The sequence below is a fragment of the Ranitomeya imitator genome, chromosome 9 (assembly GCF_032444005.1).
Source record: "Ranitomeya imitator isolate aRanImi1 chromosome 9, aRanImi1.pri, whole genome shotgun sequence".
Lineage (NCBI taxonomy): Eukaryota > Metazoa > Chordata > Amphibia > Anura > Dendrobatidae > Ranitomeya > Ranitomeya imitator.
The window spans coordinates 117,867,609-118,011,787 of record NC_091290.1 but is presented as its reverse complement, the minus strand read 5'-3'; the positions used below and the strand labels follow the sequence as shown (position 1 = coordinate 118,011,787).

General features: G+C 43.8%; 3 protein-coding genes across 3 annotated transcripts in view; all 3 read left to right on the top strand.

Annotated features, from left to right (window-relative positions):
• The window catches only part of NUTF2 (nuclear transport factor 2), a 44,146-nt gene extending 33,644 nt beyond the window's left edge, over positions 1-10,502 (top strand). The window contains exon 5 of the mRNA XM_069738606.1: positions 10,038-10,502. Within this exon, the coding sequence (XP_069594707.1) occupies positions 10,038-10,151 (114 nt within the window). The 3' untranslated portion in view covers positions 10,152-10,502. The remainder of the gene's footprint in view (positions 1-10,037) is intronic.
• Positions 10,503-29,796: 19,294 nt separating this feature from the next.
• MMP2 (matrix metallopeptidase 2) lies at positions 29,797-65,941 on the top strand. The gene is made up of 13 exons (XM_069738597.1): positions 29,797-30,069; positions 32,335-32,558; positions 33,217-33,365; positions 33,444-33,572; positions 34,771-34,944; positions 39,110-39,283; positions 43,962-44,135; positions 44,266-44,421; positions 44,702-44,849; positions 45,201-45,337; positions 57,955-58,114; positions 58,639-58,748; positions 64,673-65,941. Exons 1-13 carry the CDS (start codon positions 29,929-29,931, stop codon positions 64,774-64,776), a joined length of 1,980 nt encoding a protein of 659 aa, XP_069594698.1. The 5' UTR covers positions 29,797-29,928; the 3' UTR covers positions 64,777-65,941.
• Positions 65,942-67,750: 1,809 nt separating this feature from the next.
• On the top strand, positions 67,751-119,417 carry LPCAT2 (lysophosphatidylcholine acyltransferase 2). Its single transcript, XM_069738596.1, has 15 exons — positions 67,751-67,848; positions 84,673-84,794; positions 86,515-86,654; positions 87,187-87,404; positions 87,668-87,780; positions 90,528-90,588; positions 91,240-91,298; positions 92,464-92,498; positions 104,084-104,138; positions 104,261-104,343; positions 105,672-105,797; positions 106,561-106,714; positions 108,697-108,795; positions 115,490-115,631; positions 117,766-119,417. Exons 2-15 carry the CDS (start codon positions 84,681-84,683, stop codon positions 117,969-117,971), a joined length of 1,605 nt encoding a protein of 534 aa, XP_069594697.1. The 5' UTR covers positions 67,751-67,848; positions 84,673-84,680; the 3' UTR covers positions 117,972-119,417.
• Positions 119,418-144,179: the final 24,762 nt, after the last annotated feature.

The window sequence follows — 144,179 nt, the reverse complement described above, 5'->3', positions numbered from 1 at the left end:
TTGTGTTGTAAAGAAGACCTGTCAGCTTGTTTCTCCAGGTCGGTGCTCTTAACGACCGTCCATACACCTTTTAACGACTGCAGTAGGGTACTTATTTCTCACGGTCGCTTTTTAACAGCGCTGTGAAATATGGGTATCGTGCGCCCCCCCTTCCCAGTTGCGGAAAATTTCCAGGGTCTCGGCTGCCTCTGGACAGGCCAGGGACTCGAGCAGGTTACTCGAGCACCCACGATATTCGGTGCATACCCGAGGACGCGATGCAAACAGGAGTAGCTGGCACTAAGACTCAACACTAATGATGGCATATTCAATATGACAACCTAATATCAAGTTCTGTGTCATACCTGTGGGTTCAAAATGCTCCCTATTACTCTGGATAAAATACTTGAGGGGTGTGCTTTCCACTATTTAGGCACATCAGGGGTTCTCCAAATGTGACATGGCGTCCGCTGTAGATTCCAGCCAATGTTGCGTTCAAAAAGTCAAATGGTGCTCCTTCCCTTCCGAGCCCTGCTGTGCGCCCAAACAGTAGATTTCCCCCACATATAGGAACCCCTAACAATCTATTGATTATTAGTGATGAGCGAGCGTTCTTGGATAAGGGGTTATCTGAGCATGCTCGAGTGCTAATAGATTATCTTCAGCGTGCTCTAATGCTCTCTTTGAGTCGACGCGGCTGCATGTCTTGCGGCTGTCAAACAGGCGCGAGACGTGCAGCCATATCGACTCAGAGTATTTTTGGCATTCTCTAATACTATTGGCACTCGAGCATGCTCAGATAACACCTTATCCAAGCACACTCGCTCATCGCTAAGGATTGGCCATCAGTGTTCTGGTCCTGGACAACCCTATTGACCTTCCAAGTACAATCACTTTCTGTAGTGTTTTCTATTTTATACGACATCGCCATACTATAGTTTGCAGCATTACATTAGTTGTTGTGGTGTTATACTTGTGCATGTTTGTGGATTTCTAAGGAAAATACGTCTTTTTATAGCTAGAGAGTTTGACTGAGCTTTTAACCCTTTTCTGTCTTGGCTGTTCAACTACTTTACGACTTTGCTTGAAAGTTTCATTCTTCTTTTCTGTTTTGCTGCGCCTCTCATTTCTCCTCTTTTCTTCCCCCCATTCATACCTTCTGCTCAGGCAGATGATGACCAAGTCCTGGGATTTCAGCAAATCTTTATATTGAAATGTATTTCTGGTGCTTGGGTGTGTACCAATGAGGTCTTCAGGCTAGCGCTGCACAACATATAGCTGATTCCTGGTCCGGATGAGAGGTGTGTGTGCTTGCTTTGGTTGACTTTTTTGTTTTTGTGCCTTGAGTTGCTAACTTTTTTTATGAGCCACCTTCACTAACATTTTTAAGCTTTCAGCTTATCTACAGTATTATGTAGGGTTGCAGATCAATATACTATTGATACTTGTCTACACCGACTGCGTGGGCCAACTAAAAATCCAAACCTACCTGATCTTGCTGTCTTTTCTTACAGACATACGATTGGTCTGATAGCATGACGTAGGGTACAGGTGGCAGGCACACTATATCAGATCCCACATGTTCATGCAATGGTTTTCCTTCATCATTTATAAGAGTGTGCACATTGTAGATTCAAACGAAAGGCAGAAAAATCACATGGAAACGAGGAGTGATCTTACAGCTTTCCCCACCCCATTGTCATTCTCACAAGCCGTTTATTCGGTGTCGCCTGGAATGGCTTCCAACAGTCTTGAGGCTGTGTGCACACATTGCGGATTTGACTGCAGTTCCGCAGCGTTTTTTGCCGCACTGAATTGCATCAAATCCGCAGTGTAGTGCACAACCAATGTAAGTCTATGGGAGCCGCAGACTTGTTGTGCACATGCTGCAGAAAAAGCCGCACCGAAGCGCAGCTTTTTTTTTTCCGCAGCATGTCACTTCTTTTGTGCCGAACTGCAGCGTTTCTGCACCCATAGACTTGCATTGAGTCGGGCACATCCGCAGCAAAACCGCAGATGTAAAAAAAGATCTGCAGTTTTGCTGCAGATGTGGGTCCAAGAAACGCTGCAGTTCTGGAGGAGGGAAGTGTGTGGGTGGAGACGTGTGTGTGGGCGGGGTCTGCAGGCTGTCCGGGTGTGTGCGGGACTGTTTGGGTGTTTGCAGGGCTGTCCAGGTGTTTGGGGCTGTCCGGGGGGGAGGTCTTTGGGGGGGGGGGTGTGTGTGTGTGTGTGCAGGCATCATCCGAGTCCCATCGGGCTATGCCTGCTACAGTGACAGTGAGTGACACATTAGCCAATGATGGGACAGTAGTAGTCCCATCATCCGAATGAATGTGGAAAAAACAAAACAAAAAACATACATATGTACAGAACATGCAACACGCAACACACAACATAGAGTACATACTCACCGTCGCCTTGATCCCCGAAGCCACTGTCACCTGTAAAAAAAAAAAAAAAAAAAAAATTAAAATAATAAACAAACTCTATACTCCCTGATCCGCAGATATCCAGTTAAAACGAGTGTCCCACGATGATCTCTCGTGGAGAGCAGCAGCATCAGCTCATGCGACCGCTCTCCAGGGGCTCCAGGAATACAATGACAGAAGGTATCCTTCCGCAATGTATTCCTCCGCTGCTGTAAAAAATAGTTTAGTCCCACACAGCAATGCCATAAAGGTGAGACCCTGAACTCAAGTAACCTCAGTGATGCACTTCAGGAGCCATTGTCTCCTGTCAGTGTGTCACTGAGGGTCCTATAGAGCAATGACATCACCCGATGTCGCTGTTCTATAGGGGAGATCGCCGTGGGACACTTGTTATTAATTGGACTGCGTCGGACAGGGAGTATACGGTTTATTTATTTTTAATTTTTTGCAGGCGATCGAGTATGGTAAGTATGGTTAAATTAAGAATAATACTTTTTTCTGGCTGTGTCTTTATTTTTATCTCTCACTACTCTAGGATTAATAATGGATAGGTGTCTTATTGACGCCTCTCCATTATTAAGCCGGCTTAATGTCATCTTACGTTAGCAAGGTGACATTAACCCCTTATTACTCATATCCCACCGCTACACGGGAGTTAAAGGAGAGTGGCTAAGTGCCGGAATTGGCGCATCTTACAGATGTGCCATTTCTGGGGCGGCTGCGGGCTGGTATGTGTAGCTGGGGGAGGGGCGTATTACCTCCTTCCCAGGCTACAAATATTGACCCCTGGCCGTCGGTTTTTCCCCTCTGGCGCAGAAAATTACGCAGGAGCCCACGCCATTTTTTTACCGTGTTTTTTTTTTTTTTTTTTTTTTTTATAAATAAAGCATTCATTAATAAACATAGGCCTTGCTATTATCTATGGATAATCCATCTATAGTTATATTTATAGATATATCTATCCATATATCTATAGGGTATGTATCCACGAGCCGGATTGCTGTCGCTTTAGATGGAGCGGAAAACTCTCTCCACCCAAAGCGCCGCCCCCTTCAGTACGCACGGTGATTCCGGATGTGTTCATTGCACACATCTGGAATCTCCACACCCCGTACATAGGACCCTGTGATTTACAGACATGCTGCGTTTTAAAGAGACACCCCGCATGTCCGTAAACACAGGGCCGCCGGATGTTTGTTCGCACGCATAGTGGAGACGGGATTTCATAAAATCCCCTCCACTATGCTGTAACATCCGGACGCTGTGGGTTTTACGCTGCAGTTGCACGCAGCATCCAATCCGCAGCTAATCCGGATGTAATCCTGAACGTGGACACACACCCTACGCTATCCATACATCTATCAATAGATGTATCTATCGATTAGATATATCTATACATCTATCTATAGATGTATACATCTATCTATAGATCTATCTGTGTGTGTAATCGAGTGTGGGTTGGACAAATGTAAAAGAGGAGGTTGGACAATGACATCACAAATCTTTTTTTTTTTTTTTGTTCAATAATACATCTTTATTTAGCTTTCAAAAACTCATACAAAAACGCATTGAAACACGCAAAAAATGCACAAAAAATGCATCAAAACCGCTCAAAAAACGCTGCTGCGTTTTCTACCAGGAGATGCAGATTTTGTGCAGAAAATTCTGCACCCAAATCTGCAACGTGGGCACACCGCCTGAAGGCATTCACATAGTTGCCGAGCCTTGTCTGCTTTTTTACCTCCACGTCTGTTCATACCAAACCTCTTGCCTACGTTGAGGCCATGACATCTGATGCAGCCTCCATCCTTCTACTTCTTGGTCACATTGCCTGGATTAGGTCAATGTATGGTTTCAACATAAATTACGGTCGTGCTAAGCGCAAACAGGATGGATAGGTTGGTGTGTTGTTGCAGATCGCTGTGGTAGCCATGTTGGGTAAGTGCAACTAGAATTTGGAATGAATCGCCACAAATCTCTAGATCACCTCCCCCTCCATGCTTCATAGTGGGCTGCACACGTAAAAGCCATCTACTCACCTCTGTATCTCACAAAGACATTGCAGCTGCTACCAAAAATCTCAAATTGTGAATCAGACCACAGTACGTATTTCCACACATCTACTCTCCGGTCATTGTATTGCTTGACCCAAACTTGTCTCTTCTGGGTTGTGGCCTTTTAGGAGTGCGTTCTTTGCCAGAAGCCAGCTTTTATGGTCGAATTGATGCAGTCTCTCCTGGACAGTTGTTACAATCTGCGTACTACTTAGTTGTTTGCAATAGGCTTGTAACTCCGAACATAACCTCTGTACCAGAGATTGGTCTTTTTTTCTTTTTCTTTTTTTTTTTTTTTTTATTTCATTACTCCACTTGAGGATACCTTCAAGGTTCTAGCAATTTTACATATTGACCAACCTTCATGTCTCAGGCTGGACTGTTTTCTCTTTACTTAGTTGAGTAGGTCTTGCCATATTCTGGCTTAGAACAGTTGTTGGATAGGGCTCTGTACTGTACGGAGCTGTGTACCAACGCTGCTTCTGCTAATCGCACCTGATGGTCGACACTATCTGGAGGCCGGTGATTCCACAAATGAACTCTTCACGAGACAACCTGTTCATCGGAAACCATTCCAGGAGAAGACCTGATGAACTGCTACAGAGAATGTAAATGGGGAGTAAAGCCGTCATAAAATATATACCAGAGTATAAGCCGACCCCCCCTAATTTTGCAACAAAAAACTGGGAAAACTTAATGACTCAAGTATAAGCCTAGGGTAGAAAATGCAGCAGCATTTGACATCGGTAAATGTCAAAAATAAAAATAGATATCAATAAAAGTAAAATTGAGACATCAGTAGGTTGTGTTTTTGAATATCCATATTGAATCAAGAGCCCCATATAATGCTCCATACAGTTCATGATAGGCTCCATAAGATACTCCATACAAAATACGCCCCATATAATGCTCCATAAAATGTATGATGGGCTCCATAAGATCCTCCATATTAAAATATGCCTCATATAATGCTGCACAAATGCTGATTATGGCCCTATAAGATGCTCCATATACAAATATGCCACATATAATGCTCCATACAGTTCATTATGGCCCCATAGATTTTCCATATAACATTGTGCCACATGTAATGCTGCTGCTGCACTAAAAAAAAAAAAAAGAGATACCTCTCGTCGCTGTTCCTAAGTGTCCCGTCTTTCCGCAGTGACTGTTCAGGCAGAGGGCGGCGCGCACACTAACACATCATCGCGCCCTCTGACCTGAATAGTCACTGCAGAGGACGCGGAAGACGGAGCGTCGGTGGAAAGCGGAAAGGTGAATATGAAATAGTCACCTGCTCCTGGCGCGGTCCCTGCATGTCCCACGGTCTCTGGGCGCTTCAGCTTCTTCCTGTAGTGATCGGTCACATGGTACCGCTCATTACAGTAATGAATATGCGTCTCCACCCCTGTGGGAGTGGCGTCCATATTCATTGCTTTAATGAGCGGTACCATGTGACCGCTGAACAGAGGAAGAAGCTGCCGGCACCGGAGACCATGGAACAGGCAGGGACCGCGCCGGGAGCAGGTGAGTATTACACAGTTGTCGCTCCCCCTTACCCGCCGACCATGACATGAGTATAAGCCGAGAGGGGCACTTTCAGCCCATTTTGTTGGGCTGAAAATCTCGGCATATACTCGAGTATATACATATATAATTTTTTTTTAAGCTAAACCTCATCGAAGTTGGTTTCACACATGCAGACTTGTGTTTTGCTCTGAAAAAGAAGCAAGTCTTTTTCTTTTAGTCTAAATATATACTGCTTTGCAATTTCAACTTTGCATATGTGCAGAGATGCTCCCGATGGCGTCGTCAAATGTCCTTATCGGGTTGGTGTATATAGTGTCTGTCTGCCGTATGGTTCCATCCAAAGGCATCCTGCAAAGAAACAAACCCTACATAGTATACTCGTTTGTTTTTTTAACCCAATGGTCCTAGTGTGACGCATGCTGAGGATTGTAGTACGCATGTCCTGAATGTTAGAGCTGTGACCATCGGATACCCACCATATTACCACAGGTCAACGTGAAAGTTGATCAGCTGAGAGGAGTTGGAATTGGTGTAGTATTAATAGTTGTAACATATTTGTCCTTCCAGCTTCTTTCGATGCCCTCATAAGTCAAACACCCCTCTGATTACTAAAAGATAGGAACTGAAGAATTCATCTGAACATTTCTCCTACAGTCGGCTTCATTTTATAACCCAGATAGTTCACTCAATTCGGAGGGAATCTGTCAGCACTCGTGTGGGAAGGTGTAAAGAGGCATGGAAAAGTTTGGGCACCCCTGGTCAAAATGACTGTTTTTGTGAACAGTTAAGCAAGTTGAAGATGAAATGATCTCTAAAAGGCGTAAAGTTAAAGATGACGCTTTTCCTAAAAACTACAAAAGGGGAAAAAAGGCCAAAACAAAGATGGTTAGTACCTAGTTACACAAAGAACTGTAATAGGATGAACTACTATTGGCACTTCAAATCACTATACTAGCCCAGAAGGTCAGGACTGAAATTAACTAGCCGACCAAACAAAGAGAACCAATGTAAAGATTAAAATATCCAATTTATTAATAAATATTAAAATAATAAGACATAGATCATAATTACACAAAAAATAAATACCTGATGGGACAAAGTAGACCGAACCGACAATAATAATAATAATAATAATAAATGGAGCACCTAATAGTACCTAATAACGGCCTCTTTTGCAAGTATCACAGCTTGTAAATGCTTTTTACAGCCAGCCAAGAGACTTTCAGTTCTTGTTTGAGAGATTTTCATTCAATCTTCCTTGGAAAATTCTTCCATTTCTGTGAGATTCGTGGGTCGTCTTACAAGCACTGCTGTTTTGAGGTCTAGCCACAGATTTTCAATGATGGCCCTCACAGTCCCCTGATGTGATCATTATAAAACCTTCAGCTTGCGTCTTTTGAAGTCATCTATTGTGAATTTTGATGTGTTTAGGATCATTATCCGTTTATAGAAACCATCCTCTTTTCACTTTCGGCTTTTTTTTTTTTTTTTTTCAGATGGTGTTATGTTGGCATCAAGAATTTGTTGCCCTTTTTTTCTCCACGCATACCTTTGATCATTGTGGGCAAATAATTCTATTTTAACCTCATCGGTCCACAGGACTTGTTAACAAAATGCATCAGGCTTGTTTAGATGTTATTTTGCCTTCTTCTGATTCTGAATATTATGGCGAGGATGCAGGAGAGGTTTTCTTTTGATGACTTTCCCATGAAGGCCATATTTGTACAGGTGTCTCTGAACAGTAGAACAATGTACCACAACTCTGGTAAATGTGGAGTCTGCTAAATCTTTCTGAAGGTCTTTTAAAGTCAAGTGGGGGTTCTGATTTGCCTCTCTAGCTAGCTTTACAAGCAGCTGTCACTGACATTTTGCTTGTTCTTCCAGAGTTTCTTGACCTCCACTGGTCCTCAGTTTCTTAATTACATTTCTAACTGAGCAAAGGGCAACTTGAAAACACTTTGCTATCTTCTTATAGCCTTCTCCTGCTTTGTGGGCCTCCACCATTTTTATTTTCAGAGTGCTAGGCAGCTGCTTAGAAGAACCCATGGCTGCTGCTTTTTGGCACAAGGTTAGAGGAGGCTGGGATTTTATAAAGCTGGGAAATTTGCATCATCTGGCCTTTCCTAATGATGATAGTGAACAAGCCATAACGGGCTAAGGTCTAAAACTTTGTCACAGTTATCTGAGCACACACATCTCCAAGGGTGCCCAAACTTTTGCATCAACCCATTTTCCTTTTTTGTAATGTTTAAAATGTTAAAAAAGTTTCCCTAAGGTACAAAGAAATTGTCATCTTTAATTTTATGCTTTTTATAGCTCATTTCAGCTTCAACTTGCTAAACTGTTAACAAAAACAGTAATTTTGACCGGGGTGCCCAAACTTTTACATGCCACCTGTATAGAAATGATTCGCCTCACTGTGAAGCACCATGTGGTGGGACTTGATGGCTACTCAACTGTGCTGACAGTCCCTTTATTTAGCCACCCTGGTGTTTCCTACACAAGGCTGACATGGCGTACCCTTTTCATTAATGCTGCTGTCCTTTGTTTGAAAACCACTCGGTCCCGTTAGCCAGTCCTTACTAACTTTTGCTGTCAATTCAAATTGTTTTTTTTTTTTTTCCCCATATAATGTTTTCTCGAGCAATATTCTGTCATTTATTGCATCCCCTTCATTGTTAGTAGCTGTCATGTATACTTAAGTCAAGCATAGTCACCAATTGCATCCTTCGTGGTAGCTGCGACACTGCCCCACCCTCTTTTTCCTCTCTATATCCCACTCTATGCAGCTAAAGATATAAATTATCCTTAATAGAAGACTGCAAAAAATATAGAATATACCATAAAATCATTGGCGGTGAACCTTTGCTGACTCACAACGACTGACTGTGTAAAAGTGGCATGTGCAGAGGTTCCAGTGCATTCCTATAAGATGAAGCTTCATCTTGCCTACTGACAGGAAGAAACCTATCACAAGCAGGTGGCAGGGAAACAGGCTGAATCTGTATCACAGGATGGGTGAAGAAGGGTCAGCAGCTCTGTTATTAATCGATCACTGCTGAAGTTAGGTGAACTGTAGTAGTTGTGGAGGAAATCGGAGAGGCAGATGATCCAGAAATGGAGAGACGCACAAGAAAATGTACAATGAAATCTGAGTGTTACTTGCCTGAAATCTTAAGTCTGCTTGATGTCATATTCTGAGTATATCTTGTAGGCATCTGTTTCGCTGAGGGGTTCACAATGTAGCGTTATCCACATGTATGAGAGAAGAATGATTTCTTTTGTTTCTTTGTTTTTTGTACCAGAGTTCTTTCTAATATTAGTAAACTGCTTAAAGACCTTAGGAATCTTAATTGGGAACCTGCCACTTGAAAAAAAAAAACGCTACTAACATGCAAATATTGGGTTAAACTGCACATTAATAGTGTTGTGAACCTGCCTGATGCTGGCACTTAGACCCCCGCTGTCGGGAGCAAATTACCTTTATTCCTCTTGGCAGCATTTGGGTTCCAGCCATAGAAGCGATTACTACCCACCCATCAGTTGGGTCACTGGTGGTCGTGACGGCAGTGCTCCTGGACTGGCAGAGACTGTTGGGTAGGGCAGATATTGTTGGTCAGTGTGCTTACCGTTGTTGGTCATCGGGGGTATTCCAAGGTGTGTGTCTTTAGAAGCGACTTGCTGCTACAAAGGTCTTGTGATCGCAGCAGCCTCTGCACTATTCCAAGCCCTCAGAGTATAAATGTGTAATAACACATCAGAGCAGTAAGCAGTAGAGGTAGTGTGAGGTGTAGAAGCAGTCACCCGGCATCCGGATCCACTGTATCTGTACCCTGAAAGATGGAGAATATTTGCTTAGCAAGTTTGTTCGTGGATTTGCTCAGCTCTACTTGCAGGTAATGTGATTAAAAAAAATAGCGTCCTTAGGTTTGTGCAATTTTTTGTTATATAAATGTTTCTATACTTTTGATGTACTGATGTGGCTCTGTAGAGTGATCGTATATTTCCCAGCTAATTGTCATTATTTTTTTTTTATTTTTTTTAGGCAGACGATGACCAGGTTATTGGATTCCATCAAATGTTTCTACTTAAGAACGTGCAGGACACCTGGGTCTGTACAAATGACATGTTTCGGCTAGCACTGCATAACTTTGGTTGAATTGCTTCAAGAGGAGACAGGATAATACTAATCTGCCCTTCAATTTTTTATTTTTTTTATTTTTTTTTCACCTCCACAAAGGATTCTACTTATCCACAGAACAATGCAGACACCATACACCGTTTATCAGTTGAAAACTGGGCATGAAAGTATTAAGCCTGACGCAGCCTAGTTATTGCAGTGGCTACTGTTTGCCTACTAGCCATCTACGCGTGACTTTCGGAGTTGTTTTGCATTTAACAGTTTCCAAGCATTTGGCTTTTTGAATTGGATTGCTTTTTATGTAAGCTCATTTATTTGGTAATCCAAAGAAAGTGGAAATAAAAGTAACAAAAAAAAAAGCCCTGTTTACTTGGGTTGTCTGCGTAGTGTTTTTTTTTTCAGTTGCACCTTAAATCCCCAGGCTTCGGTTGCACCAAATCTCATTTTAGCACACGTCCTCTAAAAGAAAAACATCAATATTAAAGTAAAAATAGTTTGTAGGCCTGCATTTCCAATCCGTCAAGTGTATAAACATCTACGGATGACAGCCCGAGTCTTAAAAGAAGTGCAGGTTGTAAGTGGTGTCATGTACATAGACTAAAGCAATCTCTTTCACACTGCACGTGTTTTCTGAGCAAATGCACTTCGGGCTTCCCATGTACGTGATGTAATTTAGGTTCCAATTTCTTCCTACACTTCCACCTATAAATGTATATTTTTAGGTTCTCATTTTGATTGTTGGCAAAAATGTGACCAGTAATGTAACGGCGCCTAATCAGCCAGAACTTATCATTGAGTGCCAGAAGACTCGCTACACTCATCAGGAGGGCGTTAAACTAGAAGAAGAGGGGACGGGAAGAAAAACATTAGACTTGAACAAAGAAGATCCAGGAAAACATACTCAGAAGGGAGGTAAGAACATTTCTAAAACAATCCACAGCGAGGAGATTGGAACAAAACAAAATCCTCTAAACTGCATGCTTGCAAACGCCAGAAGCCTGACAAACAAGATGGAAGAACTAGAAGCAGAAATATCTACAGGTAACGTTGACATAGTGGGAATAACCGAGACATGGTTAGATGAAAGCTATGACTGGGCAGTTAACTTACAGGGTTACAGTCTGTTTAGAAAGGATCGTAAAAATCGGAGAGGAGGAGGGGTTTGTCTCTATGTAAAGTCTTGTCTAAAGTCCACTTTAAGGGAGGATATTAGTGAAGGAAATGAGGATGTCGAATCCATATGGGTCGAAATTCATGGAGGGAAAAATGGTAACAAAATTCTCATTGGGGTCTGTTACAAACCCCCAAATATAACAGAAACCATGGAAAGTCTACTTCTAAAGCAGATAGATGAAGCTGCAACCCATAATGAGGTCCTGGTTATGGGGGACTTTAACTACCCGGATATTAACTGGGAAACAGAAACCTGTGAAACCCATAAAGGCAACAGGTTTCTGCTAATAACCAAGAAAAATTATCTTTCACAATTGGTGCAGAATCCAACCAGAGGAGCAGCACTTTAAACCTAATACTATCTAATAGACCTGACAGAATAACAAATCTGCAGGTGGTCGGGCATCTAGGAAATAGCGACCACAATATTGTACAGTTTCACCTATCTTTCACTAGGGGGACTTGTCAGGGAGTCACAAAAACACTGAACTTTAGGAAGGCAAAGTTTGACCAGCTTAGAGATGCCCTTAATCTGGTAGACTGGGACAATATCCTCAGAAATAAGAATACAGATTATAATTGGGAAATGTTTAAGAACATCCTAAATAGGCAGTGTAAGCGGTTTATACCTTGTGGGAATAAAAGGACTAGAAATAGGAAAAACCCAATGTGGCTAAACAAAGAAGTAAGACAGGCAAGTAACAGTAAAAAGAAAGCATTTGCACTACTAAAGCAGGATGGCACCATTGAAGCTCTAAAAAACTATAGGTAGAAAAATACTTTATCTAAAAAACTAATTAAAGCTGCCAAAAAGGAAACAGAGAAGCACATTGCTAAGGAGAGTAAAACTAATCCCAAACTGTTCTTCAACTACGGTATATCAATAGTAAAAGAATAAAAACTGAAAATGTAGGCCCCTTAAAAAATAGTGAGGAAAGAATGGTTGTAGATGACGAGGAAAAAGCTAACATATTAAACACCTTCTTCTCCACGGTATTCACGGTGGAAAATGAAATGCTAGGGGAAATCCCAAGAAACAATGAAAACCCTATATTAAGGGTCACCAATCTAACCCAAGAAGAGGTGCGAAACCGGCTAAATAAGATCAAAATAGATAAATCTCCGGGTCCGGATGGCATACACCCACGAGTACTAAGAGAACTAAGTAATGTAATAGATAAACCATTATTTCTTATTTTTAGGGACTCTATGGCGACAGGGTCTGTTCCGCAGGATTGGCGCATAGCAAATGTGGTCCCAATATTCAAAAAGGGCTCTAAAAGTGAACCTGGAAATTATAGGCCAGTAAGTCTAACCTCTATTGTTGGTAAAATATTTGAAGGGTTTCTGAGGGATGTTATTCTGGATTATCTCAATGAGAATAACTGTTTAACTCCATATCAGCATGGGTTTATGAGAAATCGCTCCTGTCAAACCAATCTAATCAGTTTTTATGAAGAGGTAAGCTATAGGCTGGACCACGGTGAGTCATTGGACGTGGTATATCTCGATTTTTCCAAAGCGTTTGATACCGTGCCGCACAAGAGGTTGGTACACAAAATGAGAATGCTTGGTCTGGGGGAAAATGTGTGTAGATGGGTTAGTAACTGGCTTAGTGATAGAAAGCAGAGGGTGGTTATAAATGGTATAGTCTCTAACTGGGTCGCTGTGACCAGTGGGGTACCGCTGGGGTCGGTATTGGGACCTGTTCTCTTCAACATATTCATTAATGATCTGGTAGAAGGTTTACACAGTAAAATATCGATATTTGCAGATGATAAAAAACTATGTAAAGCAGTTAATACAAGAGAAGATAGTATTCTGCTACAGATGGATCTGGATAAGTTGGAAACTTGGGCTGAAAGGTGGCAGATGAGGTTTAACAATGATAAATGTAAGGTTATACACATGGGAAGAAGGAATCAATATCACCATTACACACTGAATGGGAAACCACTGGGTCAATCTGACAGGGAGAAGGACTTGGGGATCCTAGTTAATGATAAACTTACCTGGAGCAGCCAGTGCCAGGCAGCAGCTGCCAAGGCAAACAGGATCATGGGGTGCATTAAAAGAGGTCTGGATACACATGATGAGAGCATTATACTGCCTCTGTACAAATCCCTAGTTAGACCGCACATGGAGTACTGTGTCCAGTTTTGGGCACCGGTGCTCAGGAAGGATATAATGGAACTAGAGAGAGTACAAAGGAGGGCAACAAAATTAATAAAGGGGATGGGAGAACTACAGTACCCAGATAGATTAGCGAAATTAGGATTATTTAGTCTAGAAAAAAGACGACTGAGGGGCGATCTAATAACCATGTATAAGTATATAAGGGGACAATACAAATATCTCGCTGAGGATCTGTTTATACCAAGGAAGGTGACGGGCACAAGGGGGCATTCTTTGCGTCTGGAGGAGAGAAGGTTTTTCCACCAACATAGAAGAGGATTCATTACTGTTAGGGCAGTGAGAATCTGGAATTGCTTGCCTGAGGAGGTGGTGATGGCGAACTCAGTCGAGGGGTTCAAGAGAGGCCTGGATGTCTTCCTGGAGCAGAACAATATTGTATCATACAATTATTAGGTTCTGTAGAAGGACGTAGATCTGGGGATTTGTTATGATGGAATATAGGCTGAACTGGATGGACAAATGTCTTTTTTCGGCCTTACTAACTATGTTACTATGACTCTTATTAATCTGATCTCTTGCTTCTGGACCATCGTTGCCTCGTTAGGCTATGTGCACACGTTGCGGATTTTGATGCATTTCCGCAGCGTTTTTGTAGTGTACTACCAATGTTAATCAATGGGAAATTGAGAATTATTGTGCACATGTTGCAGAAAAATCAGCTTGGATTTGCAGCTTTTTATTTTCCACAGCATGTCAATTCTTTTCTCTATCCCCATGATGGCACCACGGAGAGAGGGGTCCGCCCCCAGGGACAGGAAACCTACAGATGAAAAAGGGCATGCCTCTCTCCCACATCAGTTGGTTTCCTGTCCCTGACGGGGAACCTACAGTGACGTACCTGAAGGATTCTTCGTGGGATTCCAGGGTGCTGGCCGGTCGGTTCCTGACAGGGGGCGCCCTGTCACGGCTGTGTCCAGCAGGTTTTCTCCCCCCTTTCTTCCGACCCTCAGGCACCACCACGGGGGTCGGCGGGCCCTACGGGTGAGTGTTGCAGGGGAAGGCAGTGAAGAGGTTCGAGCCTGCCTTCCCCAGGGAAAAAAAAAAAGGAGGAAAGAGGCAGGTGACGGCGGTCACCATTACAGCCTCTGCACCGCTAATCGGTGCATGGGGGTAGCGGCGGCTACGCTACCATCATCAGGAGCGCTAGAGCACGCATAAGCGCCGCAGGTCACCGCTGAACCGCCGCCCAAACCGGAAGTACGGGCTCGGGCGGAACGTTAGAACGCGCGCACAGGCGTCCCCAATAAGATCTTCCCTATAGGACGCCTGTGCCACGAACCGGAAGTGACGCGCGCGCATGCGCAGATGACCGCTTCTACCGGCGGCAAGTTTAAAAAACAGCGTTCTCTATAGAGGAAACGTGGAAAACCCTCTCTTTTTGGCAAACGCAGTGCGGAGCCACTATGAGCGGTAAAGAACCACAAGAGGCACAGGAATGTGCACAATCATCACCTGAGCAAGTACTGCGTCCGCGCTCACAACATCAGCGCAAGGGGAGCGCTTCATCCCAGCAACGCAGCAGCAGCGGACGCTCAGGGTCACAACGCAGCCGAGTCTCTGGGGGAAATACACGGCCGGCGACGAATCCAGTGGATACAGTCCCGAGGCCAGAGACGGTATCTCTTAGTCGTAAGGGGTGAGTGATCTACGTGTCATCCCAGCAACGCAGCAGCAGCGGACGCTCAGGGTCACAACGCAGCCGAGTCTCTGGGGGAAATACACGGCCGGCGACGAATCCAGTGGATACAGTCCCGAGGCCAGAGACGGTATCTCTTAGTCGTAAGGGGTGAGTGATCTACGTGAAAGTAATAATGTAATACGAGATTACTTTTTCTCCTAGGGAAGGAAATGTACAGGCAAATCAAAGCACAAAGTGTGTGTGATATGTTTGGAAGAGCTACCTTCCTCATGGGAAAAAAAAGCTATGTGGGTCCTGCATAGAAAAAACCATCCAGGAGGAATCTCCGGCGTTCGCGTCAGACCTGAAAACTCTAATAAAAAATCAAGTGGAAAGTGCCCTCAAAGGAATTAAAATTCCGAGGAAAAAACATAGATCAGGTCATAAGTCTCCCGAGTCCAGTATAGACGAATCAGAAAACGAGACATCTGACTCTAATGATTCATCGACATCCGAGACCTCCTCACTATCATCAGAGGGGGGACGCAGTTGCTTCCCCATCGAGGAGACAGACGCATTGGTAAAGGCCATCAGAACAACTATGGGTCTGGTAGACGAACGCCCTAAAAGAACAGCACAGGACATAATGTTCAGCGGACTAGAACAGAAGAAAAGAAGAGTATTTCCAATAAATGAGAAAATTCATTCTTTGATCAAGAAAGAATGGAAGAAACCGGATAAAAAAGTTCTCTTGACCCCCAAGAGAAAGTTCGATGACCCAGCCTGCTCATCCTGGAGCAAGGCACCCAAACTGGATGTGGCCATAGCAAAGGCCTCTAAAAAGTTCGCTCTGCCCTTCGAGGACATGGGCACTCTAAAGGATCCAATGGACAAAAAGGCAGACACCTTCTTAAAAAACTCCTGGGAAGCGGCAGGAGGGGGTCTAAAGCCAGCCATCGCAGCCACCTGCACGGCCCGTGCTCTAATGGTATGGCTTGAGCATTTGGATTCTCAACTAAAAGAGAAAGTCCCAAGAGAGACAATACAAAAGTCAGTGTCCATGATGAAAGGGGCAGCAGCTTTTCTGGCGGACGCTTCGGTGGACTCAGCAAGATTATCAGCCAGGTCGGCTTCTTTCTCAAACGCCGCAAGACGCGCCCTGTGGCTAAAGTGCTGGCCGGGGGACCTGCAGACAAAGACCAAGCTTTGCTCAATACCTTGCGAAGGTGAATTCCTGTTTGGGTCAACGTTGGACAACATCCTCGACAAAGCAGGAGATAAAAAGAAATCTTTTCCCGGGTTCCCCAACCAGTCATATAGGCGCTCCTTTCGGAACAGAAAGTTCATGCGCAGAAGACCTCCAAAAGGAAATAAAGACGGATGGGAAGACAGAAGAAACAAAAACAGGGGCTTCTTGTTCAACAAACCCCCCCCCCCCTCCAGATAATAAAAAATCCCAATGAAGGTACTCCCCGGGTCGGAGGGAGACTAGCCGAGTTTCTTCCAGCCTGGGAAAGAATTTCAAACAGTCCTTGGATTCTAGGTATTATACGAGAAGGCCTCAAATTCAAATTTCGTGTTCCTCCCGGCAACTCCTTCATGGTAACGCCTCAAAAACAATCACTCGAACAGTCAGCTCTCCAGAAGGAGATTCTGAGCCTAATCCAGAAAGATGTATTGCAAGAAGTTCCATACCAGGAAAGAGGCACGGGTTTCTATTCTCCTCTCTTTCTCCGCAAAAAACCGGACGGATCGTACAGAACGATCATAAATCTCAAAAAACTAAACAGTTTCCTGGAGATACAACATTTCAAAATGGAGACAATAAAATCTTGCGTGAGAATACTCTTTCCTTTGTGTTTCATGACTGTTCTAGATTTACGAGACGCATATTACCATGTGCCCATCCACAGAGATTACCAAAAATATCTCAGACTGGCAGTGAATATCCAGGGGGAAGTAAAACACTTCTAATTCCGGGCTCTCCCCTTCGGGATAGCTATCGCTCCTCGGGTATTCACGAAAATAATGTCAGAGGTAATGGCCCACATACGGGAACAGAATATCTTAATAGTTCCCTATCTAGACGACCTACTCGTGGTAGGGAACTCATTTCAACACTGCGAACAACAGTTGAATCTGGTCATTGCTTCTCTGTCGAGTCTAGGGTGGCTGCTAAACATATCCAAGTCCAAAATGGTGCCATCTCGGGTACAGGAGTACTTGGGGATAGTCCTAGACTCGATCACGCAGACATGCTATCTTCCTCAGGAGAAGGTACAAAAAAATGACAGGCCGTATTACAGCTGATGGTATCCCCAGTCACCACTCCGAGGAGAGCAATGTCCCTCCTGGGCTCTATGACTGCCTGCATTCCGGCAGTTCAGTGGGCACAACTTCATTCCCGGGATCTACAATGGGAGACTTTAAATTTAGGCATATCTCTGCACGGAAATTTAGACGGGCAGTTAAGTATTTCTCCAAACACGATACACTCCCTAGCATGGTGGGCAGACCCAGGGAATCTAACCAAAGGGGTTCCTTGGGCGCTATCGACAGAGAAGATTCTAACGACTGATGCAAGCCCCTGGGGCTGGGGAGCACATATAGGCGATCAAGTGGCACAGGGGAGTTGGAACAAAAGTCAAGAGCTAGACTCTTCCAACATGAAAGAACTGCTAGCGGTAAAACTGGCCCTAACACACTTCCTATATCTCCTGCACGGTCATCACGTAAAAGTCTTTTCGGACAACCAGGTAGTGGTTGCATATCTAAACCACCAAGGGGGAACCAGGTGTCGAGCTCTGATGGAGGTAACCCAATCCATCTTCCACATAGCGGAACACAGTCTAAAGTCCTTGACAGCTCTCCACTTAAAAGGCTCCGAAAACCAAACTGCAGACTTCCTGAGCAGAACATGCTTAAAGCAGGGAGAGTGGGAGCTAAACCAATTGGTCTTCGATCAGATCGTGAATCTCTGGGGCCTACCAGTAATAGACCTATTCGCGAACAGTCAAAACCGCAAAGTAAAAACATTCTGCTCAATTGATCCCCGGGGGAACCCTGTAGCTCTAGACGCATTGACAATTCCTTGGAACTATCACCTTGCCTATGCGTTCCCTCCAATGTCACTCATCCCCTTAGTGCTGAGGAAAATTCGGGAGGAGGAGACTACAGTGATACTAATAGCGCCATTCTGGCCCCGCAGAATATGGTTTTCTTGGCTAAGGAAAATGTCCATATCAAGTCCATGGGTTCTATCAGACACTCCAAAACTTCTGTCCCAGGGTCCAGTATTTCACCCCAATGTAAAAAATTTACACATGACAGCGTGGCATTTGAAAGGAGGTTACTAAGGGACAAAGGATTCTCTCCTAACTTGGTGTCCACTCTATTACAGAGTAGAAAACCCGTAACCACTAGAATATATGGAAAAGTGTGGAAAAAATTCATATCAGTATCAGGGGCAGACCCGTCCGGGGAAATTCCTATAGGGAAAGTCCTTGAATTTTTACAGAAAGGTCTGGAAAGAGGTTTGGCTACAAGCACTCTAAAGGTTCAGGTAGCAGCCTTGGCAGCACTGTATAATTATGATCTGGCCAGAAATCGTTGGGTCATGCGATTTATTAAAGCCTCATCTAGGTCCAGACCCATTCCCCTCCACAACTCTCCCCCATGGGATCTAAACCTCGTACTAAACGCTCTAACCAAACCTCCCTTTGAGCCCCTGACAGAAGTTCCTTTAAAGATCTTATCTCTAAAAACCACACTCCTAGTGGCCCTAACCTCAGCTCGTCGTGTCAGCGATATACAAGCGTTATCTTCATGCCCGCACTTTACTCAGATACTTGATGACAGAGTCATTCTAAAAACTGACCCAGCTTATCTCCCTAAAATAGCGTCACCGTTTCACAGAACGCAAGAAATTTCTTTACCCTCCTTTTGTCCCAACCCTAAAAATGAGGGGGAAAAAACACTGCATACCCTAGACGTAAAAAGATGTCTGGTCCAATATCTATCAGCCACTAGGGAGTGCAGGAAGGATAGGGCTCTGTTTGTCTGCTTCCAGGGTCCACGCAAAGGACAAAAAGCATCGAAAGCCACGTTAGCAAGATGGATAAGAGACGCCATCGCCCTATCCTACTCATCCTGTGGGACAGCCATCCCAGAGAACATAAAAGCTCATTCGACCGGAGCAGTGGCATTATCCTGGGCGGAGAGAGCTGGCGCTTCAATACAACAGATATGTAGAGCGGCCACTTGGTCTTCCCAGTCTACATTTTTCAAGCATTACCGCTTAGACTTGACCTCCTCTGATCCTACCTTTGGGCGAAGGGTTCTAGAGGCAGTGGTCCCTCCCTAATAGCTCTATCTATTCAAATCTCTCCGTGGTGCCATCATGGGGATAGAGAAAATGGTAGTTACCTGCCGATAACGGTATTTCTCTGATCCCATGATGGCACCCGTATATTCCCTCCCTTTTCACACACAGGTGTGCACTTGATAATGTACTAGTAATTAATTTTAGTCACGGTGCCTCTGTTAAGTTAAATAGGTTAAGTTTAATTTGTGCAAATATTGAGTTGCAGCTGAAGTTCTGTATAAGGCTCTGTAATCCAACTGATGTGGGAGAGAGGTACGCCCTTTTTCATCTGTAGGTTTCCTGTCCCTGGGGGCGGACCCCTCTCTCCGTGGTGCCATCATGGGATCAGAGAAATACCGTTATCGGCAGGTAACTACCATTTTTGCGGATCTGCAGCGTTTCTGCACCCATTGACTACCATTGATTCAGGTAAAACCGCAGGTTTAATCTGCGGTTTTTCTCCAGATTGGGAGGAGGAAATGTGTGGGTGGAGACTGTATGCAGTGAATATGTGCGGGGGGGTGTGTGTGGGGCTGTGTGTGTCTGTATGTAGGCAGGCATCGTCCAATGAAACTACTAGTCCCATCCGGCTATGCCTGCTACAGTGATAGCTAGCCGATGATGGGACAGTAGTAGCCCCATCATGCGGCTACTGTGTTCAAGAGTAAAAAAAAAAAAAATGCATACAGTACATACTCGGCATACAGCTAATCCCCGACGCCCTTGATCACCTGTAAAAATAAATTAAATAATAAACCACTATATACTCCAGAGGTGTCAAACTGCATTCCTCGAGGGCCGCAAACAGGTCGTTTTCAGGATTTCCTTGTATTGCACAAGGTGCTGGAATCATTCTGTGCAGGTGATTAAATTATCACCTGTGCAATACAAGGAAATCCTGAAAACATGACCTGTTTGCGGCCCTCGAGGAATGCAGTTTGACACCTCTGATATACTCCCTGTTTCGACATAATCCACTTAATAACGAATGTCCCAGGACGATCTCCCGTGTAGAGCTGTCACATCAGCTGATGTGACCGTTCTCCAGGGGCTCGGGTGATACGATGATGGCAGGTATCCTCCCGCAGTGTATCACTCCGCCGTTACAGGACATCATGCTGTCACTTGCAGTACCGCTGTGTGGGATAATTCTCAAGCAGCAGTGCCGTAAAGTGAGCATGAACTCCAGTGAACCCTCAGTGATCATACTGCAGGAGCCATGATCTGTCAGTGTGTCGCTGGAGGCCCTGTAGAGTGGTCACATCTCCTGATATGACAGCTCTACATGGGAGATCGTCGTGGGACAGTCATTATTAAATGGATTACGTCGGAACAGGGAGTATTTGGGTTGGTTTTTAATTTTTTTTTTACAGGAGATCGAGGCTTGGTAGGAATTAGCTGTGTAATAAAATGGTAAAACTGTAATGTTTCATTAAAATACTTTATTCTGGTTGTGTCTTTATTTAACCTTTAACAACTCCCTACAACCTCCAAATGGCCATCATATACCAACCTCTGGGCCCGACCACTGCCTTTATTGACCAGCTCTCCACCTGGCTCCTTCACTTTCTGTCTGCTGACATTCCCACCATCATCATGGGTGACTTCAACATCCCCATTGACACCCACCAGTCAGCAGCCTCCAAACTCCTGTCCCTTACTTCATCCTTTGGACTTACTCAGTGGTCCTCCTCAGCCACCCACCCACACAGACGGACACACATTAGACCTGGTCTTCACCTGTTTATGCTCCTTATCTAGCTTCACAACCTCTCCCTCTATCTGACCACCATCTACTCACTTTCTCATCCCTGTCCTCCTCACCTGTCACCCATGTCCAGCACCATGCGCACCCACACAGGAACCTCGCACACCTAGACACCAACACACTCTGACTCTATCCTACCACTGTCCTCTATATCCTCACTCCATGACACTGCTTTCTACAATGCCACTCTTGCATCAGCTATTGACACGGTCGCCCCTGTCATGCATAGCAGAGTGCGACGAACCAATAGACAACCCTGGCACAATAAGATCACTAAAAAGCTTCGGCAAGCATCCAGAATTGCAGAACCGCGTTGGAAGAAAACGCATTCACAAGATTATTTTACTGCACTCAAACAAGCAACACTGGCATTGAAATCAGCTCTCACCTCTGCTAAACAGGCCTACTTCACAACCTTCATATCTTCCTTATCCCACAACCCCAAACAGTTCAACACTTTTAACTCCCTCCTCCGCCCACCACTGCCCCCTCCAAGTTCCCTAATCGTTGCCGAGGACTTTGCCACGCACTTCAAAAATAAGATAGACCAAACAAGGCAAGTCTTTGCTGTTCAACCACCACAACTTTGTATGAGAGACCAATCAATGCCCAAACCACATAACTTCACTCTCCAAAATCTCTGCAGGGGAGCTTGCTCATCTCTCCAAATCACACCTCACCACTTGTGCACTTGACCCCATCCCACCTCCTCACCACCACACTAATCCCATCCGTAACCCATCTCTTCAACCTTTCACTAACTTCTGGTACCTTCCCCTCTGCTTTCAAACATGCCACAATCACACCTATCCTCAAGCCATCCCTTGACCCAAGCGGTATGTCCAGCTATCGCCCCATATCTTTGCTCCCATTTGCTTCCAAACTCCTTGAGCAGCACGTCCATGCTGAACTTTCCTCTCGCTTTGCATCTCTCTTCGATAACCTACAATCTGGCTTCCGTCCTCACCATTCCACTGAGACTGCCCTGACCAAAATTACTAACGACTTACAGCCAAAGCTAACAGACAATTCTCTATACTCCTCCTAGACCTGTCCTCTGCCTTCGACACAGTTGACCACTGCCTCCTACTACAGATCCTCTCTTCCTTTAGGGCAAGGTCTTTGACCCCATCTTGGATCTCCTCATACCTTGCCAACCGCACATTTAGCTTTTCTTATGCCCATACTACCTCTTCATCTCGCCCCCCTCTCTGTTGGAGTGCCCCAAGGCTCTGTCCTAGGACCCTTACTCTTCTCAATCTATACACTCTGCCTGGGACAACTCATAAGGTCCTATGGCTTCCATCTATATGCTGATGACACTCAGATCTACCTCTCTGGCCCAGATGTCACCTCTCTGCTCTCCAGAATCCTAGAGTGTCTATCAGCCATATCCTCCTCTCGCATCCTCAAGCTCAATGTGGACAAATCTGAACTCATTATCTTTCCTCCATCACGCATATCTTACCTACCTGATCTATCTATCAAAATAAATGAAATCACTTTCCCCTGTCTCCAAAATCCTCTGCCTCGGAGTAACCCTTTACTCTGCCCTGTCCTTCAAACCGCACATCCAAGCTCTCGCCACCTCCAGCTCAAAAAGATTTCCAGAATCCGTCCTTTCCTCAACCCTCACTACCAAAATGCTCATGCATGCCCTAATCATCTCCCGCCTCGACTACTGCAACATACTCCTCTGTGGCCTACCTTCTAACACTCTCGCACCCCTCCAGTCCATCCTTAACTCTGCTGCCCGACTAATTAATCTCTTCTCGCTACACTCCTGCTTCACCTCTTTGCAGAACCCCTCACTGGCTCCCACTTTCCCAGCGTATCCAGTTTAAATGACGAACACTGACCTACAAAACCATCCACAACCTTTCTCCTCCGTATATTTCCACACTAATCTCTCAATATCTTCCTCACGTAAGCTCCGGTCTTCCCAAGACCACCTCCTCTCCTCCACGCTTATTCGCTCCTCACTCAATCGCCTCCAAAACTTCTCCCGAATATCACCCATTCTCTGGAATTCAGTGCCCCAACATGTCCGGTTATCCACTACTTTTGGATCCTTCAAAAGAAACCTGAAAACCCACCTCTTCAAGGAAGCTTACAGCCTATAAAGACCACACGGCCATCTCAACACCATTGGAGCTACTGCAACCCTCGACCTACTGTCTCCTTCCCCACAATCCTGTAGAATGTAAGCCCGCAAGGGCAGGGTCCTCTTCCCTCTGTACCAGTCAGTCATTGTTAGTTTTGTTAACTGTAAGTGATTTTTTTTTTTTTGGGAGGGCCCTCTTTTAATAGCCAGAAAAGGCTAAATATACAGCTGTGGGCTGATATTCATCCTGGGAAGCTCCATTGGTATTAATCCCTTCCCAGGCTATAAACATCGGCCCCCAGTCACTGGCTTTCCCTCTCTGGCGCAGAAAACCGTGGGAGCCAACACCATATTTTATTTTTTAAATTAAACATATTGCGTTTAAGGCTACTTTCACACTAGTCCGTCGGTACGGGCCGTCGCAAACCGTCGGCCCGACCGTGTTAATGTAGCACAACATGGGCAGTGGATGCAGTTTTACAACGCATCCGCTGCCCATTGTGAGTTCCAGGGAGGAGGGGGCGGAGTTTCGTCTGCGCATGCGCGGTCGAAAATGGTGGACTCGACACACAAAAAATGTTACATGTAACTTTTTGTGCCGAGGGTCCACCAAAACACGACGCATCCGTCGCATGACGGATGCGACGTGTGGCCATGCGTTGCTAATGCAAGTCTATGGAGAAAAAACGCATCCTGCGGGCACATTTGCAAGATGCGTTTTTTTTCTCCAAAACGACGCATTGCGACGTACAGCAAACAACGCTAGTGTGAAAGTAGCCTAAGGCTGGGGTCACACTTGTGAGAAACTTGCATGTGTCTTGCACCTCAATACTCGGCACTGCCGCTGGCACTGGGGACCGGAGCGTGCGGCTGCATGTACTTCTATGAGACTTGTGCGAGTTTCTCGCAAGTGTGACCCCGGCCTAACGCAGATTTTGTGTCTTTATTTAACTCTTTATGTACCATTTTATTATGTTTTATACATTAGGCTTGGCATTATCTATCATCCATCTATCTACCTTAATCTGTGTGTGTAAACATTATTTTTCAATGGAGTATGTAAAAGAAGAGGTTGGACAAAGAACTGACATCACAATTCTTTTTTCTTTTTCTTCTTTTTTAAATATATATTTAGCTTACAAATCCACATCAAAAACGCATCAAATCCGTGTGGATTTTCACCTGTGTTTTCTGCCAAGAGAGGAAGAATCTGTGCAGAAAATTCCACAGGCAAATCTGCAACGTGTGCACATACCCTTAGTTCTTCATGTAAGAGGTTGTGCACTGTTTTTTTTAATTATTATTATTGATGCCCTATACATAGGATAGGGTATCAGTGTTCGATCGGCTGGGGTCCGGCACTTGGCGCCCTCACTGATCAGCTGTGATCGGAGCCAGCGGCTGCCGGCCGGAAGTACTTGCGGAGCTTGGCCATCTACTTGTATTGGCTGGAACTTTTTACTGCACATCTGCCTCCTATTGAATTGAACAGGAGGTGGATGTGTAGTACGCGCAGCTGCCACTATAAGTAGGTGGCCAAGCTCCGCAAGTAAGCACTTCTGGTCGCCGGCTGATCAGCGGGGGCGTTAAGTGCCTTAGACCGGCCAATCAGACATTGCTGCCCTATCCTAAACATAGGTCATCAATGTAAAAGTAGTGGACATCCTCTTTAAATGCTGAGTTGATGTAGCTCTGTCTAGAATGATTGCAGTGGATGACTCCAGCCATATTTTGGACGGCAGCATCATATCCACTGTATAGGCACAAAGTGATATCATACATAATCTCACTGCCATGTTTATTAGGGCTTCTTCTGTCCCCATGGGTCGTGCCCGGTTTCCCTAGGTGCACTACTCCATCTTCTTGTCCGCTCATCTGCCACAGAAAAGGGGGGGAAAAAAACAACCCTTATTCCACCTTGGATCCCATGATTGTCACAGTTGCCTCCTTGTGTGACCAAGGCCTCTGCCCTGCAGCGCTCCTTGGAGAACAGTGAAGAGGCAAAGTTGTTCAAAGTAGGTGACCATACTATGGCTCAATTCAGCACCATCTTGTGACAAGCAATTCAGCTTTCTCGGTGTCGGCTGAGGTCAGGCAGTAGGAATTGGCAGCTTGGGCTTCTTTGTGAAAGTGGGGTAGAGGCTGACGACTGACATGGTAGAGAAATGACCCTTGTATTAGCGTCGGTATTGGGCCATTTTTTCTAAACTACTTGACTTTGCATTGAGTAATGGAGCCATATTAACGTGCAGTTCTCTGAAATGGGTTGTACATGTAGTTATATAACTTAATGTAGAATAGAGTGCTACTTGGATTTGGAGATGTGATCGCCCACCCTTAGCATCTGGTATTTTTAAGAAATCCACGTGAGATTTTTTTAGGGGAATTACACAACCTCTAGCATAGCCCTTGGTATTGGCAGGTTTGGCTGACGTTCGTCTGTGTTGGGTCAACTTAGCTATAGCCAGTGCTTGATTCTCTGCTGAGCCCACTTACTATACAGCATCGGGGTCAGGGAAAAAAAACAGGGTGAACTGTCCCTGTGTACATTATTCTCCAATGTGATGTTTTGGGCTGGGACCTTCCTTAGACTTTTGGATTGTGCAGAATAGCACTCTGAAAGGTGGCAACCGTCCCTGATGAGAAGATTTCTACGTAGTTTATGGGCTTCTGTGCCCTATATTAAAGATGGCTACCATTCTTTCACCATTAGCGGATACTAAGTCCTTCTGTGTCATAGCCAAAGTTATCCTATGTGTCAGAGCCCACATACGTTTCAGCCGCTATCCCCGTATTCTCCAGCCAAAAATGACCCAAAGTGCACCTTAACCTTCCCCATGACTCATGGTAAACCTCTTCCTAGTGCATCAAGCAGGACAGGTACACGTTATTTGTCAGTCGCCATCTATAGAAGTGTCACAGGTGCGCTGACCTCCTTTTGGAAAAAGGAGGGGTGATGGAATAATTTTTTGACGGAATAATGTTTTGCATTCTCCTTCCCTTTGCAGAAACAATCTGCACCAGAATGACCCTTGATAAGGATTAATGGTGTGAAAAGTACAGACAAGGGTACTGTAGGATTCCCAGTCTGATCTTGGATATGGGGGTAGATTTGCTAATTCCATCTAAGCATATGATAAAACTTTGATGATAAATGGCAAGCTTTCTTTCCACCAAAAATGAAGAATCAACATTTTGGCGCATGGTCTTCCGGTCAAGCCATGTGTCCTTTCACGAGAAGCTGTGCATGAATTTCAAGCGGGGTGCAAAAAAAAAAAAGCACCTAACACATAAATGTGGGCTATATGACAAGTGCACAAATTGCCCCAAAGCTCGGACCCCATTGAAAAGAATAGAGACCAGAACTTTTGAGCTCTAAAATTCTCTCTCCTTCCGGAACGCAGAACATTGCAACGGGGAAAGTCCGTGGTCGGCGTTTAGCACCGGACAAGAACTGCCAAACTTTTAGGTTCGGGTTCACTCATCTTTATTAGTCAGTTAGCAAGGGCATTGAAGAGCCTTTATCTGTGAGTGATCGTCACTGCCCAGAACCGCAAGCAAACATTTATGAAACAGCATGATCAGGGCTATGCTGCCACGTAGTGCTGAAGGTTTATATCGCAGCTTAGGGAGACAAAGGAAAACGGTTTAGCTTTCCTGTAATGTAAATTAATTGAATTAACTAAGTCATCATTGTGACATTCTGATGCTGTAACATTGCTTTGTACATTTTCTTTATGCTGTCATCTGATGGAGAATATTATCTTTCCTGAGTTGTAATTCCACTCCTTTTACTTGGTGTATTACAAAAATTAAAAGGCCTGCATGTGTTTAGTATTAAATTAATGTACAGGTGCACAAACACGCCATATCCATACATAATGCATCAGAACACTGCTATTAATAAATACATGAACTCCATTATTGCTGTAAGGTACTTAGTGTTTTTTGATCAAAGAGCGCAAAAGCCATACAACCATGTCAAGGTGACCATGTATGGATCGTCCCTATCACTAATGCCCTATTTTAAAAAAGTCCCCTTCAGACTCTTTAGGACATCTGGAAGAATGGTAGTATGGAGGATTAAAGATGAGTGCTTCCATGGGTCCTGTGTCATGCCAGCACTAAAGAGTCCTAAGACCATTCTCAGGTGGGGCCTTTTAATCCTTGGAGGGGGCTCACAATTTTGCGTAAGATCACTGCCATGAATACAGAATGGGATCTAAACTTCCAAGAGCAACTTTTCCCAATCATCCAGGAGCAATGTGGTGATGAACCGCAAACTGAAAAACAAGATTTGTCTCAAAACTTTTGGCCACAACTGTAGTAAAGTCATATAATACAGTGCTAAAATAAAAATGAAGGAAATGCTTACACCTAGCAATGTAAGGCTTTTTTCACACTTTTGCTTTTTCCATTTTTTTAAGGGCCACAAATATGGACACACTCATAGCCATTGTATTCAATGGTGGTGCGCACTTCACACGGACCGACTGTCAGTATGAAAAACCCGCAGACGTAATTTTGTGCCGCACAGACTAAATGTGTGCCGTACGCTGATGACCCACGAATAGCATCCATGTGTCATCAGTGTGATACGTACCTGCGCCTGGGAAGAAGCGGTACAGTTTGTGCTGTTCCCAGGGGCCAGCGGCTGAAGGCGGCTATCGTCATTTTCTCCTGCTTGCACTGAGATCAGCGCAACCAGCAAACAATGATGGGAGTTTTACTGTGCACCCGCTACAAAGGTGACATCAACTCTAACCCTATTACCCCACTTGCCACTGTCACAGAGCAAGTGGGAAGAGCGCATCTTATGGGTGCGCCATTTCTGGGGAGGTTGAGGGCTAATATTGGTGGGGGGGCAATATTTCTGACCCTTAGGCTATTCATTTCAGCCCACAGCTGTCTGTTTAGCCTTTGCTGGCTTGAATTTATAGGGGAACGCTGTAATTTTTTTTCTGATGTCCCCTGTAAATTCACCAGGGAAGGCTAAGCAAACAGCTGTGAGCTGTTATTAATTTCCTGGGAACCTTATGGGATATTGTCCCACCAGCCATGGGCTTTCCCTCTGCTGGTTATGAAAAATGTGCGAGAACCCACAATGTTTTTTGAATTTTATTCTTTATTTTACACAGGAGTTACACAGCGGCTGCTGAATACAACTTCCATCTTTGTCTCTTGGTTGCGCTGATCGCAGGAAACCAAGCGACATTGATGAGAGCTGCCTTCAGCCGGCTCATGGGAACAGCACGAATTGTACCACTTCTTCCCATGCGCCGGTACGTGTCAAACGGATGTAACACACTGACACACAGCAAACAAGGATACATGGATGTCACATGTACACACGGAACATGGATCTCGCCAGGTGGGAAAGACTCTGGAGACACCGTGGAGAACGTTATGTTGCCTGCAACATCATACAGCATGACTGGATTTCCCAGGCGTTTTCAGAAGTGCACAGAGGCACGTGGGGGGCCAGACACACTACTGAGTCATATTATGATTTGCTTTGGTGAAATTCAATAAAATTGGATCAACCTGTGAAATCAATCTTTTACTTCGATTTTTGGGGTGAGTCTGCTGACGAATCAGGTTTCCATTGACGGTAGATATGTCAGTTCTTCAAGAATCACAGAATTTTCATCAGTATAAAGTTTCATATCAAATCTTTTTTAAATTAATCAGAATCTGATGTGTGATTTATGTGTTCCCTTACTATATTTTTTTGAGTTTTGGAAAAATCTCATTAATGTCAAGAGCAGGGGTGTCAAACTGCATTCCTCGAGGGATGCAAACAGGTCATGTTTTCAGGATTTCCTTGTACTGCACAGGTGACAATTTAATCACACAAATAATGAGTTGGTGATTAAATTATCACCTGTGCAGTACAAGGAAATCCTGAAAACATGACCTGTTTGCAGCCCTCGAGGAATGCCGTTTGACACCCCTGGTCAAGAGGATCTGATGAAAATCTAATGTATAGAGGACCAGTCTGCTGCTAAGGAAGACAGGGTATGATGTTTTGGATTTTTTTTCTCTACCTATGGCAATAAACATGCATTCTTGGGTAATGGGATAATTTCTTCTAAGCAATGACGCTAGGAAACTAAAGTAGTCGACTTCTTTCCCAAAATCTTTTATTTTGCTCGTTCTCCTATGTCTTGCTGCCGGAAAGGTCTGCAGCAAACGGTGAAGGAGGCACCAACACAGTTGTTGCCCTGTTTGCCCTCCCTACATTTGAGCCCTGCACGTTGATTGCTCTATTATAGGATTTGTCATATATTTTGCTTGTGGGATTCAACTACAAAGAGGATCTTTCAGTCCAGCAGTAAACTGGTGCTGTGGGGGTTAATAAAGGACATCCTACCCACCACATCTGGCCTCCCTCCTCCTCTCCTGTTTCCTCTACAGAATGCTCAGTACATCTGGATCCTTCACATACAAAGGAACATAGCCCAACCAGAAACCTCAGAAGCCACACACACAGGGATTCGTTACCTCTCCCGTGCCCAGAGCTTCAGACAGAAGCTCCTCAGATAACTACAGACGTGGCAGTGCCCAGCAAACATGAAGACCCTTCACATAATTCAACTTTGTGCCTTTTATTACCAGCTCTTTGTTCACTTTGATCAGAGTTCAGCCGCTCCATCTCCCATCATAAAGTTTCCAGGAGACAACTCGCCCAAGACGGACAAAGACATGGTCACAGTAAGTAGCCTCATCTCAATGGCTCCTTCTTTCTCAGTTTGTGTATATGGACCTTGTCATGAGCGTCGCTCCTAAAAAAAATAATTTCTAATTGTTAGATTGGACATCCAGACCTGAATAAACTTGTTTTCTTCCTATAAAAAAGGTCTAGCTATATGTAAGGACCATCGACGTTACAAGATTTGGTTAAAAGGAGTAAAAGAAACCCCAATTGTCTCACGGCATAAAAGAGAATATCAATGAACTGAGAGTGCAAAAGTAGGGCAATGTCGGCCGCAGCTTACTTACTCAAGGATGATCGAGTTATTCCCATCAAATCAAAATGTTGTAAGACTTATGATATGACCTTTTAGAATAATAAAAAAAACTATAGCACATATGTAAACTCAACGTGCTACCAAAATGCAAAGTCAACTGACGAACCAAAGGGATATGTCTATGAATCAAGCGTGGCCACCACATATGTAAACCTAAGATGGTAAACTAGGCTATGAATGAAGGGTGGTAAACCAAAGTGTTACCAAAATACAAGGCTTATTAACTGTTGTAGTAATGGTTTGAACTAAGGATCTTCCCAAAATATAAGGTTCGTTAAGGAAAAATTGGCAAAAAAACCTGTAAACGGAAGATGGTACCAACATTCAGAGATGATTATTATCTATAGTTTTTGGTACAAACCAAGGCTGGATTTCGCAAATGGGGTCTTGTACACCGGTCGTAATGAAGGGAGCACAAGAATAAGATGTGACAATTTTATTTTGAGGAGGAGAATTTGGCCCATCTTTCAACTGTCATGCGCCACCGCCAGAAATGTTACTCCAGGCAGGGGCTGTCATACATTTCTGTTGTAATTTTTGTCACTTCTGCATTAATTATGATGAATTTATTGGACAAAGTTGGTTATGGTTATGTCCCTCTGTGCCCAAGTTTCTTCAACTTTTTCAAAAAGTTGTCGGAGTTGTCTGAGACTGGCATAAAAGCGAAAAATGTCAACTTGCGGAATGCCAAAAAGTTTAGTCAGAATTTTGGCAAAAACAGCTTGATAAATCGGACCCATAGTGCACTAAAAATTGTAGCACCGCTTTAAACCAACAGTTGGTACTGTACATGTAGACCTGAGAGAGTTCAGAGTATACCGACAACCATGGTTCTGTAACCAAGGATGAGCATCACAAATGTAAAACCAAGTTAGTTACTTTTGTTCTTTTTTTTTTGTAGGACTGGGACTACCCAGGTGTGGTGCCTTGTATAGTGTTGAAACAACATTATTATGCCATATGTCATCCGCACAATTTTGCAGAGTTAGCCTTTTCGGTTAGATACACAACATATCTGGGAAAAATGAAAACAGTGACACCACGTCCATCACTCCAACAACATCTGTTTCTAGAATAAATAATATGCAAAGAGGACCTGAACTCTATAGCGCCACTTGTTGGAAGCAGCAATCGCGAATAAGACTCCTTACCTTGGTATGCCAAGGCCGGTATGTCACTCTCCACAAGGAGAAATGTTACCCCTTAGAATAAATAATAAATAATGGCACTCACTTTTAAGAAGTTGTAAAAAAAATTAACGGTTTGAAACACGTAAAGACTGCGGGAATGTTTTGTTAGGGCTGGATTTTAACATGATGGAATCCAATTGGATGCTTTAAATTTTTTTGTTGACGAATGAGTGCCGGTCTTCCCAATGGCCACCACAGTTTTACAATGAAATCCCAGCTATGACATGAAATGTGCCTATAAACCATTAAATGACTTTTCCATTGGGCAGGGAAAAATCTTCTCATGGTGGTCCAGGAGATAAAAGGACCACCTACAAGAGGACAGGACAATATAACATCTGCAGCCTTTCCCTCTTGTTGGGAGGTCACGCGCTAATCTCGAGGGACTCCTGGTAGGACATTATCACACAACCAGAGCAGGGTTTTCACATTGTTAGAATAAATACATGTAGATACAAGTTAGATATTAGAAAAAACTTTTTAACCGTGAGGGTGATCAATGAGTGGAACAGGCTGCCACGAGAGGTGGTGAGTTCTCCTTCCATGGAAGTCTTCAAACAGAGGCTGGACAGACAACTGTCTGAGATGGTTTAGTGAATCCTGCATTGAGCAGGGGGTTGGACACAATGACCCTGGCGGTCCCTTCCAACTCTAACCTTCTATGATTCTATGTATGTTGTACTGCAAGACCGTTCTGAGCGTAAAATCCTATCATGTTATTTCCTATTTGTTACATTAACATAAAATTTACCTAACAGCAATACCTCCTGAAGTATTATGGCTGCCCTAAAGATTCGTGCCTGATGGTGCTAAAGGATACTTTGAAGAAAATGCAGAAGTTCTTCCGTATTCCGGAGACCGGAGAGATGGATCAAAAGACCATTGAAACTATGAAAAAGCCCAGATGTGGTAACCCAGATGTGGCCAACTACCAGTTCTTCCCAAGGAAGCCCAAATGGGAAAAAAATGATGTAACATACAGGTGAATTGATGTTCTAGCATTCTGCTATATAAGATTTAAGTAGGGTCACTGATGGGGGTGAAAACTCTCTTAGGGAATTAGGAGTCAATAAAGGGGTCCTTGTTCAGGATCTTCTTGACCATGACAGAGAAATCTTTCACAAAGAGTGTCCGAGTGACCTGTCCAGGATTATACAGAGAAATCATTGATTTTTATGCCGTGTAACGCTCAATACCTCCTGCGGAGGTGCTGCAGGAAAACTGAACACTTACTGCCAGGTTTCCCCACAGATCACAACTGGTGATGAGCGAATGTGCTGGGATAAGGTGTTATTGGAACATGCTTGGGTGCTGACCGAGTGACTTCGGCATGCTCGAAAAATATGATTGAGTTCCCGCGGCTTCATGTCTCTCGGCTATTCGACAGCCACAACACATGCAGGTATTGCCTCACAAACCGCCGCGGGGACTCAAACATATTTTTCAAGAATGCCAAAGTCACTCGGTTAGCACCTGAGCATGAGCAGATAACACCTTATCCCAGCACATTCGCTCGTCATCACTATAGACAACTGATCACTGGAGATGCCATCAGTGCAAAACTGCCTTGTAGTCAGTTGGTCGTCAAAGATGGGCTCATGACAAATTCTTTCCGCTAACAATTTATTAGTTTTCTCTAGGATCTTGGGTTACACCATAGATCTGGACTCCGAAACTGTGGATGATGCGTTTGCTCGAGCATTTCAAGTCTGGAGCGATGTCACCCCTTTGAAGTTCACTAGACTCATGGATGGAGATGCCGATATCATGATCAATTTTGGCCGCTGGGGTAATTGACTTTTTCTTCCTTGTTTGTATGGTTTGTGCTTTCTTATGGATTTCTCTATTCATGATCTTCTTTTTTCAGAGCATGGGGATGGCTATCCGTTTGATGGTAAAGATGGCCTGTTGGCTCACGCTTTTGCCCCAGGGTCAGGGATTGGTGGCGACTCTCACTTTGATGATGATGAGCTTTGGACTTTAGGAGAAGGACAAGGTAACACAAATGTGTTTGCGCACGTAATGTAATGCCCTATGGGTACATATTTCTCATCTGCCTAAAGTCTGTACATCAAAGGACAGACTACCGTTACCGCTAAAGTAAATGCCTGCTTTTTAGCATCACGTTTTTACTTGGTCTCTTCTGTTTAATTTCTTAATATATTTTGACCACTGCAGCCAATCACTGACTGTAGCAGGTCACTGCTTCAGCCGATCACTACTTCTGTCTCCTCTGAAGTCACTGATTGACTACAATGGTCACATTTCCATGTCGGGATGTCATTGCTGGAATAGGAAGTAAGGTACCCAGGAAGTGTCAGGACTGAAGCAGTTGAATACGACATTTTTGGTATTTTATTTTGTGCCATATTCAAAATATTTTTCCTTGGAGGACAACCCCTTTAAAGGGAATATGTCACTTTTTTTTTACCTAATCTGAGCAGCCTAATGTAGGTGCAGAGACTCGGATTTCAGCGATGTGTCACTTACTGGGCTACTCGCTGCCGTTTTGATTGAAAATTAATTTATCTACTGCAGATCTATCAGTTCTCTGAATGCTGAGCTCTGTATAACCCCGCCCACACACCTGATTGGCCGCTTTCTGTGTGCTCAGTTCATAGATAGAAAGTTACCAATCAGCTCTGGAGGCGGGGTTAGACTATTGGACAGCAGGCCAAATAGTCCTCTAGTGATAATCTCCTTCTAATAAAACACTGATTTTATTTAAATCTACAACAAGCAACCCAGTAAGTGATGTATTGCTGAAATCAGGGTCTCGTTCTCTACATCATGCTGCTCTCAGATTACGTAGGAAAAGTCGCTTTAGATGGTTCTATAATGGTTTTTCACCCTGCAATTCTACTAGGTAGGAGACATGGACCACAGATTAGACCAGTGTGTATGACTTATTATTAGCATCACTGTAATGGAGAAGTTTTAGTAGGGTGCAGCTCGGTCTCTAATGGCAGTCCTGAAGACTTAAATTCTCTTGGATGTCTGCAGTAAGCGCCCCTCTGCTCTAGTGACAGCGGAACCTTCCAATTAGTAGACCGCCACATGCAAAAATCGGGCTTTCGGAGCTCTTACTGCAGAGATATCTTCAGCTTTGGGCACCCACTTCAGGGTTTTTGGTGTACTGTGAAGTGTTTCCCGATTTCTCATGCTGTTAAACAGCCGTCATTCTCAACCCACAGTTGTGAAAGTTAAATATGGAAATGCCGATGGCGAGTTCTGCAAATTTCCTTTCCTCTTCAACGACAAGGAATACAACAGCTGCACAGACGCCGGACGGAGTGATGGATTCCTCTGGTGTTCAACCACGTACAACTTCGATAAAGAGGGCAAATACGGCTTCTGTCCTCATGAATGTAAGTGTTCATTATTAAATACGTTCCTTCGTTTTTTCATTCTTTTGTGATTTCCTATTGTTCACATAACATTTCCATCTACCGCAGCGCTGACACATACTGTAGATTGCCAACATTCAAATTAGCACTGGTTGATTTGGAGAGATCATGTTCTACATATCTGCCTACTGTTTGCCTTTTATATAACTGTGACGGTATTAGCTCCAGGAGTTTGAGTTTGAGAACCTATTCTTCCAAAAGATGGCTGTTCGGAGACTTTTCATTTTCAGTGGAGTGGAAGTCAAGCTTATGCTTTGCCACTATGGCTCTAAGAAAAACTTGGCTTTTGTGAATCCTGGACGATAAAGAAACAAGATAGAAGAAGAATCGATGCCTTCGAAATGTTGTGCTGGAGAAGGATGTTATCAATACCATGGGTGGCAAGAATAACAAACAAATCAATTTCGGAACAAATTAAGTCAGATGTCAATTGAAGCAATGATCACCAAGCTACGACTTGCCTACTTTGGACACATCATACGAAGAGAGAAATCACTGGAGAAAGACATCATGGTCAGGAAAAGAGAAGGCACAAGGCGAAGAGGAGGACCAGCAGCCCGATGGTTTGATGCTATCAAGATAACGAAGGAAAAGACCCTGGTGGACCTATCTAGGCTTGCACAAGATCGATCTTCCTACAGAGCGTTCATCCATCAAGTCGCCACGGCTCGAGATCGAGACAAAGGCTGTTAAGTAATAAATAATAATAGATCTCATTGGTGCCATAGACTTTGAAGATTGTATTCCCACTATGAGTTCCTGAGACTCACCCAGCAGATGCCCTCAGCATCAGTTCTCTTGCAGAGGCTTAGGAGTCCATGTCAAGTCTCCTAAAAGTCAAGGAGGCTCGGAGACCTTCTGAAATACGGGAAGAATTGACAAATCTTTTGAGATGTGCACTGAAACCTCCGGGAACTCAGTGCTATTGAGAGGTTCCTTGTGAATAACGCTCTATCACCAGATAAAGCTCCAGCATCCAAACACAAAGCCTGGAGAGGCTTCACATGAAAACCCAGGGAGCCTTGGAAGGCTAACTCTACAAATTCGCTTACGCAGGTCGGCTACCAGCACTAAATGATCGATCAGTTGCTTGTTTCCTGATCAGCGATCATTTTATAGACTATTTATACAGAACGATCCAGCTTCAGATGCGCATTAAACATTCAGTGATAAATCACTCAATCGGTAAGTAACCGCTTTCATTGTTCTCGACAGCACATGCCCTGTTTACACTGGATGATGTGCTGCTGAGAATGATGATTTATTTTTTATGCAGCCCAAAAGATCTTTTCGCCTGACAAATGAGCATTTAGCTTGATTATCAGGTGATCAGCATCCTGTTTAGACTACAAGATTATCATGAGCAAGTCTTCCGAGGTGTGACCATTCTCGATAATTGTGCCCGATTCAGGGGCAACATGTATCAGATGCTGTCTACATGGTCTCAGCCATATATTTTCTTTTATGAAACACCACGGCATTTCAGAGAAACACATAATGTAAAACCACTGTGGATCGATAGACTAGTCCACAGCAGGTAGTGGTAGACTAGTTGGACTTTCGGGTCCATGGGATCTTCTCCCCGCCCGCTGCCGATGACTGACAGCTTTCTTCCTTCCTGCTTATATAGAGAAAGACCTGTCACTCCAGTGAGTAAACTTATAAGCTATGATTTTCTCTGAAACTCCAAAGCTTTTCAAAGATGGCTGAGATTGGATCATGTCGGATCCATGTTCTCCGTGGATTGGGCAGCATGTATAAGCCATCATGTTCCCTATAAACTTTGGCAAATATAGATTTTGTGCCTCTGTTGCGTCAGTACAGTCCAATCTGCTGATTGCGACTTCCACTGTTGGATTGGGCGAAGATAATTAATGATGGAGTTTTCCTTTAAACAGGATGCCAGTATGGACAAAGTGTGATTTGAAAATTCCATTTGGTAATAGACAATGAGTATGGAGATTACGGAGCAGGAGCCGTACACAACATTCTTTGTGCATGCTGAAAAAACATCAGAAAACCAGAGCAGGACATCATACTGGGAAGGAAAATACATTCTTCCGGAAGATTTCTTCTGTTAGTTTATTTAGGGAAGAAGAACAAAGTCACCGTCGGTATGCGCTTAGTCGTAATGTAACCTACACACTTTTGCAATTGAAAGATATAAACTTTTATCAAACGGAGCTCGATGGATCGAGAACTAAAGGGAACTAACATTGCATCCTGCACGGCCACACATAGACGTCGGACTGGGATTCCAAGGGCTCACCAGTAACCAACTTTTCAGCTACATGAAAATGTGACATTATCCCCAATCACAAATCTATATGAACTGGGTTGATGGTTAAATAAATAAGATGCTGTGCTAAGTACTGCTCATATAAGAGGGGGTCCACCGGAGGATTCTCCGGTTCTCATGTGGGCCAGTCCAAGCCGGTACAGAGTCATAGAAACTCTGAGGATTCTTGTATGGCACCATATGTTTGTAGAATACCTGAAATTTTGGGTAATCTCCACAAGGTTTTCATGTTTGAGCAGTGTTTGAGCTAAAATAGGTGCTGCCTGAATGGCAAAATTGGCAACTGGCACCCATGGGTTTTCCTCTGGACCTTTCCCGAGTATGCGGAGACCAGTGTTATAAATTATATTTCATTTTTGGTCGTCACTGATACAGATTTCGAATAGGAGCCCGAGGTGTAACTTCTGGTGGAGTCAGTGCCTTTCGAACACTTTCTTCTATGGTAAACGCATAAAGGGGTTAATGGCTTCTACGTTTTCCTTGAATGGTATATTTTGATTTGCAGGCACTTTTTCATCTATTCAAACATTTCTCGGGGATTTTTCTGTAGGCAGCTGGGACATATGTTTCTCATTAGAAATTCCCTTTCCTTCCAAGGTTTTCTACGCTCCTATGTAGTTACAGCCCCGGCTTGTATGAGTCAGTGTCATTATGAGCTCAAAAAAAAAAAAAAGTTCTTTGTTTTCTAACTTATCCAGAAACAATTTCGACCGCAGTGATCTGGAAGTGGTGTCAGCAAAAGTCACAGGGTCCAGTAAATCCAGACAACGATCAGAAGATAATATGTCTCTTATTATCAAATAACACAAAGGCAGATTCACGGAAGGGGTTGTACAGAAGTAGAAAAACGTAGCTTCGATCACCCAAAAATAGTGATGTGATTGTGGTGCGTCTTTGAAAACTCTGGTAAAAAAAACATGTTTTCCATGGAATTCTTGAAAGTTCCAATTAGACTGCATTGTGTGAACCCACCCTGAAAGAGTTTTAGGGGACGTCCGGGTTTGTAATGAAAGTCTGTAGTCACCTTATATGAAGGCAGACTTCTGAATCCTCACAAGCATGCACGTCACACACTGTCAGGATATTCCAGTGTCGATGAGCAGACAATCACACAAGCAGTCATGTGCCAACTAGACGTGCACTGCCACCCTCAATCTCATTTGGCAGAGGACGTCTAGTAGGAATGTAGCCGGAAGTATGCATATCGCATACTTACGGTCATGTGAGTCATGACCAACCGCTCTCAGGATCCTGACAGCGTGCCATGCGCACACTGGGAGGATTCAGAAGTCTGCAGTCACATAGCGTGACGGCAAGCTGTCATCACAATCATGGACAACCTTTTTAAGATTGTTGACCTAATTTAGGTTGAGCCATCAGCAGCCTTTGACAGACTGCAACTGATCGCCCATGGGCTTCAGCTTTCACGTGACATAATATCACATGAGTGCTGGGAGGAACGTGAGCGCTGCAGCCCATCAGTGATTAGCTGCTGTCTCGCAAAGGCCACTGATAGGATTCAGTGCTCACATGACAAAACAATATCACGTGAGTGCTGGAAAAAACAGCGCCATCATCGATGGAACGGCGCCGGTCCAGGAAGTGAGTGTGTGTTTTTTTATTCTATTTGTTGAATAGAAATTTGTCCAGTTGGTGGTCAAGCCCTTTATTTAAAATCTCCTTCTGTTGCAGACGTGTGTGTCTCCATGATAACAGACTACAAACAAACTCTGTGTAGTCTGATCCTCCATTCTGTCGTCTAGCGCTTTTTAAGATAAATGTGTGATAAAATCAGCACCTGAAACCTCTTCCTTTCTTCCCCTCCAGTATTATTCACTTTGGCTGGAAATGCAGATGGAAAACCCTGCAAGTTTCCCTTTAAATTTCAAGGCAAAAGCTACGACAGCTGCACAACCGAGGGAAGGACGGATAGCTACCGGTGGTGTTCAACAACAGAAGACTATGACCAGGATAAATCCTATGGATTCTGCCCAGAAACAGGTGTGTAATTTGAAGAGTTTTATATACAGTCATGGCCGCCTGGCACCCTTGAAAGTATGTCTCCCAGAAAATTATTGCAATTACACAGTTTTTGTTATACATGTTTATTTCATTTATGTATATTGGACCAACACAAAATAAAACAGAGAAAAAAGGCAAATTGGACATAATTTCACACAGAATCCCAAAAATGGGCCAGACAAAATTGTTTTCACCTTTCAACATTGTGGGTAAACAACTATTTTTAAGCATGTGATGCTCGTTCAAGCGTACCTGTGGCAAGTAACAAGTGTGGGCAAATCACACATGTAACCAAATAATACGGGGAGAGATTGACTTAATCTTTGCATTGTGTGTCTTTGTGTGCCACACTAAGCATGGAGAACAGAAAGAGGAGAAGAGAACTGTCTGAGGATTTGAGAATCAAAGTTTTTGAACAATATGAGCAATCTCAAACTTACAAGTTCATCTCCAGAGACCTTGATGTTCCTTTTTACACATTGCAAACCATAATCAAGAAGTTTATAACCCATGGTATTGTAGCTAATCTAAAAAAAGAAAGAAATGTCCAGCTTCACCGAGTCCGTAAAAAAGCGATTTCTTTATTAACAAACTTTAAACATGGAGGATACAGACTTCAGCACAACCATATGGGTAAGAATCTCAACGCGTTTCTGGAGACTAGGCTCCCTTAATCATGACCATGACCATGACCCTTGGTCATGATTAAGGGAGCCTAGTCTCCAGAAACGCGTTGAGATTCTTACCCATATGGTTGTGCTGAAGTCTGTATCCTCCATGTTTAAAGTTTGTTAATAAAGAAATCGCTTTTTTACGGACTCGGTGAAGCTGGACATTTCTTTCTTTTTTTGGATCTTGCACGCCTGGACACAGCGGGTCCATGCTCCCGAGGTTTGGTTGCTGAATCACGGGTGAGCTGGTTTATGTTCCATTGTAGCTAATCTCCATGGATGTGGCTGGCAGAGAAAAATTGCCGAAAAGTTGGAACGCAGGATAGTTCAGATGGTGGATAAGCCGCCCCAATCGAGTTCCAAAGATATTCAAGCTGTTCTGCAGGCTCAGGGTGCATCCGTGTCAGCACAAACTACCTGTCAACATTTGAATGAAATGAAACACTATGGCAGGAGACCCAGGAATACCCTACTGCTGACACAGACATAAAAAACTAGACTGCCGTTTGCCAAAGTGTACGTGAGTGAACCAAAATGCTTCTGGAAAAGTTGAGACCAAGATAGAGATTTGTGGTAAAGCACATCATTCTACTGTTTAGCAAAAATGGAATGAGGCCTACAAGTAAAAGAACACAATACCTACAGTCGAATATGGTGGAACTTCAAAGATGTTTTGTGTTGTTTTGTTGCCCGTGTACAAGGCATCATGAAATCTGTGATTGCCAAAGGATTTTGGGTCACAATGTAGTACCTAGTGTCAAAAAGTTGAGCTAGACCATGGGTCTTCCAACAGGACAATGACCCCAAATATATTTCAAGAAGCTCCCAGAAATGGATGGAAACAAAGTGCTGGAGAGTTGTTCTGAAGTGGCCAGCAATGAGTCTGGATCTAAAATTGCCGTTGGGAGAAGGTGCCTTCAAATATGAGAGACCTGGAGCAGTTTGGAAAAGAAGAGTGCTCCAAAATTCCAGCTGAGAGGTGTAAGAAGCTTGTTGATGGTCATAGGAAGAAATTGATTTTAGCTATTTATTCCAAAGGGCGTGCAACCAAACATTAAGTTGAGGGTGCCAACAATTTTGTCCGGCCCATTTGGGGAGTTTTATGTGAAAATATGGCCAATTTGCCCTTTTCTCTCTGTTTTTTTGTTGTTGTTCCAATACACACAAAGGAAAAAAACATGTGTATAACAAAACATGTGTAAGTGCAATAATTTTCTGGGAGAAATACTTCATTTTCTGGGACAATTTCAAAGGTGCCAACTTTTGGCCATGACTGTATGTATAAAACGATGAGTCTTGCGTGTGGCCGGTATTGGCACACTTGGGGCACATGATTTGGCAGTGCAAATTACACTTGTGGCTTTACAATATGGAGCTCCCGGAGGCTTCATGTGTCATTGATCAGCCTCCTGATATCATCAGACCAGACAATATACAATGCAGCATTTAGAATACACTTCACAGAATGCACATAACTAAACCTAAAGGGCGCAGTCAGACGGACACATAAATCGGATAGAGATCAGATCGCGATGCTCGGACTGGCTGGCGGCTCTCCCGGCCTGATCGTGACAGCTTCATATACTTCTGTGCAGCTGCCAAGCTCGTTTCAGGTAGAGCCGCCGGTCAGTCCAAACACTGCAGTCCAATCTCAGACCGATTTATACGGCCGTCTGACTGCACCCTAATATTGTGTAATCCTCAAGGGCGGAGTTCAGCTCTGAAATCTGCAGAATTCTGAATGAAGCAGTTTCTCTTAATGAAGTAGCTAAGTCAGCCACTTTTCCTGAGTATACATTGGCAGTGAACAGAGAAGGGGTCTGGCTTGGCTATTGAAATGAGCATTCCGCCATCCCCCTTCACCCACTGCTCTGGTCATGTCTGATGGTGTTTCATGTATCACGTGTGACCATAGCTGTGTGTGAAGGAGGCTGGTTTTCACTATCTAAGCCAGCCTCTTTGGTTTTGTATACATTGGGGGGCTGGCTCAACTATTGAAAAGGACATCCTGCCAGACACTGCTCTGGTAATGTGCAACACAGGAAACCTCTTGTGTCTACCACTGGACTAGAAGTGAAGCAGCCGGGACCCCAAGAAGGAGCACCTACCTAGCGATGGGGGCATCAGCAACATCTTGTCCTACTACTACTACTTTTATATTATTACAGTGGCAAAGTCATTTTTTTGCTATCCCTCTTATATTCAGCATTTGACTTAAGAAACTTTTCACAGTCTTAGTGACTCATCGGATTTGACGGAGGCAAGTGGAAGAAAATCCGGGCTCTTGTATTTTTTGGCTAGCTTCTCCAGCCCTAGAAGTGAATATCTCAGGAGGCTTCTCTTTGAACAAATATTGTCCCCTGGTGACATATCTTTTCTATGGATCATAGGGGTTTTTTATGAACTTATTAGCCCTCGTTGGTTTGTAGATTGAAGAAATAGTAAATTCATTATATCGTTCATAGAGAGTAAAGAATGGCTAAAGGATGACTCAGTGCGGCTAGCCGGAAAGCGCTGTGTGCACAGCCAGTAACACGGGGCATTTTGGGCTAAGCTGGCTGAGAAAGCAAACAGAAAGCCACTGTAAGGATTTCTTGGGAGGTCGATTCACTCTTACAAGGCTGCTGTTTTGTAGCTTGCCAAAGCTGTGTGTTCCTGACCTAATTTATATCAACAGTGTCTACTGAGTAGCGTACAATGTGCTGTTATTTTTAAGATGCTATTTTTTTGTTGCTTTTGGGGTGATTTTCAGAACTTACCAACTATCAATATATAAAACTTTTAGGTTTTTACTTTTCACACTGGCCACTAGGTGTCACTGCAGTAGGCATGCAAACTTCATGTCAATGGCAGCGCTTTACAGCCGCGCTGTTAAATCGAAATGGCCATCTAATCATTAATAGTAAATGGAAGATAGAGCGACAGATTTTCAGGACACATTAATACGTGAGATCTTGTGCACGAATTTGGTCAAATCTTGTGTTAAATGTCTTTTTTTTTTTTTTGCTGAATTTAAATGGGCTATCAGGTGAAGATAAGTCGTCACCTATCCACAGTATCAGTGATAACTTATAGATTGATGAGGGACCAGAAAACAGCACTTTTAAAAAATGTCTTCATTAAATTGAGGTGTTCACATCTCCTGTCTTTTCCATCCAGGCCAGTCCATTATGAACACTTTTTCCAGGCTTGACTTGGTTCTGTGCCGAGCCAGAGCCTGTTCCTGCCCCATTGACCCCCATTACGGTACCTATCACTTGAAAGTTAAATAGTGTCATATTTATCATTACCCTAAAAAAATAGTGCAGACAGTGACCCTGATAATAGTGCCAAATAGATATTGCCCTCAAACTTGAGTGCCAAACAGATAACACCCATATTGTGTCGCCGATAGTAATACTGAATAATACCATATTAGTGCCACCTTTTTTGACTCTGCAGAGTAAGAAGGCCCACCTTTTTCCCCATAAACAAGAATAATGCCCCTTTTGTGCCCCTACATGGTAATAATGCCCACTACATAGTAATGATTATTCCCTTCTTCCCCCTGGGCCAGTAATTGGCTAAGGTCCCTTCCGATCTATGAGGTTGGCAGCCATGCACAGGTGTTGAAATTCTTTGAGGTCGTAGCGGCACCTGTGCCAGGTCACTAATGCCTGTGCATGTTTCTGGTGTCCTCTCGGCCACAGGTCTAAATTCCCTTGTGGCCAAAGAGAAGGTAGGAAGCCTATACAGTTAAATTTGGCAATTTCCTCTTGTAGATGTAATACAAGGGCACACTGGCCCCACTGAATTCGGGGCCCAGTCATAATTGTGACTGCTGTGATTAATACAGCTAGGCCACTGACAAGGGGCACCAGAACTGGTATGTAACAGCATAGGGTGTTTGTTGGTCATTGCAGTGCTTGCCCATTAAATGGGCCATAATTTTGTCCTTTTATGACCCATACATAGCTGTGAATTAAACATTTGTAATATTTTTACAGCACTGTCTACAATTGGAGGAAATGCAGAAGGCTCCCCATGTGTCTTTCCTTTTACTTTCCTTGGCAATAAGTATAACTCGTGTACAAGTTCTGGAAGAAGCGATGGCAAACTATGGTGTGCGACCAGCAGTAGTTACGACGATGACCGGAAATGGGGTTTCTGTCCTGATCAAGGTACACAAGTGGGAAGGGACAGGATAAGAAAGCCAAAATGTATGAGTGATTAGGAGATCTTCCTAAATATATAGTATATGGTCCGTCATTCCATTTCCTGCCACCAACGACAAGCTTTTCCCCCCCTCAGGTTATAGCCTCTTTCTTGTTGCGGCCCACGAGTTTGGACACGCTCTTGGACTCGAGCATTCGGATGACCCCGGTGCCCTAATGGCACCAATATACACTTACGTCAAAAACTTCCGACTCTCACAAGATGATGTCAGTGGGATCCAGGAACTTTATGGTGAGTTTGAACCTTAAAGTATTGATATGGTAAAAGATAAGACTGATTGTATTGAACTATACAAACCCCAATCTCTCTATCAGATGACAGTATACTTTGGGTGTCTTTACTTTTTACTATCTTATTGATTTATGGAATAAAAATGAAAATGATGGTTCACCTTTAAATTGGAGAGGTTACTGAACTCAATATTTGCTTCTTCATCTGGTACCGAATTCATCAGTCCATACTACTCGTACTGTTTAGCTAGTGGTTTCATAACCATGCATATATCTTCCAGGTACAGGATCTAAGCCTAGACCTGGACCTGAACCTGGACCTGGACCTTCACCAACATTAGGCCCCGTTACTCCTGAGCTCTGTAGCAAAGACATTGTATTCGATGGAATTTCACAAATTAGAGGAGAGATATTTTTCTTCAAAGATAGGTAAGAGCTAAGAAAGTGATTATCGTATAGTTTGTTTGGTTATTTATCAATTAGGTCCATAAGTCAACATTTAGATCCATTGGGGATTAATGGCATGGCTGTGGAAGCTAGGGCATTGGTGTGAACAGAACCTATCGGCTCTTTGTAAATATTATATTTATTATATAATGAATATATGGATAAAGTGAAAGAGAAATGGGAGCGCCACTTGGCAGGGAAATACATTTTTGTCATTGGGACTTCATAAAGGTTCCGATCACGCAACAAAAATATATATATATTTTATAGACAATAGGCGAAAAAATAAAATAAAATACAAATTTCTAATGAATATTTGTTTTCTTCCCCAAGGTTTATATGGAGGTCAGTAAACCGAAGAAGCAGGCCCTCAGGTCCCCTGCTCATTGCTACTTTCTGGCCAGAGCTACCCGACAAAATCGATGCTGTTTATGAAGATCCTCATGAGGAGAAGACTATTTTCTTCGCAGGTGAAAATAAATTGACTTCATCCATATTTGTGTGTAAATGTAGAAAAATAGAAGAAAATCTAAATGTATTATAATGAATGAGCTTAATGTAAAAAGTTATGCATCTGGGTACTAATAATTGTGGGCACCGTATTTCCTAGGAGGTGTCAAACTAGGAGAGTCACTTGAAGAGAAGGATTTGGGTCTTCTTGGAGATCGAAGAATAGATAACATTTGGCAATGTCAATCAGTGGCTTCAAAGGAGCACGGAGGTTCTAAGATATGAGGATTGTAGATCGCAGAATAAATAACATTTGGCAATGTCAATCAGTGGCTTCAAAGGGGCACGGAGGTTCTAAGATATGAGGATTGTAGATCGCAGAATAAATAACATTTGCCAATGTCAATCAGTGGCTTCAAAGGGGCACGGAGGTTCTAAGATATGAGGATTGTAGATCGCAGAATAAATAACATTTGGCAATGTCAGTCGGTGGCTTCTAAAGGGGATGGAGGTTCTAAGTTATGAGGAAAGACTAAAAGAATTCATTCAAGTAACCTTGAGAAGAGTCATTAAAGGGAGGACATGACTAACTTGTACAAGTAAATGACTTGTAAGGACTCATCTAGAATATGGGATCCAGTTTTGGGTACCACAATTTAATACAGGATATTGAGAAGATAGAGTCAGTTCAAAGGCGGACAACTAGATTATTACAAGGGATGGAAGGCCTTGTGATGAGAGGTTGGAAAACTTGGGCTTGTTTCGCTTAGAAAAAAGACGCCTCGGAGGAGATCTCATTTATACATATTAATATATGTGTGGACAATATAAAGGACTGACACATGACATACAGTGGCTTGCGTAAGTATTCTCCCCCCTTTACATTTTTCATGTTTTGCTACCTCACAACCTGGAATTTTCAGGGTTTTTTTCAGAGTTTACATCAGTTCATGTAAAGAACATGCCAACAACTATGAGCATTTTTTATTTAATTGTGAAGCAAACAACAAATAGGACAAAATAAAAAATAACTGAAAATTTCAGTGTACATAATTATTCCCCACCCCTAAAGTCAGTACTTTGTAGAGCCTCCATTAGCGGCAATTACAGCTGCAAGTCGCTATGGATAAGTCTCTGAGCTTTCCACATCTTGACACTGGGATTTTTGCCCAGTCCTCAAGGCAAAACTGCTCCAGCACCTTCAAGGTAGATGGTTTCCTCTGGTGAACAGCTGATTGGAGAGGTCATCAGTATCCTAGCGGAACACCCCTTTAATCACTGTTGATTACCATCATACCCATGACGCACAACTATAAATGTTTCATTGATGATGGAGGGAATCTCACCTTTGGAACTGTCTCCTATCAGAAGAATAGAGCTATGGAAAGGCTAAGCCGATGATTTCTGTAGGCCCCATCATTTTCAAAATTAAGGAGCAACCACAGTTCAAGTCCCATCTCAGTTCACTTTTCTCAAAAGAGTGACAAGCCTGAATGGCAGAATGGAAGTCCCATGTAGGTGACAAACATCAACCATTTATGGGATAGTCTGTGCATGCACTCTAAATGTTCCCTCAACATTTACTAAATTAATTTGGTTGTATGATCTTACATAGAGATTGTGAGTTTCAGATTCAGGATGTACATTGGTATTAGTCAAACCTGTTCCCTGTTGCCCAAGGGTCTCCGCCGCAAACAAGGTCACCAGGAGAATAAGTGGCACAGAGCAGTTAAAGATTTTGCATTGAGTTTTGGGTAACGGCTCTTCTTTAACCATACATATCCAATTGGATCGAGGCGAGGACTATTGAGCGCACCATATGCTCACTTGGTCTCTTCAGTGAGAGCCAGTAGCACCTTGCTTTGCACTGATGAGGGGCATGAACCACAAAACAGTGCTGCCTACAGATAGATGCCTCCCGTTAAAGCTAATTTTCAGACTTTTTCCCATAGGAGATTGCCTGTAAATAAATCTCCATAACCTCTTCAATGAGACTCAATACCCAGTGATTGCCCTCCCCATTTTATTAGGTGTGTAAATGTAGAGGTTTGTGACTATGGATTTTGTGTTCCGGACATCCAGGAAGATTTTCCATTTACCAGGCACATCTGGACATAATCCGTGTTATATGTACTTGATCCTGTTTGTTCAACAACTGCCTTTTTTAGTATTGAGTGGGTTGTAATGATTTTCATTTGCATATTTGCTATAGTACTTTATGTTCCTTGCAGAGAAATCTGCGCAGAGTGGCGTCTTTTTATATCAGTTTCTAGAACTACGCAAAACCACAAGTCTGTTGGATGACTAGATTTTTAATGTTTTCCACATGGGCCATGAGGTCAGATGCATTTCAGAATTACCAAAGCGTGATTCATTATTGTGACACAAGCTGCCCACCTAATGTTGGAAGGGCTTGTGCGAACAGTCTAGACCTTGGTCTTCTCAGTCTTTTTTCTGATGGACACCACCAAAACTCAATTTATCTTTTGAACCCAGTAAGACAATGCAATAAGGCCAAGAGTTTGGTATATCTCAAAATCAGAGACAGGCTTGATTTTAGGAAAACGGCAGCATGAAATTAAAACATTTTTCCCAACATTGAAAGTTATCACCTTTCCATTGAACCCTAAAACCATCACCAATCTGGAAAACAGGGCCCTGAAATGCCTCACATGCACAAACACCACTGTATTCATTCTCTATGGGACTGCCAGATATAGTAGGGTACAGCGCAGCATCCAGCTATCTCTAGAATATCACTACCCCATCCAGGGAGGAGCATGGTGCTGTCTGGAGGTATTCCTGGGAGAAGAGGGGCATTCCAGAGAGGAGCACAGTGCTGTCTGGAGGTATTCCTGGGAGAAGAGGGGCATTCCAGAGAGGAGCGTGGTTCTGTCTGGAGGTATTCCTGGGAGAAGAGGGGAATTCCAGGGATGAGCACAGTGCTGTCTGGAGGTATTCCTGGGAGGAGAATGGCGTTCCAGGGAGGAGCATGGTGCTGTCTGGAGGTATTCCTAGGAGAAGAGGGGCGTTCCAGGGAGGAGAACGGTGCTGTCTGGAGGTATTCCTGGGAGGAGAGGGGCGTTCCAGGGATGAGCACAGTGCTGTCTGGAGGTATTCCTAGGAGAAGAGGGACATTCCAGGGATGAGCACAGTGCTGTCTGGAGGTATTCCTGGGAGGAGAGGGGCGTTCCAGGGAGGAGCACGGTGCTGTCTGGAGGTATTCCTGGGAGGAGAGGGGCGTTCCAGGGAGGAGCACGGTGCTGTCTGGAGGTATTCCTGGGAGGAGAGGGGCGTTCCAGGGAGGAGCACGGTGCTGTCTGGAGGTATTCCTAGGAGAAGAGGGGCGTTCCAGGGATGAGCACAGTGCTGTCTGGAGGTATTCCTAGGAGAAGAGGGGCGTTCCAGGGAGGAGCACGGTGCTGTCTGGAGGTATTCCTAGGAGGAGAGGGGCGTTCCAGGGAGGAGCACGGTGCTGTCTGGAGGTATTCCTGGGAGGAGAGGGGCGTTCCAGGGAGGAGCACGGTGCTGTCTGGAGGTATTCCTGGGAGGAGAGGGGCATTCCAGGGAGGAGCACGGTGCTGTCTGGAGGTATTCCTGGGAGGAGAGGGGCGTTCCAGGGAGGAGCACGGTGCTGTCTGGAGGTATTCCTGGGAGGAGAGGGACGTTCCAAGGATGAGCACAGTGCTGTCTGGAGGTATTCCTGGGAGGAGAAGGGCGTTCCAGGGAGGAGCGCAGTGCTGTCTGGAGGTATTCCTGGGAGGAGAGGGGCGTTCCAGGGAGGAGCACTGTGCTGTCTGGAGGTATTCCTGGGAGGAGAGGGGCGTTCCAGGGAGGAGCACGGTGCTGTCTGGAGGTATTCCTAGGAGAAGAGGGGCATTCCAGGGAGGAGCACGGTGCTGTCTGGAGGTATTCCTGGGAGGAGAGGGGCGTTCCAGGGAGGAGCACGGTGCTGTCTGGAGGTATTCCTAGGAGAAGAGGGGCATTCCAGGGAGGAGCACGGTGCTGTCTGGAGGTATTCCTGGGAGGAGAGGGGCATTCCAGGGAGGAGCACGGTGCTGTCTGGAGGTATTCCTGGGAGGAGAGGGGCGTTCCAGGGAGGAGCACGGTGCTGTCTGGAGGTATTCCTAGGAGAAGAGGGGCGTTCCAGGAAGGAGCACGGTGCTGTCTGGAGGTATTCCTAGGAGAAGAGGGGCATTCCAGGGAGGAGCACGGTGCTGTCTGGAGGTATTCCTGGGAGGAGAGGGGCGTTCCAGGAAGGAGCACGGTGCTGTCTGGAGGTATTCCTGGGAGGAGAGTGGCGGTTCCAGGGAGGAGCGCAGTACTGTTAAGGGGCATGGCTTATGTCCCAAACATATTGGTAATTATACATATGGAGGTGTGATGCCAACCAAAGATTATTTTAAATCTCCCACATAAGATGCGATCATTTGACAAATGAGTCTTGGCTTGTTTGTCGTTTGTCATCTGATTCCTGTCATGTTTTCACAGAGATAATGATCAGGAAACAGCGTTCCTATGAATGTTCATTCTTTTAATCTTCTCCACACGTAGGAATCTCTTAATGTCTTTTTTCGGCCTTACTTGTCTTTTTTCGGCCTTACTTGTCTTTTTTCGGCCTTACTTGTCTTTTTTCGGCCTTACTAGTCGAGGGGTTCAAGAGAGACCTGGATGTCTTCCTGGAGCAGAACAATATTGTATCATACAATTAGGTTCTGTAGAAGGACGTAGATCTGGGGATTTATTATGATGGAATATAGGCTGAACTGGATGGACAAATGTCTTTTTTCGGCCTTACTAACTATGTTACTATGTTACTATGTTAATGGTGCCATGGAATCAGGCTTTCTGTCACTACATTGTGCTGCCCTCAGATAAGGAAACATAAACCTGGTAGCAGATTCCCTTTAAGGAATTATTCTCTTCAATGGGGAATTCGGTACACCTTGAGTTTCATACTTTATATTTTACCAACTTAGATTGATTAGCATTATAGGGGATTGATATTGATTATCTGTCTTTAGCCTATGCTTTGGATAGATAATCAATAGTGATGGGCAGGGCCGTATTTAGAGTTTCTGCTGCCCTAGGCACTTTTCGTGCTGCCTCCCCCATTGGTGAGTATGACTAATGCAGACACTATCGGCAGTGACTTAGGCTACTTTCACATCAGCGATTTTTGAGATTTGCGGCAGATCCGGCAGTTTTTCCGCATCCGTAACGGATCACTTACGGCAACACTGTGTTCGGCCTCATTCATTCCCTATGGGACTTGCGGCACTTGCGGTTTTGCTGCGATCCGGCAAATGCAGTACTTGCAGCAACAAGAAAAAAAATGCTGCTAGCAGTGTTTTTTTTGTCTCACCTCAAGTGCTGCACATGTCCGCAAGTCCCATAGGGAATGAATGAGGCCGAACGCAGAGTTGCCGGCCTGTAAGTGATATGTTACACGACAGAGGCGGAAAAACTGCAGTATCTGCCGCGAACGGAGAAAATCGCTGATGTGAAAGTAGCCTTAGCAAACCTTTCCATTAGTTGTCATGTGAGAATCTGGTGGATCTCATGCACAGTACATGGTCAGTTGATTCTGCCAAGGTTGCAAGGTTTGGCTGACAGGTTTTTAAGGGGAACCTGTCAGTCGATTCATACTACCAAAACCACGGGCAGCATCAATCAGACTGCAAACAGGGAAGTTTATCTCTGCAATGCTGGGACGTTTCAGAAAGAATGGTTTGAAGAGCTGGATGGGTAATTTAGTGAGAGAACGGACTAATCTGTTGCTATCGTCTGTGGGCTCCTCACTCCATGTCTCTAGATCAGGGGTGGGCAATTTATTTTCCCGAGGGGCCAGATGAAAGATCATGACTGTTGTGGAGGCCGAACCAATAGCATGAAAATAATTCTACTCAATATTAATTAATATTAATTGTATCACTTAATATTGAGCAGAATTAAGTATGCTGACACCCCCTATATATCTTTAAACCCCCTACAGCCCCTTAATTACAGCATGAGCCCCACAGAGCCTCCCCATATACAGCATGAGACCAACCTCTCATCTCCTTTCCTCAGCAGCCTCCCCTCTCCTCACTCACATCAGCAGCCTCTCCTCTCCTCACCAGCCTCTCACATCCTCCCATCACCAGCCTCCCCTCTCCTCTCCTCAGCAGCCTCCCCTCACCAGCCTCTCATCTCCTCTCCTCAGCAGCCTCCCCTCACCAGCCTCTCATCTCCTCTCCTCAGCAGCCTCCCCTCACCAGCCTCTCATCTCCTCTCCTCAGCAGCCTCCCCTCACCAGCCTCTCATCTCCTCACCAGCCTCTCATGTCCTCTCCTCACCAGCCTCCCCTCTCCAGCCTCTCATCTCCTCTCCTTTCCAGCCTCTCCTCTCCTTTCCAGCCTCTCCTCTCCTCTCCAGCCTCTCATCTCATCTCCTTTCCAGCCTCTCCTCTCCTTTCCAGCCTCTCCTCTCCTCTCCAGCCTCTCATCTCATCTCCTTTCCAGCCTCTCCTCTCCTTTCCAGCCTCTCATCTCCTTTCCAGCCTCTCCTTTCCAGCCTCTCCTCTCCTTTCCAGCCTCTCATCTCCTTTCCAGCCTCTCATCTCCTTTCCAGCCTCTCATCTCCTTTCCAGCCCCTCATCTCCTTTCCAGCCTCTCATCTCCTTTCCAGCCTCTCATCTCCTTTCCAGCCTCTCATCTCCTTACCAGCCTCTCATCTCCTTTCCAGCCTCTCATCTCCTTACCAGCCTCTCATCTCCTCTCCTTACCAGCCTCTCATCTCCTCTCCTTTCCAGCCTCTCCTCTCCAGCCTTTCCTCTCCTTTCCAGCCTCTCCTCTCCAGCCTCTCCTCTCCTTACCAGTCTCTCATCTCCTCTCCTTACCAGCCTCTCATCTCCTCTCCTTTCTAACCTCTCCTCTCCTGCCTCTCATCTCCTTTCCAGCCTCTCCTCTCCTTACCAGCCTCTCATCTCCTCTCCTTTCCAGCCTCTCCTCTCCTTTCCAGCCTCTCCTCTCCAGCCTCTCATCTCCTTTCCAGCCTCTCCTCTCCTGCCTCTCATCTCCTTTCCAGCCTCTCCTCTCCTTTCCAGCCTCTCCTCTCCTTTCCAGCCTCTCCTCTCCTGCCTCTCATCTCCTTTCCAGCCTCTCCTCTCCTTACCAGCCTCTCCTCTCCTTTCCAGCCTCTCCTCTCCTTTCCAGCCTCTCCTCTCCTGCCTCTCATCTCCTTTCCAGCCTCTCCTCTCCTTACCAGCCTCTCATCCCCTCCCCTTAGCAGCCTCCCCTCTCCTCACTCACTCACATCAGCAGACTCCCGTCTCCTCTCTCACCTCACTCCTCTCTGCAGCTTCCTGTGAGTCCTCACACACTGCCCACCTCCTCCTCTCCCTGCTCACCGCGGACTTCAGCATCTTCTCCCACAGACATTACCTGCTTCTCTGCAGTCTGCTCCAGTGCTCTTACAAAGAGCGCGCAGCATGTGACATGACCGGCGTCAGGGGGACCATGATGCACTTGGGCTGCTGCTGCTTAAAGGTACAGCACCCATTTCTGCCCCATACAGTACTCAGGGCAGCAATGCCCTGATGGCGGCCTTGCGCCCAAGACCCCCTCCCCCCGCAGCAGCTGGGACTGAGGTAGGTGGGCGGGGGGATCCCCGGACTTAAAAAAAAGAAAAAAAAAATTTTTTTTTTAAACTTGCTCAGGTGCCGCCCCCCTGCATTGTCCCCGCCCTAGGCACGTGCCCTCAAGTGCCTAGTGGCAAATACGGCCCTGGTGATGGGTGAACCCCTGGATGTTTGGGTCTGGCGAGTTCTGCCAAACATTTAAAAAAAAGTTTGGTTCTGATACCAGAACAGTATCTGAACCTGAATCCGGACCCCATTCATCTAAGGGGGGCCTGAACATCCATTGGTTTGCGACATTGTCGTCTGCATGATAGTGCGCAAACATAGCCTCTTATTGGCGGTAGGATCATTACTGCTGGCCAGAGAGCTCCGGTAACCATGCTGTCAGATGACAGCATGAGCCAGCAGCTGTGACCTTTAAAAAGATTACCTCCAGCCACAGGCGTTGGATGATGAGAGCGTATTACTTTCATCAGCCCATGCCTGCTGTCGCTGATAACAATGAGAGCAGCTGTCAATAACAATGAGAGCATTCATCAGCCGGCGCCTGTGCTATAAATATATATATTTTTTGCGGGCTGCAATTCTCAGCTGTCAGCTTTATCATGGCTGATTATCAAGAATAGAGGGGTCCCCACACCGTTTTTTAATTTATTTAAAGAAATAACTTAAAAAACAGTGTGGGGTCACAAACATTTTTGACAACCAGCCAAGATAAAACAGACAGCAGGGGGCTGGTATTCTCAGGCATGGGGACCCCTCTGTTCCTGATAACCAGCCATGATAAATCTGACAGCTGAGGGTTGCTGCCCGCAGTTGTCAGTTTTACCATGCTGGTTATCAAAAACATAAAATATCCCACGTCATTTTTTAAAATTTATTTATTTAGAGCGCAGGGGCTGACTGATGACTACTCCCATCAGTGGCTCCTGCTCTTGCTGTTATCAGCGACAGCAATCAGTGACAGCAGGTGTAGGCTGATGGGAGTAGTACTCACAACAGCCGAAGCCTCTGTGACCGACAGTAAACTTTTTAATAACTTACCGCCAATCAGGGCCACCAGTGTTTGTGACACTGTCATGCAGATGACAGCATGGGAAACACTCAATGTTCGGGGTGCTGAACCCGAACAATAAGACGGTGTTTGGTACGGACCCCAAACTTTACTGTTCAGTTTCGCCCATCATTAATCTTCAATATCAAAACTGCAGGGTTCGACGCCAGGCAACCCCATCGATCTGATCTTGATGACCTATTCTAATGATAGGCCATCAAGATAAAAGTCCTGGAAACCCCTTTTAAGTATTATATATGAAGGACATAACTTTTAAACTGAACTGAATATATTAGAGGCATCATTCCAAAAGCACAGGATGCCTCAATCTGATTATACCATGTGTGAGGGAATGTATTTTGTGGGTATCATACTGTGTGTGGGGGGAATGTACTGTGGGGGCATCAAACTGTGTGGGGGAATGTACTGTAGGTAAATTAACTGTGTGTGGGGGAAAGCATTGTGGGGACATCATACTGTGTGGGAGAATGTACTCTCAGGGCATCATACTATGTGTGGGTGAATGTACTGTGAGTAAATTAGCTGTGCGTCGGAGAATGTACTGTGAGGACCACATACTGTGTGTGGGGGGAATGTACTGTAGGGACATTTTACTGTGTGGGGGGAATATACTGTGAGAGCATCATACTGTGTGGGGGGAATGTACTGTGGGGACATCATATTGTGTGGGGGGAATGTACTCTGGAGACATACTGTGTGGGGGGAATGTACTGTGGGGACATCATACTGTGTGGGGGAAAATGTCATGTGGGCATTATACTGTGTGGGGGAAATGTACTGTGGAGTCATCATACTCTGTGGGGGAATGTACTGCGGGGACATCATACTGTGTGGGAGAATGTACTCTGGGGACATCATACTGTGGGGGGGGGAATGTACTCTGGGGACATCATATTGTGTGGGGGAAAATGTACTGTGTGGGCATTATACTGTGTGGGGGAAATGTACTGTGGAGTCATCATACTGTGTGTAAGGGAATGTACTCTGGGGACATCATACTGTGTGTGGGGGAATGTACTGTGTGGACATCATACTGTGTGGGGGTAATGTACTGTGGGGGGGACATCATACTGGGTGGGGGGGTAATGTACTGTGGGGGACATCATACTGTGTGGGGGAAAATGTACTGTGTGGGCATTATACTGTGTGGGGGAAATGCACTGTGGAGTCATCATACTGTGTGGGGGGAATGTATTGTGGGGTCATACTGTGTGTAAGGGAATGTACTCTGGGGACATCATACTGTGTGGGGGTAATGTACTGTGGGGGACATCATACTGTGTGGGGGGTAATGTACTGTAGGGGACATCATACTGTGTGTGTGGTAATGTACTTTGGGGGACATCATACTGTTTGTGGGGGAATATGCTGTGGGGGACATCATACTGTGTGTGGGGGAATGTACTGTGTGGACATCATAGTGTATGTGGGGGGAATGTACTGTGTGGACATAATGCTGTGTGTGGTGGAATATACTGTGGGGGACATCATACTGTGTGTGTGGGGGACATCATACTGTGGGGGGAATGTACTGTGGGGACATCATACTGTGTGTGGGGGAATGTACTGTGGGGACATCATACTGTGCGTGGGGTAATGTACTGTGGGGAAATTATACTGTGTGTGGGGGAATATACTGTGAGAGCAACATAGTCTGTGTAGGGGGGAATGTACTGTTGGGACATCATAGTGTATGGGTGGTGCTATATGGGCATCATACTGTGTGTTGGGCACTGTGGGGGCCATGAAAGGTGTATCGTATGTAGGCCAGTAAACTTAACCTCTACTGTGGGTAAAATCCTGGAGGGCATTCTAAGAGATGCTATACTGGACTATCTGAGGAGGAATAACCTCATGACCCAGTATCAGCACGGGTTTACTAGGGACCGTTCCTGTCAGACTAATCTGATCAGTTTCTATGAAGAGGTAAGTTCCGGACTGGACCAATGGAACCCAGTGGACGTAGTGTATATGGACTTTTCTGTGGGGTACCACAGGGGTCAGTATTGGGCCCTCTTCTTTTTAACATATTTATTAATGACCTTGTAGGGGGCATACAGAGCAGAATTTCAATATTTGCAGATGACACTAAACTCTGCAGGGTTATCAATACAGAGGAGGACAATTTTATATTACAGGATGATTTATGTAAACTAGAAGCTTGGGCTGATAAATGGCAAATGAGCTTTAATGGGGATAAATGTAAGGTCATGCACTTGGGTAGAAGTAATAAGATGTATAACTATGCGCTTAATTCTAAAACTCTGGGCAAAACCGTCAATGAAAAAGACCTGGGAGTATGGGTGGATGACAAACTCACATTTAGTGGCCAGTGTCAGGCAGCTGCTACTAAGGCAAATAAAATAATGGGATGCATTAAAAGAGGCATAGATGCTCATGAGGAGAACATAATTTTACCTCTATACAAGTCACTAGTGCGACCACACTTAGAATACTGTGCACAGTTCTGGTCTCCGGTGTATAAGAAAGACATAGCTGAACTGGAGCGGGTGCAGAGAAGAGCGACCAAGGTTATTAGAGGACTGGGGGGTCTGCAATACCAAGATAGGTTATTACACTTGGGGCTATTTAGTTTGGAAAAACGAAGACTAAGGGGTGATCTTATGTTAATGTATAAATATATGAGGGGACAGTACAAAGACCTTTCTGATGATCTTTTTTAATCATAGACCTGAGACAGGGACAAGGGGGCATCCTCTACGTCTGGAGGAAAGAAGGTTTAGGCATAATAACAGACGCGGATTCTTTACTGTAAGAGCAGTGAGACTATGGAACTCTCTGCCGTATGATGTTGTAATGAGTGATTCATTACTTAAATTTAAGAGGAGACTGGACACCTTTCTGGAAAAGTATAATGTTACAGGGTATATACACTAGATTCCTTGATCCAGGGAACTAGTCTGATTGCCGTATGTGGAGTCGGGAAGGAATTTTTTTCCCCAATGCGGAGCTTACTATTTGCCACATGGGTTTTTTTTTGCCTTCCTCTGGATCAACATGTTAGGGCATGTTAGGTTAGGCGATGGGCTGAACTAGATGGACTTATAGTCTTCCTTCAACCTTAATAACTATGTTACTATGTAGAACACTAATGGCCTTCACTTGGAGAATATTTCTGCGTGGGTACATATAAAGATCTGGGAGAGTCAAGGTTACTGGCTTAGCATAAAGTAAAAATTGCTTCCCTCTTTCTTATCATTAAAAGTTGGCAAATATGGAAACCGCTATATACATAGAGGTAGAGGTGAGTAATGCAGATATGCAGGAAGAAATGAAGCAATACAGGAATTGCTGTTGCCTTTTTAAAGCATAAATCACTAAAAAGGCAGAACACAAAAATTACACAGAGATCATGTGCACAAGCCAGAGTTCAGCCTGCCATAAAAGCGTGCAGGCTTCATGCATTCCTCTTTAACAGGCTGATTTGGCAGACTCACGTAACGGGAAATTTTCCCATAGAATATATACATAATCTAAGATACTGTAGGGTTCATACAAACTCCGTGTTCTCCGTGCGAGTGATGCATGGACAAAAACTGAAAAACAAAAAGGAAAGGAGACCTAGCAATGGAAGAAATGATGGATTGATGGTCAAGTATGTGTCATTCGTTATTTTAGTCAAGCCATACTTTACATAAAAAAAAGAAAAAGAATGGTCGTCCAATTTTTGGTCACTCCATCTGACATATTTGATATTTTTTGTCGCCATTATAAAAGGAGTTGGGTCGACATGAATGATAGACGCATGCACCACTATTGTGGACACCATGGTAAGGGAACCTATCACTAGATCTTTGAGCCCCAAACCACTGGCCGCAAGCATCAGAACCATCTTTTTCTTCGATACACTGAAGCTATGGCTCTGTACTTCTGTATCCGCATACAATGTTGTGATGTTCTGTATTTGCTTTGTGCAACAGGCGATGAATACTGGGTTTATACTTCAAGCGCACTAGAAAGAGGATACCCTAAAAAGATAAGTAACCTTGGACTACCCTCAGATGTCAAGCGCGTGGATGCTGCATTCAACTGGAGCAAAAACAAAAAAACCTACATTTTTGCCGAAGACAAATTCTGGAGGTAATGCCGACGATTCTGTGAGATGGTTACGGTACTATTAATGGTTGCGGTAGTATTATTCCCAACTACAGAAGACCAACTCTGAGACCGCTACACTTGTCACATAACGTGTATTATGGGAGTTTTCAAGTTTCAGTACAAAGTGACTTTCCAAAACATTTTGTGTACATTCATTAATTTTTCAAGATATCTCCTGCTGTCAATCCATAGTACAGTTAGAGGTATTTTGATCACTGAGGATACGGGTGCAGAAGCCACCACAAAATCGGATTATGGAGGTGTGACTCTTCGAGAGGAGCCGATCCCAACCAGAGACACCAGCAGACCAGTATAGAAAACCATAGAAAGTATTTATCATGGTGCCCGAACTACTGGCAGCCTGAATCAGACTCGAACATATTTTTCGAGCACGTCGAAGTCACTCGGTTAGCACCCGAGCGTGCTCCTATAACACCTTATCCCAGCACGCTCGCTCAGGACTATTTGTGATGTTTGTTTCATTTTTACTTTTCTTGTCTTCTTAGGTATAATGAAGTGAAGCAGAAAATGGATATCGGTTTCCCTAAACTAATTGCAGATTCGTGGAATGGTGTTCACGATAATCTAGATGCCGTATTTGACCTCAACGGAAATGGTAAGAAGATGTAAAGAATCTTCTGTACATAGTAGAGGTAGTTCTTTCAGTTATCTGCTCCGTTCTCGGCCTCCACGACATGACGTGACCCTTACTTTGACTATACAGTGTGCACAGTATAATGTGGGGGAAATATGGACCCGGCAAGACCAAAATTATCAGAATCAAAGTAGAGAAAAGCACTCCTGATGCTAATTTGACATGACTGCCATTCACAGTTGGAGTATAGACCTCAGTCGTGGTCTCGACCGGCTGCAGATCTATTGACCAACTCAGCAGCCACATATATACTTATAAAGCTGTTGTGTTTGGGGCCGGTGACCCGCGGCTGGTGTGGACATCAGACATGTGAAATCAACCTCATAGAGGAGATGTGGACTGTATAGAACAAAGGAAGAGCACATTGAAGGTAAAGTGGTGGGCAGGGATTGTACAGGGTTAAGGCAGGTGCAAACGGCTGTATATTCCCTGATCCGAGAGAATCTGGACGATTATGCAAAGGACAGTCTGATCAGAGTGTGATCGTAGTGTGATCCGATTCTTTCGGATGAGGAGAAGATGGAGAAAAAAATGTCTCCATCTTCTCTTTATTCTGTGAGAACACAGAAATCATCCTGCACTTAGATGTCATCTGAGTGCAGTTTGATGTTTACCATGGACTCATTGATATACATGGAATTTACGTGCAATCTGGATATCAGACCAAACTAGGGTGTTCGAGCTGCTTCTGAAAAAAAAAAGCATATATTCATAACTATTCCTAAGCTACCTCTCTAAGGGTGTATTCACATATTCATGAGAATCAGAGGCGTAGCTAGGGTTTTGGTTCGGGAGGGGGCGGCGTTTCACAGATCTCATTCTCTGATCCGGCCACATCCTATTCTGATCCTCGATATGGGGACGTTTTACAGGTTTCATTCTCTGATCCGGCCACATCCTATTCTGATCCTCGACATGGGGACATTTCACAGATCTCATTCTCAGATCCATCCACATCCTATTCTGATCGTCGACATGGGGACATTTCACAGATCTCATTCTCAGATCCATCCACATCCTATTCTGATCGTCGACATGGGGACGTTTCACAGTTCTCATTCTCAGATCCATCCACATCCTATTCTTATCCTCAACATCGGGACGTTTCACAGATCTCATTCTCTGATCCATCCACATCTTATTCTTATCCTCAACATCGGGACGTTTCACAGATCTCATTCTCTGATCCACCCACATCCTATTCTGATCCTCAACATCGGGACGTTTCACAGATCTCATTCTCTGATCCATCCACATCCTATTCTGATCCTCGGCATCGGGACGTTTCACAGATCTCATTCTCAGATCCATCCACATCCTATTCTGATCCTCGGCATCGGGACGTTTCACAGATCTCATTCTCAGATCCATCCACATCCTATTCTGATCCTCAACATCGGGACATTTCACAGATCTCATTCTCTGATCCATCCACATCCTATTCTGATCCTCGGCATCGGGACGTTTCACAGATCTCATTCTCAGATCCATCCACATCCTATTCTGATCCTCGGCATCGGGACGTTTCACAGATCTCATTCTCAGATCCATCCACATCCTATTCTTATCCTCAACATCGGGACGTTTCACAGATCTCATTCTTTGATCCATCCACATCCTATTCTTATCCTCAACATCGGGACGTTTCACAGTTCTCATTCTCAGATCCATCCACATCCTATTCTTATCTTCAACATCGGGACGTTTCACAGTTCTCATTCTCAGATCCATCCACATCCTATTCTTATCCTCAACATCGGGATGTTTCACAGTTCTCATTCTCAGATCCATCCACATCCTATTCTGATCCTCGGCATCGGGACGTTTCACAGTTCTCATTCTCAGATCCATCCACATCCTATTCTTATCCTCAACATCGGGACGTTTCACAGTTCTCATTCTCAGATCCATCCACATCCTATTCTTATCTTCAACATCGGGACGTTTCACAGATCTCATTCTCAGATCCATCCACATCCTATTCTTATCTTCAACATCGGGACGTTTCACAGATCTCATTCTCAGATCCATCCACATCCTATTCTTATCTTCAACATCGGGACGTTTCACAGATCTCAGTCTCTGATCCACCCACATCCTATTCTGATCCTCAGCATCGGGACATTTCACAGATCTCATTCTCTGATCCACCCACATCCTATTCTGATCCTCGGCATCGGGACGTTTCACAGATCTCATTCTCTGATCCATCCACATCCTATTCTGATCCTCGACATGGGGACGTTTCACAGATCTCATTCTCTGATCCATCCACATCCTATTCTGATCCTCGACATCGGGACTGTTACGCTCACGCCCTGACTGGTGGGCGTGAGCTCGGGGGTTTTGTGGCCCCACTGTGCCACAAACCAGACTACCCTGGAAGGGGCGTGACTATGACAGCTGCCTGGGTTTTCACTGGAGCCTCTGATGGTGAGGACAGGCTTGTGCAGCAGGCAGCTGCCAGGTGCTACTCCAGGGTGGTGTCTGGCTGTGGCTGCTGATCCCACTTGGGAGACAGGAACACCAGGATTGGTGCGGGCATTAGGCAGGACTGGCAGAAGAGCACGGCTGGAACACAGACGAGTAGGCTGGCACGGCTGAGACAGGGCTGGCAGAGACACGGCAGAGAACACAGGGCTGGCAGAGACACGGCAGGAAACAGGACTGGCTAGGACAGCAGGAACACAGGACTGGAAGGCAGGGCAGGAACGGCAGGACTGGCAGGAACACAGGATTGGGAGGCACGGCAGAGAACACAGGACTGGTTGATGTGGTATATGAAGGAACAGGTAAGGGCCTGTTCACACTGGACGTGCAGGTACAGATATGTAGTTTGGAACACAGGGCTGGCAGAGACACGGCAGAGAACACAGGGCTTGCTAGGACGGCAGGAGACACAGGACTGACTTAGGACGGCAGGAGACACAGGACTAGCTGATGAGATATTAGAATCAGACTGCACTCAGATGACACCCGAGTGCAGTCCAATTTTGAGTGAGATGAAGGAACAGGTAGGGATATATAGTTTGGAGGAACAGGTAGGGACCTGTTCACACAGGAGAGGAGTGCAAGACTGCAGATAGGAATGGAAAAGCAGCAAGCGGTAGCGTAGCGACAAAAGCTGAGCAGAGCCACAAAGAATGTGGAGAGAAGCTGCAGCAAGAGATACTGCAGAAGCTAAGCAAAGTGGAACCGCAAGGATTGCAGAGAGGAACTGCAGCAAGAGGTTTCTGCAGCAACGGGAGCAGAGCAGAGCAAGACGGAGCAGAACCGCAGAAGTGCGGAGCAGCGGCAAAGCCACCAAGATGCAGAGCAGGCAGAGCCGCAAGAGTGCAGAGTGCAAGCAGACCGAGAACACAAGGAAAGACACAGCAGGGAAGGAAGCCACACACAAGGAGACCGAGACAAGACTAAGTACAGACAAGGCAATGGAACAAGACACAAGGACAAAGACACAGGGACCAGGATATTCTGCCTCCTGGAGGGCGGACAAAGATAAAGGCAAATGCACAGAGAAAAGCCTCCAGAGAGGGAGCAACACAGAGCTAGACCTGGCAAACTCAGAAGCAAAACACTAACTGAGCTAACACATTGCACAGGCCCAGACCACAGGGTGGAGCTGCACTATATACAGGAGGCCGCTCGGTAATTGGTCAGGAACTGATTGGACAGGTGCACCTGATTCCTATAAGAACCAGAGAGTTCAGGCGCCGGCCCCCTATACACATAGCCATGAGGCATGCAGAGAGCAGAGACACAGAACATGGAGCTGGCCAGAAACAGAAACCACATCATGACCTGGAGCAGTGGGTAAGATTGTGTGAGAGATGTGAGGCCATGCTGTGATGCCAGCAGAGATGTTACAGGGACGTTTCACAGATCTCATTCTCTGATCCACCCACATCCTATTCTGATCCTCAGCATCGGGACGTTTCACAGATCTCATTCTCTGATCCATCCACATCCTATTCTGATCCTCGGCATCGGGACGTTTCACAGATCTCATTCTCTGATCCACCCACATCCTATTCTGATCCTCAGCATCGGGACGTTTCACAGATCTCATTCTCTGATCCACCCACATCCTATTCTGATCCTCAACATCGGGACGTTTCACAGATCTCATTCTCTGATCCACCCACATCCTATTCTGATCCTCAACATCGGGACGTTTCACAGATCTCATTCTCTGATCCACCCACATCCTATTCTGATCCTCAACATCGGGACGTTTCACAGGTCTCATTCTCTGGTCCACCCACATCCTATTCTGATCCTCGGCATCGGGACGTTTCACAGATCTCATTCTCTGATCCACCCACATCCTATTCTGATCCTCAACATCGGGACGTTTCACAGGTCTCATTCTCTGATCCACCCACATCCTATTCTAATCCTCGGCATTGGGACGTTTCACAGATCTCATTCTCTGATGCATCTACATCCCATTCTGATCCTCGACATCGGAACATTTCACAAATCTCTTTCTTTGATCCATCCACATCCTATTCTGATCCTCGACATGGGGACGTTTCACAGATCTCATTCTCTGATCCATCCACATCCCATTCTGATCCTCGACATCGGGGCGTTTCACAAATTTCATTCTCTGATCCATCCACATCCTATTCTGATCCTCGACATGGGGACGTTTCACAGATCTCATTCTCTGATCCATCCACATCCTATTCTGATCCTTGACATGGAGACGTTTCACAGATTTCATTCTCTGATCCATCCACATCCTATTCTGATCCTCGACATGGGGACGTTTCACAGATCTCATTCTCTGATCCATCCACATCCTATTCTGATCCTTGATATGGGGACGTTTCAGAGATCTCATTCTCTGATCCATCCACATCCTATTCTGATCCTCGACATGGGGACGTTTCACAGATCTCATTCTCTGATCCACCCACATCCTATTCTGATCCTCAACATTGGGACGTTTCACAGATCTCATTCTCTGATCCACCCACATCCTATTCTGATCCTTGGTTTCACAGATCTCATTCTCTGATCCATCCACATCCTATTCTAATCCTCGGCATCGGGACGTTTCACAGATCTCATTCTCTGATCCATCCACATCCTATTCTGACCCTCGACATCGGAACATTTCACAGATCTCTTTCTTTGATCCATCCACATCCTATTCTGATCCTCGACATGGGGACGTTTCACAGATCTCATTCTCTGATCCATCCACATCCTATTCTGATCCTCGACATGGGGTCGTTTCACAGATCTCATTCTCTGATCCACCCACATCCTATTCTGATCCTTGACATGGGGGAGTTTCACAGATCTCATTCTTTGATCCATCCACATCCAATTCTGATCCTCAACATTGGGACGTTTCCCAGATCTCATTCTCTGATCCATCCACATCCTATTCTAATCCTCGGCATCGGGACGTTTCACAGATTTCATTCTCTGATCCATCCACATCCTATTCTAATCCTCGGCATCGGGACGTTTCACAGATTTCATTCTCTGATCCATCCACATCCTATTCTGATCCTCGACATCGGAACATTTCACAGATCTCTTTCTTTGATCCATCCACATCCTATTCTGATCCTCGACATGGGGGAGTTTCACAGATCTCATTCTCTGATCCATCCACATCCTATTCTGATCCTCTGCATGGGGACGTTTCACAGATCTCATTCTCTGATCTGTCTTTTTCACAGATGTGTAAATGGATCTGTGACATTCTATAGGTTTGAGTGCTGTCTGATTAAATCTGACGGCACTCTAACATTTCACACGAATACGTGAATGCAGCCAAAGGGAAATTAGAAAACAACTGAATAGTTTTATATAATTTAGAACATATTTCACCACTTAATATATTTTGCCTTCTTACATTTTAGGCTACAGTTATTTCTTCAAGGACCAGTACTACTATGAGATGGAAGACAAGATCTTGAAGATTGTTAAAATCGGAAATGTAAAAACTGATTGGCTGGGTTGCTGAATGATACAATGCCGCATTAACCATATATTGTCATTTGTATGTATTTCAGTACTTGTGTATGGTTGTTATAGTTGCTTACAGAATTGTACTGAATGGCCAGTCTGGCACTGGTATCCTGACAGTATCCTCCTCCGATAATTTAATGTGTTGTGTACCCAAGAAGAACATATAGGAAACATGGCGGGGAGACGTATCAAAGCACATCTTTGTTAGCCTCCCGACCAATAATCTTGATGCTAAATTAATCCATTTTAACTACATAAATGAACTCATTGCCAGTCACATGCTGATGATAACCCATCGGACCCGTGGGTAGAGGCACAGGTTGCCTACAGACTTTCCTGTAAATGACATAAGTAACAGTAAACAGAATCATTTTCTACATTTTCTAAATTAAAGCCTCCTCCTTTCCAGGAAAAGCATAACCCTCATCTGTTGTGTGGAATCTGTCAGCATGTTTCTCTATGTAATCTGAGAGCAGCATGATGTAGGGGCTGAGATCCTGATTCCAGCGATGTGTCAACTAACAGGCTGTTGCTGTTTCAATACAATAAGTGTTTTATCACGAGGAAATTATCAGTACAGGATTAGGAGTCTCATGCCTCCTGGTCCAACCCCACCTCAACCTCAATATACATTGTACACAGAAAGCAGCCAATCAGTAATGTGGGCGGGGTTAGTCACAGCTCAGCACTCTGAGCACTGCTGAATCTCCAGCAGAGAAAACAGGGATTTTATCAAAATTACAGCATGGAGTCCAGCAAGTGACACATCAGTGGAATCAGGGTCTCAGCCCCTACATCAAGCTGCTACCAGATTACATAGAAAAAAAAACTGATGACAGATTCCATTTCATGCATTTTAACCCCATTGTGATGAATGGGACCGAGCAGCAATTCTAGATGTACCCCCTGGACTAGAGGTGTTCAGTGCCTGAATGGATGTTGAAAAGTTTTTTGTTTTTTTTAATTCTGAAAAACCCTTTAAATTAATATCCAATTGTTACTGTTGAGCTGTAAAATTTGATGTTTGTACTTATGGGAAATTGCTGTGTGTTTGTAAATGCATCAAACTGTACAAATAAATTTCCTTTAAAGAAACATTTACAATTTACAGGAAAATCAAAGCAGAAGCTGTAGTATAAAAATAAACCACACAACAGTGATATATAGTGGCTTGTGGTTTCTTGCGTAAAAACAGATATTTTTTATAGATATTATTATTAGTATTTTTTTTTTTTATAAGAATATGCATTAATAATAACCCGGAAGGCAGTGTGCCAAGGAGACCACAGTCTTTGTGCTTTGGCTTTAGGATAAAGTTTACACTGAGTTTTTTTATGAAGATTTTGACACAGGTCCACTGCAAAACCCACATCAAAAAAACACTTCAACTTGGAAAATTGGAGCTCTTCTGTGGTCAAAGCGACGTTCAGATGCGTGATCCGACCACCTGATCCCTCTGCTGACATCACTCCTGCTCCACAGAGGAGTAGAAGACAGCAGTGAGGTAAGCGCAACAATGGAGTTGAAGAAATAGAGGAGTTTTATTTGGGGCATGTGCAGGGGCTCCATATAGAGACTGAACAGTGTAGAAATGGACAGTGTGAGGAGACAGTATGGTGGAAACAGTATAGAAAGGATGTAACAAGGGGAGACAGTGTGAAAGCACAGTATGGAAGGGACAGTATGTAGAGGGGAGAAAGTGTGATGCGGGGGCACAGTATAGAGACTGGGCAGAGTAGAAATGGACAGTGTGAGGAGACAGTATGGTGGAAAGATTATAGAAAGGATGTAACAAGGGTAGACAGTGTGAAAGCACAGTATGGAAGGGACAGTATGTAGAGGGGAGAAAGTGTGATGCGGGGGCACAGTATAGAGACTGGGCAGAGTAGAAATGGACAGTGTGAGGAGACAGTATGGTGGAAAGATTATAGAAAGGATGTAACAAGGGGAGACAGTGTGAAAGCACAGTATGGAAGGGACAGTATGTAGAGGGGAGAAAGTGTGATGCGGGGGCACAGTATAGAGACTGGGCAGAGTAGAAATGACAGTGTGAGGAGACAGTATGGTGGAAAAATTATAGAAAGGATGTAACAAGGGTAGAGAGTGTGAAAGCACAGTATGGAAGGGACAGTATGTAGAGGGGAGAAAGTGTGAGACTGGGCAGAGTAGAATTGGACAGTGTGAGGAGACAGTATGGTGGAAAGATTATAGAAAGGATGTAACAAGGGTAGACAGTGTGAAAGCACAGTATGGAAGGGACAGTATGTAGAGGGGAGAAAGTGTGATGCGGGGGCACAGTATAGAGACTGGGCAGTGTAGAAATGGACAGTGTGAGGAGACAGTATGGTGGAAAGAGTACAGAAAGGATGTAACGAGGGGAGACAGTGTGAAAGCACAGTATGGAAGGGACAGTATGTAGAGGGGAGAAAGTGTGAGGCGGGGGCACAGTATAGAGACTGGGCAGTATAGGGGGACATAGTGTGAGGGCACAGTATAGAGAGGGGGCAATGTGAAGAGACGGTCTAGTATGGAAAAGGAACAGCATGGGTGGACAGTGTGAGGGCACAGTATGGAGGGAACAATGCACCTGCTCCAAAGCCACGTTCAGACTTTCAGTATTTGGTCAGTATTTTACATCAGTATTTGTAAGCCACTATCAGAGGAAAAGTGTAATAGAAACACGTCATCACTTCTGCGTTTATCACCCACTCCTGGTTTTGGCTTACAAATACTGATGTAAAATACTGACCAAATACTGATTGTGACCGTAGGGTAAAAAACTGACACTGACCAAACACTGATGGAATTCTGATTGTTTTTTGAGTATGAGAAAAAAAAAAATCACTGACCTCTGAATGAGGCCTAATATCTCGACAAACCCTCAGGAAGTAGCTGGGAGAAAATTTCTGCTGTGGATTAAGAGGTAAAGAGCAGGTTAAATGGGAGGAGAGCTGGAGCTTAATAGGAAGTAGAAGGAGGAGGAGGAAAGTGAGACCAGAAGAAGCTTTGTATGTACAGACAAATCCTCACTTGTGTTACATCCTTCCTTCCAAGACGTTATCTGTGTGTAAGTGCCGCCGCAATGCGCGGATTTTATCATATGTGTATTATGTGTGTCTGTGTTCTGCTTTCCCTGTATTATTAGCTTATCTGTATCTACTCTGGGTGTGTCGGAGATTTCCCAATTTTAGGGGCTGTAACAAACACGTTATGTAACTCTGTGAATGTCTGTGTGCCCTGCTCCTGTACGTAGACACCGCTTCCTCCAAGAATATATGTATATCACATCGGGGAAATAATTATGGTAAAATAATCAAATGTTTCGTAAGCGGACGTAAATGGGAGGCAGATAGTGATGAGCGAGCGTGTTCGGATAAGGCATTATTCGAGTGTCTTCGGCGTGCTCGAATACTATGCTCGAGTCCTTGCGGCTGCATGTCTCCCAGCTGGTCAACAGCCTCAACATGTGCAGAAATTGTCGACCAGCCGCGGGGACTCGAACATGCTCAGATAACACCTTATCCCAGCACGCTCGCTCATCACTAGCCGCAGACCGTGTGTCTACTGACTGACTAGTTACACAGATTTGATCCCAAAATTTTGGTCTTCACCACAGTTTAATTCTCATTGTCCGACCATTTCGGCTGCTTTACGCTTTCCATGACGTTAGATTTTGAGACTTTAGACCAGATCTGACTTGATGGATTTTTTTTTTTCACTTGTTGTGAGGCGGACAGATGCGCACACGATGCCACCCGAGGAGTCCCTTTGACTCTCTCCATCTATACGGAACGTAGCTGGCCTCATTTATGAAAACTGTCCAAAAGTAAAGCTGTCTTTATTGCCCGTGGCAACCAATCAGAGCTCAGCTTTCAGTTTTTAAACAGCTCTGGTAAAGTGAAAGCTGCGCCGTGATTGGTTGCTATGGGAAACAAAAACAGTGGAGATGAGTGAAACGATGCATAGAACCCTGGTCGGCGGCCTTGTCAGTATTCGATGGCCGCCGGACGGGATCCCTGTGAACCGCCTCCCTCGCTTCCTTTTCTGATTAGTAGGCCCGGTGTTATGCACGCATGACATTGCGCCAGCAAGTAGGAGGCGGTTCCCGTCCGGTGACCACCAAATACCGATGTGGCCCCTGGACCATGCATCTGCTTTATTTGCTAATCTCTATAAGGGGGTCCACACAACGTCTTTTTCAGATGAAAACCACCTGGGGGGGGGGGGGAATAAAATAAATAAAAATCAGAAAATGCGCCAAATAAACTTTTTTCTGGCCAGGCTTGGTATAGTTGTATTGTATTGTCCACTTCACTTTTGCTTCCTTGGGACTGAACTGACATCCGGAGAAAGTCAGAGAGAAGCAGCTAGAAGGTTGTGAGTGAATCGCTGCTTGATTGACTGCATGTGATATAGCAACGTCACCCGACCCCAGGAAATCTGATACCGATATGCTGGAGGTGAGTACAGGCTGTTATTATTTTTAATGAGGGAGTATGGTAATTGAGAAGGCTTTGTTTGAAAACTGGAAAACCCTGATGAAGGGGTTGTCCGGTCAAAACAGATACGTGTGCAGTCACTCTGAGTTATGAATCGCGCACACTGCGGGGATTCACCGGTTTCAGACCTGGGACCGGAGGGCATGTGTGAGTTATCCTTACCACGGCCAGTGGGCGCAGCCTCGCTCTCCATACACTTGTATGGAGCAAGGCCGTGCACTGTGTAGTGAAGCGGACGGCCAGCGGGCATGGCCAGTTAGAAGGCGCTGCCTCAATCAATACAAGTGTTTGGAGAGCGAAGATGTGCCCACTGGCCGTGGTATGTATAACTCGTACATACGCTCTGGTCCTGAGTCTGAAACCGGCGAATCCCCGTAGCACACAATGCAACTGGTCAACCGATTACCTGACCTCAAAATACTGTGACTAATAAAGTGATCGGCTGATCACCTCGAATAACTGACTAATACAGTAAACACACAACGTTATTTGGGACCCAGTACTATATAGACAATGGACGTGTATACAGTCCTGAGGAAAGTAAATATATGCTTAGGCACGCCCCATGAATCATTAGTTTATAGAACCTTCTTTTAACAGCAATAACTTGGAAGTAATCGGCGTCTCCCACTGTTCTGGAGGAATCGTCCCCACCCTTCTTTACAAGGTTGCTGAAGTTCATTGAGGTTTGTGGCCATTCGTTTGTGCACACCCCTCTTAATCTGTGGCTATCTGGTGACTTTGTCCATGACACAGGTTTACTAGTCCTCTACCGCAAATCTCCTCTTTAATAAAGCAGTGATGTTATCAAAACTACAGCAAGCTGCCCAGTAAGTGACACATCGCTGGAATCAGGGTCTCTGTCTCTACATTATGCTCCTCCTAGATTAGATGGTGAAAGATTCCCTTTACTTGCAAGTGTTGCATTTTTTTGCACGTACAATACAGTTCGTGTGATATGAAATGTAGAAGTCGGACGTTTGCACAGCATTTGGGAATTTTGCAATGTATTCATTCTCACATGTGAATTGAGGAAGTTCCTTTTTTTTTTTTTACTCTTGTATTTGTAAAATGATGTAATGTAAGGCAATTACCATACATTGCATAATCCTGGATGATTGCATGACGACTAGCTGTCACCGTCGTGGATTTACTGCAAATTGTACTACATCATCTGTACACGCAGCAATCTCTGAACGTATCTCGATTCACGCCGCGCTGCACTGAAGTTTTTAGATTCTTTCGGTTTACCACTCTTTTGTTTTGTTTTTTTAGTTTGTATACTTTTTTTTTTTTTCTGTTTTACTTCCTTATTTTGGAAAACTAGTGAAAATTTGCAGCCTTATTTTTGACAGTGTCATTTTCCTCTTTTGTCCCTTAAGCATTTACTGGAAAAAAATTTTTTATTCAGTGTTTTTAAATGTGTTCTAGTACTTTTTTTTTTTTTCTTTTTTTCCCGCGAGCACGCCGAAGTCACTCGGTTAGCACCCGAGCATGCTGAGAACACCTTATCCAACCACGTTCGGTTGTCTACCTTTTTGTGAGAATTTTTTTTTTTTAGTTAAATGCATGAATTTTGGGCTAACAATAATTTTTACAGATTGGTTTCATTAAAATTTTTGCACCGTTTGCCATCGATATCCTGTGTTGCACTGTCTATTGCTGGCTGCAGAATGAGTTAACTGAGGATCCATCAGTGAGCCTCCTAGGATGGTCTGCCAAGGTGGTTTGTAATTCTATCATTTGTCCTTTCCTGAGCATCCTATCTGGCCTACCACCATAGACCACATCAACGTTTAATGTTCAGGGAAACAAAGATTTTGGAAAAGCAAAAAATGAAACCCAATTGCAAAAATTATTTTTAGCCCCAAATATACATGCATTTAAGTAAAAAAAAAAAAAAAAAAAAGCCTCCAAACGTGAACAACCAGTTTAAATACCTATTACTAATCAAGGACAGTGTTTACCACCCTTTATCTGTTCTGTAGAGTGTTGGATGAGATTGGGCATCAAAAAATCAATTCACGCTCTTTAAAACAATGAGAGTTCACAAAGATCAATATTCAACGATTGATGCAAGTGTAACATGACGCGGGGCGCTAGCCGGGCGCGAGGTACTTGTCTCTTTCGTCCCGGCATGTTACTTGAAGGTGGTGGTCCGGGCTGGTTGTGAGGACGCTATGCCTGTGCCGGCCACATGTAACCAATGTTGCTGGTTGGCCAGGACCAGATGTTTGACAGTTCGACGAGGGAGATAATGAGTTTATAATAAACCTTTTCGTTGAACACTAATTTGGGTAGGATTACAGTGGATAGCAGGTACATATCTTCTCAAACATTTCCTTGATAATAACTCACAGAAATTCAGTCCCTTTCTCTTCTCTCTCGCTACTTGTTCTGTCTTTACTACTTCACCACAACTCAACTCGACACTACAAGGACCTGTCAGACGAGAACTTTCTCACGCTTGCTGTGCTCTGAGACAGGGAATAGCGGTTCACAGGGAGACACTGAGCACACGGGGCTCTGTGTCTACTGGATGACAGGCTGCATGGTCCCATCATGCAGCTTGCCATGCCATCTAGATATAGCAGGGCTGGACCCGTCGTGGTACAAATGGATTAAAAGCATCTCTGCGGAAAGGTGAGGAATATTGTTTTTTTTTTGTTTTTTTTTTTTACTTCTTTTGCAGATGACAAGGGCATCCAGGGAATGGGCGAGGTCGTAAGTATGGTTTAATTAAGAATATTAAATGAGTCGGTGTCATTCTTTCGATTAAAGGACTTTTTCTGGGTGTCTGTGTTACTTACAATGTGACTATGGGGTTAGTAATGGAGGTGTCTTATTGACGCCTCTCCCTTTCTAAACTCGGGGCTTGATGTCACTTGACAATACTGGCCTAGGCTGTTAATATCAGCCCGATGCTGTCTGGGTAGCCTTTGCTGGTTATTAATTATAGGGAACCCCACATCATTTTTTTTTTTAGTTAAGTATACAGTTGTGAGCTGATATTAACAGCCTGGGAAGCTCCATGGGTATTACCCCTTTCCCAGGCTATCACCATCGCCCCCCCAGCCATCAGCTTTCCCTCTGCTGGTTATAAAAATTGCACGGGAGCCCACACCATATTTTTTTTCAACAAATAATCTACAGTACAGGGGTAGCACTGCTGCAAATTTCCAACGGATGACAGATATTAGTGCAATTAACTGGGACAATATCCTGAGACCTAAAAATACACAACGAAAATGGGAGACGTTTATTAGCATCCTGGATAGGACCTGTGCACAGTACATACCGTATGGGAATAAACATACTAGGAATAGGAGGAAACCAATGTGGCTAAATAGAGCTGTAAGGGGCGCAGTAAGGGACAAAAAGAAAGCATTTAGAGAATTAAAGGAAGTCGGTAGTGATGAGGCATTAAATAAATACAGAAAATTAAATAAATTCTGTAAAAAGCAAATCAAGGCAGCAAAGATTGAGACAGAGGGACTCATTGCCAGAGAGAGTAAAAATAATCCCAAAATATTCTTTACGTAAATAGTAAGAAACTTAAAAATGATAGTGTTGGCCCCCTTAACCCCTTAAGCCCCGAGGGTGGTTTGCACGTTAATGACCGGGCCAATTTTTACAATTCTGACCACTGTCCCTTTATGAGGTTATAACTCTGGAACGCTTCAACGGATCTTGGCGATTCTGACATTGTTTTCTCGTGACATATTGTACTTCATTTTAGTAGTAACATTTATTCGATATAACTTGCGTTTATTTGTGAAAAAAACGGAAATTTGGCGAAAATTTTGAAAATTTCGCAATTTTCCAACTTTAAATTTTTATGCCCTTAAATCACAGAGATATGTCACGCAAAATACTTAATAAGTAACATTTCCCACATGTCTCCTTTACATCAGCACAATTTTGGAACCAAAATTTTTTTTTGTTAGGGAGTTATAAGGGTTCAAAGTTGACCAGCAATTTCTCATTTTTACAACACCATTTTTTTTTTAGGGACCACATCTCATTTGATGTCATTTTGAGGGGTCTATATGATAGAAAATACCCAAGTGTGACACCATTCTAAAAACTGCACCCCTCAAGGTGCTCAAAACCACATTCAAGAAGTTTATTAACCCTTCAGGGGTTTCACAGGAATTTTTGGAATGTTTAAATAAAAATGAATATTTAACTTTTTTTCACACAAAATTTATTTCAGCTCCAATTTGTTTTATTTTACCAAGGGTAACAGGATAAAATGGATGCCAAACATTGTTGTACAATCTGTACTGAGTACGCTGATACCCCATATGTGGGGGTAAACCACTGTTTGGGCGCATGGCAGAGCTCGGAAGGGAAGGAGCGCCATTTGACTTTTAAATGCAAAATTGACAGGAATTGAGATGGGACACCATGTTGCGTTTGGAGAGCCACTGATGTGCCTAAACATTGAAACCCCCCACAAGTGACACCATTTTGGAAAGTAGACACCCTAAGGAACTTATCTAGATGTGTGGTGACCACTTTGACCCACCAATTGCTTCACAGAAGTTTATAATGCAGAGCCGTAAAAATAAAAAATCATATTTTTTCACAAAAATTTATCTTTTCGCCCCCAATTTTTTATTTTCCCAAGAGTAAGAGAAGAAATTGAACCTCAAAAATTGTTGGCCAATTTGTCCTGAGTACGCTGATACCCCGTATATGGGTGTAAACCATTGTTTGGGCGTATGGCAGAGCTCGGAAGGGAAGGAGCGCCATTTTACTTTTCAATGCAAAATTGACTGGAATTGAGATGGGATGCCATGTTGCGTTTGGAGAGCCCCTGATGTGCCTAAACATTGAAATCCCCACAAGTGACACCATTTTGGAAAGTAGACCCCTTAAGGAACTTATCTAGAGGTGTGGTGAGCACTTTGACCCAACAAGTGCTTCACAGAAGTTTATAATGCAGAGCCGTAAAAATAAAAAATCTTATTTTTTCACAAAAATGATCTTTTCGCCCCTAATTTTTTATTTTCCCAAGGGTAAGAGAAGAAATTAGACCACAAAAGTTGTTGTGCAATTTGTCCTGAGTGTGACGATACCCCATATGTGGGGGTAAACCACTTTTTGGGTGCATAGCAGAGCTCGGAAGGGAAGGAGCGCCATTTGACTTTTCAATGCAAAATTGACTGGAATTAAGATGGGACGCCATGTTGGTTTGGAGAGCCCCTGATGTGCCTAAACATTAAAAACCCCCACAAGTGACACCATTTTGGAAACTAGACCCTCTAAGGAACTTATCTAGATGTGTTTTGAGAGCTTTGAACCCCCAAGTGTTTCACTACAGTTTATAACGCAGAGCCGTTAAAATAAATTTATTTTTTTTTCGCAAAAATTTTTTAGCCCCCAGTTTTGTATTTTCACAAGGGTAACATAATAAATTGGACACCAAAAGTTGTTGTCCAATTTGTCCTGAGTACGCTGATACCCCATATGTGGGGGGGAACCACTGTTTGGGCGCATGGCAGAGCTCGGAAGGGAAGGAGCGCCATTTGGAATGCAGACTTAGATGGATTGGTCTGCAGGAGTCACGTTGCATTTGCAGAGCCCCTGATGTACCCAAACAGTACAAACCCCCCACAAGTGACCCCATATTAGAAACTAGACCTCCCATGGAACTTATCTAGATGTGTTGTGAGAACTTTGAACCCCTAAGTGTTTCACTACAGTTTATAACGCAGACCCGTGAAAATAAAAATTATTTTTTTTTTCACAAAAATGATTTTTTAGCCCCCAGCTTTGTATTTTTACAAGGGTAACAGAATAAATTGGACCCCAAAAGTTGTTGTTCAATTTGTCCTGAGTACGCTGATACCCCATATGTGGGGGGGAACCACTGTTTGGGCTCATGGCAGAGCTCGGAAGGGAAGGAGCGCCATTTGGAATGCAGACTTAGATGGATTGGTCTGCAGGCGTCACGTTGCATTTGCAGAGCCCCTGATGTACCCAAACAGTAGAAACCACCCACAAGTGACCCCATATTGGAAACTAGACCTCCCATGGAACTTATCTAGATGTGTTGTGAAAACTTTGAACCCCCAAGTGTTTCACTACAGATTACAACGCAGAGCCGTGAAAATAAAAATCCTTTTTTTTCCCACAAAAATGATTTTTAGCCCCCCAAATTTTTATTTCCCCAAGGATAACAAGAGAACTTGGACCCAAAAAGTTGTTGTCCAATTTGTCTCGAGTACGCTGATACCCCATATGTTGGGGTAAACCCCTGTTTGGGCGCACGGGAGAGCTCGGAAGTGAAGGAGCACTGTTTTACTTTTTCAATGCAGAATTGGCTGGAATTGAGATCGGACGCCATGTCGCGTTTGGAGAGCCCCTGATGTGTCTAAACAGTGGAAACCCCCCAATTATAAATGAAACCCTAATCCAAACGCACCACTAACCCTAATCCCAACTGTAACCCTAACCACACGCCTAACCCAGACACACCCCTAATTCTAATCCCAACCCTAATCCCAACCGTAAATGTAATCCAAACCCTAACCCTAGCCCCAACCCTAGCCCTAACCCTAGCCCCAACCCTAGCCCTAACCCTAACCCTAACCCTAACCGGAAAATGGAAATAAATACATTTTTTTTAATTTTATTATTTTTCCCTAAGGCTAGGTTCACATTGCGTTAGGGAAATCCGTTTAGCACTAGCGGATTGCGCTAACACAATGTCTTTTTAGGTGTCGTGTTTAGTGGTCGCGTTAACGTCCCCGCTCTGGAAGATCGGGGATCGGACCTCGGGCGCGCCGCGGACGCTGCAAGCAGCGTCTGAGGCGCGCCACAAAAGAATGGCACCTTGCTAGCGCGAGCCGAAAATGGCACGCTCTAGCGATGCGCTACACCTGAAAATCACATTGCTGTCAATGGTTGTGCTAACGGACCCGTTGCACGGCGTTAATTGTGACATTTTCGCCGTGCAACGCTGTCCGTTAGCGTTAACCCATTAACACAATGTGAACCTAGCCTAACTAAGGGGGTGATGAAGGGGGGTTTGATTTACTTTTATAGCGAGTTTTTTAGCGGATTTTTATGATTGGCAGCCGTCACACACTAATAGACGCTTTTTATAGCAAAAAAGTTTTTGCGTCTCCACATTTTGAGACCTATAATTTTTCCATATTTTGGTCCACAGAGTCATGTGAGGTCTTGTTTTTTGCGGGACGAGTTGACGTTTTTATCGGTTACATTTTCGGACACGTGACAGTTTTTGATCGCTTTTTATTCCGATTTCTTTGTGAGGCAGAATGACCAAAAACCAGCTATTCATGAATTTCTTTTGGGGGAGGCGTTTATACCGTTCCGCGTTTGGTAAAATTGATGAAGCAGTTTTATTCTTCGGGTCAGTACGATTACAGCGACACCTCATTTATATCATTTTTTTTATGTTTTGGCGCTTTTATACGATAAAAGCTATTTTATAGAAAAAATAATTATTTTGGCATCACTTTATTCAGAGGACTATAACTTTTTTATTTTTTTGGTTATGATGCTATATGGTGGCTCGTTTTTTGCGGGACAAGATGACGTTTTCAGAGGTACCATGGTTATTTATATCCGTCTTTTTGATCGCGTGTTATTCCACTCTTTGTTCAGCGTTATGATAATAAAGCGTTGTTTTTTGGCTCGTTTTTTTTTTTTTTTCTTACGGTGTTCACTGAAGGGGTTAACTAGTGGGCCAGTTTTATAGGTCGGGTCGTTACGGACGCGGCGATACTAAATATGTGTACTTTTATTGTTTTTTTTGTTTTTTTTTTATGTAAAGAAATGTATTTATGGGAATAATATTTTTTTTTTTCTGCTTTATTTAGGAATTTTTTTTTTATTTTTTTTTTTACAAGTGTGGAAATTTTTTTTTTTACTTTTTCACTTTGTCCCAGGGGGGGACATCACAGATCACCGATCTGACAGTGTGCACAGCACTCTATCAGATCGGTGATCTGACATACAGCCGGGCAGGATTAGAGCTGCAGCTGCAGCCTGATCCTGACCCGGAAGTGCTCCCTGCAGGACCCGGATGCAGCCCGGCGGCCATTTTGGATCCGGGGACTGCAGGGAGAAGACGCTCGGTACACGGTGAGCACATCACCGTGTACCGATCGTCTCAGGGAAGCCCGCAGGGAGCCCCCTCCCTGCGCGATGCTTCCCTGCACCGCCGGCACACCGCGATCATCTTTGATCGCGGTGTGCCGGGGGTTAATGTGCCGGGAGCGGTCCGTGACCGCTCCTGGCACATAGTGCCGGATGTCAGCTGCGATAGGCAGCTGACACCCGGCCGCGATCGGCCGCGCTCCCCCCGTGAGCGCGGCCGATCGCATATGACGTACTATCCCGTCCATGGGAATTAAGTCCCAGGTCACCTGGACGGGATAGTACGTCATATGGGATTAAGGGGTTAAAAATAGTCTGGGAGAAATGGTGGATGAGGATGAGGAAAAAGCCGATATGCTAAATGACTTTTTTTCATCAGTATTTACACAAGAAAATCCCATGGCAGACAAAATGATCAGTGATAAAAATTCCCATTAAATGTCACCTGCTTAACCCAGCAGGAAGTGCGGCGGCGTCTAAAAATCACTAAAATTGACAAATCTCCGGGCCCGGATGGGATACACCCCCGAGTACTGCAGGAATTAAGTGCAGTCATTGATAGACCATTATTTTTAATCTTTAAAGACTCCATAATAACAGGGTCTGTGCCACAGAACTGGCGTATAGCAAATGTGGTGCCAATAATCAAAAAGGGAACAAAAACTGAACTCGGAAATTATAGGCCAGTAAGCTTAACCTCTACTGTGGGTAAAATCCTGGAGGGCATTCTAAGGGATGCTATACTGGAGTATCTGAAGAGGAATAACCTCATGACCCAGTATCAGCACGGGTTTACTAGGGACCGTTCATGTCAGACTAATCTGATCAGTTTCTATGAAGAGGTAAGTTCCGGACTGGACCAACGGAACCCAGTGGACGTAGTGTATATAGATTTTTCAAAAGCCTTTGATACGGTGCCACACAAAAGGTTGATGCATAAAATGGGGATAGGGGAAAATATGTGTAAGTGGGTTAGGAGCTGGCTCAGGGATAGGAAATAAAGGGTGGTTATTAATGGAGCACACTCGGACTGGGTAGCGGTTAGCAGTGGGGTACCACAGGGGTCAGTATTGGGCCCTCTTCTTTTTAACATATTTATTAATGACCATGTAGGGGGCATACAGAGCAGAATTTCAATATTTGCAGATGACACTAAACTCTGCAGGGTTATCAATACAGAGGAGGACAATTTTATATTACAGGATGATTTATGTAAACTAAAAGCTTGGGCTGATAAATGGCAAATGAGCTTTAATGGGGATAAATGTAAGGTCATGCACTTGGGTAGAAGTAATAAGATGTATAACAATGTGCTTAATTCTAAAACTCTGGGCAAAACCGTCAATGAAAAAGACCTGGGTGTATGGGTGGATGACAAACTCATATTCAGTGGCCAGTGTCAGGCAGCTGCTACAAAGGCAAATAAAATAATGGGATGCATTAAAAGAGGCATTGATGCTCATGAGGAGAATATAATTTTACTTTTATACAAGTCACTAGTTCGACCACACTTAGAATACTGTGCACAGTTCTGGTCTCCGGTGTATAAGAACGACATAGCTGAACTGGAGCGGGTGCAGAGAAGAGCGACCAAGGTTATTAGAGGACTGGGGGGTCTGCAATACCAAGATAGGTTATTACACTTGGGGCTATTTAGTTTGGAAAAACGAAGACTAAGGGGTGATCTTATTTTAATGTATAAATATATGAGGGGACAGTACAAAGACCTTTCTGATGATCTTTTTAATCATAGACCTGAAACAGGGACAAGGGGGCATCCTCTACGTTTGGAGGAAAGAAGGTTTAAGCATAATAACAGACACGGATTCTTTACTGTAAGAGCAGTGAGACTATGGAACTCTTTGCCGTATGATGTTGTAATGAGTGATTCATTACTTAAATTTAAAAGGAGACTGGATGCCTTTCTGGAAAAGTATAATGTTACAGGGTATATATACTAGATTCCTTGATAGGGCGTTGATCCAGGGAACTAGTCTGATTGCCGTATGTGGAGTCGGGAAGGAGTTTTTTTCCCCAGTGTGGAGCTTACTCTTTGCCACATGAGTTTTTTTTTTTGCCTTCCTCTGGATCAACATGTTAGGGCATGTTAGGTTAGGCTATGGGTTCAACTAGATGGACTTAGTCTTCCTTCAACCTTAATAACTATGTGACTATGTACAGTAAGCTACACACTGTATTAATTGTTTGTCACTGACATGTATATATCTACTTATTCTATGTATTTACTGTATGTACAGTGATCCATCTCTTCTATCCTGTCGGCTCCTGCTGTGTTTTTACAGTACATGGCACATGAATTGCCGGCTTTTAATCTGTTTTGATGAATATTTCCTTTGAAAATGATGTGTAAATGACATAGAGCAATTCCTCTATGTAAAAGCTCATGTTAGAATCGCATTGCAATCGGATGTAAATCGGATGCTAGGTGTGAAAAATCTGATTGTACTCCCATGACACCTGCATTACACTGGTGCGACTCACAGCAGGGAGACTCGGACCAATTTTTTTCATATGTTTAGTGTGACTTCGGCCTAAAACTCCAGGAGTTTCTGTGATGGAATATGTACTGAGACTCTGGGAGAGAAAGCAGAAACTGAGCGACTTGGCTCATGAGAATGTGACCCAGGCCCAAATGAACGAGAAGGTTTGGGTGTAGGTTCCTATGTTTCAAAACAAATTACAGGCTGCAGGGGAGGGACCGTATACTTTATCTAAGTGTTTACATGATGGTAAGTGTGTTGTGACACTGGATGGACTTACAAAAAGTCAAAAACGTAGTCACGTTGATAGGCTGGAAACTCATCATGATGGGGAGACCTGTGTTTTACCCGTCTACAGCATTCCTGAGGAGATGGGGGACATGCGGAAGAGATTTAACATAGCAGGTCTGACTGTTAAGCAAGAGAAGTGTCAGCCATGTTGGCGGTACGATACCTCAGACACCATGTAGAGGGTGGGGTGCTCAAACCTGAACAAGGGAAAGCAGAAGCCATCACGGACTGGCCTATCCCACAAACCCAGTGGCAGGTAATGTCTTCCCTTGGTACGGCCAATTATTATAGGACGTTTGTTCCGAACTACCGTGCTCTGGCTAAGCCGTTAGCTGACCTGACCAGGAAGAAGCTTTCCCAAATTATTTCTTGGACTTCTCAATGTGAGGAATCCTTTGGTGCCCTAGTCAGAATTGGTTAGTTCACCTATTCTTCATGCCCCAGATTTCACTCGCAGGTTAATGCCAGCACTTATGGGCTAGGTGCGGTCCTCAGCCAGGAGAACCAACAAGGTGAAGAGCACCCAATTCTCTATCTAAGCAGGAAATTCCTGCCCAGTGTGGTTGCTTATGCCACCATTGAAAAGGAACGTTTGGCAATTGCGTGGCTCTACATAAACTGCAACCATACCTCTATGGGCGCAACGCAAGTGATCACAGGTCATAACCCACTGAGTTGGCTCAACATAGTGGGGGAAAATGGAAAATTGCTCAGATGGAGCCTAATTTTTGCAGCAATATTAGTTTTCAATTCAACATAAGAAAGGAATCGATCATGGCAATGCAGAGAGTTTCTCGCCAAGGTGGGTCGGGACTGGATATGTGCTATGGAGCTCAAAGACTCTTGCTGGAGGTCGGTGTCATTCCTGGATTCTGAGCTTAGATGCGGGTTAGCGAATGCTCTGTAATAGAAGGAATATTTCCCATTGTCTGTATATGAAGACACACATATTTGGAAGGTCACAACGTGGCTCATCGTCCATTCACAGACATCGTTTAAATGGACCATTCCAGGTCATCCAGGAAATACGAGCCTATAGTCTGGACTATAAAAAGCTGGGTTACACATGTGAGGGCAGCCTAAGGGCTGATGCGATCCATAAATCATTTCTCCGCCCCTCAGAAAAGCAGACGATAACTGTAGATGGAAACGTTAAAGGTATTTCTGTTATTTCTCCCTTTTTATTTTATCACTGTTTTGCATATTTGTGTGTACTTTTATTTTTACCTTTTCTATATATTTATTGTAAGTCCTGTATATTCTTAATTTAGACATTTAGGTACTTCTAAGGTGGCTTCCCTCAAAGAAGCCCGCAGCTTTTCAGGCACATGCCAGCTGATTTGATTTGACCAGCTGACATGTGCCCCTAACAGCAGCGGGTGGAATTGCAATCCACACACGGCTGTTAACATGTTAAATGTCAATCTCTGACAGCGGCATTTAACATGATCGTGCAGGAAGCGCAATTGTGTTAAATGCAGGATACCCCTTTGGTTGTCATTGCTGGATAGCTATGAGCACCACCCTGCAGTCGGCACTCATAGCAAGTGAGCATTTCGGCTACTTGGAGCAGGGCCAAAGCCCCGCTCTGTGTAGCACAGGCAATTGGATGACTGCAGATTCTAGTCTTTCATGGATACTATTAAAGCAGGTAAAAAGTGTAAAAAAAATAAATAAAAAAAAAGCATCTATTTGGTATCGCCGCGTTCATAAAGATCTGATCTATCAATATATAAAAAAACAATTAATCCGATCGGAAAACAGCATAATGAGAAAAAAAATCTAACTCCAGAATTGTTTTTTTGGTTGCCACAACATTGCAATAACGGGCGATCAGGAGATCTACACCAAAATGGTGTCAGTAAAAACATCTGCTCAGCGCAAAAAAAAAAAAACGCCCAAAACCCTCTCCCAACCAAAGATCATGAAAAATGGAACTCGTAGTGACCAGTGGAATCATAATGGCAAGTCAGTTTTATCATTTAGTGAACATGGTAGAAAAGCAAAACAAAAAACAATCGTGGAATTGCACTTTTTTTTTTTTTGCAATTTCACAGCACGTTGAATTTTTTTTTTTTTCCTGTTTCCCTGTACTCGACATGGCAAAACCAATGGTGTTGCTCAAAAGTACAACTCTTCCCGCAAAAAGATTGCCCTTAGATGACCATATTGAAGGAAAAATAAAAAAGTTATGGCTCTAGGAAGAAGGGGGGCAAAAAACGTAAACTCAAAAATGGAAAAACCCAAGGTCGCGAAGAGGTTAAAGCTTAAAATCTTTAAAGTTTTACCTTGTATGTTCTAAAAGAACCAATAGCTCTTCAGTGAGTGTGACCTTTTGATTGTCTGACAGTAACATATTTTAGGGACTCATCACCCCATGTGTTTGTGGCAGTGAGTTAAGAAACCAGGGTGTGCCGAATGTGTCGGGGTGTGATTTTTTTTTTTTTTTTTGCTCACTTTATAGCTTAAAACAGAGGTTAAGAGCTGAATTGAGTGAGGGGAGATACATTTAACCTTTGCAGACTCCACGTCATGTGCTGAGAAGTTTGTATGTGACAACAAGTCACAATGCACATTGTGTCACATTTCATGTCGCCATGATCGTTTTTTCAAGGGGGAAGGTGGGCAATATGTCATCTCCTCGCACAACCACACTTGAAACTTCTAGTCTAGGTTGGGAAAGTGGGTACATGGGCACTTTGCTTGTCTCCTGACTGGGTTGATCCATAGATATGTTAATGATATGCAAATGATGGAGAAAATAGAAATAAAATGTTTAAACATCTCAATGTATGGAGTATGAGCGCCACGTGCAGAAATCCCCGCACTTACAGCCTTAACTGCTATCAATAAGGCTATTAATGATTTTTTGAGAAATGTACTACTGCAGCTCTCTTTGCAATTGCTGACCTATGATTTCTCAGCTTTGCTTGATGGGAAACAAGTCTAGAGATGCTGCAGGCCATAGTGGTACATTTTGGATATGCTAGTGTAGGGGTCAGGGGCCAAGGTAGTAGTCATGGCCGACAGTAATCCCTGTATCAGCCACTGGCCCCGTCCCTTTAAAGTACCCGGGTGCTGCTCCTCTATGCCATCAGGTTATTCCCGCCATGGTACAGTTACCTCTGCAGATGATTCCAAGAATAAAGAATCACAGTCAGGTTTTGCTTCAATGTGTCAACTTGTCATCCAGGGCACACACTGCTACAGCATCGGGCATCGGTGTCTCTGACCCTTGCCTGTCGCTAAGCCTGCATTCGGGATGGTCCGTACTATACGGTCCCACAGTGTCCTCAATGTCCAGTATTTCTGCCTTTCGTGGGGGCATTCTCTGCCGTTTCGCCCCGGTCCTGAGCATTGCGGTCCACGCAAAAATCTGCCACATCTTGGTGTACTTTCTCCCTCTTTGCTCTGCAGTCCCATTATTTCTGCACCTCTCATTTTCACTCTCAGGAGGAGATCTATGAATGAACCCTGAGGAACCTAGACTGTGGAGGAGAGGAAGATTAAGCTAAAGAAAGCAAAAATACAGTGAAGGAGTGGTCAAAAATGTAGGAGGAGAACCAAGAAAGAACAGTGATCTTGAGACTGATCGAGTGGAGCCTAGTGAGGAGTTGGTGATCCAGGAGAATCAACAGGGAATGATGAGCAATAGATTTATTAGATCATTGGAAACTTCAGTTTCTGTAGATCTGAAACTGGATAGTAATAATGAGCCGATAAGAGAGTTATCATAAAGACAGCTGATTAGACGAGAGTACGCCAAGCGTTCCAGGAGTTTAGAAATGAAGAGGAGCTTACAGACTGGTCTGTAGTTGGCAGAACATTTCTGGTAAACAGATGGGTTATTTTTTTTGTAAATGAGTTTTGCTGCAATATAATAATGAATTATTTTATGTATACCTGTGGAAATCGTTAAGTGCCGTTTTCCGGCTAGATACAACTAGGAGATTGTGTAAAGATCCTATATGCAAAGGATATAGCAAAGATGCAGCTTATAATTTGCAAAAATTACTAATTACTTAGGTTTATCCTAATGGTGGAACAAGAGTCCATTACACATATTAAGCCGATTGGGACTGCAGGCATCAAGATTGTACATCCAATACGCGTCACGATCACGAAGCCGCTTTCTGGTGTCTCCACGTCTCAACGTAGAAAAAATTGTTCTCCATGGCAAACACTTGAAGTGTGGATGTATCCCGATGATGGTGTTGACTTTATCGAAAATCTTTCTTCTAATACATTTTAGAAAATTTTAAGAAGCTGGATCTTTTGTATATCCTTTCTACATTTGGTCCTATGAATCAACATGCCTACAACTTGGGTGAACTGGTCTTTTTCCATTATTTTTTTTCAAAGATCTTCTACTCTTGTGTGCACGAGACCCTAGTGCTGAAATAGTTTCCCAATAATCATTAAAATGTTTAACTGTTTAAGTTGTGATTTTTATTTTTTTCTTAGCAGGCGGAATGGTATTGCAACATCGGACACCATTACTGCCGAGGCAAAAATCCTTCATCCCTCCACAGATTCCAAACCCTTTCATCCATGAAATCAACTTGACTCTAATCGACAAGATACGCGTAAGAACATATTTTCAGAATTCTTCTTATTGTGAAACTTGCTGTTTCATGATATCTACTCCTTCAATCTATTTTTTTTTTTTATAAAATTATTTTTGATCAGTACTAGACGCATTTGATATTACACAGGGAGGAGACAATCGCCGGTCTTGATGGATCGCAGCCAATGTTCTTTTCTCTGTAGGCTTCATCTTAGCATCTGTGAACATAGAGCTGATGTGAGTTGCCAAAAAACTCACCTTTTGTGTCATCTGTCCAACGGACATTCTCCCAGAAGTTTTGTGCATAATTAAGAAGCCTAAATCGTTAAAGTAACTGTCCTTTGAACTCTATTTAGTTTTTTCTATCTAAAATGCTGTGCACTGGGTAATGGCCGCAATTATTACCATTGCTCCTGCCTCTTCTGGCACAGGAATTATGAAAGTTAAAGAATGTTTCCAGGAATAACTCTTTATTGAAAATTACTCAACCCTAAGCCACTTTGTAATTACAACCCCTTCATTTTTTTTTTACAACTGCTGAAATTGTGATTATTGTGACATGACCCTGCTTGACCCACAACCCAACACCCTGCATGAGGTGTTTCTTCACCTGGGTGTGTATCTCTCCTGCAAACTCTGGCCATGACATGGTTACTAATTCATCCCTCTCCATGAGGCCTAATGTCCCTCAGTCACATCTGTTGTATCACAAAAAAAAATGGTATAAGTCACCCAAATAAGCTTTCTTATTGTTTTAAAAGGTTGTTTTCAACATGGATCATCATGAGCACACAGCTCCCCTGCCTCTTGATTTTCTCTTTCCTGGGGGCGATGTGCTCCTGATGATTGACAGTTTGGACCACTGGCATTGTTTTGTCACTGGTCTGGACTGAGAATCATCAGGAGCACATCACCCCCCAGGAAAGGAAAAATCTGGAGGCAGGGGAGCTGTGTGCTCCTGATGATCCATGTTGAAAGCAACCTTTGAACAATAAGAAAGCTTATTTGGGTGACTTATGCAACTTTACTGTTTTGTGATACAACAGATTTGTGACTGACGGACGTAAGGCCCCCCAGGAAAAGGAAAATCTGGAGGCAGGGGAGCAGTGTGCTCCTGATGATCTATGTTGATCCCAGCTTTAGCTGTGCAGCATCAGAGAACCCCAGGGTCACTGAAGCTGGCCGGATTTACTGACGTTCAAGGGCTATACGAAAGGGTGCTCTCTGCCCAGTAGTTCAACCACTGCTGGCCGTTAACTAAGTAACAAACAATGAATGAGGGTGTTTATAAATCCCTTTATGATGATGAGGAAACCCTTTTAATGGTTGCTTGGATTTGAAGAAACTGTGTCGCCATTAACAATGAGTGGATCATTTACAATTTATTTTGAATGATACAGAGGCTGTGATTTTTATGAAATGGGTTCATAGCGGCTACACCATAGCCACACGCATCATGATATTTTTTTTAACCCTGTTACAAAAGGCAGAATGGAGTGTAGGTTAATAAAAGATGATTATCAGGTAACTCCTACACTAAAGCTGGAGGGGAATGATTACTAATTAGGGGGATCTACCAAAATATTAAGCAGTCAGTGACTAAGGGTATGGTTACGCAGATTTTTTTTTTTTTTATTTAATATGGTTTTTTTTTTTTCTGGCTGAAAAATCCGCTTCTAAAAATTGATGTTAAAAGCAAATGATTTTTGATTTACCGTAATCTTTTTCTTATCTTGCAGATGGTAATATGTGGCCTGCTCATTTTACCATTCCGAATTGTTCTCTTCTTGACTGTTCTGGTAATGGCCTGGTTAACTGCATTGATAGTCACTTGTTGCGCTCCAAAAGACAGCGCGGAGCCAGTAACAGGATGGAGAAGGTAATGTTGGACAAACTTAGACAATGTTCATCACCTTTTACATCTTCTAAATATTGAAAAGTGCAATGTTTATCATGACTACAACTGGGCGCTACATTTGGTCTTGTCAATGGGGTGTGTTACTCAACCAGTGCTGACAGTTTTCTTTAGGGACACACCCTTTCGAGAATGGTAAAACCCCCTTTCAACATAAAGTAAAGATATCCACCATTCACAATAGTCGATGTCACAGCTGACTTTTGCACACACTCATTAGATGCTTCATAATCGGTCTGTTGCTGCTAATGTACATGTGCATTTCCTCAAAGACCAGAAAGTGTGAGTCTAGAATAGCCCCAGTGGGCAGTGTAAATATTGCAAGATTTCTCATGATTTTTCTTTTAATTAAAGATCGTGAAAAATAACACACAAAATGACCCCAAATTTTAAAACATACATGCAGCATAAAAATCTGATTTAAACAGTTAAGTCATATTATGTGTTGCCAATATCATGACATAATTGAATATTTTTTTTGTAAAATCTCTTTCAGAAATGTCGCAAAACATTTTCTCAGCTGCCTCGGACGCCTGCTTTTCTTTTCTATGGGATTTCATGTTCGGGTCATTGGAAAACCTGCGAGTTCTTCGGAAGCCCCGATTTTTGTTGTTGCCCCACATTCTTCCTTCTTTGATGGTATTGCAGTTATCGCATCGGGCATGCCTTCCACAGTATCCAGAGCAGAAAATATTTCCGTGCCGATGTTCGGCAGTAAGAGGCTCTTGGCTTTATTCTCTTATATATATGTTTGCATGCTACTGTAAGTGTACCTATACCACAATGGGTGGAAGTCCAAGCGCTGAAACCCCTCTAATCTCTGAAATAAGAGCTGAGCAGGGCGGTGTACCGGCTCATAGAAGGTATATAGTGAAAATTTATTTTGTTTATGGTTCGTATGGAAGGTTTTCTTATTTTATTTTATTTTTTTTAAATTTTGCTTGGCTGTTGTTTATTTTACTATTTCTACATTGTAGGTATTCTCCATGCTCTTCAGCCTGTACTAGTATCACGAGTTGACCCTGATTCTCGGCGAAACACTATAAACGAGATAACCAAGAGAGCATCTTCAGGAGGCAAATGGCCCCAGGTTTGACATTTTACTCTTGGTTTTCAGTTAGACCGTTAGCACATCAATATCATGCCTTATGCCAGTGTTCCCCCAACTCCGGTCCTCAAGAGCCACCAACAGGTCATGTTTTCAGGATTTCCTTAGTTTTGCACAGGTGATAATTGCATCATCTGCACAGGCAATAATTCCATCACCTGGGCAATTCTAAGGAAATCCTGAAAACATGACCTGTTGGTGGCTCTCGAGGACCGGAGTTGGGGAACACTGCCTTATGCAATGATACTGCAGAGGTCACTAATGTATGATAAAACGGTGTTATACACCCCGTAGGTTACATGCGTTTTGAATCAATTGTGAGAAACGCATAATACAAATCTTTGTCTCAATTTTTTACTCTTTTTTTTCAATTGAAGTGTCTTTTGCTCAAAGTGGTATTCCCATGAGATGACCTATGTAACATCTGTGCGAGTTCCTATCCCATTTGTTTCAGCTTTAGCTTTTGTGTGGTGCCGCGCCTTTGTTGCGGTCCTCGTTAGACTGCCGTAGTCCTGTTTTATTCCTTTTGGTGCCTCTAGATTAGGGAGCTATGGGGTTAATTGTTTGGTTTTGATCACTGCTGTTTGAGAACCCTGGGTGGGCCTTTGTGCTATTTAAACCCCACACCCCTGAGCCTTGAGCCTCTGACTTCCACTGCCAGTCAATAGTTCTTCTTACCTGGTCTGTAGCCCTAGTCTTTTCTCCTGTTGTGTCTCCTCATTTATTCAACTTTCTGAACTCGATTTGTATTTTGACCACCAGCTTGCATTCTGATTAGTGTTGAGCGATACCGTCCGATACTTGAAAGTATCGGTATCGGATAGTATCGGCCGACACCCGAAAAATATCGGATATCGCCGATACCGATATCCGATACCAATACAAGTCAATGGGACATCAAGTATCGGAAGGTATTCTCATGTTTCCCAGGGTCTGAAGGAGAGAAAACTCTCCTTCAGGCCCTGGGATCCATAGGGATGTGTAAAATAAAGAATTAAAATAAAAAATATTGATATGCTCACCTCTCCGGCGGCCCCTGGACTTCACGCTGCTAACCGGGAGGCTTCTTTGTTTAAAAAGCACGCCTTTCGGACCTGTGAATGACGTCCCGGCTTCTGATTGGTCGCGTGCCGCCCATGTGACCGGCACGCGACCAATCAGAGGCCGCGACGTCATTCGCAGGTCCTCAATTCCTAGAATTAGCAGTTTTGTGAATGAGAATGACGTCGCGGCTTCTGATTGGCCGCGTGCCGCCCATGTATAAGATCAGATCCCTGTACAGGGGTTAAAAGTTTAAGCCCAGGGTTACTCTGGAATCTGATAAACCCTACATAGAAAAAATTGCACGAACGGGATCAAAATCAAACAAAATAATTTTATTGAACAAACCACATATAAAATTAATTCCTGACAATCTATGGGATACTCTAATGAATGACAATTACACTGGGGCCACAGGTCGGAGGCTGCAAACATGCATATAATAGTACTGATGTCCCTAATAAGTAATAACACGTGTGCATAGTGAGTTCATATAAAATAGAACTAAATACACTAAGCTGGTAAAGAGCATCCAGCAACAACACAGAGAAAAACATTAGGGAAATTAAAACCACTTGTGCAGTATATTTACCTCAAACCTGCGGCGCGTTTCGGCGTGCGAGCTTTCTTCCGGGGGAGTGTCATGATGCCAATGGCAGGGGATCACAAAAGGACAAGCACAAAAAACAAAACAAGCTCTAGGGTGATGGAAACTGAGCTGACCGCGATCCTGAACCTAACACACAACTAGCTGTAGCCGGGGAACGTGCCTACGATGATTCCTAGACGTCTCGCGCCAGCCGAAGGACTAACTTCCCCTATTAGAAGAAACACAGACCTCTCTTGCCTCCAGAGAAACACCCCACAGAAATAGCAGCCCCCCACATGTAATGACGGTGAAATGAGAGGAAAGCACATACGTAGTTATGAAAACAGATTCAGCAAAATGAGGCCCGCTAAAGCTAGATAGAAGAGGATACAAAAGTGAACTGCGCGGTCAGCGAAAAACCCTACAAAAAACCATCCTGAAATTACTTGAACTCATGTGCCAACTCATGGAACATGAGGAGTAATATCAGCCCACTAGAGCAACCAGCAAAAAGGAATCACATATCTGCAAGCTGGACTAAGACAAAAATCAAGCAAAACGTGGAACAGGAAAATCAAAAACTTAGCTTGTCCTGAAGATTACAGAAGCGGGAAGCAGAGGTAACAAGACACACTGATTACATTGATAGCCGGCGAGGAAATGACAAAGTCAGGTTAAATAGGAAACTCCCATATCTTGATAGAACAGGTGGACACCAGAGACCGCAGAAAACACAAGTCACCCAGTACCATCTGTAACCACCAGAGGGAGCCCAAAAACAGAATCCACAACAGGGGAGTCTGTCAGACAGAGTGGCTTGTACCAAGGCTGCATTTTTGAGCAGAGACGTCTGACCGACTGAGCAACATATAGTGGCACCTGTAGTTGGGAATTGCATCCATCATACGTCGTGTATGGCGTACCCTGTTGATATGCCCAAAATATAACCATGTAACCCAAGACATATTTTAATGCTTCAATATGGAGAAGAATTCACCATTTTTTTTTTTTCAGTGTTATTCGTGGTAATTATGCTTTGACTTGCAATAACAATGTACACTCACGGTTTTATGTTCCTAAAATTTCTTTTACTTAATAGGTCTTACTGTTTCCCGAAGGAACTTGTACAAATCGTTCTTGTTTGATTTCTTTTAAACCAGGTAGGATACTGATACTTTTTTTTTATTACTTGTTATTTTTTCTTTATTAGTACGGCTAAAGGGAGTTTCCCCCCAATGCACATTTTATAATCTGCCCATTGGATTGGTTATAAATGTTGGAATCTGCACTGATCTCAAGAACGGGAATTCCCAGCTACTTCATCATTCATGATGCCGTGCCTCTGAATGGAGACACTTGATGATGTTCCAACTAAAGTCTATGGGACTGACCGAGACAGTTGACTACAGCCCCTGGCCGATTTGCTCAGCTCAGTAGACCTATATTAGGGCAACACTGTTCAGTTGAAAATCCCCCTCATTATGATTGTGCAGGTAGGAAAAACAGGTGTTGAGGACCCCCGTTCTAGTGGTCCATTGAAGCCTCAACATTGAGGTTCTCAGAATTCTGACAGTCATCACCTATTCTGTGGATAGGTATTAAATGTCCATTGTGGAAAACCCGACTAGACTTTTACAATACGCATCATAGCCTTATTCTCGTATTACGTATTTATATACCTTTTTATTATTTTTATTTCAAGTTACTGTTATAGAAATTATAGACGAAAATCTTTATCAGGTTAATAATACAAGATATTGCAAAAGACAAGCTCTGGGTTATAATTTTGTGCCATACATTTGTGTTTTCAGGTGCGTTTCTTCCCAAGGTGGCTGTTCAGCCCATTATTCTTCGATATCCCAATACTCTGGTAAGAAGTGAAGGATTTTGTCTGAAAAGTCATATTGATATTATAAATCCAGTGAATTTTCCAAAATTATTTATCGGCAGTAAGTTCTAAGAGCCCAGAAAAGCCGTTTTAATAATTCTGAAGATTTGAACAAAGTTTCACATTGAGTCTCTCCCATTTGGCTGGAAAGGTATTGCGTATCGTTGGGCAAATTGATCCGTGACGAATTTAATTAGTTAAAAAATTACTGCAAAATGTCAGATTTCTCGTAAATCAAGCCTGCCCTATTTTGCTGGATATTTTATAGGGCCATAAAGCCTTATAAGAAAAAAAAATAATTGACCACTTGACCTTGGTCTGACCCTCATCTGCCTTGCTGCCACAACTCCCTACCGATATATTAACTTCACGTCTTTGCTTCATTCTTCTTGTTTTTGAACTTCCACTCTTCTTGTCTTTGTTCTTCTTCCTGGATCTTCCGGTAAATAATTCCTCATGACGTAGTCACTTTGAGTGCGAAGCAAGATATGACGTAACACTCGAAGTCCTTCCCTCAGTCTTGTCATCTTTGGTCTTCTGCTCGTCTTGACTTCATTTTTCTACCAGGATCTTCTGTAGCTGACAAGACCTCCTTATGTGGTCATGAGAACTAGTCGGCACCAGAAGATCCTTTTAAGAAGAACGAAGACCAGAAGAGTGGAAGACCAAAAGAGAGAAGACCAATAACCCCGAAGTGAGAGGAGGATTTGGCTGGGACCTGCAGTGGCAGGACTAGTGAGGGATCGTTCTAGGGCAAGTGGGTAACTAATCATTCATTATTTTTTAACTCCTTTCCAGCCCTCTGTTTATTATGTTTTGAAGCTTGCAGGGATCACTTCAGATTCGGAGCAAATTTATTCAGACTGAAGAACATTTGATGTACCCTCCCCTATAATGGCACCTAGGATCATGATCTATAACAGTGTTCCCCAAGTCTGGTCCTCAAGAGCCACCAACAGGTCATGTTTTCAGTATTTCCTTAGTATTGCACAGGCAATAATTCCATCACCTGTGCAATACTAAGGAAATCCTGAAAACATGACCCGTTGGTGGCTCTTGAGGACCGGACTTGGGGAACACTGATCTATAACATTGAAAATGTATTATGAATTCTACTATGATGAAAATTCCTATCTTGTTCCAATAGGACACGGTCACCTGGACTTGGCAGGGATACACTGTGTAAGTTTCGAGTTGTAGAAGGTAACAGCACATAATCGGGTTTTCTACATAAATTTAGGCATACAATACACTATGATCGTATAATGGACTAGTTAAAATATATTTATATCCTTCCGCCATTGGAAATACATCTTTCAAGGCAAAACGTTGTTGGTTTTTTTTCAAACACATAATTGCATTCTCAATTAAGTGCCCTATGCAGCTGCCTGTTCTGGCAAACCCTCGCCCCACATCTGTATTTTGCTGCATACTATCGCAGTAAAGAAAACTTACATCGTTTTTTACAGAGTAACTAAACTTTTTTTTATTTTTCAATGTTGCGCTCACCATGGTAAGTTGCAAAAGTTTGTGATTAACTTCTTTCCTGATCGAAAAATATGATCAAAAGAGGCCTCCAACCCCCGAGCTTCCTCCAGGCTTTTCTTATTGTGCAACATCTGTACTCCTTGTCTATGTAGTTAAAGTATGAATTCTGTCTGCAGAAAGGATGGCACCTCATGGGCGTGTTGATCCCAAGGTAATAATGCTTCCTGCATTCAGGCATGGCGCTATGAATCAGAGGCTGGCACAGCGGCATGAATCTAAGCCAGTTAAGGTTGCATTCACCACCCGCGTCCAAATTTTTTCTTTTTGCGCCAGTGCGGAAAAATGCATGAATTTTGTTGTGATTTTACAAAATTACTGTAAAAAAATGTTTACAAAATTTTTTTTGTATCCAATTTTGATTTTATACGTCAGGGGTTATTAAAATTTACAATACCAAATACAATTTCCTGTGTTTAAAAAAAAAATAAATAAAAAAATTGCAAAAGACATGCAGCCGCGGGGACTCGAACATATTTTTCGAGCATGCCGAAAACACTCGGTTAGCCCCCGAGCATGAGCAGATAACACCTTATCCCGTCACGCTCGTTCATCACTAGAGACTACACATCGTGCACCTGAGTCCTACTTCCATAGACATGGAATACTGAAGTAGCACAAGAATGAGAAATTCCTGGTCAAAGATCGGGGGTTGGAGGCTACTTTTGATCATATTTTTGGACAAGGAAAGAAGTCAAATTGCCTAACGATGGCAGTAGCAATCTTTCATAACTTGTTGGGCACATTAATGGAAAAAATGACAGTTTTTAGTAACTTTTTAATTTTATTCTGGTAGGGCTATGACGTCTATTCAAAGGGTATGATCAATGAGCATTTTTGGGTCCTGGTCTTGGTATTGGTGGGGTCTATGCAGTTAGACCCCCAGTCATTATTCATTTATCACTTATCCGTTGGACTAGTGATAAGTTATTAGTTGGATAACCCCTTTAAACAAATATTTTCTGGATGGCGGATTATAGCAGACACTTACACATCACGTGTTAGTACAGTACTGCTGTTTCGTTTTTTTTTAACCTATATTACAACATGTCTAGATTTACATTCGACATTATAAATGGAAAAAATAAATTTATAAATGTATTAAATTTTATTGGGGAAAAAAAAAATAATCATGCTTTACGGAAGATGGTATATAATTGTACAATATTAGCAGTCGGGATCTGATCTCAGATTTTTCACTCAATCCTCGGTTCTGGCTGCCATCCAGCTTTATTTCATTGCCGGTTTTGCCGTTTTTTTTTTTTATAAATAACATTTTCAGAGCTCTCACACTTGTTAGAACTTGTTATGAAATGTTAATACATATTAACCCTATAGATCAGGGGTCGGCAATTTTTTTTGTGTGTATGCGTGTGGAGTGCGTGCCCCCCCAAAAACCAAAGATAAAGTCTTCAGAATGACATGCAATATAAAAGTTATATAACACAAACTGTTATGATTCTCCTGCTTGATTGACAGCTCCTTTGCCTGGAGTCTTGCAGCATAGAGGCTGTCAGTCATGCAGGAGAAGGCCGTTCCAGGCTAGGGAATAGAGCTGGAGTGACGGAGGCTTCAGATCTACCTTAGCTCTACCATAGTTATTCTGTGTTTCCAACGTGTTTCTCCAGCTAAGGTTCATCAGGGGAACTCGCCACATATTCATACATCCAAAAGGAAAACCTCCATCTGCACTGTGCAAACAACCACTCTGGCACAAAGTTTGTGGGGTAAAGAAAGTTACACGAGGGGTACCCACAAAAAACTAGAATTATTTAAGTTTTTTAAATTCGAGATAACCTCTTGAAAAACTTAATCCCCTTCATAATACCATCCATTAGATGATCTGCACTTGTCCCAATGGTTTTCCATTGGTTGAAACCTTTTTTATATTCTTCTGAACTAATGCTGTTAAGTGTCTCCAGCTATTTTTTTTCTTCGCCTCTTCTACATCCTGAAAACGCTTTCCCTTTTTAGGTTTTTCTTCATTCTTGGGAATAAGAATAAGTCGCAGGGGGCTAGGTCGGGCAAGTAAGGGGGGTGAGAAACCGTTGTTATGCGGTTTTTCGTCAAAAAACTGGTTAATTTTCAATTCTGCGTGCAAGCAATTAGCTTCATAAGTCCCATGCTTAGTGAATCGACGTCCACCTGTGTGCAATCTAAGTGTCACATGGTCTGTCATTATATATAGAGCGCCCCCAGACACAGGGCCACGGGGTACTTGGTCCGGGGTTGTGACGGTGGCTAGACCCGGTCCGTGACCCTGCTAAGGGGCGTCCAATGACAGGTGATGGTGCGTGGTGCAAGGTGCAAGGAATAACGAGGACACAGGGTTGCAGTCTCTTTACCTTTTTACTGAAGACTTCGGGATCCGCAATCCAGAGCACTGCTAACAGGGCTGGCTGAGTCCGGCCGGTCCGAAGGCACATCCAGAGTTCCCTTTTCAGGTGGGGATCAGTGTCTACCTTCTAGCGCCTGTGTGTTGTAGTCCTTCCCTGCTGAGCACCACGGGATAGTCCTCGCAAATGTCGTATCTGTTCTTTCTCTCTCTGTCCCCCAGATAATATGGATAGGAAGAACCCGTATGACAGGTAGGCCTGGAGTTATTCTGGGACCCTAGAGATGCCCCTCTCCCACGATTGCCTCCTATGTCCGTGTAGGTGATTTAAGTCAGACAGCCAACCTGTAATCAAATGTCCTGCCGCTGTTTGAAGTAATGCGTGGAGTCTGTTACTTCCTCGGTGCTCCGGCCACCGGCTACGCGCCTCAGAAGGATGTTGCCGCAGTCTTAGGGACACGACTCCTTCTGGTTCTATCTCCTTCGTACTTTGATCCTGCTTCTCACTTCTCCACAATATACTTCGCTTCGTGTCCTTCCTTGAGATGCCGCCGCAAGGTAGTGCAGGCGCGGCTCCGTAACAATCTGTCCTTTCTGCTAGGTAACTGCCAGATTCCCACTTCTGACAGGTCCTCCCTGGAGCTCTCCCAGGCTGCGTTCTGCCTAACTTACTGTCCAACCCCCAGTTTTACCAGAGTGTGAGAGTGGCCTAATACATAGAGCCTTTTGCTCCCCCTGGTGGCCGGAGTGTAAAGTGTAATGTGACTGTGATACCTGGTCAGGTGAACTCCTTTAGTGCAATCAGACATAACATCACTCCCCTTAGTGGCAGAGCGACATTACTGCAACGACAAGGACTATGAGGCGCTGCATATACACTTTACTTCTTCTGAAAAGCAACAGCGGCTGCAACACATTTAAGCAAGACCATGAAGACCAAGGAGATCTCAAAACAAGTCATGGACAAAGTTGTTGAGAAGCACAAAGCAGGGTTTGGTTATACTGTATAAAAGAAAAAATGACTGTATATCCCAATCTCTGATTACCTGGAGAACCATTAAATCCATTATCAGCAAACGGAAAGAACATGGTACCACAACAAACCTGCCAAGAGAGGGCCGCCTACCAATACTCAGTCCGGCAAAGGAGGGCATTAATCTAAGAGGCAACATCGAGACCACTGGTGACCCTGAAGGTGCTGCAGAGTTCCCACGCAGAGACTGGAGTATCTGTCCATACGACCATAATAAGCCATACATTCCATAGAGGTGGTCTTTATGGAAAATTCGGTAGAAAAAAGCCTTTACTTACACGCACAAATTGTAAGACTCATTTTGAGTTTGCCAAAATACATGTGTGAGACTCCATAAATGTATGGAGAAAGGTGCTGTGGTCACATGTGTGAGGCAGTGACTGGTGTCACAGGTAGGGGTCGCAGTGTGTTCTCCCCAGGTTGTGCATGGAGACGGATGAAGTCCATAGATGTGCATGGCCGTCACGGATTACCGGTCCGGGTTTTCCATGTTTGTTTGTTTGTTAAAAACCCTGCAGTAAGGGGTATGGGTGTGTCAGGTGCAACATTAGTGTCAGTCTGGTGTGTGCTGTTGTTCAGAGCAGAGGCCTGCAGAGCGTTGGCTGTGTGTGAAGCAGCATAGGCCAGCAGAGGCAGCAGCTATGGCAGCTGAATAGTCTGGCACCCGCAGCGTATACAGCATTGCAAGTCGTCCATGGTAACTGGTCTCGGATGTGGACAGTCCTGTGCCCGGAGGTGGATGTCCTGTGCCCGAAAGAGGACTGGCTTGTGTAACGATTGCAAACAGGTAGATATGTTGCCCGGCTGCTATCCGGAGGATATCCTGGGCTGTGTACGGACACCCACGGGAACTAGTCAGAGGAGGACTGGCGTGTGTAGTGTCTGCAACTTGTGAAGCTATGTTTGTAGACTGTAATATGGCGTGTTTAGGGACTGCAATCTAAAAACCATATGATGTGTAGTGCTATGAAACGGGCACTGGGACGAGATGCGACTGTTTGTATTGAACTTTGATGACGTGTACTATAACATTCTATGCACCTTTATGTGTGAAGTAACACATTAAAGAGACTTTTGTGTTTGGACTTTGTGGATCACTGCCTCTTCACTGCGTACGGTGCTACCGCATCATTATACATGAGACCTAAATTGAACTTTTTGGCCACCAAAGTAACTGCTATATTTGGCACCAACCAGCACAGCTCAGCACCCAAAGAACACCATCCCCACAGTGAAACATGGTGATGGTAGCATCATGCTGTGGGGATTTCTCTTACCCCGTGACGGCACCACGGAGAGAGAGGGATCCGCCCTCAGGGACAGGAAACCCACAGGTTAAAAAGGCGGGACCTCTCCTCCACCTCAGTTCGGTTTCCTGTCCCTGACGGGGAACCCACAGCTCACCGTTCGTCGCGGGATTCCAGGGACCATCGGACCGAATTCAGGCAGCGGGGGGCCCTGCCGCGGTTCCGGGTGGATATCCTCCCTGAGGACACATTCCGGGGTCGGCGGGCCCTGTTGGTATGTGTGGAGAAGAAGCAGTGAAGAGGAGCAAGTCTGCTTCTCTTTCCTACAAATCAGCCGGTAATAGGTAGCGGCGGTTACCTGGGAAACCGCCGGTCTGACGGAGCTCAAAGAAGGGGGTGACGCCGGTCACCAACAGGAGGCTCTGGTATGGGCAGCGGCGGCTGCGGGGATCCTTCCGTCCCTTCTGTGAAGCCGGCGGCTAATGGAGCGCGCGCGAGGCTGGCGCGACTTACTGCGCAGGTGCGGGGGTCACTTCCGGGGCGACGCAGGGGACCTCTGGGTAATCCGGAAGTCGCCTTGCGCCGCACTGTTAGTATATAGAAACAGGAACACATGGGCTACTTGCACAGTGAACAAGTCTGTATGATCATGTTCACACACCACCAAGAAACCGGTTTCTTGGTGGTGTGTGAACATGATCATACAGACTTGTTCACTGTGCAAGTAGCCCATGTGTTCCTGTTTCCATAATTGTTCTCTTGTGTCTACAAGACTGGGGAGTTCCACCACTCCTCTTGGGCTATCTGCACAAAAGCTGTTCTACCCTGTATGCACACATGGATTTTTCCTCTCTGAACCCTGTTCACACAGGTTATATACAGATGATCAGGTTTTTAAATACATCAGATAGGGATTGCATACATTAGTTAGGACTGCTCTGATAAGGGTATACCGTGAAGATTGGTAGAGCAGCTTAGTATACATTTTTTGCAAAAAACGTATCAACCAAATACCCTGTTTTTTACATCTTTTACTAGCACTTGCGGATTACTGCAACATTTTTTCAAACTGAGTGTTTTTGGTTTTACTATTCTCTTTTGTGTCTTCACTGTTAGTATATAGCCAGAAGAGAAGGGGCATACCGCTGCTCAGAAGACACCACCATGAGTGGAATAGAGCAGTCGGTGGAAGAAATTTCACAGGCCCCTGTGACAAAAAACCCGAAGGAGCGCCGTTCTTCGCGAAAACCTACACACCGCAGCAGCTCAGGATCCCAGCGCAGCAGAGGCTCTGGTGGATCCAGGAGGGAGACAGTGGTTCAAGTGGAGGAGGCATCCTCAAGACCTGAACCGGGAAAGAAATGCCAGGGGAAAAGTAAACATAGAGTGTGCCCGCTTTGTTCAGCAGACTTGCCGGAATCATGGGTTAAAAAACTCTGTGCGTCATGTATTAAGAACACCATTAATGAAGAGACTCCGAGTTTCACGTCTGAACTGAAAGACCTAATTAAAACCCAAGTGGCAGACGCACTAAAAAGCATAAAAAACCGTAAGAGAAAACGTAAAGAAAAAACTCCAGATTACAGCTCCAGCGAGGGAGATAGCAAGAGTGAGGATTCAGATAGCTCTACAGCTTCAGAGTCCTCCTCCGCATCTTCAGAAAGCGGCCGCAACTGTTTCCCAATAGATGAAACGGATGCGCTGGTAAAAATGGTTAGGGTGACTATGGGTCTGGCAGATACTCGTTCCAAAAAATCTGTGCAAGATCTTATGTTTAGTGGCCTGGAACAAAAGAAGTACAGGGTGTTCCCATTAAACGAAAAAATACAAGCCCTAATAAAAAAGGAGTGGAAGAGACCGGACAAAAAAGTACTGTTAACACCCAAACGAAAATATCCATTTGATGACCCAGCCTGCGCCTCATGGGGAAAAGCGCCAAAACTAGATGTCGCCATTGCGAAAGCCTCTAAAAAATTCGCCCTGCCTTTTGAGGATATGGGGACCCTCAAGGATCCTATGGATAAGAAGGCCGATGTCTTCTTAAAGGGTTCCTGGGAGGCCGCCAGCGGGGGGCTAAAACCCGGTATAGCTGCTACTTGCACAGCTAGAGCGCTCATGGTCTGGCTGGATCATTTAGAGACTCAATTAAAGAATAAAACTCCGAGAGAGTCTATATTAGATTCCGTGTCAGCAATGAGAGGTGCCGCGGCATACTTAGCAGATGCCTCAATAGACTCGGTTAGGCTGACGGCAAGATCAGCTTCTTTCTCAAATGCGGCTAGGAGAGCACTATGGCTGAAGTGCTGGCCGGGGGACCTGCAAACTAAAGCCAAGTTGTGTTCCATACCGTGTGAAGGTGAATATTTGTTTGGTCCCACCCTAGATGATGTCCTCGAAAAAGCGGTCGATAAAAAGAAAACCTTTCCAGGATTCCTAAATCAGTCCCTAGGCGGCCCTTTCGAGGGAGAAGGTTCACACAAAGGCGCCCCCCAAAAAAACAAAAAGAGGGGTGGGAAGACAGAAAATTTAAAAGAGGAGGTTTCATGTTTAACAAACCATATAATAAAAAACAACCACAATGAGGGTGCGCCCCAGGTAGGAGGGAGACTGACCCACTTTCTTCAAACCTGGGAAAAAATTTCTGGAAGTGCCTGGACTTTAAACATCATAAAGACGGGCCTAAAACTAATTTTCCACACAATACCGCACAATCAGTTTGTAGTTACACCACAAAGAAAGTCGGAGATCGAGCAACTAAGTATCCAGAGAGAAGTTCTCAGCCTTCTGGAAAAGAAAGTCATACAGGAAGTTCCGCAACAAGAAGAGAAGAGGGGGTTTTATTCTCCGCTTTTTCTTCGAACGAAGCCGGACGGAACTTTCAGGGCATATGACGGCCTGGCTTTTGAAAGGGAACTGTTAACAAAAAGGGGTTTTTCTTCTAATCTAATTTCTACCCTGCTGGCCAGTAGAAAACCAATAACCACCAGAGCGTACGGTAAAGTTTGGAAAAAGTTCCTCTCCACTTCAGGGGTTATCCTATCAGATCAAATCCCAATTCAAGAAATTCTAGAATTTCTTCAAAAAGGATTAGAGAAAGGCCTCATCCGGGGAACAAGATCCAGACACAATTAAGGCCCATTCAACCAGGTCGGTGGCAACCTCTTGGGCAGAACGTGGTGGAGCATCAATAGATCAAATATGTAGAGCAGCCACCTGGTCTTCCCCCTCTACATTCTTTAAGCACTATCAGCTTAATCTATCCTCTCCCTCAGACTTAACTTTTGGTAGGAGAGTTCTTGAGGCAGTAGTCCCACCCTAGATACTCATTCTTTCAAATTCTTTCCGTGGTGCCGTCATGGGGTAAGAGAATATCGTAGTTACTCACCGATAACGGTATTTCTCTGATCCCATGACGGCACCTGTATATTCCCTCCCTTCACGTATGGGTGTCCACACTACTAATATTTTAAGTCACGAGGTGTGCATAATAAAAAAAAAAAAAAAGAGCTTATATAAGTTATAAATGTATAGTTATGTTTTTTTGTGTGTATAATAACAAATTAAGTTACAGCAGAAATTCCCTGCAAGGCTCTGTAAACCAAACTGAGGTGGAGGAGAGGTCCCGCCTTTTTAACCTGTGGGTTTCCTGTCCCTGAGGGCGGATCCCTCTCTCTCCATGGTGCCGTCATGGGATCAGAGAAATACCGTTATCGGTAAGTAACTACGATATTTATTTATTTTTTTGGCAGTAGGGACAAGGAAAATGGTCAGAGTTGAGGGGAAGATGGATAGTGCAAAACCTGTTTCAGTCTGTTAGTGATTTGAGACTGGGATGGAGGTTGGCCTTCCAACAAGACAATGACCCAAAACATACTGCTGGTTTGAGAGTGAATGTTGACTCTAAAAAATGGTTTCTCTATGGTGTTTGCAGTCTCTGTGCCTCTAAAGAAATCATGACCTATACCACGTCACCTGCTTCTACCTTTCTGACATTTATACCCATATTCATTATCCGATGTTTCTATATCTGTCGGACAGGTCCGTTTCTGGTTTTGGATGTACGTTTTTACTAATTAGCACTGAATATGCTTTAAACTGCAAATCTCTCATACACTGCTTGTGTTTTCTGCCTTTAAGATGAGACTGGAACCATTCTAATTCATTCTGCAACTTGGCCTCCTTTGTCCCGAAGTCATGTTCTGAGAAAATTTCTTCGTAATCTCGATTTGCTCTTTTAATTTACCACTAAGGGAGGAAAGGGTGGGCTTTTCATCCTCCAGAAGCAATCCCATAAGTCGGAGGGAGCTACTGGTCACTTCTCTCTCCCAGCAATTAGTGAAAGTGGGGTTCTTATACAGTGTATATACAGCCTAGATTGGGTGTGATACTCAACCCACATGGTACTAGAACTGGTTTTATATAATTGTCCAGACTTTGGACTAACCATCAGGTCAGTACCTGTGGATTCTCATGTATTGCTCTGATGACACTTACTTTAAAATAACAAAAACAATCTGATGATTTGAAAACCAGTTTCCAACAAAACGGTTTCACGGATAAATTTCTAAAGAAAGCCTTTCAAGAAGTAGGTCTAGAAGCAGGACGGAGTTACTATTTCAGCACCAAACTAACGGAGAACTACCACACATCACTAAGCACTATAATGTTCTATTTAGACAGGAGAGGATGTGCTTCTGATGGCACCTCCATGATCGGTGTGTCAGGAACCGGATGTGACGTCTTGGTGTGTTCCAATCTTGCTTTCAAGTGGTACGCATTAACAAAGTAACTATAGAATGAGAGGTGACGTTCCTCTGGTCACGCCTCCTGACACTATGCATCCTGGAACCGGATGTGATGCAGATGTCTTTCTTTATTATGTCCCGATACATAAAACCATAGAATTCAAAGAGGGTGTACTTTTTTTTTTCATGGGTGTATATTACTGGTAAAGGTGACAGTGGTCAGTTTGACTTGTTACTCTTGCTGACCCATAGATGAATGGCATCTAAGGGAAGTGCATTCTGAGTCGGGGTTGAACCACTTTTCCAGCAGGATTTTAGTCCCTAAACTATATGTATATGTGCATGTAGCTCTTTCAAAGACAAATCCAGCAACACCTTTAAATGGCCAGTCCATTGCTCTGTTACTGATAAATCAGTGTCTGTATTGTGAGGCAGTGATTCGTGTCACAGGTAGGGGTCACTGTTTGTGCTCCCCAGAATGTGCATGGAAGCTTAGTGAGGCCATGAGGGGGTATTGCAGTCATAGGTGTAGCTGTGATTGCAATGGTGAAGCAGTGACCGATGTCACAGGTAGGGGTCGCTCTGTAGTCTCCCCAGGATATGCATGGAGGTGTATGAAGGCCATAGGCATGCATGGGAGTCACGGGCATAACTGTGACTGCAATGCAGGTTAAATATAATAATAAATAAGGTGTAGTCTTGGAAATGCTAGCTTCCGAGACAGGTAGGGAAAAATCCCTTTAATTTCCAGCCCGGATTTCCATGTCACTTGAGGCCACAGGTTTGTTTGTTTAAAAGTAGAGAGTTTGAGTGTGTCAGGGTCAGATTCAGTGTCTGGCTGGTGTTTGTATCAGAGCAAGAGGCTCTGCGGAGCTTTGTGTGCGATGACACAGGACAGAGCGGAGCCAAGCAGCCAGGGGAGCTGAGACGCCTGGCATCCACAGATACCAGCGCTGTCGCCACCCATGGGGACTGGTCCGAGGAGGACCAGTGTGTTTAGTGGCAGCAAACCAATGGAGAAGTTGTGAGTAAAGCTGTGAGTGAAAGAGACATTGACACGGCGTGTGGTCACCCACGGTTATTGGACAAGGAGAGGTCCAGTGTGTTTAGGGGCTGCAAACTAATGAAGTAAAGCTGTGTGTAAGAGACCTTGATACGGCGTGCAGTTGCCCCATGGAAACGGGACACAGGGAAGTCCGGCGTGTTTAGGGACTGTGACTTGAAAGATGCCGTGTACTATGTAGTGCTGTGTTTATGTGAACTAAACATGAATGTTATACACCTATGAGAAATGGACATTAACATTGTGTGAAGTAACACATTAAAGAGATTTTATGTTGGAACTTTGTGGGTCACTGCCACTTCACTGCGTACAGTGTTACTGGTGCACTACAACTGATATACAAAGGAGGATGAAAAGCTTTTGTAGATCTGACGCCTCTGTCACTCCAGCTCTATTCGTTACCCAACACTGCCTTCTTCTGCTTGCCCGACAGCCTCTATGCTGTGTGACTTCAGACAAAGGAACTGTCAGACAAGTAGGAGGAGATGGCGCTGGGCAGGGAATAGAGCTGGAGTGACAGAGGCTTCAGATCTCCAATAGCTCTTCGGCCTGCTTTGCATATCAATGCAAAGGATGGTTTCTCAGTAACAGAGGAATGGACTGGAAACGTAAAGGGATTACTGGGCTTGTCCTTGAAAGACCTACATGCACATATAATAGTTTGAGGTGTCAGGGGGTAAAATCCCGCTGACAGCTTATCTTTTAATGCCATTGTGTAAATAGTACTGTTTATTGGGAAATTAATTATTACACCAAAAATTATTTCTTCTTGATCTTTGTTTCTATTTACAACTTTCAGGCCAAAACTTCTACTCATGACCGTGTGTCAAGTCTGTACCAATGTAGAAGTGGAGGTAAGAAAAGCCGAAAAAGTCTCTGATTGTTATAGTTCTCGAGTCACTTTTTTTTTTTTTTTTTTTTTTTAATTGGATTTAGTAAATGATTGCTGATTTATTATTTTGATTTTATCTTTTAGTTTCTGCCTGTTTATGTTCCCTCTGAAGAGGAGAAGAAAGATTATTTTCTCTATGCAAACAATGTTCGGAGTGTTATGGCACGGTATTGGTCCACCTCTATGACTGTGTTGATTAAGAGGGTTATTCCGTGAATAATGTTCCTCATCCATTCACTGTAGTAGTTGATAAATGTATGAAAAATGTCGGCCCGACCACCAGAAATCCTGCACAAAAAACAAGTTTTATTTTCTGCATTGAAAGAACAATAAAAATACTATAAATCTTAAAATGTGATTAGACATAAGGAATTTTTTCCAAGTGTTTGTCTTGTGTAAAAGTAGCAAAAATAACTATATAAAGTTGTTGTTTCCCAAATTTTAAAGGGGGTTATCCAGTTTTTTTTTTTTAATAATGTGCCTAAGAACCAACAAGCTGGAAGTTGCTACCTATCTGCCTGTTTGTTCCCGGCGCCGATGTCTCCTGACACAGAGGGGTCACAGACCGCTCCTGCTGGTGATTCAGTGGCTTTTACTGATCAACAGGAGGTGGCTTCCTTTCCTCTGACAGTGGGTGACAGATGATGTGCTGATTGACTGTCGGCTCCCCGCTGCTTGACTGTGGGAAGCCAGCTGTCAATCGGCACGACACCGGGAGTCATGGCCCTGTAGGGAGAGCAGCCTGGAAGAAGAGCAGCCCTGCTGATGTGGAGCATCTGAATCGCTGACAGGAGCAGTCAATGGCAGGTAATTGTCTCTACCTGTTAGTTTTTAGGCACATTATAAAAAAAAAAAAAAAATAATAATAAAATCTTCCTGGACAACTTCTTTAATGACCTCCAGAATAAAATCCGTGGATTTGTCACCAGATTTTACAACACAAGCTGTATCCATTATTAAATCGCTCTTAGACCTGATGAAGCTAATGTATTTACTTTCAAACTCCATGTCAGAATGGCCGAACCACCAAGATTATGAAGATGACCATTTTATGATTCCATCTACACAGGAAAATAAATCACGAGTCAAAATGTATTCAAGTTCTTCTCATCCAGCCTGACTGACAGCTGCAGCTTGTACTGAACAGTGTGAGATCTCAGCAGGGAGGAGGGACACTGAGGAGCTGTCAGTCAGACAGAGCATGAAGTGAACTCTCAGTCATTCTGACACGGGTGAATAAAGCATCATTATCAGGTCCAATAGATCTATTTCGTTTGTTTTGTGAAATCTGTTAATGGGCGGCTTTTTTCCATCTCAAAAGTCAAAGTTGCTGAGGAGCCTTCTGTTTAGATGCTAAAGTTTTTATTCTTTTGAACTTTTTGTTATTACGGGAAATGGTTCTTTGTCTCCAGCTGTGTTATTCCACTGCAAAAATATAAATCAAAAAAAATATGTACTGGATATATTATATGTATGTACATTTCTTGCCTTGTAGATCTCTTGGAATGCCAGTGACCGATCATACCTATGAAGACTGCAGACTAATGTTAACCGCCAGAGACCTGACATTGCCTATGGAGGCCGGCCTTGTGGAATTCACAAAAATCAGCAGAAAGTTAAAGTGAGATTCATAATTCATATGCACAATCATGTGAAACCTTCTGACATATTATTATTCATAAATTATCCACTATTACATAGGATTATTATTTAGATATGCAAATTAAGATTGATCAAAATGTATCCGCTTTAAAAAGGATCATATAGAAGTGTCGGAGGCTCTTACCCAATTTTTACCTAGCTGCAACTTTTCCCATGGATAATGGCGATCTTTTACATTTTCTATTTAATACTTGAACTTTTTTAAGTAAATCTGACACAAGTTTTTGCCACCTAATCTGAGAACAGCATGATATAAAGAGGGAGACCTGGATTCCAGCGATGTGTTACTTACTGGGCTGCTTGTTTTGATAGAACAGTGATGTCATCACTACAGGACTAGTAACCGTGCCGCCAGGTAGTTCTCGACATTAATGAGCTCTATAAAACCCCGCCCCCACTACGGATTGGTGCTTTCTGCCTATTCAGTCAACACAGCTGCCAATCAGAGGTGTGGGCGGGGTTATTCAGGGATCAGCATTCAGAGCTGCAGTAGATAAAACCATTGATATAATCAAAAGTGTAGCAAGCAGCCCAGTAAGTGACATATCGCTGGAATCAGGGTCTCAGCCGCTACACCATGCTGTTATCACATGGGATAGGAAACACCTGCTGACAGATTCCCTTTGAATAAGGCTAGAAACTCAAACTTACTCTATAGAAATGTCTCGCTATTTTGTCTGTATTTATAACTCTTATATATATCTTTTTTTTTTTTTTTTAAGCTTAAAATGGGACAATTTTCAGAAACAGCTAGAGAAGTACGCATCCATTGCTGACCTATCAAAAGGAGGAAGAATTGGGATTGAAGAGTTTGCTGATCATCTTAAGCTGCCGATTTCCGATGTACTGAAGGAGCTGTTTGCGCTGTTTGATCGGGTATGTGTAATGTCCTATAACAGAGTAATGCATGTAATGTCACCATTTAGGGAGGTAATTTTTGGGCACTAAAAATAACCACGTGGAAAATTATGTATTGATTATTTCCTACTATACAATAGTCAGATCTAAGCCTCAAGGCCCCGATGGAAGCAGTTAACGTAATGGCCAAAGCGTGTCTTTATCGTAAACTCACGGTGTAACGCAGGCAGTGTGCGCCCTCTAGTGGTCTCAATGAAAACTGACTACAACCATGTTCATTCAGTTATGGCCAAAAGTTTTGAGACTGACACACATTTTAATTTTCACACCGTTTACTGCTTTGATGTTGTTAGATTTTAAGTCGACTGTTTCTGTGGTTACTGAAATACAATTCTCAGCATTTCATAAGTTATTAAACTTTTACTGACAAATACATTACGTTTCTGCAAAGACTCAATGTCTACAGCGTTGTCCCTTATTTCTCAAGACTTTTTGTTCTTCATCCTGGTGGTTGCATATCGGCTTCTGGGCTAAATCCTGACCGATGATCCATTCTCCCCTAATCGGTGCTTGGAGTTTATCACAATTTTGGAGTAATCTTTGCGTCCCACGTCTTGAGGATTGACCACAGGTTCTCAATAAGCTTGAGATCTGGGGAGTTTGCGGCCAAGGACCCAAAATGTCAATGTTTTGCTCATTGAGCCACTTAGTTATCACTTTTTGTCATGTGACATGGCCTTCATTATGCTGGAGGAAACACCACCCTTGCTCCTGGATGGTTGGAAGAAGTTGTTCTTGGAGGATGTTTAGTGAGCCCCCTCCATGGATGAGAAGCCCCCACAGATTAATGGTCTCAGGTTGCTTGACTGATGGCACAATGCAGGACTTGGCTTTTCTTCTTTGGACAATCACTCTGATGCAGCAGTTGTGATGCAATCACAGTTTTCTCTGCTGCAGATATGTAACCCCTCCCACATCACTGATTGGCTGTTTTCTGTGTACATTATGCATAAGGCTACCAATCAGTGGTAGGGGTGTGGTTGGACTAGGAGGCACGAGACACCTAGTCCTGTAGTGATGATGATCTGCTGATAAAACACTGATTTTATAGAAACTTAAAAATAAAGCCTAGTAAATGACACATTGGCGAAATCAGGGTCTCTGCTCCAACCACATGCTGCTCTCAGATTACACAGAAAAAACCTGCCGACAAATTCCCTTTAAAAAATATAACTGCAGGGTTAGACTATAAAGGAATTGTGTCTGTTATTTTAAAGTGAGATACCATGTTTTGCTGTTTATAAGATGCACCAGATTATAAGACGCACCCCAAATTTTGGCGAGAAAAATAGGAAAAAAACTTGGTGGTGCTTCTTATAATCCATGCGTCTTAGAGCTCACCTCGGTGGCGGCTGCAGTGGAGCGGGGTCCCAGGGTCACTGCTGACAGAGGCAAGAGCGGGGCGTTTCTGTGGACCCCAGGCAGGAAGGAAGGGGTGTTCAGAACGGAGGTGCGACGCTGCAGGTGTTTGGTAGTGCGGGGGATCCGCTGACATTTTGTGAAAGCCCAGAGCCCCCACACATCCATGGTTTACATCGCAGTGGACTCTAGTAAAATGGCTGCCGAAGGTGGCGCATGCGCAGATGGAGATATCGGCTTTCACAAAATGTTGGCATAGCCCCGCACCATCGAAAACCTGCAGCGGTGCTCTTCCGAACACCACCTGCTCCCAGCCTGTGGCCTGCAGCAACGTCCCACTCTTGCCTCCGCCAGCAGTGACCTTGGGACCCCGCTGCACTTCTGCCAGCAAGGTATATTTGAATTATAAGACGCATCCCCACTTTCCTCCTTAATGTGGGGGGGAAAAAGTGCGTCTTGTAATCCAAAACTAAACCTGACAGTTGGGTATTGAAAATGAGTTACAAATGATGTCAAAAATTTTATTTAGCTCAATAGTTTCTCAATGTCTTCTCTTTTTTTTTTTTTTTTTTTTGGTACAGGACAAAGATGGCACAATAGACTTCAGAGAGTATGTAATCGGCATAGCAATTCTCTGCAATCCTGCCAATTCGGAGGATACCATCCAAATGGCATTTAAGGTACACAGTTTTAATATTTCATAAGTCTGGTTGCGATTCTAGTTCCCAGCTATAAAACATAATTGACTTTAGGTGGATGCAGGCGTGCCCATCTTGCCCCAAGGTCATATTTTTTTTGTTTTGGTTGAAATTGAAGAGCCGAAATATACATTATTCTGTTTTCTATAGTTGCATCAGTGATTAATGCAAAAATCATAAAATCAAAACTGTGTTTGATGCATCTAGTGAATTTGGCAGCTTTGCGGGCAGCTGCCTGGCATTGGTGACTTCAGTTCAGCTGACTATTTATTTATTTATTTATTTTTCTTTAATATCCCACAAAACATTTTCTATTTCGGTTGTACTCTTCGTTTAACCATTTTACTAGGCAATTGTGAATTTGTTCTTTAGTTCTACGTTTAGCGTTGTCCACGTTTAACCCCATAATGCAAGTGTGGACATTAGGCTGGATTGGCCGAATATCTAGTGTTTATGGTGCCTCTCGACCCCCTCAGACAGTAGATGTTGGATCGTAAAATAAGAAGATAATAAAGTATAGTATTAGAGAAGAAAAGAAATAGAATAGAACTAAAGCTTTGAAACATATTATAAAGGCTCGTCTCACCATAAAAATGGCGTAGCGATACGGCATCTGAAACCCCCAGTAATCCGTTACTATTTATCAGGGAAGTTGCAGCCAGCCATACATACATTTCCCTCTGTACCATTTCATGGCTCTATGCTTTGGAGGGTTGATAAGGTGTCCTAAGTAGTGTTGAGCGATACCTTCCGATATTTGAAAGTATCGATATCGGCCGATACCGGCAAAATATCAGATCTCGCCGATACCGAGTTCCGATACCAATACAAGTCAATGGGACACAAATATCGGAATGTATCCTGGTTGGTTCCCAGGGTCTGAAGAAGAGGAAACTCTCCTTCAGGTCGTGGGATCCATATTAATGTAAAAAATAAAGAATAAAAATAAAAAATATGGCTATACTCACCCCTCCGACGAACCCTGGCTGTCACCGCTGCAAGCGTCCGCCTCCGTTCCTGAGAATGTAGTGAATGAAGGACCTTCGATGACGTCGCGGTCAGGTGAGCGGTCACGTGAGCGATCAGGTGACCGGTCACCTGACCGCGACGTCATCGAAGGTCCTTCACTCTCTGCATTCTCAGGAACGGAGGCGGACGCTTGCAGCGGTGACAGCCAGGGTTCGTCGGAGGGGTGAGTATAGCCATATATTTTATTTTTATTCTTTATTTTTTACATTAATATGGATCCCAGGGCCTGAAGGAGAGTTTCCTCTCCTCCAGACCCTTGGAACTATACGCACCGCACACTCCGATACCGATTTCCGATATCACAAAAATATCGGAACTCTGTATCGGAATTCCGATACAGCAAATATCGGCTGATACTGCAAGTATTGGGTATCGGAATGCTCAACACTAGTCCTAAGTGGAGAACCTCTTTCTATGATATTCCATAAATAATGTTTTCCCAAAATTGTAAGTTATCCACTATCCAATGGATAGGAATACTTAGCTGATTGCTAGGGTTCTGACCATTGGGACCCCCATTGATTCTGAGAACAGGGCTTTGTCATCCAGTAAAGGGGGCTCTGAAGAATTAGCTGAACACTGTACTTGGCTTTCTCTGCCAAACCCATAGACAATGAATGGAGTGGAGGCCTCTTCTCCATTCAAGACAGGGCCTTCATAAATTTTTGTGGTTCTGGACCCCAGTTTTTGGGATTGCTGATGGTCATAGTGGACAGCTTTCCTAACATTTTTCGAAAACCTCCTTTAATGGATTGATAAAACACTAGGGAGAAAGTAGCGCAAATAGGGTCTTATCCGACAAACAATAACGGGTATTTTTGTCAGATTATGCAAACCCGATCCATGGTATTATATTTTTCTAAGTCGATGTTCAGCTGCTGTGGATCCACAGGTTCTCAAAACCGATGAGTTTCAGGATCTGGAGAATTTGTGGATACCTCCCACGCTGCTGATTAATTGAAGATGTCAAATTACAGAAAATTATTAAACTTCTGTTTTTTAGTCAACGCATTTCGAGGTGCAAGAAGAGAACCTTGGAACAAGGTAGCTGTGGGTACTGAAACAGGGAGCAATGTCTCTATAAGTGGCCTCTGGGACTAAAATAGGCAAGAACTTGGGGTGTCAGGGTCATATTGACACATCAGTACCCCAAGGAAAATGCAGGCAATTGCAACTTCTCCTCATTCCTTTTGCTGTACCTGCTGCCGGGAACAAAATGCAAGCTGTATCTCTAGTAAAGGAGTATTTTAAGATGGCGAAGGAGAATGCATAACCGGTAATCTGTTCACCAGTTTGGTCGTGCATAAAATGGACATGATTGGTCCGATTGTAAGGGTTAAATGGAGTGGTACTGCACCAAGTACATAAAAATGGACGGTTGCGGTACCGGAGGCAAGACTGTCACACCTGCACACCCCCAACACTCATTTCTTTGTAGCGTGCCAAGGTATCGGACACATGACCACCCTGGGCACGTTTACAGGCCTTCCTACCCTGAGCTTACAACCTTATATGTGTTTCCGAGGGCTGTAAGTTCAGGTTGGGGGGGAGACCCGCGGTCAGTCTAGGCATTGTTGTCTACAAGCGGATCGTGAGATATGCTCATGTGAACTCAGGAGAAGACCCAGGAAAGGTGATGTTTCCATACTACCCTCCACTTTGGTTAAGTGTCATTGCTCCTTGCCCAGGATGTCCATAAGGAACCGTAGTATGGGGAGTCTTTCTTTCATGGCCGAGTTCCTGCCAAGGTGGTAAAAAAAAAAATAAATGGCTGGTGTAGGCATATATCCATCATAAAAGATGGAACCTAAAAATAAGGTAGACGGGTTCCACGTGTTCTGTCCTAACCAATATCTGTGACAGGATAAGTTCAGCGTAGTGCGTGTTTCGTAGTTATGGTTTATTTTTACCGTACAGTCCATGTATAGTCTCTTTCCCGATCTCTTTGCTTTAATCCATTGGACTTTTTTATTAAGAGCAATGTAGCTTTTCATTAGTGAAGAATCCAGCTGTGTTTTCCATATAATATCCCTAATGATAACCTGAAGGTTTCGATGACCTTTGCTTCTAATGTGCTAATACCTGGACCTTCCATCTGTTGTCCGGGCGACATGGCTTTGGGCCTTCAGGGTGGGAGGCAATTGAAACCCTCCATAAACATCACCTCTGTTGTAATGTGTGATGGATAATGAATGTAGGTTATTTTTCTTTCCAGGTAATGCGCTTTTCCTTTTTCTTTAGGGCAGTAGATATGTTCGAAGTCTGGAGGTATCTGATATAAATTCCATAATGCAAGAAGCTAAAATATCAGGGTATGGCGGAGGCAGGTGGTAGGTGTTTTTAGGATAAAGATGAGGATGATAGATTTTGAATTTAGGACAGCAAAATCTTTTACTTTAGACAAATAGGAAAAATAGTCACAAGGGACCAATAACTTGTGTTAGTGCCAGGTCGGTAGATGGGAACCATGCCTCTTGCTGATAAACAGGGCTGTATCTACAATAGCTGCAGGGGTTGCACCCTGGAGCCCCAAAAGTTCCTTTAGCCTACATGAAAAGACCAATACTATTAAAGATTTGCAATAATCGGGGGCCCAATGGAGCTTTTGCATTGGGGCCCATGAGCTTCAAGTTACGCCACTGGCCAAAAGCCACACTCCTTTTCAGCGAGTCAATGCCTCTTTGTCATGGAAAGTGTCTAAGACCTATAATAAATATGATGCAGGTCATAACAGGCAGTTCTAAAAATTTGGAGCGTATGACTTGATGAATCTCACCCAATAAAATATGGTCATAAGCATCAAAGGCTGAATATTAACAGGCCGCGCATCATAGTAATAATCTACTTCTATACAGTCGCCATACACTATGGTGCCACTTCGTTTCAGCCCTCTTTCGGCCACTCTCCGTATGGCTCTACTCATATCTTGCATTTGACTATCCGTGGTTTCAGGCCAGGTTGTGTGCCTCCTTTTGAAGAATGGGAAAAACCAACCACCCCACAGAAGTTGGAGTCCAAAATCTGAGTAGTGTTTTTGCCTTTGACTCCAAAAATGGCGTGGAGCTCCAGGGCTGACATGGTACCACAGGCTTTGGTTCACCTAGCTCTTCTCAACACTTTTTCCCAACTGGGACTTAAACACTGACACCATGTGGGTTACTGCTGCAGCCCACCAATCATGAGAATCCTCCAAAGGGATGTACTCAATCTTCTCTATCTAGAAATTATTGATGTCTTCTATTTGCTCCTCGGTTTTCACTGATCTTCGGTGGACAACTATAGTTTCTTCAGTATAGTCTTTTCTGAGGAAACCATAACTTTTTTTTTTTTCTTTTGAGAATGGTATAAACAGTCCCGTTTTTTCATGGCACTTTAATGGAACCTGGTAGGAGATTCATGCTGCCTGAGCCATGGGCACATGAATCAGATACCAGCTCTGTACGTTTTATTGTGAAACGTTGGCCTTTCAGAGAAAACATGCTTTGAAAAGCTGATCGGGGACTATGCATCTTGGATGACCAGCCCAAGGCTGGTCCTTGGTGTCTTCTCCCCTCCCTGCTCTCCTAGTTTGACATGTTTGTCGCCATGTGTGCATATAAGGAGAGACCTGTTAGTCTAGAGGAGGTGGGTGGGAAGAATCTGCCAGGAACCTGTTTCCAACAAGTAATCATCCCCTCCCAGCTGTTGGCACCTCTCCTATCTTTCTCTGTAGCTCTGTATTATTCAGACTACTACTGTCATCTTGTTCAGTCCTGTAGTTGTACAACACATTACAGTCTGAAGTATTTGTGCAATATTTTAGGGCTTTTGATACATACTGCTAATCTGTAAGCTCTGGCATCCTCTCACTATCCTGAATCATCCTAAAATGGCTGCTGCATTCCCTACTTCGACTTTCATACAGGCTATGATGGTCCCTTCTGATTAACTGCGCTATGATATGTGATATGGCAGCTACAAGAAATTACGGGGAAATTCATGCAGCCGCACCTGACGACACATCAGTCTTTTGTGGCTGAATCTATCTTCTGCAATGGTGTAAAATGTCAACGAGTATTTTTTTGAAAGACCATTGAATTGCAAATTGTTAAAATTCTGTGGACCTGCAAATTTCATAAGATTTGACGCAAGTTCAATTTGCATCGAATCAATTTGCTCATCTCGACTAGTCCAGTTTAACTTATGCAGATGATGTTCTCCATTAGAGAGGTTTACCCTGATAGTTAAAAATTGACGTTAAGGGGATATTTCGCTATTAGTCTTGCATTTTTTCTTCAGTCCTTTTTGGCAAGGGTTGAAAAATTAAGATTGAAAAATTATCGCAAATTATTAATAGTGTCGTGCAAAATGTTTGACGCACTTTACCTGCATATGTGGCAGCTTTCGAACAGGCGCGGGGACTTGAATATATTTTACGAGCGTGCCGAAGTCACTCGGTTAGCCCCCGAGCATGGGCGGATAACGCCTAATAATGTGTATCAAGTCAGTAGTGCTATTTTTGGTGGTTCCACCAGGCGGCACTTCACTCTTATTTGTACTCCTGCACTTGAACATTGTCTATCCATTAGTTTACCGCGAGTGAACACATGGACAAAACTTCTTAAAACTACCATTAACCCCTTAATGACTCCCTTTTTTTTCATTGGCTATTAAGGAAATTTACTACTTGTCCTCAGGTGGACTTCGCGCCACGCGTAGGTATCCAATGTCCTCCTGGATCAGGTGGAATTGATGTAACCTCCGATTCTGGCCATTTTTGATTGCTCTGGTCAATAGCGACTGCGGCTCTGTATGTTAATGCATTTCTAAGTTCAATTAAAGAAGTAAAATAGAAACCAAAATTAATAAAAATAGAATAAAAAAATGATTATTTTTAATGTCAAGTTTCTTTAACATTCATTACATAATTTTTATTAAAACTGTTTTTTTTATAGAAAAAAGTAAAATAAAAAAAAAACATTAAGATGTTTAAACAATTAGGGATACAGTATATACCCCGAATGTTAACTAAAATTATTATTGCTGCATAAATAACTGTAGCATGAAAGAAAAAATTATTTCTAGGCACCAAAATACAAATGTGGCCAAAAAATTACATAAATAAAACCAAAATTGTTTTTCTACAATGCTACAATACAGGGGTATTCCCATTTCAGACCCTTCCGGCATAAGGTAAGACTCGCATATAAATACAAATTTATCAAGCATTAAGGGACCAATTCATTATTGAATTCTTGTGGTTTCCAGATGTTTTCAGCTGATTCCATTATTTATGACTTTTTGAAAAATTGCAAAATTTTTACGCAAATGTTCTCCGGTGTTTCCTTGGAGTGATTTTATATCTACCATCAAATTTTTGTCTACGAGCGCTATTGTTGATTTTCACGGATGGCACTCGTACTTGTGATAGTCTGAGGCCATTCCCGTCCATGATTATTCACGGAGAATCGCGGAAACATCTCAAATTTTGATCTGAGGGTCGGCTCAAAATCGGCCATGCAAGTCAATGGGTCAATGAAAAAATGAAATCCGAGTCCGGTATGATTTTCATGGCTTGTCAGAATGGAGAAGATGGATAATTTTATAATTTTGTTTTGTGGCTTACAACAGAAAATGTAACTTTATAACATCTTTTTTTTCCCCCCAGCTATTTGATATTGATGGCGATGGCAGCATCACAGAGAAAGAATTTAGTTCACTGTTACGATCTTCGCTGGGTGTCCCAGACCTTGATGTTTCCAAACTTTTCCAGGACATGGATGCCGATGAATCGGGAAAGCTCTCCTATGGTAAAAAGGCCTGAAAACGCGCATATTCCTTATAAATTAGTAAAATATTATTTAAATTAGATTGTTATAAATGAATATATTTTTTGTCACTTTCCTATTTCAGTTTTTATACTGGCCGCTAGAACTGACGCTTCCTGCTTTCTGTAATTTACTTGTCAGCTTTGCTGTATAGACTTTGACAGAGTTAGCAGAGGATGTAGATCTCATCCCAGCTCTGATGTACTGCTTGAAGTCTATACACACAGATAAGGTTCATCAACTCTTCCTCGTCAGTCTGTGGTCATCCTCCGATGTAGAAACCATAGGGTATGTGCACATGATTAGTATTTACAGCAGATTTTTCTTGTCCAAAACCTTAAAACACTGCTGGACAAAATGCGGCAAAAACGCAACACGTGAACAAGCCCGTAAAGCGCCCACTACTATTGCATGGCCTATGCAAAACAATATACAAAGACGGTGCGTGCTTTCAATATGGCTGCCCCAGGAAAGTATTTAAGCATAAAAAATAAAAGGCTTCAAAATTTATTCCAAAATCCTTTGCATAAAAAAATGCCACGAATACATGATAAAAATGAAATAACTACATAGTATACACACTACTCTTTGTTCAGAAATCTGTTGTGAGTTGATGATTCTTGCTTTGTTATTCCTTATAAAAATGTCTGACTATATTTACAAGTGGGAGTTACCAGTTTGGGGCGTGTCCCTGCAGTCTCACACTGTCCAATCAGTGCTGCCAGTATCAGACTGCATGGGCAGGCACACACCTCTCTATAAAGGAGACACCCACTTGTCAATTTATTCATGCATTTTTAAGCGGAAAAACACAATGCATAACTAGGAAAAAGGTTGATCCGAAATTGTTAATTTATACAAGTATTTGCAAAAATTAGAGAGTGGCCAGGTATTCTCTAGCCATCAGTCAGACAGCAAGTGACACTGCTCCAGTTTAAGGGCAACAATGATAGCGCTAAAATGTTATCCTTCTGCTTAAACAGGACCTGTCACATTGAAAATATGGTCCAATCTCCAGGCAACATGTTATAGAGTAGGGGAAAGAGAGCAGATTGATATATAGTGTTGTGTGAAAAGACTCCGTATAGAACCTACCAGCTCTTCATTGGTGGTTCTAGCCTTTGCTGAAGCTACTCCACTTACTGGGTCCCAGTGTGTGACGCTTGTTGATGTGGACCCACTGCGTTACTTGCTGGGTTAACCTTGGAGGGGTGTAACTAAGTGACTATCGGGTATTCGCTAGATCAGTGTTCCCCAATTCCACTCCTCAAGAGCCACCAACAGGTCATGTTTTCAGGATTTCCTTAGTATTTCACAGGTGATGGAATTCCTGCCTGTGCAGGTGATGCAATTATCCCCTGTGCAATGCTAAGGAGATCCTGAAAACATGACCTGTTGGTGGCTCTTGAGGACCGGAGTTGGGAAACACTGCACTAGATCCTCTGATGGTGAGGATGAGCTGGGCTGCTGGTAGACAGGGTAGTCCCCAAGTCTGCAGCAGTTGACTGGAGAGTAGGCGCAATAGGTACAAGGTACAGGCAAAGACATGGTCAGACAATCCGGGATCAGGGTAGGCAGCAGAGGTTCAACGTACATAGCCAAGGTCAAAATAAATGGCTAGGCATACCAGGTCAGAAAGCTGAGAAGACTGTCTAGATTCCCGTAAGGTGCTCTCTTGTACTGAGACTGAACTAGAGCCTTGATCAGGTGGGGAGAGGAGCTGCCTAATATAGCACCTACTGGTTGGTGATTGGCTGGAGAGTCCAAACTGTGTAGGACACAGCAGGGTTAGATTCCTGCAGCATCTGGCTGTGCTTCTCTATAGCCACGTGGAGACAACAGGGATATGCTTCAGAGTTGGAAGTGCTGCATGAATTCAACTTGGCGGCCTGACATGAGGATAAGGAGAGTGGCGGATTGTATGGATTCCCTGTTTGTTAGGCAATCCCTGCAGGGATTCGAACATATTTTTCGAACACACTGAAGACACTCACGCTCAGATAACACCTTATCGCTCATCACTAATAATTATGATGTTGCTTTTATGTGTGAACGGATGCGCTTCACTATTCTTCGTGGCTCATCTTTTTTTTTTTTAATTTTCTATTTCTTGTAGAGGAATTCAAAAACTTTTTCCTAAATCACCCAGAATATGCTAAATTGTTTACAACCTACCTCGACCACCAGAAATATTATTTGCACGTCCTGCAGCAGGAGGAGGAAGAAACCAAAAACCTAGAACCCTTCATAGCGGGAAACCAAGACGTCAGCAGCAGTGGCACAGATGAATCTTCTAGTTCATCCGACAAAAAAGAAGACTGAAAAGAACTGATTTTTCTAGAGATTTTATTTAGGTTTTGTTTTTTTCTATGTTTGGATAAGGAGGGCTTTCCAAAATCTTCGCCCTAGTGGTGAATAACTTATTTTTTGGTGCATTTTTTTTTCTTATTAAAGCCATATTTAATGTGTTTTTTTTTTTTTTTTGTCATTGTGTTCAGTCATTTCTGCATGTTGTGTTTTTTTTTTTTTTTAATTTTTTCCTTATAAACCAGATTCACTGATTGAATACATTTTTTGCTATGGTAATTTGTTTACAACAGATCTGCCACCCTTTAGGTTCCAACCCTTATTGTGCCCCATTCCCCTCCCCCACCAAAAAGAAAGCTTCATGCAAATGCTCACCAAAACAACAAGACATTAAAGGGGTTGTCACGTGGCTCTTTTAGGACACCTGGTTTTCCTAGAGGGAAATCTCTGCTCTGAGGGACTTGGCCCTTCCAATATATGGATGGTTGATAATATGAACATCGTGGCAGGGAAATATATGACCGGCTATGTCATGGCTCCTGCGGGTGGCTTCAGTCTATTTTTCTTTTAATATTTCAATGTACCCGAAATGAAGAAATGTTGTGCGTAGTATTGATTTAACACATCCTTCCATTTTTATATCTAGATCTATATGTCTCCATGGTAACAGACTACAAACAAACTCTATGTAGTCTGATCCTGCTGTTTTCAAGAGGAATCATTTTTCAGAATTTTCTACCAAAAGTACTATTCCAACTTGTAGGTTATTCTAGATTTGTTACCGTAGTCCTGCAGTACTGTGACCTTTGTGATATTTTAACCTCTTAATGCACCATTGATTGCCTACCTTAAAGGATCCATGACATACAGATACATCCTAATGAGGAGCAGACCTTTCATTTGGGCACAGGGGCTCAAGAGGTAATGGGGGCCCATTTCCACCTCCAAAGCAGTCAATAAAGCCATCTCCGCTTCAAGTGTTCTATAAAGAAAAAAAAAAAAGTTTTCTTTTTTTTCCCTTTTTTTTTTTTATACACTGAACATGTTTTATTGTACAAACCGGTAAGATCCACCATATATTTTGTATCGCTATATTTGCGCCAACCCATAAAGTTAGCTTTTACCGTTACCTAAAACAATAGAATGAGTCCGCAGTCCCCCAAAAATAAAAATTGCTATTTTTTTTTTAAGCATTCCACTGCCCAAAAAAGCATATTTATGTGCCTTGGTCCATTCCCTCCCATGAGTCGTCAATAAAAACATAATCATGATTTAGTCAAACTGTGACCATATGCACACAATACTAATAATCTACATCAGCAATTGAAGTGACTGACATCAAAGCCCCATATCTACCTGTTATTGTGATGCTAATTTATGCTTATTACACCTTTTTATTATATATATTCTTGTTTATATTACTTATTACTAATTCTTCAATTAAAAATACTTTTAAATTTTGTACTGTACTTTATATATTTCGTGAAGGCTAAGGTACTAATGAATTCTCTTAGACTGCATTCAGAGGACCTGCCAACAGGTAAAAATTGGCCAGTATTTGTTCATTATTTATTTATGATGTTTTCCTGAGTTTTTTTTTTTTAAATCCGCCATACCCTTGCAGAGATATATCACTTTTTATTTAGAGGTTTTTATTGTCTTTAGCAAAGGAGGCAATGCTCATATAATGTGGGAAGACACGCCCCCGAGGATCCTGTGAGCCACACCCCCAGGATCCTGTGAGCCATGCCCCAGAGGACCCTGTGTGCCACGCCCCCGAGGATCCTGTGAGCCACGCCCCCTTTCCTTATAAAGATCATAAAAATTAGCAGTACATAAAAAGGCCCACATCTGTGGAATTTTATATGGCAGATTTAAAAACAAAACAAAAGCAAAAAAATAGTAGTCAGGGGAGCAGAGACAAGGGCTCTTTAAAGTGGATCTCTTGTATGATTTCACAGTAAAAACTGTATACATTGATAAATAGATTTTAGACCTGATGAGACTGGTGTATAAAATATCTGAGTCCCAGTACATTCAGTGTCTTTCCACCTTCCCTCGCTGAGCACTGCGGCTTGTAACGAGCTGTGTAAGATCTCGGCCTCAGTAGGACAGAAGGACATTGAATAATGCTAGGTGAATGAGATTAGGGTTATCCTTTCATAAAAGGATTATACAGCCATTGTGGATTTTAAAAGTAAGTACACTAGCTTCATCAGGTCTATGAATTTTTTTAGCAATGTATGCAGTGCAGTTTATATTGTGAAATGGTGTCAGATTCACTTTGACCGAAGATTCAGAAGCCGTATAATTCGGACGAGGATTGTAAGACAATGGTCAGACTGACTGTCACCTCTCCCGACCGGAGTGTTACAGCTGCATAGAAATACATGGTGTCATGCTCAGATCAGGAGAGCCACTGGCCAATCTGAGCATTACGTTTGACTCCTGTCCATGTTAGGCCGGTTTCACACGTCAGTGGCTCCGGTACGTGAGGTGACAGTTTCCTCACGTACCGGAGCCACTGACACACGTAGACACATGAAAATCAATGCATCTGTTCAGATGTCATTGATTTTTTGCGGACCGTGTCTCCGTGTGCCAAACACGGAGACATGTCAGTGTTCGTGGGAGCGCACGTATTACACGGACCCATTAAAGTCAATGGGTCCGTGTAAAACACGTACCGCACATGGACGTTGTCTGTGTGCAGTCCGTGTGCCGTGCAGGAGACAGCGCTACATTAAGCGCTGTCCCCCCCACTGGTGCTGAAGCCGCGATTCATATCTTCCCTGCAGCAGCGTTTGCTGCAGGGAAGATATGAATAAGTGTGTTTAAAATAAAGATCATTATTTACAGTAATGAATATGCGGCTCCACCTCCCATAGGGGTGGAGCCGCATATTCATGACTGCAATCGGCGGCCCCACGTGACCGCATGCAGGAGAAGCTGCGGCCAGAACAGGAAGAAACGACAGCCAACGAGGGAGCCGGGTGAGTATTTTCAGAACAGCGGGGGGAAGGGGCGCACAGGGGGTAAGAGGGCGGGGGGAAGATAGATCTTTATTTTAAACACACTTATTCATATCTTCTCTGCAGCAAACGCTGCTGCAGGGAAGATATGAATGTGGCTTCAGCACCAGATGCTGGTACGTGTGGTACCCAGCACGGTGCGTGTGGTACCCAGTGGGCACACATTCGGCACACGAGTACCGCACGTGTGCCACACTGATGTGCCACAAAAACGTAGGGCACACTGACACGGATAATTCCGGTACCGATTTTTTTTTTTTTTTTTTTTTTTTCTGGTACCGGAATTATCTGGACGTGTGAGACTGCCCTTATACGGCTGTCTAACTCTTCCCTAAGGGGAGTCTGACACCATTTATTTTGCTACCTTGTCTGAGAGCAGTATAATGTAAAGACAGGGAACCTGATTCCAGTGATTTATCACTTAACTGGGTAGTTTTTTTTTTTTTTAATAAAACCATTGTTTCATCAGCAAGTGATTATCACTAGGGAACTAGTAAAACTTCTGCGAGGTAGTCCAAACCCGCCCCGCCTCTGATGGGCTGCTTTCTGTGTACACTATGCAACAGAGTTTTATCAAGAATGTTGGTGTCTCTATACTTTCATCCTTCCATCAATTTTAAGAAGTTTGCCAGAGTTGTCCCCACCACAAAACTTCACTGCTGGTATGGTGTTGTTGGGGTGATATGCAGTACCTTTTGACCTCCAAACATGATGTGTATTATGGCATCCAAAGAGTTCAATGTTGGTTTCATCTGACCAAATGTTATTCTCCCAGTATTTCACGGGATTGTCTAAATGTTGTTGAGCAAACTTTAAAAGCGCTTGAACATGCCTTTTGTTCAGTAATGGAGTCTTGTGTGGTGAGTGTGAATACAGGCCATTGAGGTTGAGTGCTTTACTTATAGTTTTCTTTGAAACAATTGTACCTTCTGATTCCAGGTCTTTCTGTAGCTCTCCACAGGTGGTTCTTGATTTCTTGGACAACTCTTCTGTGATAATTTTTTTCCCTCTGTTTCAATTCTTGCAGGGAGCACCTGGTCGTGGCCGATTTATGGTGAAATTAGGCTCTTTCCACTTTCGGATTATGGCCCCAGCCGTGCTCACTAGAACCTTCAGCAGTTTAAAAATTCTTCTGTAATTAATATCGTCAGTATATTTTGCAACAGTAAGGTTGCGAAAGTCTTGAGACAGCTCACTGGTTTTACCCATAATGAGATACTTCTTGTGTGACACCCTAGTAATGAGACACCTTTTTTATATAGGTCATCAGCTGAACCAGTTGAATCAGTTTTTTTACAAATTTTAAAAGTTTAAATAACTACCTTTTGGCCTCATTCAAAATGAAACTAATAAAAAAATCTAAATGTGGTATCGTCAGGTTCAGAATTGCTCGATCTATCAAAATATAAAAATAATTAATCAGACTGGTAAACAGCGTAACGAGATAGAAAAAATCAAAATGCCAGAATTACTTTTTTCTGGTCACCACAACATTGCAATAACAGGTAATCAAAACATCATATCTTTGCCAAAATGGTATTGATAAAGGCATCAGCATGGCACGCAAAAAATAAGCCCAGCCTCCGAATTAAAAAATAATGGAGATGCTATGGGTCTCGGAAAATGGCGCAATTTTTCACATTGCACTTTCAATTTTTTTTTTCACATTTTTCAGTACACTATATGGTAAAACCAATGGTCTCGTTCCAAAGTACAATTCATTTTGCAAATAACAAGCCCTCACAAGGCCATGTTGAATTGACAAAAAAATAAAAAAGGTATGGCCCTGGGAAGAAGGGGAGCAACAAATGAAAACTCAAAAATGGAAAAATCCAAGGTGGTGAAAAAGTTGACTGTAGATACTGGGAATTAACTGGGTTGTCTGGGGTTGTGAATTCCAGAGAACTGGTGCAGCATGAAAGAAGTCTTGGAGACGTGTTTTGGAGGTACGGACTATAGAGGATGTTAGTCTCGGGTCATTAGCGGAACAGAGAGTATGGGTAATGGTGATAGACAGAAATGAGGGAGGAGATGTTGGGAGGTGCCGAACTCTGGAGAGAATTAGTTTGGTGGTAGACAAAGATAAGGGAGATATAGAGTGGTGCAAAACTGTGGAAAGCATGGGAAGCGTGTAAAGCAGTGCAGAACTATGGAGAGCTCTTTCGGTCACACTGATAAGTTTGTATTGTACTCTAGCTGATTGGGCAACCAGTGTAATGACTGGCACAGGATGAAAGCATCGGTGTAGTGGCTGGACAGAAATATGACTCTGGCAGCCTCATTTAGGATAGACTGGAGAAGGGAAAGTTTAGTAAGAGGTAGATAAAATGGCACAGAGTTGCAATAGTCCAGGCGGGAATGCAGCTACGGTAAGAGTTTTTGCATCGTCACAGGTAAGAAAGGTCACTTTACTGTTATGACCTGGTGGTTAGGAGCACCCGACCTGATAGTTAAACTCATACAGGACAAGCTCTGGGATGTGGGAGCTCTGCTGACCGCAAGCCCTAATCCTATCGCACGCACTAGAAATAGCCGTGGAGCGCTCCTGACGCTCCCTATGCGCCTCGTCACAGCCTAAGGACTAGCTAGCCCTAGAGATAGAAAATAAAGCCTACCTTGCCTCAGAGAAATTCCCCAAAGGAATAGGCAGCCCCCCACATATAATGACTGTGAGTAAAGATGAAAGTCACAAACGCAGAAATGAAACAGGTTTCAGCAAAGGGAGGCCAGACTTACTAAATAGGCAGAGGATAGGAAAGGTAACTTTGCGATCAGCACAAAAACCTACAAAAGACCACGCAGAGTGTGCAAAAAAGACCTCCGCACCGACTCACGGTGCGGAGGGGCCACTCTGCATCCCAGAGCTTCCAGCTAGCAAGACAAAATCATGATAACCAGCTGGACAAGAAAACAGAGAACAAATAATGACTATCAGGAACTTAGCTTCTGCAGGAGAAGGCAGGTCACCACAAAGATCCAAGAGCGAACTGCACCAATGCAAAAACATTGACAGCTAGCATGGAGTAACGATCTGAGAGGAGTTAAATAGAGCAGCCAACCAAAGGATAAACCACGTCACCTGTTATGGCTGGTAATTCAGTACCACAATGGACATAGAAGTGAGAGCACATACAGTGATCTGACAATAACCCAAAAACATAGAGCGAGCTCTGAGACGTGGGAACTCTGCTGACCGCAATCCCTAATCCTCTCCAACCACACTAGAGGCAGCCGTGGATTGCGCATAACGCTCCCTATGCAACTTGGCACAGCCTGAGAAACTAGCTAGCCTGAAGATAGAAAATAAGCCTACCTTGCCTCAGAGAAATACCCCAAAGGAAAAGGCAGCCCCCCACATATAATGACTGTGAGTTAAGATGAAAAGACAAACGTAGAGATGAAATAGATTTAGCAAAGCGAGGCCCGACTTTCTAAACAGAGCGAGGATAGGAAAGGTAACTTTGCGGTCAACACAAAACCCTACAAACAACCACGCAAAGGGGGCAAAAAGACCCTCCGTACCGACTAACGGCACGGAGGTACACCCTCTGCGTCCCAGAGCTTCCAGCAAGCAAGAAAAACCAAATAAACAAGCTGGACAGAAAAAACAGCAAGCAAAAATAACACAAGAGCAACTTAGCTATGCAGAGCAGCAGGCCACAGGAACGATCCAGGAGGAAGCAAGTCCAATACTAGAACATTGACTGGAGGCCAGGATCAAAGCACTAGGTGGAGTTAAATAGAGCAGCACCTAACGACTTCACCACATCACCTGAGGAAGGAAACTCCGAAGCCGCAGTACCACTCTCCTCCACCAACGGAAGTTCATAGAGAGAATCAGCCGAAGTACCACTTGTGACCACAGGAGGGAGCTCTGCCACAGAATTCACAACAGTCACCTGTGTAAGGAACCTCAGAAGCAGCAGCTTCACTCATAGCCACCAGAGGGAGCCCATAGACAGAACTCACCGAAGTACCTTTCACGACCACAGGAGGGAGTTCGACAACAGAATTCACAACACTTTACTTTCCAGAAGATAAAATTTGACAATGGGATTGGAAGAGCGGGTGGTCTGTTTTCCTATACAACCTTGCGACCGCTGAAAGCCTCTCCTATGAAGTGCCATAAACTGGACGAAGAAAAAAAAAAAAGCCCACATAAGTCAATAGTGAAATTGTTGTGCTTTTTATTTTTTTTTATAAAGCTGGTTCACCTTGAACCAAACTTGTGTTTATCCAAGCTTTACGTGTCCCAGTGTCTTCATAGAGATGTTTAGTGGAGCGTAGGATTGATACTTCTTGTGTAGATCGATATATGGCCTAAGGCACAACATGGTCTTGGTTAAATACGTTTGGAGCTCTTTATTTATTTTGTATTGATTCTGTCCCTTAAAATGCACACACACCCTCCTAATTATACAGAATAGTTTAACCCTTCCATTACTTAACCAAAGCAATACTGCCTAGTCTTAACTGCTATGAATAAATCAAAATAATATTTATATTCTATATTCATAGGAAATAATTTTTTTCATGCAATAATTATATATATATATATATATATATATATATATATATATATATATATATATATATATATACCAAAAATGAGGCCATTGGGTAATTCACAGAACAATGCAAATATGTCTGCACACAGAATTTTGATTTATTTTGTTATTTTGCCATTTTTGCAGTCAGTTGCAGCTTTTTAAACTCTTGGTATTTATGCATTTATAACATTTTTATCACTAATTTTTCACTTTCTAATATGCCTTATAAATAATGCATTTAAGCCCATGTAAAAAAAACTGCGAAGTCAGGAACTAGTGCAGATTCAACCTTGGAAGAAGGCAAGGATGGAGAAATGTCACAAAACTGGTAACAAATGTAACTGCTTCATAAATAGTCGACATTCCTCTCCGGAACTTTTTATCTAAAAGCTACCGAATCATGGAAACTTTCCTGGACACTACAATGGGACTTCTGTGACCCTGACAAATGTTCCTGACGCAGCAGGTATTTTAGTATCATCTATACAGGCTTGTATACTCTCATTAAATAAATGCTAAGAAATTGAAATCCATCTAATAAATAATTGATATATTTTAAAAATTGCCAAAAAAAGTAGGTTAGTTATTAGGCTTAGCTTATATACAGTAGCACCATCATATTCCACAGCGCTTTACAGACATTATCACCCCTGTTCCCATTGGGGCTCACAATCTAGATTCCCGACCAGTATGTCATTGGAGTGTGAGGAAACTGGAGGAAACCCACGCAAACGCGGAGAACATATAAACTTGCAGATGTTATCCTTGGGGGGATTTGAACCCAGGACGCCAGTGCTAACCACTGAGCCACCATACTGCACTATTGTTTTAAACCATATATATCACATAATGAGCAAACTACGTACTCATTATCTTAGTGCATAGTCACTTTTTACTGAATAGTGATGATAAAGTGCTCAGATAAACAGAAAATCCAATATCTGTGTCCAGATAAATAGTGCCATAAAGTATCTGGACAGTATCAAAAATCCCAAGATAAAAAATACCACACAGTGACAAGAAAATAGAACTAAGAGTGTTATGCAGTGGTCCTGCATAGTACACCAATAATCGCATGTAATCCCATTTAATGCCCCAATGCACTTATTTTTGTTCCTCACACTTTGCATTTTCCTCTTCAGAGGGAAAGTGGACTTGATGGTGTTTACCTGTCACGATTTCATGTTTTGATTCGTGGCAGCTCTGGTTCCACTATAATTTAAATTGTTTTTTTTCCTTTCAGGCCAGCAAGGGTTAATGTCAGTTTCCTTGCTGGCAGCTGCTGCGTTGCTGGTCAGCTGATGTGGGTGGTGACCACTCCCACCATCCTTTAAATAGTCACCTGATATATCAGCTGACTGTTGGTGATAGAGTTTTCCTCTGGAGAGCAGCTGAGGAGTCGGGAGCTCTCTGGTGCCAGCGTGTATCAGCTGCTTGAGGACCTGGTTCCATATCTTCAGCTGTGTGGAGCTTGCAGAAGCTTGAAAGCTAAGTTTCCTTATTTGCTGTCTTTGTCTCAAGTTTGTCACTACCCCTTGTGTTTACACCAACTGCAGTGGTGAGACTAGTGTCCTTGCCGGCCAGTGCACTAGCCAGGGTGTAGGGAGGTGACAGCCAGGGACTAGACACGTGACAGCGGCGGGGGGAAGGACAAGGATAGGGCATTAGGGGAGCTCAGGAATAGGCACAGGCTGTGTTAGTTTTTTCCATCTCCATTATTGGTGGTTGATGTGCTGTCCGCTGGACCGACCCTTGTGGGTCGTGACATTACCCCTCTTCAGTGCAATGCCAAAGATCTGAAGTCTCTATTTACATATTAAATTTCCCACAAAAGCATTGCACAGCCTATAAGTCTCTTTATGCCAGCATGGCACTCTCCTCAAATGTTTCTTTTTAGGCCCCCAGTAAGAGGGTGACCTAAATATGATCTCCTGTTTTGCACTGATGAGAGGCAAACACGAGTCTACAAATGCAGTGTCTGGTGTGGTTTTCATCTTAAGTCATATGACAAGGGTCGATATTTGCTTTTAGTATTGTTACTTCCAATAGGTGAAATTAGAGTTCTAGTCCTCTTCCTCTTTGAAAGGATATTTGCATGTTTAAATTCCAAAAAAAAGCATTGCATGGCCTATAAGTCTCCTTACACTTGGCATTAGCCTCGACAAGGAGACTTATATGCTGCACATGCATTAAAGGTCTGCTACAAATGACAAGCACCTGGAACTCATTGTATGTCGGCCTTTGGGGTAATTAATTGCCCATATTAATTAGATGATAACTGTTGATATGTAAATATACAACGACGTGTTGATCTATTCTCACTCGGGTGGTAAGGAGAGGAAATATCAAGCTTGAAAAAAAAAATTGACTTGATTCACAATTATTCTATTGACTTGGTATAAATCTAAATAATCCATATTTTATGTTTGGAAAAAAGTTTTAATAAAACTTTTCCAAGTATATGTTTGCACACCGGCCTGCTCCATCTCTCCTGTCCAGTCTCCAGTGACACTATCAGTTGCTGTCAGACTTGAAGGTGCCTTAAAAGCTTTCTGCTTCATTTCAGCTTCCCATCCTTCTTTTTGCTGCTCCTTATTTGTAACCTTCCAGCTTATCAGCATGTCTTTATTGAATTTTGGCCGGTGTGGTCACCTTAGATCAATTATACCTTCTCTGTGTTTTTTCCAAACCCTAATATGCCGGTTACAGCGTTGCCTGAGGGACAGTTTGTCTTGATGTTTCCTAAGTAATTGCAGAACTTAATTCAATTTTTCCTTGTCACAACCGGGCTAAATGAATATAATTCCTTTATGTTAAGGGCAATAATTCGATATAGTCCATATTAAAATATAAGTCAGATTGATTTCTGACAAATACTTATGTTCTCATAACTTTCGAAACGCTTACCGTAGTTATTTTTGCTTTTTTCACATTTGTCGGAAAACTGTAAATCTTTTTTTTTTCTCAATGGGTTAAATCTATTAAATACTGATGTTAAATTATAGCAGTAAAAATTGACCAAATTTCTACAAAAGGTTCCCAAAAAAAATCACAAGAAGCATGTCCAATATATAATTTATGTACGATATCAGTAAGCAGGCAGCTGTCAATCCCTATAGCAAAGGAATCGGAGCAGGCAGGCTTCGTAACCTCCCTTATTTCTACATTTTGACCCTCGAGCATCGATTCCTTTTCTTTGACCCCCGAGTACATGGTCACTGACACTGATGTTAATCGAAATGACAAATACCAATTATGGATTGAAAAGTTCATTTGTCGCTCTCTTTAGATTTGGCCTTAAGCTTGTCCTTATCTTTATATATCATCGTCTGCCCTTAGACTACTGGTTTAAAGGGGTTGTCCGAAACAACAGGAAATTTCATACTAAATGTCTAACTACATAATTTAACCACATTTCTAATGTACTAAAACAATCACTGATTGTGGAGACTTCACACTAGACCTCAATCAGCTTGGATTGTCTGTCTCTCCACTCTTCCTCCAGAATTTGGGACCTTGATTTCCAAGGTCTAGTGTGAAGTTTCCACAATCAGTGATGGTTTGGGGAGCCATGTCATCTGCTGGTGTAGGTCCACTGTGTTTATCAAGACCAAAGTCAGCGCAGCCGTCTACTAGGAAATTTTAGAGCACTTCATGCTTCCCTCTGCCGACAAGCTTTTTGGAGATGGAAATGTCATTCACCAGTAGGACTTGGCACCTGTCCACACTGCCAAAAGTACCAATACCTGGTTTAAAAACAACAGTATCAGGCTGCCGTCACACTAGCAGTATTTGGTCAGTATTTTACATCAGTATTTGTAAGCCAAAACCAGGAGTGGAACAATTAGAGGAAAAGTATAATAGAAACATATGCACCACTTCTGCATTTATCACCCACTCCTGGTTTTGGCTTACAAATACTGATGTAAAATACTGACCAAATACTGCTAGTGTGACGGCAGCCTCACTCTGCTTGATTAGCAGCAAACTCGCCTGACATTAACCCCATAGAGAATCTATGGGGTATTGTCAAGAAGATGAGACACCAGACCCAACAATGCAGATGAGCTGAAGGCTGCTATCAAAGCAACCTGGGCTTCCATAACATCTCAGCAGTGCCACAGGCTGATGCCATGCTTCATTGATGCAGTAATTGATGCAAAAGGAGCCCCGACCAAGTATTGAGTGCATTTACTGAACACACATTTCAGGAGGCCAACATTTCAGATTTTAAAATAATTTTCAAGCTGGTGTTATAAAGTATTCTAATCTACTAAGATAATGACTTTTGGGTTTTCATTGGCTGTAAGCAGGGCCTTATTTGCCACTAGGCACTTGAGGGCACGTGCCTAGGGTGTCAGGATGCGGGGGGGGGGGGGGGGGGCGCACTTGAGCTAGGTTTTTTCTTTCTTTTTTTTTTTTTATAAAAGTCCGGTGTCAAGTGCCCGCCTCCCCCTCCTCCCTCCTTCCCGCCCCCCTCCCTGAAGACTTCATACTCACCCTCCTCCAACAGTGGCTTCAACTCCGTCTCAGCGCCGGCAGCGCGTCCTGTCTTCAGCGGTCACGTGGTACCGCTCATTAAGGTGATGAATATGTGCATATTCATCACCTTAATGAGCGGTACCATGTGACCGATCATACAGGAAGGAAGACGCACAGATGCCGGGAAGTTCTGCGCTGCGTGGTGAGAGGTGAGTATGACAGGGGAGGAGGATGGGGGAGCCGTGCACGCAGGGTTGAAGGATGGGGGAGCCATGCACGCAGGGGAGGAGGATGGGGGAGCCATGCACGCAGGGTGGGAGGATAGAGGAGCCATGCATGCAGGGTTGGAGGATGGGGGAGCCATGCACGCAGGGTGAGAGGATGGGGGAGCCATGCACGCAGGGTGAGAGGATGGGGGAGCCATGCACGCAGGGTGAGAGGATGGGGGAGCCATGCACGCAGGGTGAGAGGATGGGGGAGCCATGCACGCAGGGTGAGAGGATGGAGGAGCCATGCATGAAGGGAGGAGGATGGGGAGCCATGCACACAGGGGAGGATGGGGGAGCCATGCACTAGGGTGGGAGGATAGAGGAGACATGCATGCAGGGGAGGAGGATGGGGGAGTCATGCACGCAGGGTGAGAGGATGGGGGAGCCGTGCACGCAGGGTGGGAGGATGGGGGAGCCGTGCACGCAGGGTGGGAGGATGGGGGAGCCGTGCACGCAGGGTGGGAGGATGGGGGAGCCGTGCACGCAGGGTGGGAAGATGGGGGAGCCATGCACGCAGGGTGAGAGGATGGAGGAGCCATGCACGCAGGGTGAGAGGATGGAGGAGCCATGCACGCAGGGGAGGAGGATGGGGGAGCCATGCATGCAGGGTGAGAGGATGGGGGAGCCATGCACGCAGGATGGGAGGATGGGGGAGCCATGCACACAGGGTGGGAAGATGGGGGAGCCATACACACAGGGTGGGAGGATGGAGTATAAATATGGAGTATAAATACTGGGCCCTATAGGGGGGACACAGTGTAAGAGGACAGTGTGAAGAGGGGGCCGGTATAGAAAGGAGAGGTCAATGTGAAGAATATGTACCATAAGAGGGACAGTGTGGGGGTCATATTTTGTGCAGACAATATAGTGAGGGGCAATTTTTTTATTCAGGAGCATTATAATGACACTTGTATCTTTAAGGGCATCATGTGGAGATTTTCTGCAAAAGAGCGGAGAAGATGGAAGTCTGCAGAGACGGCTGTGGATGAGAAAACTCATCATGGGATCTGGACAAGATGAAGAAAAGAAGGAGAATGACTCGAGAGACAACTTCATCTATAAGGTACCTGGATGTAAATGTTATTGGTGATACTAACTAACTCTCATGTTTTCATTTATGTTCGGAGAATTAAAGGGAATGTCCAGGTTTGTGATGAGTCTGCAGTCTTTCTTTGTGATTGCAGACTTCTGAATTCTCACAGTGCACACTGCACGCTGTCAGAATTCTTTCATGATGGCGATTTACATTAATGTGGTCACATGCTGACTAGACATGTGTGGCCTCCGTCAATGAAAATGAACTGAGTGAGGCCGGGCACGTCTAGTCGGAATGTGGCCAGAAGTAGACAAATCACATGCTTGTGCTGACATGACCGTCCACCGGCCAGGGAGAATCCTAAAAGTGTGCAGTGCATTCGTTGTGAGAATTCAGAAGCTGCGATGTCAGGATTCAGCTCTGCAGGTTCCAGTAGTCGTCACACGGACACTTCACTCATATGCGACTTTCATACTTGTGGTCCTGTGACAACGAGCTTCTCTTCTGCTTCTCTTAGTTTTTCACTGAACATTGAGAGCATTAGGGAGAGCAGCTCGTCGGTATATGACTGAGTGTGCAAATCGCATATGTCCTTGGCGGAGGGGGGGCACCAAAATGAATTCTTGCCCCAGGTGCCAGAAAACCTAGATACACCTCTGCCTGTATGCCACTGCGAGCGGTGATTACTGGGTCCGGTGGAGGGAGGTCTGTGTACAGGCAGTGAGGCAGGGACTAAGGGTGTGCACAAAGAGAATGGAGGCCCGGGGACTGCCCATCCTAGTCTACACCGTAGCCTGGAGCCCTCATTATCATAGGAATATGTCAGTTAATAAATAGTTTTTCTAAAGCTTTATAGTGTAGTTTTAGGTCAGAGGGATGGTTAGGGATGAGCTAGGAAGGTGCAGGGACAGGTAGTGATGGCTACTTGCGGACATGTGCGCCACTTGCGGTTTTGCAGTTGCGGTGATACAAAAAACACTGCTAGCAGTGTTTTTTTTCCATTGCTGCAAGTACCGCATTTGCCTGATCGCGGCAAAACTGCAAGTGCCACAGATGTTCGCAAGTCCCATAGGGAATGAATGAGGCCGAACGCAGTGTTGCTGTAAGTGATCCATTACGCGGCAGATGCGGAAAAACTGCCGGATCTGCTGCAAAAGGCTACTTTCACATCAGAGATTTATGGCAAAGTCACTGCCGATAGTGTCATACTCACCAAAGGGGGAGGCAGCACTAAAAGTGCCTAGGGCAGCAGAAACTCTAAATACGGCCCTGGCTGTAAGCCATAATCATCAACATTAACAAATATACACGTGAAATAGATCACTCTGTTTGTAATGATTCTAGATAATGAGTCTCACTTTTTGTAATAAAGAATTGAAATAAATTAACTTTTTGATGATATTTTAATTTTGTGAGATGCACCTGTCTGCAGCAAGTCACGACAGCCAGAGAGGCTCTACTAAAGACTAAGGACTCCTGTCATGTAGAGGGTTAGTGTTTCTTAGACTGCAGAAGTCAGTAAAGGTGACATTTTGTGTTGAATTTTGAGAAACCACTTATTACATTAGTTGTGGTGAGCTACTTATGGTACATTGTTCTTGTTTCATTTGTTTATCGCAAACAGAAGAAAGTTTGTACATTTTATTAAGAAACCGAATTTGCGCTGGGGGTGAATAATTTTGATTGCATCTGTATATACTGTACATTTACTGTATGTTGCATAATTGCATGATGACCCTCATTTTTATAACAGATGCAATTTTTAAGCTGTGTTTTACAGTACCAGCAAAGTCTGAGGTTTCAGAAATCCCATGCACACACATTGGTTTTATTTTCCTGACTGATTTTGAAAACTGATTCATGTCACATCTTTCAATGTTTTTTCTGTGTATTTGCAGTGTTTTTTTACCCATGGGAAACAATGAGTAAGGACAAAAACGCAGGTATCCGTTTTTGCTGCATTATTGGTGCAAAAACCTAAGGGAGTTAAATCAGGATTTTTTGTGCCCCTAAACTTTATCAACATACACAAAAGACAGCAAAAACACTGCAATAAAAATGCATAAAAAACGCAGTACAAATGCAGCAAAAATGGCGTGGGACCCCTCTATGTTTGATAACCAGCCATGATAAAGCTGACAGCTAGGGATTGCAGCCCGCAGCTGTCAGTTTTGCCATGCTGGTTATCAAAAATAGAAAAACCCCCACTGATTTTTTTTTCATTTATTTAATTATGGCACAGATGCCGGCTGCAGAATACTCCCATCAGCTGTGCTTGTTTTTGCTTTTTTTAGCAGCAGCAGGCATAGGCTGATAGTGACTATTACTGTCTCATCAGCCGACGCTTCCGTGACCGGAGGTAAACATTTTACCACCCAGTCACATCTGCTGATGCTCTGACCGCCAACCGGTGTTTCACCTTCTCTCATGATAGTGTGGGAAACACCCGATGTTTGGGGTGCTGAACACGATGAATAACACGGACTTCATGGAGAAGTCTTTGTTCGGTGTCCGTTCCCAAACAGTAAGTGTTCGTTACAGACCCCGAACTTTACTGTTTAGGTTAAACCATCACTATTAAAGACTCTTGCACTGAAGGAGGTGAATAATTCTGAGACTGCATGTTAGTAAATATGGAATTTTGTGCAGCATTTGGAGAAACCATTTTTATATTCATTGTGTTGAACTATTTACATTTTTCTTGTTTGGTTTATTGAAAATTATGAAATATTGTTAACCCCTTCCCGACCTTTGACGCCACGTAGGCGTCATGAAAGTCGGTGCCAATCCGACCCATGACGCCTATGTGGCGTCATGGAAAGATCGCGTCCCTGCAGGCCGGGTGAAAGGGTTAACTCCCATTTCACCCGATCTGCAGGGACAGGGGGAGTGGTAGTTTAGCCCAGGGGGGGTGGCTTCACCCCCTCGTGGCTACGATCGCTCTGATTGGCTGTTGAAAGTGAAACTGCCAATCAGAGCGATTTGTAATATTTCACCTATTATAACGGGTGAAATATTACAATCCAGCCATGGCCGATGCTGCAATATCATCGGCCATGGCTGGAAATACTAATGTGCCCCCACCCCACCGATCGCCCCCACAGCCCCCCGATCTGTCCGGTACACTGCTCCGCTCCCCTCCATCCAGTGCTCCGCTCCCCCCCCCGTGCTCTTGTCCGCTCCCCCCGTGCTCCAATCACCCCCCCGTGCTCCAATCACCCCCCCTGCATTCCGATCCACCCCCCGTGCTCCGTTCCACCCCCCCCGTGCTCCGTTCCAGCCCCCCCGTGCTCCATGTCATGATCCCAATGGCAGGGGATCACTAAAGGACAAGCACAGATACAAACAAGCTCTAGGGCGATGGAACCTGAGCTGACCGCGACCCTGAACCTAACACACAAATAAAAGTAGCCGGGGAACGTGCCTACGATGATCATAGACGTCTCGCTCCAGCCGAAGATCTAACTTCCCCTATTAGAAGAAACACAGACCTCTCTTGCCTCCAGAGAAATCCCCCACAGAAATAGCAGCCCCCCACATATAATGACGGTGAAATGAGAGGAAAGCACATACGCAGTATGAAAACAGTTTCAGCAAAATGAGGCCCGCTAAAGCTAGATAGCAGAGGATACAAAAGTGAACTGCGCGGTCAGCGAAAAACCCTTCAAAAAACCATCCTGAAATTACTTGAACTCATGTGCCAACTCATGGTACATGAGGAGCAATTTCAGCCCACTAGAGCAACCAGCAGCAAGAATCACATATCTGCAGGCTGGACTAAAAACCAAATAAAGCAAAACACCAAAACAGGAAAATCCAAACTTAGCTTGACCAGAAGGTTCTAGGAGCAGGGAGCAGAGGTAACAAGACACACTGGATACATTGATAACCGGCGAGGAAATGCCAGCAAAGCCAGGTTAAATAGGAAACTCCCATATACTGATGGAACAGGTGGAACCCAGAAACCCAGGAAAGACAAGTCACCCAGTACCATCAGTAACCACCAGAGGGAGCCCAAAAACAGAACTCACAACAGTACCCCCCCCTTGAGGAGGGGTCACCGAACCCTCACGAGAACCACCAGGGCGACCAGGATGAGCCCTATGAAAAGCGCGAACCAAATCATCAGCATGAACATCCGAGGCAACCACCCAAGAATTATCCTCCTGACCATAACCCTTCCACTTGACCAAATACTGGAGTTTCCATCTGGAAACACGAGAATCCAAGATCTTCTCCACAACATACTCCAATTCTCCCTCCACCAGCACTGTAGCAGGAGGCTCAAGCGAAGGAACAACAGGTACCTCATACTTCCGCAACAACGACCGATGGAACACATTATGAATAGCAAACGATGCCGGGAGATCCAAACGAAACGACATAGGGTTAAGAATTTCCAAGATCCTATAGGGACCGATGAACCGAGGCTTGAACTTAGGAGAAGAGACCTTCATAGGAACAAAACGAGAAGACAACCACACCAAGTCACCAACAAGAAGTCGAGGACCCACGCGGCGACGGCGATTAGCAAACTGCTGAGCCTTCTCCTGGGACAACTTCAAATTGTCCACCACATGACTCCAAATCCGATGCAACCTATCCACCACCATGTCCACTCCAGGACAATCAGAAGGTTCCACCTGACCAGAGGAAAAACGAGGATGAAACCCCGAATTACAAAAGAAAGGAGAAACCAAGGTAGCAGAACTAGCCCGATTATTAAGGGCAAACTCGGCCAGCGGCAAAAAGGTAACCCAGTCATCCTGATCAGCAGAAACAAAACACCTTAAATAAGTTTCCAAGGTCTGATTAGTTCGTTCAGTCTGGCCATTCGTCTGAGGATGGAATACAGACGAAAAGGACAAATCAATGCCCATCTTAGCACAGAACGTCCGCCAAAATCTAGACACAAACTGGGATCCCCTGTCAGAAACGATGTTCTCAGGAATCCCATGCAAACGAACCACATTCTGAAAAAACAGAGGGACCAACTCAGAGGAGGAAGGCAACTTAGGCAAGGGTACCAGATGAACCATTTTAGAAAAGCGATCACACACAACCCAGATGACGGACATTTTTTGAGAGACAGGGAGATCCGAAATAAAGTCCATGGAAATGTGCGTCCAAGGCCTCTTCGGGATAGGCAAAGGTGACAACAATCCACTGGCCCGAGAACAGCAAGGCTTAGCCCGAGCACAAACCTCACAAGACTGCACAAAAGAACGCACATCCCTCGACAAGGAAGGCCACCAAAAAGACCTGGCCACCAAGTCTCTAGTACCAAATATTCCAGGATGACCTGCCAACGCAGAAGAATGGACCTCGGAGATGACTCTACTGGTCCAATTATCCGGAACAAACAGTCTCTCAGGCGGACAACGATCAGGTTTACCCGCCTGAAACTCCTGCAAAGCACGTCGCAAGTCTGGGGAGACAGCAGACAAAATCACCCCATCCCTAAGGATACCAGAGGGCTCAGAATTTCCAAGGGAGTCAGGCACAAAACTCCTAGAAAGAGCATCCGCCTTCACATTCTTTGAACCTGGCAGGTATGAAACCACAAAATTGAAACGGGAGAAAAACAGTGACCAACGAGCCTGTCTAGGATTCAGACGCCTGGCAGACTCAAGGTAAATCAAATTTTTGTGATCAGTCAAGACCACCACACGATGTCTAGCACCCTCTAGCCAATGACGCCACTCCTCAAATGCCCACTTCATGGCCAAAAGTTCCCGATTACCAACATCATAATTCCGCTCAGCCGGCGAAAACTTTCTAGAAAAAAACGCGCATGGCTTCATCACTGAGCCATCGGAGCTTCTCTGTGACAAAACCGCCCCCGCTCCAATCTCGGAAGCATCAACCTCAACCTGAAAAGGGAGCGAAACATCTGGCTGACGCAACACAGGAGCAGAAGAAAACTGGTGCTTAAGTTCCTGAAAGGCCTCCACAGCCGCAGGAGACCAATTAGCAACATCAGCACCCTTCTTAGTCAAATCCGTCAAAGGCTTAACAACATTAGAAAAATTAGTTATAAAACGACGATAGAAATTAGCAAAGCCCAAGAACTTCTGTAGACTCTTAAGAGATGTAGGCTGCGTCCAGTCACAAATAGCCTGAACCTTGACGGGATCCATCTCAATAGTAGAAGGGGAAAAAATATACCCCAAGAAAGAAATCTTCTGGACTCCAAAGAGACACTTTGAGCCTTTTACAAACAAGGAATTGGCCCGCAGGACCTGAAACACCTTCCTGACCTGCTGAACATGAGACTCCCAGTCATCAGAAAAAACCAAAATATCATCCAAATACACAATCATAAATTTATCCAGATATTCACGGAAAATATCGTGCATAAAGGACTGGAAGACTGAAGGAGCATTAGAAAGTCCAAAAGGCATTACCAAATACTCAAAATGGCCCTCAGGCGTATTAAATGCGGTTTTTCACTCATCACCTTGCTTTATTCGTATAAGATTATACGCACCCCGAAGATCAATCTTAGTGAACCATTTAGCCCCCATAATGCGAGCAAACAAATCAGTCAACAATGGCAAAGGATACTGATATTTTACGGTAATCTTATTCAAAAGACGATAATCTATACAAGGCCTCAAGGAACCATCTTTTTTGGCCACGAAAAAAAAACCTGCTCCCAAAGGGGACAAAGATGGACGGATATGTCCCTTTTCCAAGGACTCCTTAACATAATCCCGCATAGCAGTATGCTCTGGCACTGACAGATTGAACAAACGACCTTTAGGAAATTTACTGCCTGGAATTAAATTTATAGCACAATCGCAATCCCTGTGAGGAGGAAGCGAACTGAGCTTAGGCTCCTCAAAAACATCCCGATAGTCAGACAAAAACACAGGAATCTCGGAAGGAGTAGATGAAGCGATAGAAATCGGAGGTGCATCATCATGAACCCCCTGACAACCCCAGCTTAACACAGACATTGATTTCCAGTCAAGGACTGGATTATGAGTTTGTAACCATGGCAGACCAAGTACTAGAACATCATGCAAATTATACAGTACCAGGAAGCGAATCGCCTCCTGATGAACGGGAGTCATACGCATGGTCACTTGTGTCCAGTACTGAGGTTTATTCATAGCCAAAGGTGTAGAGTCAATTCCCTTCAAAGGAATAGGGACTTCCAGAGGCTCCAGACTAAACCCACAGCGATTGGCAAATGACCAATCCATAAGACTCAGGGCAGCGCCTGAATCCACATAGGCATCGACGGAAATGGATGATAATGAACAAATCAGAGTCACAGACAGAATGAACTTAGACTGTAAAGTACTAATGGCAACAGACTTATCAACCTTTTTTGTGCGTTTAGAGCATGCTGATATAACATGAGGTGAATCACCACAATAAAAGCACAACCCTTTTTTCCGCCTATACTTTTGCCGTTCACTTCTGGACTGAATTCTATCACATTGCATTATCTCAGGTGACGGTTCAGACGACACCGCCAAATGATGCACAGGTTTGCGCTCCCGTAAACGCCGATCAATCTGAACAGCCATAGTCATAGACTCATTCAGACCAGCAGGCGCAGGGAACCCCACCATAACATCTTTAATGGCCTCAGAAAGGCCATCTCTGAACTTTGCAGCCAGAGCGCACTCATTCCACTGAGTAAGCACCGACCACTTCCGAAATTTTTGACAATAAATTTCTGCTTCATCTTGCCCCTGAGAGAGGGCCAACAAAGCTTTTTCAGCCTGAATCTCTTGGTTAGGTTCCTCATAGAGCAAACCCAATGCCAGAAAAAACGCATCCGCATTAAGCAACGCAGGGTCCCCTGGTGCCAATGCAAATGCCCAATCCTGAGGGTCACCCCGCAGGAAAGATATAATTATCTTGACTTGCTGAGCAGGGTCTCCAGAGGAGCGAGATTTCAAAGAAAGAAACAACTTGCAATTGTTCCTAAAATTCAGAAAACGAGATCTATCTCCAGAAAAAAACTCTGGGACAGGAATTCTAGGTTCAGACATAGGAGCATGTACAACAAAATCCTGTATATTTTGAACCTTAGTGGCAAGATTATTCAGGCTGGAAGCCAAACTCTGGACGTCCATGATAAACAGCTGGGATCAGAGCCATTCAAAGATTAAGAGGAGGAGGAAGTAGCCACGCTGCAATAAGGCTAGGCAGCAAACACTGAGGGAAAGAGAAAGAAAAAAAAAAAAACTTCCTCAGACTACTTATCCTCCTACTTCAGCCAATACAATTAACACTTTGTGGGCCGGTTATACTGTCATGATCCCAATGGCAGGGGATCACTAAAGGACAAGCACAGATACAAACAAGCTCTAGGGCGATGGAACCTGAGCTGACCGCGACCCTGAACCTAACACACAAATAAAAGTAGCCAGGGAACGTGCCTACGATGATCCTAGACGTCTCGCTCCAGCCGAAGATCTAACTTCCCCTATTAGAAGAAACACAGACCTCTCTTGCCTCCAGAGAAATCCCCCACAGAAATAGCAGCCCCCCACATATAATGACGGTGAAATGAGAGGAAAGCACATACGCAGTATGAAAACAGTTTCAGCAAAATGAGGCCCGCTAAAGCTAGATAGCAGAGGATACAAAAGTGAACTGCGCGGTCAGCGAAAAACCCTTCAAAACACCATCCTGAAATTACTTGAACTCATGTGCCAACTCATGGTACATGAGGAGCAATTTCAGCCCACTAGAGCAACCAGCAGCAAGAATCACATATCTGCAGGCTGGACTAAAAACCAAATAAAGCAAAACACCAAAACAGGAAAATCCAAACTTAGCTTGACCAGAAGGTTCTAGGAGCAGGGAGCAGAGGTAACAAGACACACTGGATACATTGATAACCGGCGAGGAAATGCCAGCAAAGCCAGGTTAAATAGGAAACTCCCATATACTGATGGAACAGGTGGAACCCAGAAACCCAGGAAAGACAAGTCACCCAGTACCATCAGTAACCACCAGAGGGAGCCCAAAAACAGAACTCACAACAGCTCCGTTCCACGCCCCCGTGCTCCGTTCCACGCCTGCCGCGCTCCGATTCCCCCCCATGCTCCGATCCCCCCCTTGTGGTCCCCCCCCACCCCATCATACTTACCGATCCTGCCGGGGTCCCGTCCGTCTTCTCCCTGGGCGCCGCCATCTTCCAAAATGGCGGGCGCATGCGCAGTGCGCCCGCCGAATCTGCTGGCCGGCAGATTCGTTCCAAAGTGCATTTTGATCACTGACATAGATTATATCTCAGTGATCAAAATAAAAAAAATAATAAATGACCCCCCCCTTTGTCACCCCCATAGGTAGGGACAATAAAAAAATAAAGAAATTTTTTTTCCCACTAATGTTAGAATAGGGTTAGGGGTAGGGTTAGGGGTAGGGCTAGGGTTAGGGTTAGGGGTAGGGTTAGGGCTAGGGTTAGGGGTAGGGGTAGGGGTAGGGGTAGGGCTAGGGGTAGGGTTAGGGGTAGGGTTAGGGCTAGGGTTAGGGTTTCAGTATGTGCACACGTATTCTGGTCCTCTGCGGATTTTTCCGCTGCGGATTTGATAAATCCGCAGTGCTAAACCGCTGCGGATTTATGGCGGATTTACCGCGTTTTTTTCTGCGCATTTCACTGCGGTTTTACAATTGCGATTTTCTATTTGAGCAGTTGTAAAACCGCTGCGGAATCCGCACAAAGAAGTGACATGCTGCGGAATGTAAACCGCTGCGTTTCCGTGCAGTTTTTCCGCAGCATGTGTACAGCGATTTTTGTTTCCCATATGTTTACATTGAACTGTAAACTCATGGGAAACTGCTGCGGATCTGCAGCGTTTTCCGCAGCGTGTGCACATACCTTTAGAATTAGGCTATGTGCACACGGTGCGGATTTGGCTGCGGATTGGCCGCTGCGGATTTGCAGCAGTATTCCATCAGGTTTACAGTACCATGTAAACATATGAAAAACCAAATCCGCTGTGCCCATGGTGCAGAAAATACCGCGCGGAAACGCTGCGTTGTATTTTCCGCAGCATGTCAATTCTTTGTGCGGATTCCGCGGCGTTTTTCACCTGTTCCTCAATAGGAATCCGCAGGTGAAATCCGCACAAAAAACACTGGAAATCCGCGGAAAATCCGCAGGTAAAACGCAGTGCCTTTTACCCGCGGATTTTTCAAAAATGGTGCGGAAATATCTCACACGAATCCGCAACGTGGGCACATAGCCTTAGGGTTAGGGTTGGAATTAGGGTTGTGGTTAGGGTTGTGATTAGGGTTATGGCTACAGTTGGGATTAGGGTTAGGGGTGTGGGGGGTTAGTGCTGGAGGTAGAATTGAGGGGTTACCACTGTTTAGGCACATCAGGGGTCTCCAAGCGCAACATGGCGCCACCATTGATTCCAGCCAATCTCGTATTCAAAAAGTCAAATGGTGCTCCCTCACTTCCGAGCCCTGACGTGTGCCCAAACAGTGGTTTACCCCCACATATGGGGTATCAGTGTACTCAGGATAAACTGCGCAACAATTACTGGGGTCCAATTTCTCCTGTTACCCTTGTGAATCTAAAAAAATGCTTGCTAAAACATCATTTTTGAGGAAAGAAAACGTATTTATTATTTTCACGGCTCTGCATTATAAACTTCTATGAAGCACTTGGGGGTTCAAAGTGCTCACCACACATCTAGATAAGTTCCTTTCAGGGTCTAGTTTCCAAAATGGGGTCACTTGTGGGGGGTTTCTACTGTTAAGCCACATCAGGGGCTCTGCAAACGCAACGTGACGCCCACAGAGCATTCCATCAAAGTCTGCATTTCAAAACGTCACTACTTCACTTCCGAGCCTCGGCATGTGCCCAAACAGTGATTTACCCCCACATATGGGGTATCAGCGTACTCAGGAGAAACTGGATAACAACTTTTGCGGTCAAATTTCTCCTGTTACCCTTGGGAAAATAAAAAATTGCAGGCTAAAAGATCATTTTTGAGAAAATAATTTTTTTATTTTATTTTCATGGCTCTGCGTTATAAACTTCTGTGAAGCACTTGGGGGTTCAAAGTCCTCACCACACATCTAGATTAGTTCCTTTGGGGGTCTAGTTTCCAAAATGGGGTCATTTCTGGGGGATCTCCAATGTTTAGGCACACAGGGGCTCTCCAAACGTGACATGGTGTCCGCTAATGATTGGAGCTAATTTTCCATTTAAAAAGCCAAATGGCGTGCCATCCCTTCCGAGCCCTGCCGTGCGCCCAAACAGTGGTTTACCCCCACATATGGGGTATCAGCGTACTCAGGACAAACTGGACAACAATATTTGGGGTCCAATTTCTCCTATTATCCTTGGAAAAATAGGAAATTCCAGGCTAAAAAATCATTTTTGAGGAAAGAAAAATTATTTTTTATTTTCATGGCTCTGCGTTATAAACTTCTGTGAAGCACCTGGGGGTTTAAAGTGCTCAATATGCATCTAGATAAGTTCCTTGGGGGGTCTAGTTTCCAAAATGGGGTCACTTGTGGGGGAGCTCCAATGTTTAGGCACACAGGGGCTCTCCAAACGCGACATGGTGTCCGCTAACAATTGGAGCTAATTTTCCATTCAAAAAGTCAAATGGCGCGCCTTCCCTTCCGAGCCCTGCCGAGTGCCCAAACAGTGGTTTACCCCCACATATGAGGTATCGGCGTACTCGGGAGAAATTGCCCAACAAATTTTATGATCCATTTTATCCTACTGCCCATGTGAAAATAAAAAAATTGAGGCAAAAAGAATTTTTTTGTGAAAAAAAAGTACTTTTTCATTTTTACAGATCAATTTGTGAAGCACCTGAGGGTTTAAAGTGCTCACTAGGCATCTAAATAAGTTCCTTGGGGGGTCTAGTTTCCAAAATGGGGTCACTTGTGGGGGAGCGCCAATGTTTAGGCACACAGGAACTATCCAAACACGACATGGTGTCCGCTAACGATGGAAATAATTTTTCATTCAAAAAGTCAAATGGCGCTCCTTCCCTTCCGAGCCTTACCATGTGCCCAAACAGTGGTTTACCGCCACATGTGAGGTATCGGTGTACTCAGGAGAAATTGCCCAACACATTTTAGGATCCATTTTATCCTGTTGCCCATGTGAAAATAAAAAAATTGTTGCTAAAAGATCATTTTTGTGACTAAAAAGTTAAATGTTCATTTTTTCCTTCCATGTTGCTTCTGCTGCTGTGAAGCACCTGAAGGGTTAATAAACTTCTTGAATGTGGTTTTGTGCACCTTGAGGGGTGCAGTTTTTAGAATGGTGTCACTTTTGGGTATTTTCAGCCATATAGACCCCTCAAACTGACTTCAAATGTGAGGTGGTCCCTAAAAAAATGGTTTTGTAAATTTCGTTGTAAAAATGACAAATCGCTGGTCAAATTTTAACTTTATAACTTCCTAACAAAAAAAAATTTTGTTTCCAAAATTGTGCTGATGTAAAGTAAACATGTGGGAAATGTTATTTATTAACTATTTTGTGTCCCATATCTCTCTGGTTTAACAGAATAAAAATTCAAAATGTGAAAATTGCGAAATTTTCAAAATTTTCGCCAAATTTCCGTTTTTATCACAAATAAACGCAGAATTTATTGACCTAAATTTACCACTAACATGAAGCCCAATATGTCACGAAAAAACAATCTCAGAACCGCTACGATCCGTTGAAGCGTTCCTGAGTTATTACCTCATAAAGGGACACTGGTCAGAATTGCAAAAAGCGGCAAGGTCTTTAAGGTCAAAATAGGCTGGGTCATGAAGGGGTTAATACACATAACTTGTAATAGAGTTTGAAAAATGTTGAATGTGACTGTTGCTGCGTCTTTTTTACATTTCTTATACACATTAGC

Bases quoted from the DNA above. Each gene is read 5' to 3' on its own strand.
- MMP2 (XM_069738597.1), top strand. From the start codon at position 29,929: ATGAAGACCCTTCACATAATTCAACTTTGTGCCTTTTATTACCAGCTC. The intron at 44,136-44,265 runs GTACACAAGTGG...TCCCCCCCTCAG, and splicing joins GGGTTTCTGTCCTGATCAAG to GTTATAGCCTCTTTCTTGTT. The intron at 58,749-64,672 runs GTAAGAAGATGT...CTTACATTTTAG, and splicing joins ATTTGACCTCAACGGAAATG to GCTACAGTTATTTCTTCAAG.
- LPCAT2 (XM_069738596.1), top strand. From the start codon at position 84,681: ATGGTATTGCAACATCGGACACCATTACTGCCGAGGCAAAAATCCTTC. The intron at 86,655-87,186 runs GTAATGTTGGAC...AATCTCTTTCAG, and splicing joins CCAGTAACAGGATGGAGAAG to AAATGTCGCAAAACATTTTC. The intron at 105,798-106,560 runs GTGAGATTCATA...TTTTTTTTTAAG, and splicing joins AAAATCAGCAGAAAGTTAAA to CTTAAAATGGGACAATTTTC.